This window comes from Drosophila gunungcola, assembly GCF_025200985.1.
Source record: "Drosophila gunungcola strain Sukarami chromosome 2R unlocalized genomic scaffold, Dgunungcola_SK_2 000030F, whole genome shotgun sequence".
In the NCBI taxonomy this organism is placed as follows: Eukaryota; Metazoa; Arthropoda; class Insecta; order Diptera; family Drosophilidae; genus Drosophila; species Drosophila gunungcola.
In genome coordinates, this window is record NW_026453176.1 from 1,003,554 (window position 1) to 1,129,983 (window position 126,430).

Sequence of the window (126,430 nt, forward strand, 5' to 3'; positions counted from 1 at the left end):
TATATGCAGAAGCTGGCTGTATCTTTATCTATCCGGGTGCCATTCGAGTGTCGCTGCCGCACATAAACAGTTTTCATTTGCCACTCGTCGCAGCTCAGCGAGCGTGACATGCCAATCCTGGCCTGCCTTGCCATTAGCTATTCCTTTTCCAGTTCAAGACCAGAAGAATCCCGGAATCCCAAGGACCACTCAACCCATCTCATCTCTGCTCCTCCTCTAGCTCAGCCAGCACATACCCATACTCCCAATATCCGTATCTTTGACTTTGTAGCCAAGTTCTTGGGATCCTCGAGCGTCGTGCATAATTGCCAGCAGCATTGTGTGGATTTTAATATTCATTTGGCTGTAATTGCTGGATCCGGGTCTGGATCGGGGGAGTGCACTAGTGCAGCTAGTGCTAGTCCTTAGTGGATTATCGCAAATGAATAAATGCCCTGATTTCGGGCATAGATGGCGCCGGATTTGCGGAGGTGGGGCTGCACAAACACCGAGTGTGTAATTAAAAGTGAAATTATCTTTGAAATTAACGTACGCGTAGACACAGACACAGAGAAAGAGAAAAGATGGCGGGGAAAATGAAGAAAAATGCGCGGAAAACTGAGAAGGATATTAAGAACGAAGATGAAGCAACAGCAACAGCAACTTTGTGTGTCGGCACACATATGGGTGTACTTTTGCGCTGTGGGAATTTCGCTATTGAATAATGGCTATGGCAGATGACCAGATAAAAGTTAAATGAGCGGGAAAATAAGGAGCGCTGTGATTGGACACCAGTCGAAACCTGTTGGGTTTGTGGGGGAATAGTGGCCAAAGGACACGGGACGGCAGGGACCCACTCTATACCAGATATGTGAATGTATAGCTTGTACTTAACTCGACTCGACGAGTAGTGCTGCCAAATTGCATTAATAATTAGCATTTAACTGGATCCGTAGCCCTAAGTAGCTAAGCCAAAACAATTTCGAACCACTACTCAATCAGCAAGCCAAAATCTTTCAAATTGTACAATACCACTGGGCAGAAGGCGAAACGCAAGGATACCGATTAGCGATAAATAATTAACGATTAAAAGGACAAATGCAGGTATATCGATACACACGGAGAGTCATTGCAATTCATAGATGTAAAACGTAGCATACAATTTCGCATCTCGTAACTCTTAGGTCCTGTCCCCACATACCCTCTAAAAGTTTGGAGCTTGGCAGGGAATTCCCGACATATTCATAGAAATAACCGAACTCGCTGTTTTCTTAAGGATAACTATTTGATTGCACTCGAACTTATTACTCCACGAAGCGTATTGAAACGTGTCCTTTACTGCATCTGCATCTGCATCTGCATATTCACAAATCTTGTATGTCTTCCCCAGCTTGTCCTGACGATTTTTGATTGTCTTTAGTTTTATCCAGAATACGTATTTATACTTACACATACGAATTAGTTTAAACCTTACACACTTGTCGGGGGAAATAAATAAGACTTATTGTAGATAATTATGTTTAAAACAATTAACAAACACGAAATCAAGTTGTTCAATTTGTATTTTTGCCAAAGAGATATTTGTTAAACAAAGAAACGATAACTTGCAGCTAGACTATGTGTGTGCTTATTTCACTATCGCTGTATTTGCTGTATTTGTTTGTTGTATACGGTTGAATTAGAGCCTCTATATATGTATATGATTTTGGAAATCTTCTAGTTCGACGTTAACGTAGCATAATTGAAGCAGCAGCTGAAGGCGATGACACACAAGACTTGAATACCGAACCTAGGTTAATGTTAAATGTTAATGGAAATCGAAATCGAAATCGAAACTTAATGCAACTAAGTGTGCGTGTGTATAAAGCAGATTATTTACCAGTGGATGTGAATGTTTTTATGACACTAATTGAGTTATGTATTTTATGTAGTCTGTATGCGTATATCTCTAACTATAATTAATTGAAAGCATTGTACAGTAGTCGAGAGGAAAAACAATAATTAACATGGCGTAAGTTTATTCGAAGAAAAAACGAAAATAAATTAAACGCATAGTTCATAAACTCAAAGCATAAGCCGCCACTCAGAAAACTGTATAAAACAAAAAAAGATAAGAACGAATTCTTACAAAAAAAAAACCTTATTGAAAAACTATGAAAATTAATGCATATGAAACCTACTGCATTTTTAAAAAAAAGATCTGTTAACAAATGAATAATAAAAACCATAAAAAGGATGAATACCAAAGCCGAAGTGCATTTCCATTGCCGAACAAAGGGCCAACCGATTACGGCACAAAGGACAATTAAATGGCAAAACTTTCGAATCAATTTTCAGCGGCAGGATTCAAACAAAGGGCGATGGCTTTCCAGCCCCAGAGATGAGACACTTTTCCCGGCGAGCCAAAGTTTTCCGAGGGCAGGACGGCTATCCGTCTTGCCGGGTGTGGTGCAAAAAATTGAATTCCTTGTAAAACTTACGAGCTGGCATTAATTTTAACAGCATCTCGGTGGGCGGTGGGCGGTGGGCGATGGGTTGGCGTGTTTGGATGCCTCAAATTACGTATACGGCCCATTGAACGCTCTGCCGGGCACGGACATGTGAATGTAAGTGTGTGTACACTCCGGGTCGGGCCATTATTCTCCCCTGACTGACTTTATGACGCTCATTCGATGGGCACAAATCGCAGCTCGTTTTTCATTTAAATGGAAGTTAATTAGTTCCGCCAAAAAACAAAGGCGAAAGAATATATATATAGTATGTACGTACAGCGAGGAACAACAATGAGAGAACGACGCAAATAAAGGGCAAATAAAATTTCGCCCAGAACTGGGCGTGGCCGAAAGCATTCCCTGCTGCAATTGATTGATTTATTCCCGTTCCCATTGCCATTCCCATTCCCATTTCCATTCCACCACCCACTCCAACAACCTACCCCAATCTACTTCTTGCTTTGGCTTCGACAACCACTTCGGCTTCGTCAGTTGTTGCCGCAAATTGATTCAACAAACGGCAAACAAGTGAAGCCTGGCCATGATGGGCCTTCAATTAATAGCCGGATGGGGCAAGTAAGTACGGGCGGAGCTGCCAGGGCACGAAACTTTCTCGCACCGTAACTCGGCAACTGTCAGCCGGCCGAACACTCGATTTTCCCTAACGAGCTACAGGTGAAAAATGGATCTAAAATAATAAAAGAGTTCTCCGAACAAAGGCTAGAAATATTCCAGCAGAGGAGAACTGAAGGTTGAAGTCTAGTTTTATTTTAGATTGAAAACTGACTCACAGCATGAAGAAAATTCATTGTGGCCCCATAAGAGATCATAAGGGAAAATATTTATATTTCTTTTAATTGAGACAGTTTTGTATTGCAGCTTTTCAAAAGCAGTCATTTACAAAGCTGAGTTTTTATAAATGCGAATAAAATCATCTCTTTTTTATGTTAAATGTATACAAAAAAATCTTTTTAATTAATTTTTAATAAAGTTTTTAAAACATTTTAATGTGCATTTAAAGCAGTATCTCTTAAACAAAGTTTTGTTAAGGTTTTATTTAGTTTTTAGCAAAATCAAATGTTATTAATGCCAAAAGGTTGGTTTACATAAAAATAAATTTAATTAAAATTTATTAGTTATTATTAGAGAAAATTACTCGTTTTTTAAAAGTACTAATAGATTTTTTGGGGAGAACATACATTTCATTTGTTTCTAATTTCATTATTATGGGTAAATTTGGGGAAAACACGTTTTATAATTAAAAATAATTATATTAGATTGATAGGGAAATAAATTTAACACGCCACTGTTTTGAGGTTATAAAGATCTAAAAACTACGGTTAATAATTAATTAATTAATATGTGATCCATTAGTTTGAGAAATATTCCCTTTAACACTTATTAAACGATTTTCACTGAGAAAAATCTTCCAAAAAAAACAAAATTCAACATAAATTGAGGATTAAGCTTTTAAATAAGAAAGTTAATCTGAGAAATAAAGATACCTGGGAGAAGGGTATTCCAGTTTCAGTCCAGCAATCGAAAAAATTTTCCGCCGGCTGTTTTCTTTGTAATGCAGGTGACATGCCGCTCCGCATCCCAGCCCCGCATCCGTGCCTTTTTTGTCTACGGACTTTTGGCCGGCGACCGGAGCCGTCAAAAAGAACAAACCTCAGTGGCGACAGCGTGGAAATGCACGTCACAAGTACTCGCACAGTTCATCTGGCCGAGTAAATGGAAAAGTTTTGTTTGGTAAACTTTTTGGGCTGAAAAGAAAGCGCTAAGGCGGGCTGAGTGCTGCAAGTGCGGAGTTGGGTCCGAGGTACACAAAGTCACTAAGGAAACAATGACGACCGAAAAGTTTCTCGTTGGCATAATCATTGTCATGGCCATTGACGCAGGGATTTGCAAATTATCAGGGACGAAACTTGACCGGGCCCGTGTGCAACATGAGCCTCTCGAGCGAGGACTGTGAAATTCCATCATTAAATTTAGCAGTTTCCAGGAGGCGAGATGGGAGCGGACGGGACACAGCTGTCGGGACCGCAATAAAGGGCATAGATAGCAATTATGCCTTTGGCAAAATGGCCGGCTAACAATCAAAGGGGCCGCACGCATAAACAAACCGGGAACCGCCACCCCCCAATCCTCTGTCAGTAATGAATTGTGGCCAACCGACCCACAACACAAACAGATAGAGAACGGAGCCGATTATAAGTTTGGGTACTGGCTGTTCTTCTTTTCCGCCTGCCTGCACAACGCTCTGGATCTTGCCGACATTAGCTTTCGGCCAGGAGGTCCTGGCACGCATATGCAGCCCGGAATCAACAACATCCACATCCACATCCACATCCAGATCCCATCCGCTGCAGCCGCAGTGAGTTCAGGGGACCAGAAAGACCCGATTTCTTGGTCGGGACTCATTGTTTTGCGCAAAATTCATTTCGAAGCAATGAAGTTTATCGCTACCCTGCAGCCCCACAATGCAGCATCTCGCACTCGGCTAATTTGTGTGGGAAAATAATACCCATATAAAGAGCCAGTCGCATACACAGAAAAATATAATTAAAATTTATTACCTTTGGATCCATATAAATTGACTTAAACTCTTTCAGTTAATATATTTCAGAGGAATATGATTTACTGTTTAAGAAAGTATGCAAGCAAAAATGTTTGATGAAAAACATTCTTTTGAAAAAATACATAAGCACTTTAGAAGACATAAAAATTATGTGGTTTAAAAAAAAGGCGTTAGGCTACAGTTTTAGACTCTTCGGTATAGGGGATATATTATTTAGTATTTTTATTACATTTTATTCTCTGTTATAAAAGGAGATGGTTTATTAATCAAATCTCTTAATGAATGCTTTGAGCTCTAAAGACTCAATTTGATGAGACAAATAAAGTTATGCTGAGTTGAATTAAAATTTAATCAGCTTCCTTTAATGTCAAAAATAAATGAACCAATTTAGTTTTAATTAAAATTGAAGATAATTCTCTGAAAGGTCTCATTTACTGATTAATTCTGAAAAATTTACATTCTGATTTAAATGCCCGATTGTCAATCTGTCACAGACTATTAAAAACTTTTGATTTTATGTTGCTGTGTACTGCATGTTTATTTTGCAGGCAGGCCGCTCGTAAGGAATCGCACTGAAATGCGCAATAATTCAAATTACGCATACGCCGCATGGTACGAATTTATTACCTCAACATCCCATCCTCCCGCCGCCGTTCATCCTTCGACCCATTCACAGCCCGTCTAAATAGAAAATATCTCAAGTTGTTCCGCCTGAACGCATCGCATCCAAGCCAATGCCGCTGAGTCAGTTAGCAAGAAGAAAGCCAATGAAAAGCGCAAATGAAAAGCGCCAACGGATGCGACTGCAAAATATGATTTCATTCATTAAAAACCTGACAAGTTCAAGTTGAATGAATAGATATATTTGGCCGACTGTCGGTGGCCACATATGATTTATTTTTACCACGTCTATTACAGCATCATAAAGAGGAAAAGTCGCGGCGTCTTGGCAGGCACTCAAAAAATCAACCAACAAACAAAATGCCCGCCGACACACAAGCGTTGGCAATTATACAAGAAATATCGAAAGCCTTTTAAGATTCGCGCACGAAATGTTTTATTTGTTTTCCCCGTGTGCCCCAGACTCATGTTCTCTGCATTTCCCGAACCGCATTGCCAAACAGCTGATTTAAATAGCCAGGCCCAAAGTGAAGCAATCAGAGCGAGAAGGCAAAGGAAGTCGGCCAAACAAGCAACAAGCGGCGAGGCGAAAAATGTAGGCGAACACGGCAAGCCGGCGAGAAATCGCCTCGGGCAAGAGTCGCCGCACAGTGTCCTCCAAATGTTGAACACTCCAATAAATTTATAAAAAAAATATAGCAGACCTATATTTTAGGGGTCTTGTTTTACTGCCACTTTGAATAATTTTGTTCAAGCAAAAATGTATGTACAAACTTATTTAATTAATTCATTGCACCATTCAAAATGCACCATATCTCCATCCCCAAAAAGTAAAAACCATTTTTCCCATTTTCCGACCCACTATGCCGGGTGCTGCGTATTGCGTGCCGCAGTGCTTGTGCTCGCTCAGCACAGCGATTCTCGCTGCTCGCCGCCCATCGCCCATCGCACATCGCTCATCATTCTGCACTCGTAGTCGCCGCCGACGGGCTCGTCGTCAGTCTAGAGAGTAATATCGACACGAAAAGTAAGTTCGCCGTGCTTCTGCTGGCCCACCAGCATCGAGTATAGAATCTATATGTGCGGCGGAGCTGTTAAACGGGTGGAAAACGTGGAAAATCCATGGCAGACCTAGCCATTTCCACGCGCCCTCGTCGAGCACGTGGCGGAGCTGGGCTCCAGGGCGAAAATCGCTGTGGTGTGCGCGTTGCATAAGATTTGCAATTATAATTCAGACGATTCGAATAAGTAAAATATGAAAATTTGATGAAAAATTCGGAAAGTGCTCTAGTTTTGTGCGCTGCCCAGGCCTTTGCGTGTGATATTTTTGGACATGTGTGCGCCTTCGGTAACGGCTCCGCATCTTCGGGTCTTCTTCGGGCTGCGGCGGAGACCAAAAATAAACACACGACACCGCTGAAAGCCAACGAATTGTTCAAATTGTGTTCAAAAACTAAGATCATCCGTTCGGTTCGACAAAAAACTAAAAACGAAAAACAAAAATACAAAAAAAACAACGAAAAAACACCTCTCTAATGAACAATCCCCTGTGGTACGCCGGGTGTACTACATATATGTACCATAAGTTCGGGGATTTATGCCTTTTTGTGCGGGTGCTGCCGGTCCAACGAACAAAATGGTGGAGATGGGCTGACGACAGTGCGTGCCATCGGACCCTTGGATTACCGATGGCCGTCTTATCCCCAAATCTCTTGCCAGGCAGACAAATGGCCGCCAGTGAAATCAGTGACAAATGGGAAATGGGAAAAGTCCTTGCCCAAGGAGAAACGCATCCCACGCACCGTCGGGCAATTAATTAGAACTCGTCGTCGTCGGGACTCTCGGGAAATCGCTAAATACGAATGGCAACATGTTGCATAGAAATCCACAAATATACGGACTAAATATAAGTGCGACCACTAAATATATAGCTTGTGTTTGCAAAGTGTTTGTCGAGCACGCCATGTCGAAAAAGTAACATTGGCACTTGCCCAGAAACATACTAGACACCCAAAGACAACACCACGCTAGAAAGCGGAAATTAGAGATACATTTGATTAGCCGAATCCAAAGCACTTTATTAACTTGATTGCCCGTGGAAATGAAGAATATATATTTCCCACGATTCCGTTATTGTTTTACATTTTTGGCGATTTTTTTTTTTTGTACTTTAGTATAGCCATTGAGCATTTCTCGCTTTAACATAAGTGTTGATAAATTTGTACTCTCCTGAGATAGGACCAAGATAGAGTAATGTATACTTTGAATACAAATACCCCGTACTCAAGAAGACAAAGAGCGTATTCTTTTCGTTGAAAAGTATATAACAGGTGGAAGGAAGCGTTACCCACGCAATAAAGTATACGTATTCTTGATCAGGATCAAGAGGCGAGTGGATCCAGCCATGGCTGTCTGTCTACGTCGAGATCTCAGAAACTATATAAGGTAGAGATTTGGGATTTGTCATGCCCACTGTAACGCAGACAAATAGCGAATAACTATCGATGCATAAAAAATCTTCCAAGTCAAACAATTTTTTATCGTAGATGGCACCAATTAAGACTCGATTATTCTCAGCGGCTTATTTATTTTGAAATTGGTTGGCTGAGTAACGGGTGTCTAATAATCGGGCACTTAACTATATCGTGCCTTTTTCTTTTGTTTTCTGTAAGAATTAATATTCTAAAGCAACAGGGTTCTTCCTTAGGTTAGAAAAAGTTATTTCGAAGTTTCCGGTAGAGATTTCAGTACATTTAAGGTATAGATAAAAAGATAGATATCCTTAAATATGAAGAATATTTAACAGTCATAATCGAAATGTGTTTTTTTTAATGATAATGAATTTCGAAAGCATATGTACATACATATTGTAAAATAAATTAAATGCCTTAAAGTTAGGGTATGCCTTTGAATGTTCAAATAATATTTCATTGAAGCCCTTAATTCGTATTCGTATTCATTTTACGAACTAGATTTATTTATTTGGCCATTTGCCTGGTAGTAACATATGTACATTTATACACGCCACATGTCTACATAAATTCCTGAATAATTACAAGTGTAAAAAAGCAAGAGAAAAACCGCGGCGAAATTGGCAAGTGTAACAAAAAATGCGGCGAGTAGAGCAAAAGCGAAAATAACCGCAGAACCGAGTGAATCAGCTGTTCGCACAGCGAAAGCAAAACAAAAAGCCGAACGAGAGAAAAAGAGAGAGAGGAGAGAGGAGATAGTTCTCTCTCCACTCGCCGTTGGTCCGCGTGTGCGTGTGTGAGTGTCTGTGTTTATGTTGGCTGAGAGAAGCGGAAGGGGGGCTCCCAAAATATAAACAAAAGTTTGTGCCACTCGAATTCTGTCCGCCCATTAAGAAACCCTCGCAAAAGAATCATTCCCACCCGTGACGAGTGTTAACAACCGAGTTCTAACCGTAAACATATTCCCAATCTTTCGAAGGAAAACAAACCGATTCGGGTGACCGAGGGAAATCCCAGAACAATTGAAATCCAAACGCTGCTGCGATATAAATTCCGATTTGGAGGCGCTGCGGTCGTTGCGTTAACCAAACGAAATGGCTGAGGCGGAGGGAGGCTCCGAGCAGGATGATGTTTCATTCCTGAGAACGGTAAGTCATAAGACCCAACACGTGGAATAAAAAGCTAGTTATTTCTATAAACAAAAAAAAAAACAAAATCAACTTTAAAAAAATTTGAAATTGCCATTTCCTTTTTTTTTTTCCTTAAGACTTAAAACATATGCTCAACATTTTATAAATTCGTTTTAAACCGTTTGTTTAATTTTGTAAATAATTGAAATTGAAAACAAAAATTAAAATTAAAAAAGTATTTTTTTAAAGTGACTTAACGATGTCGCCTAGAAAGCCAATTTTAGTACATACATATGTTTATTTAAAGACAACAATAAAGGACAATTAAATTAAAAACAGACCTTTGAATTGTCTGAATTTGAGCAAAGCCATATACTATTTTATATAAAATAAGTAATTTAGCTTGTTCTGAGTACAGAACTGCTGCCGAAATTAAATATATTTTCCATTGAATCAATTTAATGGGAATTCACTCTCAAAAAAACATGCAAGTGTTTTCCATAGAAATTAAGATTAAGGCCATTTTCAAGTTGAAAGGAAAATTTTTTATTATGAGTGTACCTTGCAGCCAGTGACAACGCCAGATCATCTAAAATCAATTACGTCCACTCAATAAAATCCATGGGGGACTTTTCACAATTGGTGTCATAAAATATCCGGCAATCCATAAGAGATGTCCTGCCCCGTTTCCCGCTGTATATGTAATGCATATTTATAGGCGTCCCTAACTTTTGTTTATGGCACACAATAAATACAAAGCTCGAGTCACAAATTCAATCACGGCCACCAGGGGCTTTAGCTTTTCGTCTGATTCCACTTTACATAGCCAGTTGTTGGGGAGGGAAGATAAAGGAAAGGGAGGCATTCCTCGATGAACACATCGTCAGCTGACAAATGCCGCCATATATCAATGCCCACAGCTGGTGCGCCAAATGACAGCCATTATGGGATATAAGTAAATAGTGTTGCTTCCTTTTGCTCACGCCCACGTGCCACACCTCCCCACCCAAAAGGGCCCACCCTCTCTGGGGGTCAGCGAGGTCAGTGGCAACGACACCTTGCCGCAATAAATAAATACGTTTAAGGGCAAAAGCTGAGTTTACCCATCGAACCCACACGGGCACGGGTACGGCCATCCTGTATCACTTTTAGAGCCCGCAGGCCCTTTTCCCACTCACCGCAACAGAAATTCAATAAATACAGAAGACCCAGCAGAGACATTGGGATCCAGGTCCCCGGGGAAGTCCCTTTGCCGCCCTTCAAGTGATGTCAAATTAAGCTTATTTGCTCGCATTTCTCCATTCTCTCACTGAGAACTTTTGCAGTTCACAGGCGAGCGACCCGAAAAGTGCAAGTTTGCAAAAACATTTATCGAAATGAAGTCAAATGCAAATTGAGTCATTGAACAGTGCAGTTTTTGGACACCAAAAACCGGTATGTGGTCGGGCTTAAATTTTAATAGAGGGCTCCAGACCAGAGACAATGATGCTGCTGTGTCAGGATTCGGCACTTCATTCGCATTTAAATTATGCAAATTGCTCGATTCGAAATCCATTACCGTTCATTTAACTTTGACTACACACAACATCACCGGCCGAAAATCACATTTCTCTGCCCAGTAAAAAGGGGTGTGATGGGGGCGAGTGACTGTGGACAACCAAACTCCAGCACCCACCACACACCACCCACCACCATCCGCCCACCGGCCATTCATTTGCACATTTAGTACCTTGTAACAATTCCCTCAATTTGCGTGTGCATCGCCCTGCTTGATGCTCTAGGCCCGAAAGGATGCCGATGGGTCTGGGGAGTCGAATGTGTCGGCAAATGCCAATTGGTATTGCGGTGGCTTGCCGGTCGGAATTGTTGCCAAAGTCTCATTAAAATTGCAGCACAACTTTGGGCCTCTTAACGGCTTAATTGTTGCTAAATTCTTCTCTCGTTCCTTAACCCACTGCTTACACTCAACGCACAGTAAGAAATAAGATCAACGATCAATCGCCAAGGGCTTGGAACAATGTTGAGACTATTTCAGGATCAATTAAAATTATGAGGCTTTCATAATTTTGAGAAACTACTTGTCTTATCCTCAAAATAAAGGGTACCTAAAAATAAAGTTTCCTTAGCTCAATTAGTTTTTGCTAAAGTTCAAGAAAGTTCGTTGAAAACACGTGTTCAACAAAGTTGAATGCAATCCAAACAGCAAAGGTATACTCTTATAAGTCCTGAGAATTTTCTGGTTGTATATTGTAATAGCTACCAAAGATCCTACTAACAAGATCATCAAAGTCAGGAGAAGTGTTAACCAGATGTGTACCATCCTAGTCAGTATACAAACCAAATGGAGAATACATAATAGGGTATGATTTTTCTTCATCAATAGGTAGCAATAGCCCATGTGTGTATTAACCCACGTATTAGATATGCCAATGTCAATAAATTAAACGAAATAAACTTTATCTTATATAAACTTTGCATTTATATGTATTATTTAAAAGTACCTTTTTATTATAACTAAATATATATTGTACTGTATCTAACATCTTACTCCTCCGTGTCCCATTGTAGGAGGACATGGTCACGCTCTCCTGCACGGCGACGGGGGAGCGTGTGTGCTTGGCCGCCGAGGGATTTGGCAACCGGCACTGCTTCCTCGAGAACATTGCCGACAAGAACGTACCGCCGGATTTGTCGCAGTGTGTCTTCGTCATCGAGCAGGCGCTGTCCGTGCGAGCTCTGCAGGAACTGGTGACAGCGGCAGGATCCGAGACTGTAAGTATAGCAACACGGAGTCGAGTCCGGACACCACGGATATACGTCTGTTTCATTTCGAACCAAGGGAATCCCGAGCATTCATACCGTTTCGTAATCTGTCCCGCCCCTTTTATGTTGTGATTGTGATCCATGTCGCTTCGATGTCCCAAGAACATTGCGATTCTACAGTTTCCCAGTTACTTAGGTCTCTGCATGCCATCTACTCTGCTCTTCCCGTTTCCCTTCTCTTCTACACATTTGTAACCAATAAATTTTTCGTTATTTTTCAAAATTTTTCTAAATACCCACAAAACAGGATAGTCGACTTGTAAGTATAAAGTTCAAATCTTCTTCTTTTCTCGTATCGCGCTTCTCTATTTTCTCTCTCTTACTTTCTGTCTGTCTCACTCTATCTGTGTAAAGTAGCGCTCGTTCGTTCTCGCTCTGCTATTGCTTTCTTTATCTCTGTGGGGAGTAATCCCAAAAAAAAAGAGATTTCAGCTCAGTAACCTTTTCCAACAGAGATTCGAATCTTTGAAGCTCTTAACTCAGCTGTGATTAAAATTGAGTACACTTGGTCTATGGACTAAAGGGCTTCCTTTCTATTCAGAGAAGAAATCAAAGCCGTATTAAATTTTAAGTTAAAAAATTAATTTAATTAATTAATTAAACAGTATGTACAAATATACAAATAGATTTAACCTTTTAATTTTTTACTTGCTTATGGTACTTGCTAAGTAATGGAAAACTTAAGAATGACTGATTATTTACTGGCTTAGATTTCTTCTTCGTTTAGATGTACTCTATAGATCTAACCATAAGCAACCTCAAACATTATGCATCCTAACTCCGTAAATACGTAACTTTTTCCACTGTTATGCAATAGTTAGTAGATTGTAGTCTTTCCAAATCCTAGAGCATTAGCTTCCTGCAGATAGGGCTAGCAATTTTTAATGGCTTACCGACAATTCCTAGGGCAAAGGCACTGGATCGGGACATAGGACATTGCTGTACGGCAATGCCATTTTGCTCCGACATCACAACAGTGATATGGTGAGTGTTGGATCGCTTCGATTTGCTTAGCTCCGACCAATCTAATAAGCCTGATCTCTTCCAGTACTTGGCCTGCTTGTCCACCTCATCGTCGAACGACAAGCTGTCCTTCGATGTGGGTCTGCAGGAGCACAGCCAGGGAGAGGCCTGTTGGTGGACGGTCCACCCGGCCAGCAAACAGCGTTCCGAGGGCGAGAAGGTGCGAGTCGGAGACGACCTCATCCTGGTGTCGGTGGCCACCGAACGGTATTTGCATACCACCAAGGAGAACGAGCAGTCGATTGTGAACGCCAGCTTCCATGTGACCCACTGGTCCGTGCAGCCCTACGGCACGGGAATCTCGAGGATGAAGTACGTGGGCTACGTCTTTGGCGGCGATGTCCTGCGCTTCTTCCACGGCGGCGACGAGTGCCTGACCATACCCAGCACCTGGGGTCGTGAGGCGGGACAAAAGTGAGTGAATCATTGGCGAAACCTTATTGCTGTCAATCTACATACTATTGCGATCCCCCTGCAGCATTGTTATTTACGAGGGCGGGGTGGTCATGGCCCAGGCGCGATCCCTGTGGCGCCTGGAACTCGCTCGCACCAAGTGGACGGGTGGCTTCATCAACTGGTACCATCCGATGCGCATCCGCCACATAACCACCGGACGCTACTTGGGCGTCAACGACAGCAACGAGCTGATTCTGGTGAAGAAGGAGGAGGCCTCGATTGCCACGACGACTTTCTGCCTGCGGCAGGAAAAGGACGACGAGAAGAAGGTGCTGGAGGACAAGGATCTGGAAGTGATCGGCTCGCCGATCATCAAGTACGGCGACACCACCGTCATCGTGCAGCACTGCGAGACGAGCTTGTGGCTCAGTTACAAGAGCTACGAGACGAAGAAGAAGGGCGTGGGCAAGGTGGAGGAGAAGCAGGCCATCCTGCACGAGGAGGGCAAGATGGACGATTGCCTCGACTTCTCGCGCTCCCAGGAGGAGGAGTCCAAGACGGCGCGTGTGATCCGCAAGTGCAGCAGCCTCTTCACCCAGTTTATCACGTATGTATCCTCTAACTCACTTTGGAGAACCCCTTCTCATCCCAAACTGCTTTCAGGGCCTTGGAAACTCTGCAATCCAATCGCCGACACTCCATTTTCTTCCAGAAGGTCAACCTCAACGAGATGGTCATGTGCCTGGAGGACTTGATCAACTACTTCTCGCAACCCGAAGACGATATGGGTAGGGCAAATACCATGCAGATCTTGCTTAGATGTTAGCAAAGATATATTTTTAATTTCCAGAACACGAGGAGAAACAGAACCGCTTCCGGGCGCTGCGCAACCGACAGGATCTGTTCCAGGAGGAGGGCGTGCTCAACCTGATCCTGGAGGCCATCGACAAGATCAACATAATCACCTCGCAGGGCTTCCTGGCCAGCTTCCTGGCCGGCGACGAGACCGGTCAGAGCTGGGACCTCATCTCGACCTACCTGTACCAACTGCTGGCCGCCATCATCAAGGGCAACCACACGAACTGCGCCCAGTTCGCCAACAGCAACCGCCTCAACTGGCTGTTCTCGCGTCTGGGATCGCAGGCCTCCAGCGAGGGCTCCGGCATGCTGGACGTGCTCCACTGCGTGCTGATCGATTCGCCCGAGGCGCTGAACATGATGCGGGATGAGCACATCAAGGTGATCATCTCGCTGCTGGAGAAGCACGGCCGCGACCCGAAAGTCCTCGACGTTCTCTGCTCCCTGTGCGTGGGTAACGGCGTGGCGGTGCGCTCCTCGCAGAACAACATTTGCGACTTCCTGCTGCCCGGCAAGAATCTGCTGCTGCAGACTTTACTGGTCGACCATGTGGCCAGCATCCGACCGAACATCTTCGTGGGCCGCGTGGACGGCTCGTCCATGTACCAGAAGTGGTACTTCGAGGTGACTATGGACCACATCGAGCAGACGACGCACATGATGCCCCATCTGCGCATCGGCTGGGCCAACACCTCCGGCTATGTCCCGTATCCGGGTGGCGGAAAGAAGTGGGGTGGCAACGGCGTGGGCGACGACCTATATTCCTTTGGCTTCGATGGAGCCTACTTTTGGACCGGAGGGCGCAAGACCCCAGTGGTGGATGCGCTGCCCGAGGAGCCCTTCATCCGCAAGGGTGACGTCATTGGCGTGGCCATCGATCTTTCGGTGCCCATCATTACGTTTAGCTTCAACGGGGTAAAGGTGCGGGGCAGCTTCCGGGACTTTAACCTGGATGGAATGTTCTTCCCCGTGATGAGTTGCTCCTCGAAGCTGAGCTGCCGCTTCCTCTTCGGCGGAGATCACGGTCGCCTGAAGTTCGCCCCGCCCATGGGCTTCTCGGCCCTGGTGCAGTGCCTCATGCCGCAGCAGATCCTCAGCCTGGATCCCTGCTTCTACTTCGGCAATCTCAGCAAGAACGTTCTGGCCGGACCGTGGCTCATCGAGGACGACAATGCCTTTGTGCCAAAGCCCGTGGACACGACGGGTGTATCACTGCCGAGTTCGGTGGACCAAATCAAGGAGAAGCTGGCGGAGAATATCCACGAGATGTGGGCTCTCAACAAGATCGAGGCGGGCTGGTCGTGGGGCGAGCACCGCGACGACTACCATCGCATCCATCCCTGCCTCACCCATTTCGAGAAGCTGCCGGCGGCGGAGAAGCGATACGACAATCAATTGGCTGTGCAAACGCTTAAGTAAGTTTAAAACGTTGCAAAATTTCCAAAAATTTTAAACTACAATATACATAACTATATTTATCTTATAACAATAATATATTGACAAAAATAGATTTTTCTGGTGCTCTAACTTAAAACTTTAAACGCTGTTATCTCGAAATGACTATTTTAAATCGATGACCAAATAACTTTAAAACTACTGATCCGATCTATCTGAATTTTGGCATGCTATTCAAAACTACAAAATTAAGTCTTCGATCGCTAATTTTTTTTATACAAAAATTTTTTTTACCATCGAAAACAATTTTTGTTTTAGTGAAAATCGACCCAAAAATGGTTATGTTATTTTATTTTGTAAAAAATGCCTATTTTTAACAATTCTTTGATTCAAGACAAGCTTATGGTGTTATTTAAATTAATCTGTTTACATTTTTTGTTAAATTATCAAGATTACTAGAACGTTGGTCACGGCAAAAAAATTTCAGAAAAAATACATTTACTTAAGTGATTTATTCCATATTTTGTAATTTAAAAAATACTAAAATATTTTAAGTATACAGAACATGTTATTATTTATTAATATGTTAATCGTATGAAGAATTTAGTATTTTTTCATGAAAAAATGCTTTAAAATTGCCTATTTTCATGCTGCAACTGGAATCATTACAAATCCCCTTTATTCCGCAGGACAATCATTTCGCTTGGCTACTACATAACTATGGACAAACCACCAGCACGCATACGCCCCGTGCGCCTGCCTAACGAGATCTTCATGCAGGGCAATGGCTACAAGCCGGCTCCTCTTGACCTCAGTGCAGTGACACTCTCTCCGAAACTGGAGGAGCTGGTGGACCAGCTGGCCGAGAATACGCACAATCTGTGGGCACGGGAGCGCATCCAGCAGGGTTGGACATACGGCCTGAATGAGGACAGCGAGAATCACCGGAGCCCGCACTTGGTGCCCTATGCCAAGGTGGACGAGGCCATCAAGAAGGCGAACAGGGACACGGCCTCGGAGACGGTGCGAACCCTGCTGGTCTACGGCTACGTGCTGGATCCGCCAACGGGCGAGGGAACGGAGGCACTCCTGGCCGAGGCACAACGGCTCAAGTTCGCCGGATTCCGGACGTACAGGGTGGAGCGCAACTACGCCGTGACTTCGGGCAAGTGGTACTTCGAGTTCGAGGTGCTCACGTCCGGACCCATGCGAGTGGGCTGGGCCCGGGCCGATTGCTATCCGGGAGCCATGCTGGGAAGCGAGGACACCAGCTGGGCCTTCGATGGCCACAATGTGAGTATATGGTGGGGAGGGGTCCGAGCCCAGGGGTCGTCTATTCGATGTAGGCTAGGGAGGGTCAACAGAAAGAGACTGTGTGCGAGATCCATTCAAACCATACCCACAACCCCGTGATTATAGGTGACCAAAATGCACGCCGGATCCATCGAGCACTTCGGAGTGCGGTATGAGGCTGGCGATGTCATTGGTTGTTTCATCGATGTCAAGGAGCTAACGATCAGTAAGGACCTAGACGCTTTAGCAGCGTGCATCAACGTTGATTTTATTTATTTTGATCGAACGCATTTTGTTTAACTCAACTTTTCAACTTAATCGAAGATTTCGTTATCTTTTAATTTGTTAATTTAGCGACAATCTCTCATATCCGATCATTAACAAGCAACCAAAACCGTGTAAAGAGTCACATAACATTCGAGTAGGGCGGTACTACGGTACGATACGATCGATCGAACACGACTAAATCTTGTCCACTTGCAATTCAACTTTTTAGGAAGAGAAAGTCTATGGTGGCGTCAGTGAATCCTTCGGTAAACAGTGCGGACCCGGGGACATAGTCGGCGTCTTTCTAGACCTGGCCGACCACACAATTAGTAAGAACTGCTCGTCTCCTTGTTGTATTGTAAAATCCTCCAAGCATCCCCTCAAGGAATGTCAACCTCCGTGCTTTTGATATCTACTAAATGTGAACCAGAGCCACCGGAGAACCGAATGCCGCAGGTCCAGCGATGCGAAGGACAATCGGTACCCACGCATTCACCTATCAATAGATACCCTGCAAAAGTCAGCCCCCAAATTCAGTTTGGTTCATAGTTCACTTTGGATTGAATTTAGCGATTGAAATTGATAAAACATAACTTGTTGGAGAAGCAAGCTAATATTATAATATAGTATCTAATATTCGCCAAGTGGATAACGCATTTATAATGGCCAAAATTTAAAATCGAAAATATATATTCATTTTATTCTTCTTTCAAAAAGTCTGATTAAACTCACCTTTTTAAATGGAACTACCAAATATATCAATTTTGAGATTCGGAAAGTCGATACAAAATAATTAGTATTAAAAATTGTTAAAATGATTTAGTTTCGAGAAAAAATTCTTTATTTTAATTAAGGAAATCTCGTTTTGTCCTTCTTTCAAAAAGCCAGATACCTTGATGGGAAAGTTACTAAATATTTCAACTTTAATATTTAGAAGGCTTTTTCAGAAATTGTCTTTATTATAAAAGTAGTAATAACTTGAACGTTCCTAAAATATACGAATACTTTTTAGTTACAGATTTATTTTTAATATGTATATCCGCTTTTATTCTTATTGTAGAAAAGTCATTTTTATCAGTTTCATTTTGAACAAACTTTATCTGATTTGAACTATGCAACCCGGCCAGATAATCCAGCAATCGAAACAAGTAGATCAGCCATTTTCGACCCGACGGACATCAAACTGAGCCCACTCATAGAATCGTCCGACCAACGCATAAGTCCATCAATGCCAGCTTCTGTAGACTCTCACTTTCGATCCACTTTATCCAATTCCCATGCTCTAATGTCCAACTATTGTTACTTTGAACACCCTGAACGCCTAACAAGGAGCGTGACGCCTGATTAGCAAGCAACATGGGTGCCTGAGGAGCAGGTGACACATCAGCTCATCCCCAAGCTTTTTACTCTCTCGTAACTGCCTGTAATTACTAACGACACGTACTTATCCAATATCAATTCAATTCAATTGTACAATATTTAGCATGAGAGCTAACACAAAGTACTTAATAGCTTGCTTGACTTTATAATCCTAGCTTTGCCAACTAAATCGAAACCCAACCAGTTAAACACTACTCTAGTCCAGACATAACCATAATAACAATATAATGCAAGTATGCTGCAAGGCGAACTCAACAGCCAATTAATACGCACGCATTTCTTAGAGGAATTTAAATTGCTTAATGGATTCCGGACGAACGAAACAAATCGGATACGGATACGGCTCTGAGGGCCAGGCCCGTTCGGAATTCATTGAGAAGCTGCTTGGTTCTTGGTTTCAATATACTCATCATTAGCAAACGCCCAGTCACCCCCCTGCCCCGACCCCATTAACCGTAATCAATCGTTGTGCAGGCTTCTCGCTGAACGGAGAACTCCTGATGGACGCCCTGGGCGGCGAGACGACCTTTGCCGACGTAACCGCCGAGGGGGTGGGCTTTGTGCCCGCCTGCACCCTGGGAGTGGGCCAGAAGGCGCGCCTCATCTACGGCCAGGACGTGGACTCCCTCAAGTTCTTCACTACCTGCGGCCTACAAGAGGGATACGAGCCCTTCTGCGTGTGAGTTTAATATTTATATATTCATCTGCATTGGGAACTTTGAAAAAGATCCGAACAAAAAAGTCTAACAACAATACAGAAAAGGCTGTCTCAGCATTTCGAAATTTACCGTCAGTGCGGCGCTATAATTCCCAACAGGTTCTAGCTCCGTATTGGAAACAAACTTTCCGAGGATTTAGATTGGCTATTTGGAATAGATTTTCTTAACTTCCCTTTACCAATTAAAATAGTGGCAAATAAAAAATTTTTTTTATACTCTTTAGGAACATGCGTCGACCAGTGACCCACTGGTACACCAAGGATCAGCCAATTTTCGAGAACACCGAGGAGATGCCCGACTGTCGCATTGATGTGACGAGGATTCCCGGAGGTGCCGACACCCCGCCGCACCTGAAGATCTCGCATAACACCTTCGAGACCATGGAGAAGGCCAATTGGGAGTTCCTGCGGCTCTCTCTGCCCGTCACCTGCATGGGTGAGTTTATCAGCGAACAGGAAAAGGCTCGGCGCTGGGACGAGATCAAGAACCGGCAGTATCGGCTGATGCGCGAGGCGGAGGCCGCCGCTCAGATGCAGGTGCAGACCCAAGCCGCCCACATGGACCACATGCTCAAGGGCGGCTTCAACATGAACGACATCAAGGGTCTGACCCGGAACTTCGACGAGCACGCGGATGCCGAGGCGGATCACATGATGCGGGGACCACATCGCCCGCCGCGCAAGGGATCCCTCACCCGTAACATCACCTTCGAGACGGACATGTCCGCCGCCCTGGACGAGATGCAGCGATCCTCGTCCGTACTGGACATGAACGGACTGGGCGAGGAGCTGGACGACAAGAAGAAGCGTGGCCGCAGTCCCTTCAAGTTCTTCTCGAAGAAGTCGCGCGACCAGAGCCGCGAGAAGATGGGAGCCCGCACGGCGGACACTTCGCTGGAGCGCCGTAATACGGTGGCCCATGGCCGGAACGTGGTTAACCAGCAGATGACCACGCGAGCTCCCACGTTGCGGCTGAACAATGTAGGTTCTTGGTTTCTTTTATAGAAAATAAGAATGGAAACTTACTTCAGTAGTCCGGAGTTTATATACCCATTTAGTTGAAGGATGCATGCTTTCAACTACAACTGTTTACAAGACACTTAATCAACTAGGGCATGTTTATAAATTTGTTAAATACTCTTTTCGGTTTCCTTACTTAGGGGCATTATACAAGCTAAATTTGGTCCCACAACAAATGTATTTTATATAAAAAGATTTTTACTAGCCAAAAATGCTCGTATGTCTTTTCTAATCACTTTTCGATCGTTTCTATGCCGAATTCTTAAGAAAAAAGTCTTTTGGTAACGTTTTATTAAACAAGCTTACAAACTGAGATTTTAAAAAGTAAAAAGGAAATGTCTTAGCGTCTAAGCGAGTAAAATTATTAATAATAAAAACATACAACAATAATGATAATTGGTTCCTAAACCCTTCCCCAGGCCGAAATCCCGCCGAGCCCCGTGGCCCAGGGTCCCAAGCAGTTGAGTTCCTCGAATCTGGGCCAACAGCCGGTAGAAACTTCCGGCGATGAGATGTTCGACGCCGAGTGCCTTAAGCTGATCAACGAATACTTCTACGGAGTGAGAATCTTTCCCGGCCAGGATCCCACGCATGTGTACGTCGGTTGGGTGACCACCCAGTACCATCTGCACAGTCGCGAGTTCAACAAGAACAAGGTGCGCCGTGGGTCAGTGTACATCGAGGACGACTACGAGATGGCCATCGAGCGGATCGACCGCCAGAGCTGTTACGTGGTGCGGGCGGACGAACTGTTCAACGAGGTGACCCAGGATGCCTCCGGCAAGGGAGCCTCGCAGGGCATGTTCGTCGGCTGCTTCGTGGACACGGCCACCGGCATCATTAGATTCACATGCGAGGGCAAGGACACCTCGCATCGCTGGATGATGGAGCCGGACACCAAGCTCTTCCCGGCCATTTTCGTGGAGGCCACCAGCAAGGAGATCCTGCAGATCGAGCTGGGCCGCACACCCACCACCTTGCCCCTTTCGGCGGCTGTCCTGCCCACCAGTGACAAGCACATCAACCCGCAGTCGCCACCGCGCCTGAAGGTCCAGTGCCTGCGTCCGCATCAGTGGGCCCGAGTTCCGAACACCTCGCTCCAGGTGCACGCCCTCAAACTGTCCGATGTGCGGGGCTGGTCCATGCTGTGCGAGGATCCGGTGTCCATGCTGGCCCTGCACATCCCCGAGGAGGATCGCTGCATAGACATCTTGGAGCTGATCGAGATGGAGAAGCTGCTGTCCTTCCACGCGCACAGTTTGACGCTCTATGCGGCCCTTTGCTACCAGTCCAACTACAGAGCGGCCCACGCCCTATGCCAGCATGTGGACCAGAAGCAGCTGCTCTACGCCATCCGGTCGGAGTACATGAGCGGACCCCTGCGGCAGGGCTTCTACGACTTGCTGATCGCCCTGCATCTGGAGTCGCATGCCACCACGATGGAGGTGTGCAAGAATGAGTACATCACTCCGTTGGGTGCCGAACTAAAAGAGCTCTACGCCGAGGAGGAGATGCAGCACTCGCTGAGGTCCCTGGTCACGGAGTCAGTGCGTCCGCAGCTGCGCATGACGGAGATCACGTGAGTTGTCGCTTTTCGCTCTACCCCTCAAGTGCACAGATTACCCGAAGGCATTGCATTGCATTGCGCATTCCGCGACTATCCGTTCGGTTTTGTTCACTCACCCCATTCTGTTTCGAATCTCCCGGTCCTGCATCTCTGATCCTGAACACAACACCTGTTCCATCGAACCTCCTGCCACCATCGACACAACAACTACAACTACACCCGTCCAGACCCCCTGTGATTGCAACATCTAGTATGCCAAGTGTTTCCAGCGAACCGATCCCCGACATCGACCAATTGTACTCCCCGAAGTTCCCCCTAGAGGTAGTCAGGCAGTTCGTAATGGAGGCGCTGAAGGATGCCGTCGAGATCAACCAGGTGCACAACCGCGATCCCATCGGCTGGACCAACGAGAACCTCTTCCTGTGAGTAGCCGCTGTCCCCCGTAAGCTCCATAGCCATAGATCCATAGTGATAGCCCCATCCCCACGTTCTGCCACTTGTAGCCCTCTAATCAAGCTGACAGACCGCCTGCTCTTGGTCGGCGTCCTGACCGACGAAGATGTGCAGCGGCTGTTGGTCATGATCGACCCGGAGACCTGGGATGCAGCCTTCGAGAGGGGTGAGTAAAAAGAACGGGTTAAAGCATCAGTCGGTTGGTTAAATATTGTCATTTTGGATAGCCCATAAACAAATAACTTTTGTAAGGTGGAAGCAATTTATGATAACGAAACAAGGTTCAATACTTATTACTATTTTAAAATCAAATATTTTTATAGAAATAATTATAATAGGTCCATGTTATTTTCGCATATCAACAATATAAAAATGTATTTTAGTAAAATGTTTTTACATTAAGACATTTTAACTAAACTCTATGATACATTTGCTCCTTAAGAATTCGGTTCCTAGTCATCATTTGATTCTCAAAAGTGTGTTTGAATTCTAAACCAATTTTTAAAATAAAAGCATCGAGTTATTAATATCAAAAGGATTTATGTTAAGTATCTTTGGTACCTTGAATAACTAAGCTGTTGCTTTTCCATATGATACACGACTAAAGTCTCTATAGAGATATCTTATAGGTAGACATGTTTAAAATTTGAAACGTGTTGCTTAAACCCTTAGTGCCTATTTAACAAAGGAATAGACTCGACATATATTTAACACTGTTCTTTCATAAAAATCAAATTTTTTGGCTATGTTGAGGTGAGAGGCAAATACAACAATAATAATAGTATCTTGTTTTAAAAGATTTTAATCAGATGATGAAATGTGAAATTCGGTTGGTAATGTTTGATGATAATAAAAAAAGCGAGCATTGTACAAGAGTTTGACAATATTTTTCTGTCTGAACTTTACCGCTTAGCCCTTAGGGCCGAACCCCACGTCTAATCCATCAACGTTCGCTTTCAGAGGGCAAGGATGAGCACCGCAAGGGTTTGCTGACCATGAAGATGGCCGAGGGCGCCAAGCTGCAGATGTGCTACCTGCTGCACCACCTGTACGACACCCAGCTGCGTCATCGCGTGGAGAGCATCATCGCCTTCTCGCACGACTTCGTGGGCGATCTGCAGACCGATCAGTTGCGACGTTATATCGAGATCAAGCAATCCGATCTGCCCAGTGCTGTGGCGGCCAAAAAGACTAAAGAGTTCCGCTGTCCGCCGCGGGAGCAGATGAACCAGATTCTCTGCTTCAAGAACCTCGAGGCCGATGACCAGGACAACTGCACCTGTGGCCTTGAGTTGCGCAGTCGCCTGGGCGACTTCCACGACAGCCTCATGCAGAAGGTGTCGCTGAACGCTTTAATGGAGCCCGACGGCGTCGAGGGCGCAGCGATCGAGGAGGTCAAAACGGGACCCATCACCAAGATCTACAACTTCATCAACACCGTCAAGGAGCTGGAGGAGGGGCCCAAGGAGGTGGAGGAGCCGGAGAAGAAGACGCCCGAGGAGGTGTTCCGCAAGGTGCTCATCAAGCAGATCGTCAGCTGGGCCGAGGAGTCGCAGATCGAGAATCCCAAGCTGGTGCGCGAGATGTTCAGCCTGCTCCTCCGCCAATACGACACGGTGGGCGAACTGGTCCGGGCCCTGGAGAAGACGTACGTGATCAATACGCGGGCCCGCGACGACGTGGCCGAGATGTGGGTGGGCCTCAGCCAGATACGCGCCCTGCTGCCCGTCCAGATGAGCCAGGAGGAGGAGGAGCTGATGCGCAAGCGCCTGTGGAAGCTGGTTAACAACGCCACCTTCTTCCAGCACCCGGACCTCATACGCATTCTGCGCGTCCACGAGAACGTGATGGCCGTCATGATGAACACACTGGGACGGCGGGCGCAGGCGCAGAGCGATGCGCCCACCCAGACGGATGTGGCCGAGGGGGCTCCCTCCAAGGAGAAGGACACCTCGCACGAGATGGTGGTGGCCTGCTGCCGGTTCCTCTGCTACTTCTGCCGCACCGGCCGCCAGAATCAAAAGGCCATGTTCGACCACTTCGACTTCCTGCTGGACAACGCCAACATCCTGCTGGCACGGCCCAGCCTGCGCGGATCCACGCCGTTGGACGTGGCATACTCGAGTCTGATGGAGAACACAGAATTGGCTCTGGCCCTGAGGGAACACTATCTGGAGAAGATCGCCGTCTACCTGTCCAGGTGCGGCCTGCAGAGCAACTCGGAGCTCGTGGAGAAGGGCTATCCGGATCTGGGCTGGGATCCGGTCGAGGGGGAGCGGTACCTGGACTTCCTGCGCTACTGCGTTTGGGTCAACGGCGAGAGCGTGGAGGAGAACGCGAACCTTGTCATTCGACTTCTTATCCGTCGTCCGGAATGCTTGGGACCGGCTCTAAGAGGCGAGGGAGAAGGTCTGTTCCGCGCCATTGTCGAGGCCAATCGCATGTCGGAGCGCATCTCGGACCGCTGCAAGATGCAGGACGAGGCCGAGGGCACCATTGCCGGCCTGAACTTCACCCATCCGCTGCCGGAGGGCGAGGAGGACGAGGACTACATCGACACCGGCGCCGCCATCCTGAACTTCTACTGCACCCTGGTCGATCTGCTGGGCCGCTGTGCCCCGGACGCCTCGGTCATCGAGCAGGGCAAGAACGAGTCCCTGAGGGCTAGAGCTATTCTGAGATCTCTGGTGCCACTGGAGGACCTGCAGGGGGTGCTCAGCCTCAAGTTCACCCTCTCGCAGACGGCGCCCGGCGAGGAGAAGCCCAAGTCGGACATGCCGTCCGGCCTGCTGCCCAACAACAAGCAGAGCATCGTGCTCTTCCTGGAGCGCGTGTACGGCATCGAGGCGCAGGACCTCTTCTATCGCCTGCTGGAGGACGCCTTCCTGCCCGACCTGCGCACCGCCACCATTCTGGACAAGAGCGACGGGTCGGAGAGCGACATGGCCCTGGCCATGAACCGCTACATCGGCAACTCCATCCTGCCGCTGCTCATCAAGCACTCCAAGTTCTACAACGAGGCCGAGAACTACGCGAGCCTCTTGGATGCCACCCTGCACACGGTCTACCGGCTGTCCAAGAACCGTATGCTCACCAAGGGGCAGCGCGAGGCCGTCTCCGACTTCCTGGTGGCCCTCACATCCCAAATGCAACCTGCCATGCTGCTCAAGCTGCTGCGCAAGTTGACTGTCGATGTGTCAAAGCTGTCTGAATACACCACCGTGGCCCTTCGGGTGAGCACTCAATTTGGTTTTTCTTCTTTCTAAAAGATCTTTAAGATGGTAGTTTCTATCTTAATTTCACATTCTTTTATATTGATCAAATATTTTATTAAAAACCTATATAAAATGAAATTTTATTCCAAGCTATAATTAAGTTAAGCCATTTACTTTACGAAATTTAAATTGTCCTCATTTAATTTGTTCAATGCAAGTTCTTAACATATTTAATTTGAATTGTGACAATGAGACAAATTTTAGTACTCATTAATTTTATTTTGCATACACTTCAGAAGTCATTTTTTGCCTCTTACTTATTAATTCGAACTATTTGTTATTGAAATTAGGCTAACTCTTATTACATGGTTTCAATTTTTATTTTTTTAAGCAAACCAATTTCCTTTATTTATCTTGCCTTTGTGTTTTTAAATATAAAACTAAATATCTAGCCAAATTTTGCTATCCTTAGTTAATTTATAAAATTTTAATCGTCTTTAATTAATTGGTGCCATGCCAGTTTTTATCAAATCATTTAAATTGTGACAATGAGACAGAAGGCAATTTCCAATATTTTTTATTTGCCATTTCGTCGCTCTTAAAAATGTAACATTTTTGCTGCTTACAAGCATACTCTAAAACCAAAATGATAATATTATGATATGCGCACGTGTACTTTATAAATAATTATTGTACTTTGTTTTTTTTAACCAGTACTCCTTTGTTACTCACAAAATTAAATAATTTTAACTGATTAGCTAATTTAATGTATACGAATTTTTACCAAAGTTTCTGTAACTGGTCACCTAATTTAAAATGTATAGACAAATTTTGTGCATACATTACTAAGAATTTAATATTGATAACATTCGAATAACAGCAAGCTTTTTTAATATCATAACCCTACGACCAATAAATGTATTCCCCACTTCTAAACCCATTTCTCTTCACCTCCGACAGCTTCTCACCCTGCACTTCGATCGCTGCGCCAAGTATTACGGCTCAACTCAAGGCCAGGGCTCCTACGGAGCCTCATCGGACGAGGAGAAGCGCCTGACGATGCTGCTGTTCTCGAACATTTTTGACTCGCTCAGCAATATGGACTATGACCCGGAACTGTTCGGTAAAGCATTGCCCTGCCTGATCGCCATCGGCTGCGCCCTGCCCCCGGACTACAGTCTGTCCAAGAACACGGACGAGGACTACTATGGGCGCCAGATGGGCGCCCCGGATCAGCCGCAGTACATGCCCAATCCCATCGACACCAACAACGTGCATCTGGACAATGACCTCAACTCGCTGGTCCAGAAGTTCAGTGAGCACTACCACGATGCCTGGGCCAGTCGTCGTTTGGAAGGCAGCTGGACCTACGGCGAGATCCGCTCCGACAATGATCGCAAGCATCCCCGGTTGAAGCCTTACAATATGCTCAGTGAATACGTACGTAGACCACTCAGCTGGTCACCTGTTTCAAATCCATTCATCATTAACCATTTGTTCTGTTTTGATTTTCTAGTATTCACTAAACCACATAATTGTTTAACTACAATTTCTAATTAATGATTTTTTTATTCCATTCCATTCCTAACAGTGATTTTTTAATAACATATCTTTTAGGTCAATTTGGTGTCACAGAATAGGTTTTTAGATTTGTTCTAATAGTTTTAGCAAATTATCTTAAAACAAATATATTAGTGAAACCTTTAATATTTAAACCCTTGTTGGTTTGTATAAGCATTTAGAATGCTTATATTTTATTAAAGGACTTAAACCCGATTTCCGTTGCACGACAATTAAATAACATTTAATTAATTTTACCTAATTTTATTAATTATTCTTACGGTTATTTTCTTTTTCAGTTTTTATTGATTTCAAGTCCATTTACAAAGGTTTTATTTTATTAAAAGACTTAAAACCAATTTCCGTGGCACCAAACTTTTAATGTATTTCATTAATTTTATTTCATTTATAACAAATATTATTTCTCTAATAAATATTTATTAATTAACTCACCAGCTAACACGAAATCGTTTGATCGACATCAAAAGTAATACTGGACCAATTAAACTTTCTGTTAGTAAAATAGCTCATATAGTATCCTATATTTAATTGACAGGAACGCGAGCGATATAGGGATCCGGTGAGGGAGTGCCTAAAGGGTCTCCTGGCCATCGGCTGGACCGTGGAACACTCCGAGGTGGAGGTGCCGCTCAACCATCGCGGATCGACGCGTCGCCAGTCCAAGCCCCAGATTGTATGTAGCACTCAAAAGACGTTAGCTAACCTTTTTCCACACGCCCTCTAACCAACATTCCAAATTGTATATCTATTTTCGAATTGGCTTTTGTGTCTTTTTGCCCACGCCCACGCCCACTCCACTCTGCCGCCCCCTAACACCATAGCACGAATTCCAGAACGAGGGCAGCCCGTTCAACTACAATCCGCACCCAGTGGACATGAGCAACCTGACCCTGAGCAGGGAGATGCAGAACATGGCCGAACGTCTGGCGGAGAACTCCCACGACATCTGGGCCAAGAAGAAGAACGAGGAGCTGAACGGATGCGGGGGCGTTATCCACCCACAACTGGTGCCGTACGATCTCCTGACCGACAAGGAGAAGAAAAAGGATCGCGAGCGATCGCAGGAGTTCCTCAAGTACATGCAGTATCAGGGATACAAGCTGCACAAGTAAGTAATAAATGTACACAAAAAAAAAGCTGTTACGAAAATAGAAGGTGTTGCCATAAAATGTTTAGGTAAACAGAAAAAAATTAATTGTCATATAAGAGCGTACTTAAATAGTGCATTTTTTTGCACAATTTTGTTTTGTTTATTTTATTTATCTATTTATTATTTGTTTTTTATTAAGTTCTATGGAAGTTTTATTTAGGCACGTTCTTTTCCTAATTAAACTTTTCTCCTAAATTCGACTTTCTTCTACTTAAATAGGTAATTTACAATAAGGAATATTACTTAAAAAAAAAATAAAGAAAAGAAAAAAATAGAAAAATTGGAATATTACGATGTTAATTGTGGTTAACTTCCCCTAGAAATAATTTAAAAAATGCATGAAAAAATATAAAAACATGTGTCTCTTTGAATTGTGATGTTTCTATTAACTTGCGCAAGAAATAGAGCAACAAAGTACATGATAACAGAAAAAAATAGGAAGGTGGCAGTTTTAATTGTATCATATTATTCAATGACCAAAAAAAGAATATCATAAAAATATATACAAATTATGTGAGATGTAAAATTGATGTTATCCCTTTTTCAGGCCATCAAAGGGAGGAGCCGTGGAGGAAGGTGGTGCCACCCAGGCTGCCGTTGAGCTGCGTTTCTCCTATTCGCTGCTGGAGAAGCTCATCCAGTATCTGGACCGAGCCACCATCAACATGAAGCTGCTGAAGCCATCGACCACGTTCAGTCGCCGCTCGTCCTTCAAGACGGCCACCCGGGACATTAAGTTCTTCTCGAAGGTGGTGCTACCGCTGATGGAGAAGTACTTCTCCACGCACAGGAACTACTTCATTGCCATTGCCACGGCAACGAACAATATTGGAGCGGCCTCGCTGAAGGAGAAGGAAATGGTGGCCTCGATCTTCTGCAAGCTGGCCGCCTTGCTGCGCAACCGACTGAGTGCCTTCGGACCGGATGTCCGCATCACTGTGCGGTGCCTCCAGGTCCTGGTCAAGGGCATCGATGCCCGCACCCTGACCAAGAACTGTCCCGAGTTCATTCGCACCTCCATGCTGACCTTCTTCAACCAGACATCCGATGACCTGGGCAACACGATCCTTAACTTGCAGGACGGCAAGTATAGTCACCTGAGGGGAACCCACCTGAAGACCTCCACATCGTTGGGCTATGTCAACCAGGTGGTGTTGCCCGTCCTAACGGCCATGTTTGATCACCTGGCAGCCTGCGACTACGGCAGCGATTTGCTGCTCGACGAGATTCAAGTGGCCTCTTACAAGATCCTGGCTGCCCTGTATCACCTGGGCACAGATGGCACACTGACGCACGATAGGAAGTACCTGAAGACGGAGATTGAGCGGCATAGACCAGCTCTGGGATCGTGTCTGGGCGCATACAGCTCCTGCTTCCCGGTGGCCTATTTGGAGCCACATCTCAATAAGCACAACCAGTACTCGCTGCTCAACCGCATTGCGGATCACTCGCTGGAGGCGCAGGACATCATGGTCAAGATGGAGAGCTGTATGCCAAATCTGGAGACCATTCTGGCCGAGGTGGACCAGTTCGTGGAGTCGGACAAGACGTACAACGATGCGCCGCACATCATCGACGTGATCCTGCCGCTGCTATGCTCCTATCTGCCATTCTGGTGGTCCCAGGGTCCGGACAATGTGAGTCCCACCAGTGGCAACCACGTGACCATGGTGACCGCCGACCACATGAATCCGCTGCTGCGCAACGTGCTCAAGATGATCAAGAAGAACATTGGCAACGATAACGCGCCCTGGATGACCCGGATTGCCGCCTACACGCAGCAGATCATCATCAATACGTCGGAGGAGCTGCTCAAGGATCCGTTCCTGCCGCTGGCAGAGCGGGTGAAGAAGCGCACGGAGAACATGCTGCACAAGGAGGACAGCATGCGGGGATTCATCAAGTCGGCCACGGACGACACCTCGCAGGTGGAGACGCAGCTGCAGGAGGACTGGAATCTCCTGGTGCGCGACATTTACTCGTTCTATCCGCTGCTCATCAAGTATGTGGATCTGCAGCGCAACCACTGGCTAAAGGATAACATCCCCGAAGCGGAGGAGCTGTACAACCATGTGGCGGAGATCTTTAACATTTGGTCCAAGAGCCAGTACTTCCTCAAGGAGGAGCAGAACTTCATCTCGGCGAACGAGATCGACAACATGGCGCTGATCATGCCAACGGCCACGAGGAGGTCGGCCATCTCGGAAGGTGCTCCTGCCGTGGGTGGCAAGGTCAAGAAGAAGAAGAAGAACCGGGACAAGAAGCGCGACAAGGACAAGGAGGTGCAGGCCAGTCTGATGGTGGCCTGTCTGAAGCGTCTCCTGCCCGTGGGATTGAATCTGTTTGCGGGCCGGGAGCAGGAGCTGGTGCAGCACTGCAAGGATCGGTATCTGAAGAAGATGACCGAGTACGATGTGATCGAGTTCGCACGCAACCAGTTGACCCTGCCCGACAAGCTGGACCCCTCCGACGAGATGTCCTGGCAGCACTACCTCTACTCAAAGCTGGGCAAGACGGAGGAGCCGGTGGACGAGCAGGCGCTGGAGAAGGCCAACGTGAATTCCAATGAGAAGGGCAAGGACAAGACCACCGAGACGGTGGATCGCATCGTGGCCATGGCCAAGGTTCTGTTTGGCCTGCACATGGTAAGTGCCGGTTCAACTCAGTCTAGCCGGATATATTCCAATCTCTGTCCAGCTCTGTCACACAACTCTGATGCCATCAGTTCGAGTAACTCATCTCTATTGAAATCTTGTATCCAAGAGAACTCTAATCTTTCAACTTTAATCTGTTAATCACTCGATCTTTCTTTTCCTCTCAAAACATCATGATCAACACCAAAACACCAAAACACCAACATCAACATGCACCCACTCTCCATCCAACCCGACCATTGTTGACTGAAATGCTGACCGTCCCGTGAACGAAACATTTACAGATCGACCATCCACAACAGCAGAGCAAGAATGTCTACCGGAGCGTTGTGTCGATCCAAAGGAAGCGTGCCGTAATCGCATGCTTCCGTCAGACATCGCTACATTCTCTACCCAGGTTATTACCGTTTGTCGATTCTAGCTAACGATTGAGGAATCTAACTAACCGTACTTGCGAGCTATGAGTTTGTCTGTCCTAATACCCATCTTCTTCTCATCTCCAATGGCATCAAACTAATCTCTACTTTTTGATACTGAATCCCCACTAATAGCTAATGCTAATGTTCTAAACGCCATTTGTATTATTGTATATTTTTATGGACTTGCCGCACGCTTGCTTGACACTTGCAAATCCGAATTCGAATCCGAATTCGAATCCGATTCCGTATCCGAATCCTTTAGGCAGCCAGCTCCAAGAACAGAACCAAACGCTGGAGTTCAAAGATATCCGTGGCGCGTCGCCAGGCAGTCATTTCAAGCTTACGCGCCAAGCATCTTTATCGCATGAGCAGGTGGTACTCGTACTCGTTGTCGCATCGATTGGTTCATCGACTCCTAAGTTTCCTTAATTTCCCGCCCGAGGATCAGCATCAGTTCTTATTTCTCTCTTTTGTGTTGCTAATCTAATTTGATTAACCAAAGGCATGCCAATCTGTTTGACTTAACTGTATTAACTGTATGTACCATATACATATGTAACTAATTGATATACACAATCCTATGCAGACATCGGGCCTGCAATATATTTGCCCGTTCCTATTATGAGCAATGGCTCCAGGAGGAGAACGTGGGCCAGGAGGTGATGGTCGAGGATCTGACGCAGACGTTCGAGGACTCGGAGAAGTCCAAGAAGGAGGGTGAGGAGACGGACAGCAAGCCGGATCCGCTCACCCAGCTGGTCACCACCTTCTGTCGCGGCGCCATGACGGAGCGCAGCGGAGCCCTCCAGGAGGATCTGCTCTACATGTCCTATGCCCAGATCGCGGCCAAGTCCACGGGCAAGGAGGAGGAGGAGGGCGGCGACGAGGAGGGCGGTGAGGGAGGCGAGGAGGGCGAAGGCACCAGCATCCATGTAAGTCGATCCCAACTAACTCAGGCCCACTAACAACAGCAAAAATATCCCTAAACCCGACATGTCTGACTCAGTGTCGGATGAGGCAACTAATGGTAACTATTCATTCAGCTGAGATTACTAATATACCGCTTTATTTTTGCACCCTTGCAGGGATTACTCTAATTTTGCATCCCCAAACACAGCTTTAAAAACTGTTGATCTTGCTAGTATAAGCCCAGTTCTAACCATTTGCTTATGCCTTCACAGGAACAAGAGATGGAAAAGCAGAAACTGCTCTTCCATCAGGCACGTCTCTCCAATCGTGGCGTTGCCGAAATGGTGCTGTTGCACATTTCCGCCTCCAAAGGTATACCTTCGGAGATGGTAATGACGACACTCAATCTCGGCATCGCCATCCTCCGCGGAGGCAACATCGACATCCAAATGGGCATGCTCAATCATCTGAAGGAGAAGAAGGACGTCGGCTTCTTCACCTCGATCGCCGGACTGATGAACTCCTGCAGTGTACTGGACCTGGACGCCTTCGAGCGCAACACCAAAGCAGAGGGTAAGTTCATTCGCCCCGTGATCCCAATCAACCAAACACCCGCTCGCCCGCCGATCTCCTCCAGCTTTCAGTTGCCGTGCCCGTTAACTTTGGTTCGCACTCTTCTAAGTTCGATTACATTATTGATTTGTGTCTACTTCCTTCCAAACTGATTTCCCATGCCTCGCATGCCATTACCACCAACCAACCACCAACCAACCACCAACCAACCCACAAATCCCGTGTACGTGATTCCCGCTATCGTTGTACCAATACCAATCCACCCAAAATTGCCACACGAACAAAGAGTATATTCCGAGTGCGGGTGCAGGTCTTGGTGTAGGTTCCGAGGGCGCCGCTGGCGAGAAGAACATGCACGATGCGGAGTTCACCTGTGCTCTGTTCCGGTTCATCCAGCTGACCTGTGAGGGCCACAATTTGGGTGAGTTCAATGATGGGTGTAGAGAAACGTAATCCCCAATTATGTACCTTCAGAATGGCAAAACTATTTGAGGACCCAGGCCGGAAACACCACCACCGTAAATGTGGTCATCTGCACTGTGGATTACCTGCTCCGTCTGCAGGAGTCCATCATGGACTTTTACTGGCACTATTCGAGCAAGGAGATCATCGATCCCGCCGGCAAGGCCAACTTCTTCAAGGCCATCGAAGTGGCTAGCCAAGTGTTCAACACCCTAACTGAGGTCATCCAGGGTCCGTGTACCCTCAATCAGCAGGCCTTGGCCCACTCGAGGTTGTGGGATGCGGTTGGCGGCTTCCTCTTCCTGTTCTCCCACATGCAGGACAAGCTGTCCAAGCACTCCAGTCAGGTGGATCTGCTCAAGGAGCTGCTCAATCTGCAAAAGGACATGATCACCATGATGCTGTCTATGCTGGAAGGAAACGTTGTTAATGGTAAGAGGATTTGATTGACAACCTTGGATAACCACTAACGATGCTCGTCACCTCCATGTTCACCAGGCACCATTGGCAAACAGATGGTGGACACGCTGGTGGAATCCGCCAGCAATGTGGAACTGATTCTCAAGTACTTCGACATGTTCCTAAAACTGGCCGACCTCATCGAGTCGCCCAGCTTCCACGAGGTGGACATGAAGAACGAGGGCTGGGTGACACCCAAAGACTTTAGGGAAAAGATGGAGCAGTCCAAGAACTACACACTGTAAGTATACCAAAGACGAGATCAATCTTAGGAAGACTTTAAGGCAGACTGTTACAGGGAAGAAATGGATTTCCTTTTGGCCTGTTGCGAGCGCAACCACGAGGGCAAGATCGACTACCGGGCCTTCGTGGAGCACTTCCACGAACCATCAAAGGAGATCGGTTTCAACCTGGCCGTGCTGCTGACCAACCTCAGCGAGCACATGCCAAACGAACCACGCCTGGCGCGCTTCCTGGAGACCGCCGGCTCGGTGCTGAACTACTTCGAGCCCTTCCTGGGCCGCATCGAGATTCTGGGCAGCTCCAAGCGCATCGAGCGCGTGTACTTCGAGATCAAGGACTCCAACATCGAGCAGTGGGAAAAGCCACAGATCCGCGAGTCCAAGCGTGCCTTCTTCTACTCCATCGTCACCGAGGGTGGTGACAAGGAGAAACTGGAGGCCTTTGTCAACTTCTGCGAGGATGCCATCTTTGAGATGACCCATGCCTCCGGACTAATGGCCACCGATGACGGTGGCGGCAACGTGAAGCGGGACACTGCCTACAGTTCCTACATGAGCGAGGAGGAGGAGGAGCGGGCAGCTAGGGATCCCATCCGGCGCACCATCACCGCCGTCAAAGAGGGACTCAAGTTCGGAGTGCATATGCTCAGTCCGGCGAACATCAAGCACCAGATCGGCGTGATGCAGACCAAATCCATTCCCGAACTCATCGTGGGCTTCTTCAAGATCATCTTCTACATCTTCTACTACACCGGCTATGCGCACTTCTGTGTGGTGCGCTACATATTCGGCATCCTGCTGAACCTGATGCGAGGACCAGCCCCAGAGCAGGAGGAGGAGCCGGTGGTGGAGGAGGAGACGTTCGGCAGAGCACTGCCGCCGCTGCCGCTGGAGGAACCGCCCGGAACGGTACAAGCCTTTGGACTGGACATCAACAAGGAGGACAACGGCATGTACAAGGTGGTGGTGCACGAGTCGCCGGCCAATTCCTCGATGGAGGAGGGCGGAGAGTCCAGCCCGGAGGATGGCGCAGCCGCCAGCGGCGAAATGCTTGAGGGTGGTGAACCGCACCAGGAACCCATCTCCATTGTGGATCTGCTCGGAGGCGAGGCCGCCAAGAAGGCGGCTCAGGAGCGCCAGGAGGCGCAGAAGGCCCAGGAGGCGGCCATGGCCTCCATCGAGGCGGAGGCCAAGAAGTCATCGTCGGCGCCGCAGGAGACGCCCGCCGTTCACCAAATCGACTTCTCGCAGTACACCCATCGGGCCGTCAGCTTCCTGGCCAGGAACTTCTACAACCTCAAGTACGTGGCCCTGGTGCTGGCCTTCAGCATTAACTTTATGCTGCTCTTCTACAAGGTCACCTCGTTCACCGAGGAATCGGACAGCTCGGGCGAGGAGGAGCTCATCCTGGGCTCCGGCTCGGGAGCAGGTGCGGACATCACGGGCTCTGGATTTGGCGGATCGGGCGATGGGGGATCGGGCGACGGCGAGATGGAGGACGAAATACCGGAACTGGTGCACGTGGACGAGGACTTCTTCTACATGGAGCACGTCCTCCGCATTGCGGCTTGTCTGCACTCCCTGGTCTCGCTGGCCATGCTGATAGCCTACTACCATCTGAAGGTGCCGCTGGCCATCTTCAAGCGCGAAAAGGAGATTGCCCGCCGGCTGGAGTTCGAGGGATTGTTTATTGCGGAGCAGCCGGAGGATGATGACTTCAAGTCGCACTGGGACAAGCTGGTGATCTCGGCGAAGAGCTTCCCGGTGAACTACTGGGACAAGTTTGTCAAGAAGAAGGTGCGCCAGAAGTACAGCGAGACATACGACTTCGACTCCATCTCCAATCTGTTGGGCATGGAGAAGAGCACCTTTGCGGCGCAGGAGAGCGAGGAGACGGGCATCTTTAAGTACATCATGAACATCGACTGGCGCTACCAGGTGTGGAAGGCGGGCGTGACCTTCACGGACAACGCCTTCCTCTACTCCCTGTGGTATTTCAGCTTCTCGGTGATGGGTAACTTCAACAACTTCTTCTTTGCCGCCCATCTGCTGGACGTGGCCGTGGGATTCAAGACGCTGCGCACCATCCTGCAGTCCGTAACCCACAATGGCAAGCAGCTGGTCCTCACCGTAATGCTCCTGACCATCATCGTGTACATCTACACGGTGATTGCGTTCAACTTCTTCCGCAAGTTCTACATCCAGGAGGAGGACGAGGAGGTGGACAAGAAGTGCCACGACATGCTCACCTGCTTCGTGTTCCACCTGTACAAGGGCGTGAGGGCGGGCGGCGGCATTGGCGACGAGATCGGCGATCCGGACGGAGACGACTACGAGGTCTACCGCATCATCTTCGACATCACGTTCTTCTTCTTTGTCATCATTATCCTGCTGGCCATCATCCAGGGTCTGATCATCGACGCCTTCGGCGAGCTGCGTGACCAGCTGGAGTCGGTGAAGGACAACATGGAGTCCAACTGCTTCATCTGCGGAATGGGCAAGGACTTCTTCGACATAGTGCCGCACGGCTTCGACACGCACGTCCAGAAGGAGCACAATTTAGCCAATTACATGTTCTTCCTGATGCATTTGATTAACAAGCCGGACACGGAGTACACCGGCCAGGAGACGTACGTGTGGAACATGTACCAGCAGCGCAGCTGGGACTTCTTCCCGGTGGGTGACTGCTTCCGCAAACAGTACGAGGATGAGCTATCCGGCGGAGGTGGAGGCGGTTAATCGGTAAATCCGCTGACGTCTGCTTTTTGGGCACAATCACACTGACACTGGACGGTCCAAGGACTCCAAGAGATCCACTTTTGTATCGGTACTTTGACAACATCTGGAATTTTTGCCTAGTCAACTTTAGCAATGTATTTTAAGCAATATCCTACACAATTGTTTTTATGTATGTAGGAGAACGACCTGTTTCCAAAATGATATATATATTGATGACGATTCTAGCACGTATAACAACAAATGTTCTTAACTCATTTTAAAATAAATCTATTCATTTTGAACGAACATTGTATGTGGCATCGACCTTTTATTTATTCCCGTTTGTATGGACAATTAGAAGAAAATCCTATCGATTTAACATCAATTTGTATTTAGTAAACATTAAGCCTCAAAATCAATTCCGGTTAGTATAATTATTTACAAAAAGAGAGCCAAAGGTGTAAAAACAGTCAATTGCTTATATAATAATTCATTTTTAGACCATATGCCATGACACGGCATGAGTCACATATAAATTTTACTAATTTCCCAATTTACTAGACACTTATTAAATTTGTTTAGTTATTTTCAACTTACTTTTTTAAACACTATTACGCATTTGTGTTCTTAATTAGATTTATAAAATTATATATTGAAATTGTGTTGTTTTTAACGATTTAATCGATTAAAGCTTATACAGAGTGTCAGTATTTGTAAAGTAGTTAATTACATCAACAATAATTGATTTATTTCTTAAAACACTTATATTTCTGGGCTTTTTACTTAAACCGAATTAACTTATTTTCAACTTTAAACGAATCAACTCAATTCCAACGCTCAACAATAACAAAAACAATTCAATTTAGCCAACTGATCACTTAATTTACAATCATGTACAATTAACATACGAGCCGTGAGCCGTACCTTACAAAAAATCACAGTTGAATGAGGACAAACATTACGTATGAATTTATAATTGAATTACAATCAACACTTGTAATTTTCCTAATCTAAATGTGTGCGGTTAGTCCAAATTTGAGTGTATATTCAAATACATCTATATCTGCTGTATACATATGTATATTTTTCTAAAGCTTTCACAAATATAGCCCAGCTGCTGTGGGCCGTCTGATAAAAATAAATACATGTGCACTGCTTCGGCGACTGGGGCGATTGACTAGCGGAAGTTATACAGCTGAAAGTAGTACAATATCAAGACAATGAAGATGGCGGCGAAATATCAGTAATCGAGTCGCTTCTTCAGGCGGAAAAACTCGGCGTTGTCGATGCTCGTCAGATTGTCCATGTTGAGGTTACGCAACGTCTTTACGCCGGACAGCCGCTCCTCCAGGTCCGTGTACATGCTGCGGCAGCGGTAGATGGACAGCGTTTGCAGACAATTGCAGTTGTTGATGATGGCGTCCAGCGTGTGCTCCGTCAGCTGGCTGCAGCCGCTGATGTGCAAGGCGCGCAGGCGTTGCAACTTTGCTGTGACAACCTGGATGGTCTTGTCCGTAATGTTGTAGCAATCGGAGAGGTCGAGCTCCTCAATTGAGGGACAACTGCTGGCCATTGCCTCCATGCCCAACAGCGAAATCTGCTGGCAATTGGATAGCAAGAGCCGCCGTAACTCAATGTGCTTCAGGCCGTATTTCAAGGATACATCGCTGATCTTGTTGCAGCCGCGCAGGTTCAACGAGCGCAACCCCCGCAACTGCTGGATGTTGTGGCCCTCGAAGTCATCCTCGCGTATCAGGTTCATCTCGTAGGCAGCCAGCATGGCCTGCTTCCGCCTGGCATCCCGCACAATCTCGTCCTCGGCCTTGCTTCTCAGCGAAATCTTAATGGACTGCAGCGATCCTGCCAGACTGTCGCGTTCCGCCAGCGTGGTGCAATACGTTGGGTAGAAATTGTCCATCGAGGAGACCTGCGAGCCTGACTGCTTCCGACTCAGCTCCAGCTTAGATATGTTGATGCCCGTGAGAGCTGCATCTGTTAGCTAAATGGAAATTATAAGGAATTACTACAGGCGGCTTTTACCAATTGCATTTTTCGGCTTACCGCACTGCAGTGCTCCAAAGAGAGCTCGCGCAGCCAACGGAGCTGGCCGATGACCGACTGGATAGCCTCGTCGGTGGCCCCATTGACGCAGTGATTCAGGTGCAGCGATCGCAGGCAGCGCAGATTACTGGCAATGGCCTTGATGCACTCCTCGCAGATCTGCAGATATGACACGTTCAGCTCCTCCATCACGTGGTTCTCCTCGCTGGCCACGCCCTCGATGATGCCATTGCTGGTCAAGCTGTCGCAGTTGGAGATGTCCAGGCTTTTGAGACGCTTCAACTTGGCCAGGTGGATGGCGCCAGCGCTTGTGATGCTCAGGCAGCCGCTGACTTTCAAGTGCTCCAGTTGCGGATTAGTTTGCACCAGGGCGGCCAGGTTCTCATCATTCACACACATCGTGGCCGACAAATCCAGCGCACTTAACTGCGGCTGAGTGGCCAAAAAAGTGCGGATTGTGGCGCAGTTGAGCTGCCTGCATCCGGCCAAATAGAGGCGCTGCAGCTGGAGATTAAGGTCGCAGAGGGCCAGCAAGGCCTGGCCAATCAGTGTGTGGCTAAAGTTCAGAACCCGCAGAGTGCGCTTCTGCAGGTTCAGAATGGTCAGGATGAACTTGAAGGTCAGCACAGATTCGCTGGGCAGGACGTGATCTGAGGAGCTGGTGGCTGGGTAAAATCTCCGATGGATGGCGTTGTGAAAGGCTATATGGCAGCCGGACATGTTGATCGCCTCCAGGCTGGGCATGAACGAGGTGAGCCGCATCAGAATGGCGTCGGTGAGGTACTGATTCTCGCACAACGTCAACTCCCTGATCCCGGCCAGGTTGCTGGCCAGGTCGTTCAGGTCGGGACAGGAGTTGTTGTAGGAGTCGAGGAAGGAGCCGGACATGAACAGCGGCAGGCAGCGCTTTAGCGACAGCGAGTGCAAGTGGGGCAGCACGCCCAGCATCCCGTAGAACTGCTTGTCGTTCAGGTCCACATTGTCCAGGGCCAGGGAGTGGGCAGTTCTGCCCATGAACCGCATCAGCTCTTTCACCTGGCCCAGCGTCACGTCCTCGAACGTGAAGTGCCTGAAGCGGCGCTCGCAGCGCATAAGGTCCACCACAGGGCTCAGTTGATCCGACAGCACAACCTTGGAGAAACAGACGCGCGTGCGCATGTTGAACTCCGTCTGGTCCAGTGCAGCATGCCATCTCTGGCAGGTGGATCCGGCCGCCTGCAGATCCGAGTAACCCAGGTAGCTGAAAATCTTCAAAACAATCTGGGGGCGGAACAGGAAAAAACACAATCAGCTGACTGCCTAACAGGTATACGATAAATATATAGATACGCATAAAATGATGGATTGGTCACGGGACTGCTCGCTACCATTTACTCACCTCCAGCGGCAGGTCGTCGTACCTGTGCGATCCGTACTCCAAACCAGACATTATTATTTTGCTCTGTGATGCGAAATTTGCAATTTTAGTCCAACCAACTAGCAGCTCCCACCGCCCACACACTGCGCCCACAAACTACCCCGAAACTACAGTGTTGGATAGCCTAGTACGTGCGCTAGGTACAGTATGACCGTGTGTCGTAGCTATGCAAACTGTCCTATTAATTGGCAGTTCAAAATGTACCTTTACCGGGAATACCCAACTATCATTATTTTACTCACTAATTGATAAACATGTTAAATTTGGCATATCAAAATAAAATAACCTTTTTACTTATGACTTTTTTCTTCTTCAACTAACTTTAGACTTTTAACTAACTATTTAAGTACGTTACAATCGCAGTATTTAAAAACAGTAAAGCAAATTTAATGGATAACCATACAACTGATATAAAAAATATTTTTTTCCAATTGTTAGATGCATTTTTTTTATAATATAACCATACATAAAACCTATTAACATTATAGTTTCTATGCCCAGCTTAGCCCTTACAAATTATAACGGTTTTTGAACTGTTTTGTTCCCTCTCAAAAAATACCAACTCCGTTTAAAGACCAGCAAGGGTATTTGTCTTTCGACTGCATACGGTCACATTTTATATGACATCAGTTTGCTTATTGCAAAAAGAAAACGATTTTGGCAAGGCTAAAAACAATAACTATTTCGTCGCTCAAGGATCCCGGACAACGCCGTCGACGTGCCCACAGTAATGGCCGATCCCAAGTTCCAGAACCTGCCGGGAATAGTAAGTGGGAACTCCTCGACATGACAGTGACGTGCGAGCTTTCGTTTTTGGGTTTCGTTTGGCTTATTGTGTGCGTTTTAGGCTTATGACCAGCCGGACGTGTTCGAGACTCCCGATGACCCGGAACCGGACACATCCGACTACTACGAGGAGGAGCCAGAGAATGAGGCAATTGAGCGACTGCACATTTCGCCCAGCGTCGCCCACAAGCGATTCAGCGGCGCAACTCTCGAGGGGAGTGTGGACTTCACCGATCGCATTGGGCGCCGGGTGTGCCGTGGGTATGATGCCCGGGGATCCGAGGACTATGAGCTGGTTGGCCAGGGCGAGAAGGAGACACCCGTGCAGAAGTGCCAGCGCCTGCAGATCGAGATGAATGAACTGCTGAACGAGGTGGCTGCGCTGCAAGTGGACCGCAAGATTGCCGACGAGGAGAAGCAGTCGTACGACGCGGTGGCCACGGTCATCAGCACGGCCCGGAAGGTACTGGAGTCGCTGAAGCTGGAACAGGTGCTGGGCAAGGAGCAGGCGCCCGGCAGCAAGCAGGTGAAGGCGCTCATCAGCCAGGTCGAGGAGTTCAAGCAGTCGGGCGTTCTTACGGCCATACCCACGCCCGGCACCGATCTGGCGGCCACCGCACGAGTGGCCAGCCTGGAGCAGCGCCTCTCGCAGCTGGAGAAGGTGGTGGGCGCCCAGCCGGACAAGCTGAGTCGCCTGACCGCCGCCACCAACACCACCAATGTGCTGGAGGCCGTGCGCCATCTCAGCACCAAGGCGGCCCTGCTGCAGCCGGACAAACTGGACACCATCGAGCAGCGCCTTACCTCGCTGGCCGGCAAGATGGACGCCATCGCCGAAAAGTCCAGTGGCAGTGCTCAGGACGCAAAGCGGGACCAGAAGATCACGGAACTTTACGACATTGCTAAACGCACGGAGCCCGTTGTGGAAATACTGCCGCACGTAATCGAACGTATGCAAGCCCTCGAGTCGCTCCATAAATATGGTAAGCCTTGTTATCTGCCGTTATTTTCGTTAAATTGACCTATTGGTACACCTTTCAGCAAACAATTTCGCCAAGATCATCGCTGAGATTGAACAGAAGCAGGGCACCATTACCACCAGCCTGGTGAACAACAAGGAACTGCTGCACTCGGTACAGGAGACTTTTGCCCAGAATCTGGAGACCATCAACACAAAGGTGGCCAAAGTAGAGCAGCGCGTCACGGCCATATCCTCGGCTAAATGAGTGAATGCACAACATGCGTATTATATATAGCTAATATTTATGAAAGATATAATAAAGCGATCTACATTCGAGTCTTTTTTAAAAAGTAAATAGTGGTTGTACCGAAAATCTTGCGTAAGGTCGAACTAAAGTTTAGTTTTTGAAGGTAGTTGGGATGCAGAGCAGCGTAGGGAATTTAAGAAATATCTACATTTTTATAACTGCATTTTAATTTTTTAAGTCCAGTAACAATTTGTACCGTTAAATTGACAGTATTTTTTGAGCAAAGATTTTTTTAGTATATTTATCCGAGGCTCGTGGTATATTGCGTGGATAAAACTGCGGTCACTCTGACCGTTCCTACGGTTCTTAAAAATATTAATATTTCCAGTTAAGCTTAAGCACAAAAATTCTCGTTGCAGCGCAAGCGAGTGTAAATTCCGTTCACAATTAAGTGTAAGTGGCGCAATTAGCATAATTGAGTGTAAATACAGCAAAAGAGACTAAGCGGGGACACATATGCAGTGGGGAAGCCAATGGGGAAAAGTGATGACGGGGCTTACTCCAATTGGACGTGACACAATTTCGTTCTTATGTTGCAACACCAATAATATTTACATTTAATAGCTTTAATCAACCTTACAGCACCGAAACCGTTTGCAAGATGAAGATCAAGGAACTGCAAAAGACGGTGAACATCGCCTGGTCGCCGGCGCAGCAGCAGCAGATTCTCCTGGCCGCCGGCACCGCCGCCCAGCAATTCGACTCGAATGCGAATTCCACTCTGGAGTTGTACTCGCCGAATTTCAGCGATGCTACCTACGATCTGGAGCTGAGGGCCAGCGTGGCTAGCCAGTACAAGTGCGTTTTAAAACTTCCATAAGACCTCATGAGGTACTCACTAAACTGGCTTCTTATCCGGCAGGTTCCAAAAACTTATCTGGAGCCCCGTGGGCCCACATCCCAGTGGCCTGATTGTGGGCGGCTGCGAGGCGGGGCAGATCAACATATACTCAGCCGACAAGCTGCTCGCCGGCCAGGAGGAGCCGCTCCTGAAGCGGCAGGACAAGCACACGGGTGCCGTCAGTGGGCTGGACTTCAATCCCTTCCAGAACAACCTGCTTGCCTCGTGCGCGTCCGAGTCGGAAATCTTGATATGGGACCTCAACAACCCGGAAACCAGCATGAGTCCCGGCGCCAAGACCCAGCCGCTAGAGGACGTGAAGAACGTGGCCTGGAACCGGCAGGTCCAGCACATCCTGGCCTCCGTGTTCAGCACACGCTGCGTGATCTGGGATCTGCGCAAAAGCCAGCAGATCATCAAGCTCTCGGACTCGCAGTCGCGTGTGCGGTGGCACGCCATCGAGTGGCATCCGGAGGCGGCGACGCAGGTCTGGCTTGCCTCCGAGGACGACCAGGCTCCGGTAGTGCAGCTTTGGGATCTACGATATGCCACGGCTCCAGCGAAAACATACCAGATTCACGAGCGCGGAGTGCTGGGAATGTCGTGGTGCCTTCAGGACAACGACCTGATGGTTTCGTGTGGCAAGGACAACCGAATTTATTGCTGGAACCCCAATACCAAGATTCCCGAGGGAGAAATCCTATCTGAAGTGGCAACCACGGCCTCGTGGTACTCCGATGTTCAGTTCTGCCCGCGGAATCCGGCTCTGATTGCCAGCGCCAGCTTGGAGGGCGCGGTTTCCATCTACTCACTGCATGGAGGCACCCATCACCTGGTGCAGACCGCCAACAAGATTGCAGATTCGTTTCCGGGCATGGATCAGTTCGCCCAAGAGCCGATTCCCCAGCAGGCTACGCAAGTAGTCTACCATGACCTGGCACACGCTCCCAAGTGGATGAAGCGACCCTGTGGCGTTGCCTTTGGTGTGAGTTGGCCTTTAACTATTCCCTAAACGCTTTTGTAACCCCTTTTTCTTGGTTTAGTTTGGAGGCAAGCTGGTTAGCTTCGATGGAACCTCCAAAACGGTAAAAGTCCAGCAGCTAACCACCGAAACTGCTTTGGTCGAGCGGGCCAATGCTTTGGAACGTTCTCTGGTCGATGCCAACTACTCGGAATACTGCCGTCAGCGGGCTGACGACACACTGGATCAGCATGGACGCTACATCTGGTACTTTATCAAGGCAAATTTTGAGCTCAATCCCAAGGAGGAAATGCTCAATCTCTTGGGTAAATAGGATCTAAGCGCAATCAGAGGTCATAAACTAAGATTTCTTATTTTGAATAGGCTACAACAAAGACGACACCGATAGCAAGTTCAACAAGTTTATCAAGGAAACCGAGGGAAACTCGCAATCGGATGTGGATACGCTTACAACCCGCATCTCGACACTGACCCATGTAAGTACTCGCGCGAGCGCTCTTATCAGTTCCCAAAAAGGCAGCATTCCGAGCACTATCAACCACGTATGCTCATCTTGCTCTGTATATTTCTATCCGATAACTTACTCCATGCCATGCCATTACCGTAGAGCGACTCTTCGGAGGTTGAGTGCGATCAGAGTACAAATTATAGCACCGATAATTCGGTAAGAGCTAAGATTCAAGACTCGAAATCGAAAAATAACACTTTACAGAAGTTTTTGGAAACTATTTAAACCGTAAACACATAATCTAGCTAAATTTTGTATTTTCCATAAACAGCAGACGCAAGATAACAAGTTTGATGGAAATGCAATCGACTCCCAAAATCAAAACGACTTTGCCGCTCCTCCGAGGCCGCAATTCAAGGTTCCCAGTGGAGATCGTAAGTTAAACTAGTTGTATCTATAGCAGAAAACATATACTTAGTACAAAGGCACTTATTTTAATTACTTTTACTCTCCAAAGATAAAATTGCCTATCTGCATCAATTTAATCATAATATTATTCTTATCACAATAAAACACAATTCAAATGATCGAATTTTTTTTTTTTTTGCAGACTGTGATAGCTTGATTGCCGAGGCCATACTCACGGGCAATGTGGAGGCTGCCGTGGAGCTGTGCCTGGAGGCCCAGCGCATTCCGGAGGCCCTGATTATTGCCTCCACGGCCGGAATTGAGACCTTGACCCGCACCCAAACCCGCTACCTGCTGCAGCAGAAGAGTGAGCTGTCGCACGTGATTTCCGCCTTGGTATCCCGTGACTGGCTGGACTTTGTCAACCGCTGCACCGTGGACTCGTGGAAGGAGGCCCTGGTGGCCGCCCTGAAACACAGCGAGCGCAAGGTGGTCGACATCTGTGAGCGTTTGGGCGATCGTTTGTTGAGCGAGTGCGCCTCTAGCGCCGAGTTCACGCGAAATGCCATGCTCTGCTACATTTGCGCCGGCAGTATCGACAAGTTGGTGACCGCATGGTACCAACTAAAGAGGCTGGAGCAGCAGAATCCCGGTTACAAGCCGAACACCACCGAGCTGCAGGACTTGGCCGAGGTGGTGATGCTTATGTGCAAGTCCCTGGAACAGCAGGGCATATCCGTGGACCTAGCGGGACGATTTGCTGGCTTTTTGACTGAGTACGGAGGTCTTCTGGCCTCTCAGGGAGCTCTGACTGCAGCCTTGCAGTACATTACCACGCTGGGTGGCGGAGCTGCCAACGAGAACGAGGTTCTGCAGAGCCTGCGAGATCGGATCAACAACGCTGTCAGCCTGGACTACACGCAGCCACAAGCGCCGGTTGCCGCAGCTCCGATTGGCTACCAACAGCAGCGAGGTCGGGGATCTTTCTCGCAGCCACAGCCATTGGTTCCCCAGCCATACGGCCAGCCAGCAAATCAGTATGCTCAGCCCAGCTGGCCTACGCCAGTGCCTCCACTACAAACCAACTATCCAGGAGCCCAACAGCCGCAGCCGCCACCCCAGATCTTCAATCCGCAGCCCATAAAGCCAGAGCCTATGGCCCACCCACCACGACCCCTTAGCAACGCCAGTTCCTCGGGTGGTCCTCCCCCGGCAGGAGGAGCATCGGGCTCGGGCGGATCTGGACTTTCTGGGCGCTCAAAGTACGTGCTTGATCCATCTGTGGCAGCTCCAACCAGTTCCTATGGCATGCCATACAATCCCGTGCCCGCCCCCGTACCATCGGCAGTTCCCTTCAGCGGCGGAGGAGTACCTGGACCGGTACCACAACCGGCGAACGTGCCAACCTTCAATAGCAATGCATTCAACACTAACCCCATTGCGCCTGCCCAACCATACAACCCATCGCAATTCATGGGAGCTCCGCAGAATCAGTTCTTGCCCGGCGTCAATCCCATTGAGACGATGCCACCACAAGCTGTGCCACCGGTCATCCAGAATGTGCAACGCAATCCCACACCACCGCCAGGCTGGAACGATCCTCCTGCATTGAAATCATCGCGTGCAGTAAGTGTTTGTCAGGTTATATAGCCTAGAACAGTGATATTTCAAATGTGTTTGTTCTTCAGCCCAAGTCAAAGCCCGTGGTTGAACCAAGCGCTGCCATCTTCCATCCCCTGTTCCCAGTCGATCCCAATCAAAATCAAAACGGCTACGTGGACCCCGCTCAATATCAGGTAATTTATTTGACTGTTATTTCTTAAAATGTGTTTACACAGTGAGTGTTCTTTTTCTAGAATGCACCACCCCCTGGAGGAATACCGAATGCTTACTACAACCCGGCTGCCTTTAACAACAATCCCCAGCAACAGCCTCAGCAATCGTACCTCCAGCCCCAGCAGCAGTTTCAACAATCCGGGCTTCCGAATCAGGGAGGACCTCAACAGCAGAACTGGCAGGGACAGCAGCAAACCATTGGATACACAGAGCAGCCAGCTCCCATACAGCAACAGCGCCAACCGGAGCCTCCCAAGGAGAAACCCCCACTTCCCGAGGAATACATCTACTTACAGACGGTGCTGGAGGAGCTTAAGAACCGCTGCCTAAGCGCAACAAATGATCCGGTGAGCATTGGAGTCCTTCATTTCTTATTAAAATTGATAAACATTTTGAGTAAGATTAGCCTTACTTTCTGATGAGCTAAAATAATGTGCTAACCCCTAAAAATCGCAATATCAGGTCGAAGAACGGATAACAAAAACCTTATTGATATTTATAGCAAAACACTTTATAAATTTGTTAGTTTTTGTCGTCCATAGAATCTAATTTGTTTGCGATTTTAAGGGGCGATCACCGCGGCCCAAAGTATTATCCTAAAATTTGTATTGCTTTTCATTGGTAGCGCACAAAACGCAAGTTTGTTGATGTTGTTAAGAGGCTCGAAAATCTCTACGACTGCCTGAGGGAAGGCAAGGTAAGTCTGCAAAACAAATTAAGATTCGAGTCCAAATATTTTTGCTAATACTTAATTGTTATCTTCCAGCTTACTCCCACAACGGTGCAATATCTGAATCAAATAATACAGTACATTCAAATATCCGATTATGCCAATGCTCTGGAAATCCACACGCGCATCGCCTTCGGCACGGACTTTGCGCAGTGTGCGGGCTTTATGCAGGGATTGAAGGTGCTCCTACAATCTGCATCAGAGCTGCACTTGGTCCTTCGCTAGAGCCTTGATTTCGAACGCTCCAAGCCAAGCTCACTAAACGTATATACTTATTGTGTCTTCAAATATGAATGTCTATTGTGTTTTGTAAACAAAGTGTGGTCCTTTGTTAGTTTAGGCTGCCAGATGAGTGTCAACGTTATTCCGTGTATTGAAATATATTTCCACTTAAATCGCAAATAGACATATGCATAAATAACAAAACAAAAATGATCTTTGCTTTCACAACAGCTTGGGCTGGTTCCGGATGTTCTCCAAGTCGAGTTGCATTCGCGGTGAGGAGGCAGCCCCCGCGGTTGGAGATTGAGGGCACACCTGCTCCAGTTGCTCCTCGGGCAGCAGGCGGTATTTCTTGAGATACTTGTACGAAGCATTTGAAATGTCGTTGGGACTCTGAGAGTGGGCGAGATTGTCAATCTGACGCAGGGGTTCAGGATTAGGGGACTTTGGCGACGCGCCCAGGTGCATCTCCTTCATGAGCTCGTCGACGGGCTGGCGCAAGTACTTTAGGGCCAGTTCGTTCATCACCATGCTCTTCTCGGTGTTTGCCTTGGCCAACTGGGGAATTCGTTTGCCCTGCGGCGTATTGGCCCGATAGCCCGTAGATTGAGCCATGGGCGCAGTGGGTCGTGGAGATTGAAACTGGGGAATCACTCGAGCTTGCGGCGAAGGCACTGTCTCCTCCTCCTCTGCTATGTAATCCTGTATAATCGGAGATATTCGCCTGCCTGCAAAACAAACAGATTAAAAGAGTCTTGCACACTTTATTGATTTACTCACCATTACTGGTAGTCAAAATATCACACTGGCTGGCAGTTGTCCTACAGGGTTTCGAGTTGGCTTCGGGTTTCGCCCGCTGGTGTTGCTCCAACAGCATCATGCACAGATTCTTAAGCTGCTGCTGCTCCTGGCGCATGGACTCCATAAGGGAAACCAGTTCCGCCAGGTCACTCTTATTGGCCAGGCTGCTGACGTCGATGTCGGAGTAAACCACCGAGGGCAGTGAATTTCGTGGGGGCGTTGGGTTGAAGGAATCGGTTTGTGTGCCAGCACAAATCGTTAGGACATCAGCGTTGGATGAACTGGACAAGCGCCGCGATTGATATATCTGCTGCTTGGGCTCGGCATTATACCCTCCGCAATTGCTGCTGCCCAGATGATTGCCACTCGGTGACGCATCTTTTGTGTAGTTGCGATCTCTTGGCGTCATTATGTACTCCTTGGGGGAGCAGGGATTACTGTTGCTTGGAGTACTTCGTGGCCCCAGTTCCGTGGCCAGGATGGGCGAGAAGTTGACCCGGGGCAGCATCTGCTTCTTCCAGGAGGCAAAAGTGGGTGGAGCCCGAGGAGAAGGCTCCTGTAGTGGAGGCTGCTGCTGCTGCATCTGCATCTGCTGATCCTGCGGCGCCTGACCAAACAAAATTGACACCTCCGGCACAGTGGGCCGTATGATTTCGTTGGTGTGGCCCATAGGCACTGCTGCACTTGGTCTGGGCGCCATTCTGGGCAGCATATCCTCCGTTTCGGGCACGAACATTTGAAATATATTTACTAATTTTCTGATTAAATTAAATTTGAGCGGGAGAATCAGTCTGATTGGAGCTGGGTCGACTTAGGGGCGGCACTAGGGCTGACGTAAAATGCGAATTCATCGATAACAGTTGAAGAAAAAATGGTTTTAAATCAAAACGTAAAAAAAAAGAATTGTGATGAGTTTTATATAATTTTAAATACCCTTCATCAAAAACAAATATAAGTAGCTTTGGTTAAATTAGATAAATAAGTTAGTAAAGTAATACATAAGTTTTATAAAATCACTTCCAAATAAAATGACAACTCTGTTTTTAGTGAGCGCAATATAACATCTCAAACCATCCGATAGTTGCTTTTAAGTAGTGTGTCATAGAGAAAACTGAAACCTTCGGTTAGCCGGAAGATCAATGCAAAATATGCCTGTTTTGGAGAACGTTAATGCTATGGCTGAAACACCTAATCCAGCTGGAAATATCACGGCTCCGGCGGACGCAGATGTTCCGCCCCAGCCTGCCCGGGAACTGACGCAGACGGATCACCTGAACAGACGCCTCCTCAAATCGCTCCTGGACAATATGCAGGCCGCCGAAGGAGTGGCGCCGGGCCAGAACGAGAACGGCTCTAACGAGGAGTCGGGCAACGAATTCGAAGAATAAATCCTTTTATTAATGTACAGTAAAGCTAGTGAACTAAAACGTGTCATAACAATCGTCCATTCGAGTGGTTTGCACCTAGATGCGTCGGCGCTTGTTGCTCTGCACCGGCGGCGGAGTTGTAGAGGGACTAATGGATTCATTGGACATGGATCCGCGGGTGCGCTTGGCCGGACGTTTGGGCAGTTCCTGGGGCTTGGATACGGCCTTCTTGTCGGAATCTTTAGCAGAATTGGCCGGAAGTGTGGCTTTTGCAGCAGGTGGCGCTGAAAAAAAGACACTGAAGGAGGCATTCTAATAATAATCCTGTGACTCACCTTTGCCATTGCTGTCAGGGGCTGGAGCACTATTTCCCGCTGGCTGTGCTTCTCCAGCCTCTTCGCTGGCGTTCACCTCCACCGTCTTTTTGGTTTGCAGCGTTCCGTAATCCTGCTCCGGGAGGCTGAACTCGCGCTCCTCGTTGGGGAAGGGCAGGGACTCGAGATCGTCCAGTTCTTTTAGCTTGTACATGGTGCCCAGGTGGCGCCAGATCAGCTCGCTGGGCATCTCGCGGTTCAGGGACTTGGACAAACGCTGGGCGATGCAGGACATATAGAAGTGCTTGTTGATTCCGACCGGGCGCAGGCCCTCCATGGCGTGAAACAGTTGCAGCTCCTCCTCGGCGGACCACTCGTGGTCGACGGTGGCCGGCAACAGAGCCGCCGCTCCGGCTACAACCGGGCCCTTGTCCTTGGCCATCATTTTGCAGAACGCATGGAATTAAAAGTGAACTGAATGTTTTTTTGCAGCAGATATTAGAGATGACAGCCGGCGGCTCTCACGCGTCTGAACTATCGCAGAAAGGCACATCCCTAGTTTGGGTGTGTATCCACTTTTTATTCGTCAACTTTTGCTCGATTTTGGCCTGTAGCGTTTGAGAACAAAAATATTCATAAATCGGAGCTGGTAATTAATAAATAGTGTGCAAATATAGTTTTGTGTTGTGTGTGCATCCGTCGAAATCTTCACCTTCCCAATTTAATTATTTTGTTAAGCATACGGCGCATATGTTCCCGTATGTTTGTGTGTGTGCTCCTCTGTTCATAAAAAAATATAATTTTGGGTGTTTCCAAACAGTGGAAAAGTGTTCCCCGTACATAACATGACTTTTCCCTGTGCACTGACAAGTGCGACCACCGCCCACATCCTCTTTTCCGCAATTAATAACCTTGCACTTGTTCTGTGTCAAGGTTTCCAGTTAGCCTGGAAAGTTAATCAGCAATGCGATCGATTAAGCTAATGCCTGCGCTCACATGTGCCACTGTTTAAGTCCAAAAATGTGTGTAATAGTGACTCACCAGCTATCCTAACTTTCCGACTAATACTTAACACTAAACTAAACCTTTCTACCAACTTTCTCTATCCTAGAATCGGTCATATATAAATAATATACATATGTATATAGATATTAGCCTTGTGTCACTGTCGCCTGTTCAATGTTGTACCCGTGTGGGAAATAGTGTTTTAAAAGAAACAGATTTCTAAACTATAACCAAACTTGTTATTTCCAGCCAGCCATTAAGATCCATCCAAACCATCCAGTATACCCAGAAACATACGATAAGATAAGCCCAAGAACAAGACCAAGCCATAAGGCGAAGCCACACAAGCACAAGCACACACCCACCATCCTGTAATTGCATTTCCCAGTATCCGTATCACTGAGAACCTTTTCAACCATAGGCCTATCCGAGACAGCCATCATGGACGTAATGTCATCATCCCTGCAGCAGCAGCGCGTCGTGGTGGAGCAACTGCGTCGCGAGGCGGCCATCGACCGCCAGACCATCTCGGAGTCGTGTGCCAAGATGATGAAGTACATCACGGAGCACGAGCAGGAGGACTACCTGCTGACCGGGTTCACCAGCCAGAAGGTGAATCCGTTCCGCGAGAAGTCGTCGTGCACCGTCCTTTAAAGAGGCGGTTGTCCCCAGGATAGTAGGAGGTCCGCTGGTGCGTTGGTAGAGTCGAGGATCGAGAATCACCGGCGGACGTTTAGTTTATTTTTAGTTTAGCAAGATGGATTAAGAGGCGAATGTGTGTGAAGTACGACGTTACCAGTACCAGTCAACGCCACCTGGATCAATATATCTTTGTGTAAAAGCCACAATAACTACGATTGTCATAAGCAATATAGTTACAAGAAGTTTGAATTCCAATTACAAGGAATATATATAATATGTAAACGATATATCAATGTGTACCATTCACGTTAACAAGTAATTTCCGAAAACTAAAAACCCAAATTCGAATCCAAATCTAAATCCAAACGAAGCATTTGTTCCAAAGATATCAAAGTTGTTTCCTTCCCAATTAGTAACGCTGTAAATGTACACGAATATCCCAACTATAACGACAATTAAAGCGCTGACTATAGCCTCTACAACTACTACCTAAACCGAAACACATAAATATACAAAGCTATCAACGTAATCCGACATACAAATTTATCAATAAACGTAAACTCAACCGAAACAGAAATACATATATTTTGCCTTCTTATTTCAAGAAAAATCTGTTATATTTGTTAAAAATGAGATGATATCAAGATGAGATAATGAAGAATGAGAAGAAGTTGTATTGAAAATGTATGTATTTTGAAGCTTGTTAACCACCAGCGGGTGGATTGAGCCACTAACGACAAATATACGCAAATATCTTATTGAATTACTTTAAAAGCTTTAAACACGAAGCAGAAATGCTACCCACAACAACAAGCTAGTTGAACTTATCGCAATATTTAGTGCGTTTATTATCCAGTTTTTCTTAGTCAAATTATATATTGAATCGTTGCAGTAACGCAGCAAGAGCATACAATACCAAAGAAATGGAAAACTATAATCAAATATTTATCTCTTTAGCGTAGTTTTTCCCTTTTAAATCAATACGGCGCATTCAAGCCAATATCAAAGAAAACCGATAATTTATTTCAGTCCACTATTCTCGCTATGTGAACCACACCACTCAAAAATCCGACGAATCCGAAGATTGTAATTTTTTCCAATTTAGCGAAAATGTCCGAAAGAATGTGTGATTTTTCCCACTTTAAGGAAATACATCCTTCTATCCTACACTCCCAAAACACTCCACTTTCACACAAATATTCACACATATAAGTTGAGCGCAATGAATTAAATTGTTATTGGCATGAAAGAAAAGTTACAACCAAAAAGCAAGTTATTTTTGTACAAGCTAACATGGTATAGGGCATATTTGTACGGTATTGGAATGAGAAGTAATGATTATCCTGTACGGAAAGCACGATGATATCATCACACACAGTCGCACACACATGTTGCATTCAAAAATTTTGATTTTCATCGGGACAGATGTCGAATTCACACGAGAAACGAAAAATCTGTGTTGATGGAAATAGTGAACGTATAATTTAATTAATCGGTTCTTCCAATGTTGCATTTAACTAGTAAATTTAAATTGGCGGTGATTTTAGTTCATAATGTTGCAAAATTTGGACGGAGTGTATTAAGAATCACACATTTTTGCAGAAGTATATTTTCTTTTTCGAACTTGTATACAAGGTTTTGAACTACAGTTTGCTGTCGTGAGCAAACAGCAAAATGTGGCCCAAAATCGAAAATTCAAAAGGTTTTATTGGGGCACCACAAATCGAAACTGCAGTTGGTTTGGACACCCATGTTTCTGCTTAAACATTCCGTTTAGCGCAATTTTCGATTTAACGGACACATCACGTGGAGACTTTTGAGTTATCACACGGAGTTTGCCTGGGAACAGCCGGGCCATCCATAGAGCACGGATGTCTCGATCCTGTCCCCAGATGAGAAATTGTTTTAACTATATCTAGAGGGTAGATCATATTAGAAATGAAGAACATCAGCAGCACACGTACTCAAAATCATGGTCATCGAACACACTTTAACACGTTTTATTCACTTCAAATGAAAAGCGACAACGAGATCGTATTTTTTTCGAAAATTAATACAAATCTTTTGCGACGCATACGGGGACGAGTCCTCACAAATATTATTGAAATGTATCTGCGAATAAGCATTTGAAATATGTATTGTACTCAACAAAATGAATAATCGTTTGCTTAAATTTCAAAAATAAAAGGCGATAACTAACTTAGATTTGTTATCTAGCGGTGGCACCGGGTTCGGTGCGAAAAAAATCGTTGTTTTATTTAAAAAAAAAAAAACCCTAGAGTAATAAGCGTTTGTTCAGTTTTCGTAAGTTAAGTTTATTAATACAAGAAACTGTGTGCATGGCTGCGTATGTGGGGTGAGTGTGAGAGTGGTTAATGAAATTTATAATTTCCATGGGAGTAGTTTATGAAAATACAATGCACTCTTCGTGGGAGCAGGAGAAACTAGTTATAGTAGGGCGTACGAATCACATAGGAACCGCTTAACTCTCGTCATCGCTGCCGGCAGCCTGTCGCGGCTTGGGGCCTCCGGCGCGCTTGGCCATGATGATCTGGTCCACCTTCAAAATGGTTGTGGCCGCGCCCACGGCGTACTTCAGGCCCCAGAACTTGGCCTGGTACAGATCGAAGAGCTTCGCCTTCGAAGTGTCGATGGTGCTGGCCTTCTCGGCCTCAATATCGAAGCCAATTGTCTTGCCGGCCTCGGAGTTGTGGGCCAGGTACAGCTGGTTCACGATGTCCGTGCCATTGATGCCGGAGTTCTCGGCCAGAGCCTTAGGGAATACTTCCAGAGCGTTGGCGAACTTGCGCACGGCGTACTGGTCCAGTCCCGGCAGTGTATCAGCATAGGCGGACAGCTGAGTGGCTAGTTCGATCTCGGTGGCCCCAGCTCCAGGCAGATAGCGGCCATCCCGGGTCAGGCACTTGAAGTTGTTAACAGCGTCGTCCAGGGCGCGCTCAATATCATCCATGAAGTTATCGGTTGCGCCACGGATAACCACGGTGGCAATACGCGAGTCCTTACCCTCATTTCTGGAAGCGATTTAGGATCAACTTTAACTGAGTTTTGCCTTTCTGAATATTTAAATAAACCCACCTGAAGGCCACAATTGTGGTGTCGCCCAGTTCCTCGATGCAGACCTTGTCGCAGTAGCCCAACTCCTCCTGGCTGGGCGTGGTGATGCGCGGCAGGACGGTGGCGTTCACGGAGCGGCTCAAACGACGCAGGTCGAACTTGGAGTTCAGACGCACGGCCATCAGACCGTATTTGTTGAGGAAGTGCAGGGCCATGTCCCCGACCTTTCCGCCGGACACAACCACCTTGACACCGGCGTCAGCAATTGCCTTGATCTGGCTCTCCAGCAGACTCTCTTCGCCGGAGGAGAAGCTCATCAGCTCATCGGCCGACTTGATCAGCACCGTGCCCTTGGTCTCCGTCTGGATGATGTCGACGGGGCAGGAGAAGATCACGATTTTGGCCTTCTCAGCGAAGGTAATATCGCCCTCCACGAAGCGCTTGAACACCATGCCGCGAACCACTTCCGACTTGGTCAGTCCGCTGCCCAAGATCTTGCAGATGCGAATGTTGTCCACATTGAAGGTGCCCTCGTCCGGCAGGATGGAGACGCAGGCCTTGCTGACCAGGTCGTTGAGGAAGTCCTCCTGGCCGTACTGCTTCGACATGATTGAGGTGCGCAGCACCTCCTTGACCTTCTCCACATTGCGGAAGTCCTCGACCTTGTGGCTCACCAGGGTGGGCAGGATCTCGAGGGCCTTCTCCAAGGCCTTCTCATAGCCGTCGGAGATCTCGGCGGTGGTGATGCCCAGACGCAGCAGCTCCTCCGCGGACTCGAGCAGAGCGCCGGCCAGCACCACCACGAAGTTGGTGCCATCGCCCACCTCGGCGTCCTGCATCTGGCTGGCCATGACGATCAGCTTGGCGGCCGGGTGCTCCACATCCAGCTCCCGCATGATTGTGCCGGCGTCGCTGGTCACGAACTGCTTCTCGATGTGGTTGATGATCATCTTGTTCATGCCATTTGGCCCGTAGGCGGAACGCATGGTCTGTGCGAACTCCTTGCAGGCGCTGATGTTGCGGTACACCGCCTCCTCCAGCCCACTGTACATCTAAGGACACAGAGAAATCCATCAGATTAGTCATTTTTCAAACATTTAAGGGGCTCTTTTCCATGAGGATGACTAATCACGCGCCTCTGCGAGACGGCATGTTTTTATTTTCAGCCAAAACTCAATGAAACCTATGCCCGGCAGGCTTTTCGCATTGTTTTTCCTCCCTGTTGCACTCACCCGGGCGCCATCCTTGAGCATCTGCGACACTCCGGGAGCTTTGGGAACGGATAAAGCCATTTTTGTACACAGATTTCAATTTCACACGGAGTCAGTCGGTAAATTCCAGCTAGAGTTATAACCTCAAAGTGGCCGCGAACATTCTGGATGGGATAGAGATGGGAGTGGCTTATCGATTAATTCAAACTGTGACTGATACTTTTTTCATAAATATATATTTTTTAAGGCTGTCAATATTAATTTTATTGTTATGCTTTTTAAAGAGATAACAACAATTACAAAGATTTAAATATTTATATTATGGGACGTTAAAAAAAATGTTTAAATAAATTATAATACTTACATACCAATTTTATTTATAATTTGGTCAGTCAGGTAAAAAAGTGAAACTGTAAAACGTATTAATGTAACTAATGGTAACTTACAAGGTCAAGTTAGGATCTGCTGAAAAAAAGTTTTTTATCTTGCCTATCTCGATTTCAAACTTTGCATTCACTTGTGAATTGTTCTCTATTAAAATGTTTTTTCAATTTGCATTAATCTTTATGGTTATAATTTTTTTTTGCAATGTTCTTTAATGTTTTCTTTTTGAACAGATCTGGAAAAAATTTAACAGTTTCGCTAGCCAAGTATATTAGGCCAAGTAATTATAATATAAAAACTTTAAAGTTTCCTAAGCTAATTAAAATACCCACATTTAAATATAAATGGTTTTTTTTTTTGGATGCAGAGGACAATGGAAATTTTATTTAAATTAACGTTTTTTAGTCTTTTCCAAGACTAAATATTTTATAACTCCTGAATTGTACCCTAAAAAATATACGCTCTGCAAGATGGAACAATAACCAGTAAAGCAGTTAATAGCTTTCAATGATAATTTTTTAATTATTGGTATTTATACGATTAAAGCTTTCAGTTCCAGCTGGGACGGCAAGTGAACCGGTTAAGCTTTCCCGATCCAATCCGGCCACACTGTGTGGGTGCAGTAGCCATTGTCGGTCATTAAGTTTTCAACCCTAGAACCAAAAGGTCCATCCGGTTAAGTATCTCAACTATAAAAACAAAAGGTAGAACGGTAAAAATTTTGTAAGTCAACTAAGATGAATCATCAGGACAACTTAAGCAAAACCATAGATATATGTAAAAGTAAGTATATAGCCATCCCGGAGTGGGAGAAAGAGAGGTATGGTAAGCATTTCGAGGCATTACATTCCACAATTTTTGGAATACTGAGATCAGAGAATGCCCAGCTGGACAACCTCATCGTGGAGTATAGTTTGGAAGGTATGTTCTGGTACAGTGGATCCTGCTTCTGATTGATAATGAAATGGTTGTTCCTCAGCCGTAAATCCCATTCCAATTTCCTCCGTGAGTCAGAGTACTTGTAACCGCGATAACAAGTGCATTTCGGTCGTAAAGATAAATCTATATTCGCACTATCAGTATTCGGTCGTATTCTTGTACCCCCGGTTCCTCGTATCCTTGCCCCTCCCGTTCCGTCTTTATCGTTCCGCGGCGTCGTGTTTTTCGATCGTTACTTAAAGCGTAGTTTCCGATTAAATTTCACAGGGAGCACGGGAGATATGTTAAAAGTCGCGAAACCGAACGAATTCGATTTGGTTTTTAAGTTACAAATTCCGTATTACGAGAGCATCGTGGTGTCGCGAGATTCGAATGTTCCGGGCAACGTATTACTCGATATGACGCGTGTATTAGAATTCCTTAGAGACGATCCCCGCGAGGATTGCCAGAGCATCCGGAAACTGCTTCAAAATCAACTCGTCGACGCGCAGAACTTCCTCGTCGTGGACAAGCTGCGCTCCTGGCTCCAGAGTCTCTTCAGCCAAGCGCTTAATCGGATCGCGGATCGCGTGGAGGTGGATGGCATCGTGTCCCAGCTGAAATATAGGACCTGTGGGCCGGCCCACACCATCGTCGTGGATGGAGAGCTGGAGTATTCGGTCGACTTCGTACCCGCCATCCGCCTGGGGGCCGAACAGAACGTATTGGGCGAGGATCAGTTGACGTATTTCCGAGCGCGCGAACCTATCTTACTGGGAGGCAATCCCAAAGCCCCTAAAAATCCAAACTAAGACCAGCAGTATCTCGTTTAGATCCTCTTTTTATGCGGCCGAAAAGGCGATGCTTCCGGAGAACTGCCGGGATGCAATTAAGCTTATGAAGAAATTTCGCGATGTCAAGACCAACTTAAGTAACCTTAAGAGCTACTACATTAAAACTTTGTTTCTTTGGAAGATTAGGAAAGAACCGGAGTCCTACTGGCAGAAGCCGCTCACAGTCATTTTGCCTGATGTAAGCAATAAGGCCTTAAAGAGGGGCAAGGGTTTTAAATCTCCTTTATTCGTCAATGTAATTGGTCCTAAATTAAGATACAACATCTCAAGAGTCTTGAGTCTGAATTTCAAGTAGATCGGAGCAAAATAAATGTCAACTGTATGGCTAATTTTACAATAACAAAAGCACCGATTTTAATTATTATTAAAATTTTTATTTTCATAAAAGGTTCCCAAAAATTTAATAACGTTCATTTTGACAACGGCGTTAGCTGGGCAAAGCCATTATTTAATGATACAATTTTTTTTAACGTCGGATGATCCATCACCGACTTATGGACGACTCCGCAACTTAAACTTTTTCAGAGACCATTAACAATTAAAAAAGTGGCCTTTTTTAACATATATGAACCCTACTCCCTCTTAAGTTAATTGAGCTAGAGTCGTAATTAACTCAACCCTAAAATCCTAATAGATGTTTGAAGAGCTGACGAAGTGCTTAGGGCAGGGAAAACTTCCCTTCTTCTGGGACCCTGAACTGAACATGATCGATGTTTTGACGCCAGAACAAGTGATGGATATGTACCTATGCGTTCGAAGAATTCCAGGCGCGCTGAGGAGGGCCGCCCGACAAAGGTGTTTCTCTCGGTTGTTTGTTCTTCGGACTTTTAGTAAGTAATTATGTCATAAGTTTGAGCCAAATGCCTCAAATTCTTGTTGTTTTCTTAGGCAGCAAGGAGGAAAGAGATCTGCATCTGGGATGCAGTTTAAAGCGAAGTCGCCAACCAAATCACTTTGTAATTAAGAGGATGAAATAGAAAAACTACCTTAATGAGGTGCAGTGGATGCCTTAAGAAAAGGATCCCGGAAAGGAGCTACCGCAAGCTTAACTCAAGTTTGGCCAAAATCGTCGATGCCCCTTAAAAGACCGGAGTCATGAATGTCTAAGGGGTCGTCCGTATATTACTATATCAATAAATTGGTAATTTTGTGGGACAAATTATTTTTGTTTGCCCAAAACATTTTTAAAATGTTTTAATATATGGACAGCCCCTATGAAACTAAATTTGCAAAATGCAATGCACTCATTTAACAAAGCATATAAAATTGCCAAGTCATTATTTCATTGTGAAATTGTTAATAATTTGTGAGAGCTTTATTGGAAATATCCGATTGGGTCAAATATGGCACATTGACATCGTAAAATTGTTTGTTATTATTGACGAATGACTGGAGAAGTACACCTAAAGAAAATTGTCATAGAAACTAAATTATTGTTAAATGAATTTTAAACTTTTGGGAACGAAATATTTTTCAATTAGTTGAGTATTAAATTAAAAGCACGAAAGTATCAATATAAAACTTATGTGGTTTAAAAATAAGGCCTTAAACTACAGTTTTAGACTCTTCGGCTTAGAAATAAAATAAAAAGGGGTTATATTATTATTATTATAGCTACACCCAAAAGAAAACGAAAATTTAGTTTTAATAAGTGTGTTTTAAATATCATATGTATATGTTTTTGTGTACGAAAGTGGGAACAATATTTAAAACTGTTTATTTATTCAATATTTAATAAAATACAAAAATCCTCATGTGTGTACTTTAAATTTTAAAAATGATTGTTATCTAATGAAGTAGAAAAACAATGTCGAAACTTATGTTTGTGTCATTATTGAAAAAAAAAATAAATTTTTATCAACACAATATTACAGAAAATAAAATAAGTTAGTCACTGATAAACATAATATGTTTTCTTGTAAGCTTAAAAAGCTTAATAAAGAAATGGAACCATACAAAAATGTTGAGTGTCATTTTCTGAATCCTGTAATTCATCTGCACAGGAAAGTCAAGGTTTGTTCTCTGGAAAATTTTGTCAATTTAAATTTGTAAATCAGTGGGTACAAACATATGGAATCTTCTTAAAGTCGTTGGCCCTTTTGTGATAAACATTGGGTGACCCTAATGTGAGCTCTTAGCAACGACCATTTCCTAAACAATATCCTGTGACCCGACAGGAATCTTCGGCCACTTATGGATTAACCATTTTGTGTACGAGTTGCTTACGTTATTGGTCTTTCCTAAAAATGTAAAGATCAATTTACTATATCTATAAAGTAGTTTGATAAGAATTGTGTGTCATTACTTCCTGGCCAAACCAGAACTTAGATAATGACAGTATTGTCGTTTTTAGCTGACTAATCTGTACCCAAATTACCTGCACCATATAACCATACAAATAAATCCTATCTGAAAAACAACGAGAAAGACAAAAAAACTTCGGCAAGCTTAAGTTTCTATACCCTTGCAGTATGTTTGTTTATGATGAAGTAACGAAACCGTCAATAAAATAAATCGTAAATGTAGTGAAGTCAGATTGTCTCAAATGGGACGCCGATATCGTCAATTGGCCATTGTAATGACCAATTTAAATAAATCTAATACAATGCCTGCAATACATTTTTGAAAATAAAATTACAAAAAACGTTGTTAATATTACTAATTTTGTATTTTCCAAATATTGTTAAAGAACATTTTTTAAATAGAAAATACCTCACAAAAAAGTAGTTTTGAACCGAAAATAAATGTAGAATAATTTAGGGTGGCCCGTTTGAATATTTCTGATTCAGTGTCGCAAGCCTTTAAGAGAATACCCTTATGTATTCATCGTGAGTCGTGCGTGACACACAGTCACTCGTGAGAAGGGAAGCGTGCGTGTGCGATGGAAAAGACTCTGTCACGCGCGCATCTCCAATACAAAACAAAAGACCATGTCGCTGGGCAAGAAGCACGTGTTGGGGTTTTCGCCCAATGGTGGCCATCTATTTGCCTCGGTTGACGAGCAGGGCATCCTGCGGATATGGGACACGGAGACGAACACGCTGAAACAGGAGTTTACGCCCAATCTCCAAGTATCCGGGCCGTGCACAGCGCTCACGTGGATTTCGGTGGCCAGTCCACGGCCCAAGAAGTCGCGAAAGAGCCTGCCGACGCAGGATGCTGCCGGCGAACAACTTCAAATTGCTCTGGGCACACTGAAGGGGTCAGTGGTCATATACTCTCTGTCCGAGGGAAAGGTGAGTTCGAACTATGGCCTCGAAAACGAAGGCAGCCCAATAAATCGTTTTCAATCCTTGCAGATTGCTCGGACGCTCAGTGGGGACAGCCATGATGGAGCAATCACCTCGATTGCCTACGACAACGCTGGCCACCTCTACACCGTGGGCGTCGATTGCCGGGCGGTGGTTTGGTCCTTGTCGGAGGAGCGCTCCGTCGCCGAATGGCAGGTGGGGCCGGAAAAGCCCCAGAACATAGCCTACCTGCAGAAGAGCCGCACCCTGGCCGTGGGTTCCCGCCAGCTGAAGGTGTACGACGTCAAGACCAAGGATCTGGTGGAAACCTTCACCGGCCACTCGGGCGAAATAAACGCCATCAGCAGCGTGAGCGGCCCAGATGGCACCGAATTCGTGCTGACCACCGCCAAGATGGAGCGCGTTATCTGCTTCTGGAAGGTCGACAAGAAGGGCAAAAACAAGCCATCCGCCTGCACGCTGCTCATGGAGGATTTGGCCTACTGTCTGACCAGCGAAGTGCGCGACGACGGCCAGCTGCGAGTGGCCAGTGTTACCCGCAATGGCAATATACACATTTACCTGCTGAACGTAAACAGGTAAGGGTAGTATTTATAAAGCGTTATTAGTTTAACAAGCAATATCTTTGACAGTTTATCCGCCGAGAAGTTCGTAAAGCCCAAGGTGTCGCTGCAAATTGTGTCCGATGGCGCTGAGACCGTGGAACCCATATTCGCTGTGGCAGCTCATTTTGTGACAGACTCAACTCGTTCGCACGAAATCCTCTTTGGCTATGGCAATCGCCAGCAGCTGCAGTTTGAACGTTTTACCCCCAACTATGGCGAGAAACTGAACGTAATTGTCCGCGCCGATCCAAAGAAGCTGTACGCAAAAAAGAAGGGCAAGGAGCAGCTGGGTTTTCAGGCCGCGACCAAAGTTCAGAAGCCCATAGTGAACCAAAAGTCCGTGGAGTACAACAGCGCCCTGCCCATCTTCCAGAAGAAGGTGCAGAACGATGTGCCCATGGAGGCTCGCCTGCAGCACCTAAAGATCCATGGTACCAAACTGAGTGGCGGCAAGTTGCTGACCCAGAGCAAAACTCAACTGCTTATGCAGGCACTACACAGCAAGGATCAGACGTAAGGGTTCTGCCAACAACGGCCAAAGATGGTTAACAAAACATTTATGTTTATAGGATGATTCAAGCGGTGCTAGGCACACAGGATACAGAGACGATACAGCTGACATTGGATCGACTGCCGCTCGAATACGTCAGTCCTCTGGTTAACGAACTGTCCATCCTGCTGCAAGGAAAGCACGCCAAGTGAGTGTTTTTTAAAAAAGCTAAAAAGTAACACTTGTATTTACTTGTTTCCCTTTTATTTTTCAGTGTCAGTTCAGCCCTGCGCTGGCTGCGCGTGCTGGCCTCCACCCACACGAGTGTCATGATGTCCGAGGACAAGGAAGCGTTGCGCGAGAAACTGGGCGTTTGTCTGGGCGTGGCGGAGCAACGCATGCACTGCCTGTCGGAAGCATTACAGTGAGTACACTTTGGGGGGACATCGAAAGACGAAAGACGAAAGAGGGTTTTAATGGTGAATGCTTAATCAATTACTGGGCTTCTTGGCATTTTTCGACTTGACATTGTGCTTCGGCTTGTCGACGGTGCCGTGACGGCTCTCAGAGATTGCTGCGAAGAAGGTCAGCTTGGTGTGCAGGATGGTGTCGATGTAGAAGCGTTGGAAGACAAACGAGTTGAGGCAGCGTTCGCCCAAGCCGTAGTAGAGTGTGTTGTAGCCCTCAAAGCGGTAGGTGACCATCACCGGATAGTGTGCCAGCAGCAGCTTGGACACAGTGATGATGAATCGCACCTTGGCAACGGCTAGCGGATTGGGACACCGGGCCGTCGGCCGGGAGAAGTGGGCATCCACAAAGAGAATGGTTCCCTTGATGGGCACCTCATGGCGAATCGGATTGCTGATCACTACACACTTGGTGTCAGGCGACAGCTCCCACCGGCTGATGAAATCCCTTATGTCGGCAATGGCATTTGAGTACTCGAAGTCCCCGATGGTCAGCGTTTTGCGCGCCAGGCCACTGGACGCCGAGTCCGCCGAAGCGCCGAGGATACCCGTGTAATTCGTTGGGTTTTTAATCGAGTCGTCCTCCTCTCCGTTGGCCACCACAATGTCGGTCAAGGCTGAGGACACCAAGCTGACGGATGACATTTTCTGTCGTTTCGGGAATTTGTAGACGAAAAGACCGCGCGGATCAGACTTGATTATGGTCAGCGCTTCGCAGATTGTGGCATTGACCAGATCAACGATGCACTGTAAGTCCGCATCATCGCAGATCGGCTTGTTGCACTCGTTGATAAAACTGGAAATGCTGGGTACATTGGCTATGGGCAGGGCGCTGCCGGCTCCGATTCCCGGAACGCCTATTTTTTGACTTGACGTTTTGTTTAAATGCGAGCTATTGGAGGGATCGTCGGCGCACAAAAGGTCCATTCTATAACAACGAATTTCAGCAGGGCTTTTTCTTAGTCTCTGTTATATGTTTGTGTTTTGAGATATGTTTAGGTTTATTTATGAAGTCAACTTTTCAATGCCTTCTTTTTAGAATTACGGGGCGAGTGAACCTGATAATCAGCCAGATGAAGCGCAATGCGGACAACCACCTAAACGATAGCAACGCCTTGATTCTGGACGAGGACCCAGGTGAGATTCCAATACGAAACGGTGCAAGATCCATAGAATCAATCCATTTGCATGCAGATGAGCCAACCGAAGCTCTCGAAGACAGCCTGTTGGCTGAAAATAACTGGAGCGACCTGGAGGATCAGCAGGGCAGCGAAAAAGGTATTTCGGACGATGATGAACTGGTGGCAGACGACGACCTGGCGACCGACGATGTTAACGCAGACACAGACTCTGATGAATCCATGGATTAGCCTGCCCCTCCGTACATTAAGTTAATATGCAATTCCTTGGTTGTCGTGCCGCAAGAAATTAAACAACAATTGTTTTCCAAACACAGTTTTCTACACCGATTTCATCAATTTTTATTTGTGGTTTTGAACTACGTGCAACAACGAATAGGGTGAGCCAATTATTGTTGGTCTAATTCCGACATGAGATTTTATCATCGATACGCAAGCAAACAAACATTTCCAATTCATAAATACAGTTGAATAATGTGCCAATAACAGAGGTTTGTAGCTCGAGTAATACATAAGCAGCGGCTACTCAATAACGGCTCAGAAACTACTAACAATTAGAGCGTTTGTGTGAACATTTTAATTTGCAACAACAAACAGCCGGTCACGATTACTTCCAATTGGCTTTGATGAAGTTAATTAAACCGTTCGTAGAACTGTCGTGCGTGGAGACCTCGTTGCAGTGGTCCAGCTCCGGCTCAATGGCCTTGGCCAGCTGCTTGCCCAGCTCAACGCCCCACTGGTCGAACGAGTTGATGTCCCAAATGATGCCCTGTACGAAGATCTTGTGCTCGTAGAGCGCTGAAAAATCAATTGAAATTAATATGTGCTTGTGGAACTGATCAATAAGACGTACCAATCAACGCGCCCAGGGTGAAAGGTGAGACCTTCTTCACCACAATCGAGTTTGTGGGCCGGTTGCCAACGAACACCTTGTGGGGCAGCAAGTTATCCAGCTCGTTGCCGCACAGTCCAGCTTTGGTGAGCTCGGCCCGAGCCTCGTCAACCGTCTTACCGGCCATTAGTGCCTCCGTTTGGGCGAGGAAGTTCGACAGAAGGATCTTGTGATGCTTGCCGCCGGCAATGGGATTGTGGGTCTGGGCGGGGGCGATAAAATCGCAAGGGATTAGGCGGGTGCCCTGGTGGATGAGCTGGTAGAAGGCATGCTGGCCATTGGTGCCCGGCTCGCCCCACACAATCGGACCGGTGCTGTACTGGACCGCCTTGCCCGCTTTGCTCACAAACTTGCCGTTGCTCTCCATGTCGCCCTGCTGGAAATAGGCAGCGAACCGGTGCAGGTACTGATCGTAGGGCAGAAGGGCGTGCGTTTCCGCCTTGAAGAAGTTGGAGTACCAAACGCCGAGCAAGGCCAGGACAACGGGAGCCTAACAAACGATTGGAATGATTAACTTTGAGCTTTCAACTTTAAGCTTGTCACTTAATCCTGAAATCTTACATTTTTCTCGAATGGCGTCGATCTGAAATGATTATCCATGTAGTGGGCGCCATCCAGAAGCTGCTCAAAGTTCTCGAATCCAATGGACAGGCAAATGGACAGTCCAATTGCCGACCACAGGGAGTAACGTCCACCAACCCAGTCCCAAAAGCCAAACATGTTGGCGCTGTCAATGCCGAACTCGGTAACCTTTTCCTTGTTGGTCGAAAGGGCAACAAAATGCTTGGCCACAGACTCAGGCTGAAAAGATAAGTCCGGATTTAAGTATAGATTTTATGTTACACAACTTTGTTGTGTTAGCCATTAACAGATTTGTAGGCGAAAATGCTATCATTGAAATAAGGTTTAAAGAATAATAAATTATAAATATTTTGTTAACAAATTTCAACTAAAAAAAAAATTTTCAATTTGTAACCTATGAAATTGAAATGGAATATTTGTGTGATTTATTGATTAAGTGCCTGCCCCTTACCTCCTTGGAATGCTCCAGAAGCCATGTCTTGGCGGAGGTGGCGTTCGTGATGGTCTCCTGGGTGGTGAAGGTCTTCGAAGCGACAATGAAGAGGGTCGTCTCGTAGTTGACCTTCTTGAGCACCTCAGCCAGGTGGGTGCCGTCGATGTTGGATACAAAGTGCGAGTGCAGCCCCTTGCCATACGGCTTCAGTGCCTCGGTGACCATCAGTGGGCCCAGGTCGGAGCCACCAATGCCGATGTTGACCACGTCGGTGATCTGTTTGCCGGTGCTGCCGCGCCAAACACCCGAGATGACCTTGTTGGTGAACTCCTTCATGTGAGTCAATTCCGCCCGGACATCGGGCATTACATCCTTGTCGTCCACCAGGACTGGATCCGTGCCGCGGTTGCGCAGTGCCGTGTGCAGGACGGCGCGGTTCTCCGTGATGTTAATGTGCTGGCCGGAGAACATGGCGTCCCGGGCGGCGTCCACGCGGCGCACCTTGGCGAGGGCGAGGAGCAGGTCCCACACCTCGTCGTTGATGCGATTCTTCGAGTAGTCCAGCAGTATCTCCCCATCGTTCTGGGTGTGCAGGCGAAGGCTGATAAACAAACGAAAATCATTTGACCTCAGAACAAGTACGAGACGGAGGTCGTTGCTGTGACCTTACGCAAGGACAAATCAAGCGGCGACGACGACGTCGACACTCGAGAGCCGATGCCGATGGTGAAAGTGAGAGTGGGCGAAAAACCCAATGAATAAACGATGAAGCGATGGGAGATACACAAACGACTGCATGTATGTGGGTGCTACATACGTAACTTTAACCCTCGAGGACGAAATTCTGTTGGTTTGTAAACCCACCTGTATTTGGAGAACCTCTTGGGGTCCTTCACGAACAGGTCCTTGATGTTCAGGTCCTTGCCTTGGGTATCGTAGTATGCCTGCAGCTTCTGGAAGGCTTCCTCCTGGTTGAGTGGAGGTAGTGCACCGGCCATTTTACTTTAGTTTTCCAGAGGAGAAAGAAGGGGCGAAGTAGATGCGGAGTAGAAGGTGGCGGGGAAGGACTCGTTAGAAACTCGAGGAGAAGCGTAAAGCGAACGGAAAAGAGAGCACAGGTGAACTGCTTCAGACACTCGCGACACTTTACTTATAACCGCAAGCCCGGCTGATAATTCTTCGGTTCGTTTGGTTTATCTGGCTCCGACAAATCTCCAGAGCACCGCGCCACAACTTCGCCGTGTTTGCTATTGATAAGTACTGAGCGGACCCTCCGATTTTCCAACGTCCTTTCTGGAATTCGATTCGCGAGTGCCTCAATGTCAAATGAAAAACAAGCGAGTGTTGCCACGTCGGCCGCGCTCTTGTTTTGCCGCGCCGGTCGACTCGGAGGGCCTGAAAATTTACTGTGTGAACTGGGTTGGTTTGAATTAAGGGCTAGCTGCTCCTAGATGATATCTACAGATCGACAAAAGGACTTAAATTGGAAATTTGGACCAAAAATAACTGCCGCTATGTGCCACATTTTTCCACCGATGTGGCAAGGCTGTGCAAATAGGGCTGTCAGCTGTCAACAACTATCGTACATTTTTTATTGAAATAAAAGTTTTTTTAAAATCTATTGTTATATACTTTTTTTCAGATATGAATACAATTCAATAATATGTCTTTATCTATTTATTCCTTTTTTATATGGGTACATGGACAATAGAAGCAACGTTTTGCACATTTGTGGGTCTAAGAGGTGCCAGAAATTTAGTCAAATAATGGTTTCCATACCGCTAAGAACAGTTTTCCTCACCGTCATAGTTAAGTTAAAGTTTGTTTTAAGCTGGAAAGACGTATAGAAAAAGGATTTTAATTTTTTGATAAGTACAAAAAAGACAATAGCAGGGACTCAACCCTGGTAAGTAGCTTGGATACACGTTAAGGGCGATAGCACCAAAGCGATCAACTGTTTGGCAACGCTGCGCGAGTAAGGTTACCAGGTCGCTGAAATTCGCTAAAAGATGGCGACGCGCACTTAATTTTTTGTTTTTTCCAACATAATAAAGTACAAAAAAAGCAAAATAAAAGCATCGCCTATGCACAAATCAGAGACTGTTAAATCGCCAAAATAATAGTCCAAAACAAAAAGCATCGCGGGGCTCCAAAACGAAGCGCGAGTGGAGTGAAACTAATACAAACATTGACATGTCGCTGGCCAGAAGAGAGCAACAAGTGTGTGAAAATCGTATTGTGGTCGTTTAAAATGTTTGGAGGAGCAGTCAGTGCTCCTGGCGGCAGGTAGAGCGCCATTATCCGCTCCAGAGTATCGCATTTTATCATAGGAACCACAGAATATCGCACCAAGAAGCCAGGCAGAAGCGTCTGCACACGTAACCTTGTGTGCGCGTAGCACGGAAGCTGCTTGTCCGAATCGGGTTTGTAGGTATGTGGCTGCGAGCCGCCGCTTAGATTCGCTGCTCACTCGGATATTTCGCTTGGATTTCAGTTGGTCCTGGCCACGGGCCATTCCCAGATTCCCAGGACGTCGGGTACGTCACCGAGGAGGATGGACACCACATCCGCAGCTGGATCTGGAGCCGGAACGGGCGACGTCTGTCCCTGCTCCACGGTTGCCGCCTCCACCGCCTCCAATGAGCAGCCGCAGACCAAGCGCCAGAAGATCGATCAGCAAATCAAGGTGGGCTCCAAGACCCTGCCGCCTCCGCCGCCGGACATACTGGACCTGGACGCCAACAGCAACAGCCACCTGTGCTCCTCCCTCTCCTCGTCCTCCTCGCGCTCGCTGTCCACGCCCAGCAGTGCCAACAACTCGCCCACCACCACGCCCTGTAGCTCGCGGGCGGCGTCCTACGCCCAATTGCTGCACAACATCTTGCCACAAAATGGGGACACGGAGACACACAGCCAATCGGAGTCCGCCCAGGACGAGGTGGATCGGGTGGCAAAACTGCCCGACCTTCTCACCCTCAGCACGGCCAATAGCAGTAGCAGCCACCTGAGCAGCAGAAACAACTGCATCCCCACGACGGCGGCAACAACCATCGACGATATGCTGGAGTTCGAGCAGTCGTTGACCCGCCAGTGCCTTTGCGGGGTCTCAGAGAGAACGCTACGCAAACCCTTTCAGTCCCATTACTCACAGGACACCAACGGCCAGAAGCGGATAGCCTATCTGCGCGAGTGGCCCACCAACAAGCTGCTACAGTTCCTGTCCAACCTGCAGCTGCTGTTCGACATCTACCTGAAGCAGAACGCCAAAGGCTTTATATGCACGCGGATAATGGACGTCTGCGACGCACTGATCCGCAACGACCACAAGCTCATCGACGAGATCATCGTTCTGGCCGGCTACGACAACTCGTACGTACAATTCCTGGCGGGTCGTGTGCTCGCCGCATTCCTGGTGATTGCCAAACAGGAGCTGAACGACGAGTGGCTGCAGAAAATCGTCGATCAGCTGTTTAACTTTGAGCAACTCGACCAGGCGGCTGTACAGAAGATCCACTTCAGCCTGGACATCATTAAGCGCATTGTCGAATGGAAGGACATGGAGATCCATCCGCTGGACGACGACTGGATGGGAGCGGCGAATAGCGCAAGCGCTGCCTCAGCGGTTGTCCCTCTGCCGACGGAGGCGTCCGTGAGCTACATGCACTTTCCTGTGCAGGAGCAGCCGCTGGCCACCAACTACTTTGCGTTGCAGTTTCGCGAAGATACGGAGGGTGAGCGGGAGACGGATCGGGAATCACCCGAAAACCGCGACCGGCACCGGCGGCACTTTGGCGAGGAGATGAACGTCGCCTACGAACCGCATCCTGCTCCCCAGTCCACGACAATGCCCAGCGGATGCCATGTGGTCACGCTCACAGATTCGGAAAGCTTCGACACGACTCACCTGAAGTGCATAACCATTCAAAAGCTGGAGCACAAGTGGCCGACGCTAGTGAAGAACATGTCGGAGCTGATGGCGCCGACGCACCAAGATGCGGCTGAGCACTGCGTGCTAAACTTTCTCCAACTGTGGGAGAACATCATCTCGGTGAAGGCCAATCTGTCGATCGACGAGACGCGGCCCTACTACGCCCAACTGGACAAGTTTGAGCTGCTGCTTAGCCACAGCCTCTCCTGCACCGTGTACAAGCAGATGCTGTGCCTCTTCAACGAGGCATTGTGCTATGGCTCCACGCTGGCGCTGCAGGACATGCTGCCCGAGGAGACGTGCAAGCTGGCGCATCAAATTGTCTGTCACGTAAGGGGCTTCCGCATCCTGGAGTCATTGCCGCGTCGCCAGCCGGACAACATGGTCAGCCTGATCGGCTACAATGGCAGGCCGCTGGTGTACGGCAATGGCACTATTACCCTGGCACATGGGGCGCAATCGGTGGATGGCGGGCAGGATGGCGACAGGGAGAGTGGAGTGGCGCCACTGGACCTCATCGAAATGGACAAGACACTGCTGCAGAAGATGGTCCTCCTGGTACTCAAGTCGATCGCGGTGACGGTGAAAGAGATTCGCAGCGATTCCTCCGACTCCTCCATCGATTCCAGCGACTATGATGCCTTCCAGGACATGATGCTCATTGAGCGCTCGATCCGCGATGTTCTGAGCAAGCTGGAGACGTTCATCAAGCAGACGCTCGAATTCCATCCGGAGTGCCACTTCAGCAAGATCTTGATCCACCTGTTCGACGATCAGGACGACCATCTGATCGAGGCCATGGTCTGCACGCTGGACGTCACTTCGGGCATCTCGTTCCGCAACAACGCCTTTCCGGAGCTGGTGGCCATGCTGAATCCGGTATACACATTCCTGGAGTTCCTCAAGATGACGTCGAACAGCTCGGACCTGCTGCTGGACCTGCTGGTGAGCAACGAGACCTGTTTCCTGCTCTACCTGCTGCGCCTGCTCAAGTACATCCGCATGAACTGGACGATGTTTGTGCACAGCTGTCACACTTTCGGCATGGGCAGCGCCATGCTGGACGAGGCGATGGGCGTCCTAATCCGACTGCGCCTGCAGATATCCCGCCTGGTGTCGCGCCAGCTCTATCCGTACGACATTTCGCCGGTGCTGCGCCTGCTGGAGAGCTGCGAAAGTCTCTATGAGGGCAACGAACTGAGCTGAATGCGGCGCAGGCCTTAACTTCCAACCACATGCAATTAAAATACGTAATTTATTTTAAAGTTTAATGGAATAGGAGAAACTAGCGCAAAATTCGATGAAGACGGGAGCCTTGTAGAGTACGTGTATTAGCCGTAGTTACCGCTACGACCATATCTCCGCACCCCGATCCAATAACGGGCTAACCGTAGTTAAGTTCTTGCACCTTTTCATCATCCGCTTCGCAGGCCCTTCAACATAGATACATAACTGTATGTAATTGTCATTGTAATGAGCATCACAAGTTCGTAGTTAGTTCGTAGTTAATGGTAATATCATAGGTACTGAATTCCAAACTAAAAACTACGCTAGCCTAAGATTTTTTTAATCTTGCCTTAAGTAGAATAATGTACAATAGAATGGTAAAATGGCAAACGTTGGCCCGCTGCCCGCGGAAAGTGGGCGTGAATTCGGAGTCTTCGAAGAGAATATTCTTTGTACGTTTTTAAAAACACTTGAATAATATAACTTAATTAACTGATTAAAAGAAACGCATTAAGAACTACAAAGTGTGATATTTAAAATTATTGTGTTCAAATACTGTAGTCTCTGCAGTTTCAAAGGGGTTGGCCTGGTTAATTGTCCTAACTTTAATGGCGATTGATCATGCGGACGCGACGTTTTGGATCGACAGTTCCACTTGGCATGGCACTGACATCCGGAGTCTGACCAGTAAGGCTTATCACCGAGCCGCGTCTTGCCAATTCGGGTGGATATGGACTTGATACATGAACCGTTTGATAGTTAATGCTGATCGGAACTGAAGAGCGTCGATTTAGGCGGGGCTCTAAAGGAGAAATTAGTGTTTCTTATGGGACGTGACACAATTAGGTGGACTTTACCCAAACGCATGTCTCCTGAAACTGGTCTAAATGGATGCTGTTGACTTGGCCGGCTGACCAACGGAGATATGACCCTGTGATGGTATTCCTGAACCTTCGGAGCAGACTTTGTAAAGCCTCCTTCCTCGTTCTGCATGTACTTGTATCGATCCACCGACACAGAGCGTTCGTCGCCGAGAATATGCCGCCGCCGGAAGATCGGGGACTCCTCAACTTTGACATGCATATGGGGAAATGGAGACGGGTCAGTTTCAGGTGAGAGATCGCAGAGATTTGCAGGAAAGCCCATTCAAACAGAAGAAATGAAACGCAAGCTAACATGGCTACGTAAATTGATCACAGGAAAGCACATAGTAATTGATTTTATTTACGCTTGCACACATATGTATATAGGACAGTAATATTTATATTTGAGTATGTACAACCTTACATTCAGTACAGTTTCACAAAGACGTGAAGGGGAGGTAAACAGTGGAGGTCGTTCAAAAACATAGATAGTAAACATTATAGCATTATCGAACCCGAAAAAGTGCGGTAGTAGAATAGATGTATAGGGAGATTAAAAGGACACACTATAGATACATAATATACAGTACATTTTCCGAAAAAGTCAGAGTATTGGCTCCCATTAAAGAGTGGACAGTGCTTTACGATACAGAAAATTGGCTATAACTAAGTACACAGTAGTAGATACATTTAGATTTATACGATAACAATTCACTTGATCCCTCGTTAACATGGTGTATAACACCCTGGCCCAGCGAGTTAAAATTTTGGCAAAGATTTGGGTGAAATACCTTTTGATGACCGCCGATCTTGCTTGTGGATTTGGGCATAGGATTGCAGGGAGCAGCGGCGCAGTCGTTTGTCCCCTTTGTTCTGCTGTCGAATAATGATATTTACTGGCTTATATACATAAAATAATATGTTGGTGGTCTTACCGATTTGTAATGCTGGTTAATGTCGGAGGCGGCCTTCAGCAGCAGATAGATGAATACAAGGGCGAATAGGTAGATTATAGGCTCAGCCGTATTGCTCTTCTTGGTCGCATCCTTTTTCTTGTTGACATTCAGGGATTTGCCCAATCGGGGTTGCTTGCTGACCCCATTTCCCGTGCCAATTTTGGCACGCTTTCTAGGTTTGCCTTGGGGCCTCCTGGAAACTTGGTTTTGCGATGTATTTTGATCAGAATCCTTGCCAAATACATCAATCTTCTGACAGGATGTGTTGGGAGTCTCAGTTTCCGACTCCTCGGCCATGCCTTCTGGCTGGGAGTCAACCGCTTCGATATTGTTCAGGTCATTTGCAGCCACACCCGGCTTGAAATAGTACCTGTAATTACGCTGCACACCGGCCACCATGAGGTACACAGTGCAGAGCACCACGAGGATGCCTAGCGGCACCACATGGTGGTTGTTTGTGTCCTTGTCCCTGCTCACGACACTCGATTTTTTGTTTCTGGGAGTTGGAGGCGCCTTGGATTCATCAGACATAGCAATCTTATCACCAGTGGCCGAATTCATTACCCAGTGTTCACTATTGCCAAGCAATGACTGTGTGTATCTGTTGACTGCGAGTCCTGGTTTGTGTTTGCGACGAAAAATCGATACGGATTACCTTTACAGCCTCACATTTTGGGTATGCATGAAGTGTCCGCGAATCCTTTAAAGGTCAAACGACCACCGTGGATGCGCCGACAACTGTGCTTGATTTTGTATATTTTATTGAACTTAATGGTCTACTTTTGCAACAGTCTGAACTGTTTCGGATACAACACTCTGCGCCACCAGAAAACCACACACGTTTGTGTGTATGTCTAACCTGACCTATGACAATTCTAGTGGCGAGAAACGTTAAGTTTGAATTCTTGAATCACGAGACTTAAATTATATCAATATATAAAATTATGTACAAATAGTTAAAACGCTTCAGCATTCAAAGTATCCATTGGACATTCCTGTGAGTTGGACGAGTATATCTGAAACAAATACAAATTTTTTTTGTAAATCTCTTTAATTACAGAACGTAATCTACAACAATTTACCTGTAATTTGCAGATCTGCAGACTGATTGCTGATCGTGTTGTAAAGTTTTCTGCTTTCAGCTATATTTTGGCGCTTGAACATGACAGTGCGTAAACTTTCTCCTAAAATGACATGAAACATGTAAAAAATAGTATATAGTATCCAAGTTTAAATTATTTTTATAAAAAAAAGGTCAATATTTTAATACTTATCCACATACTTCTCAGCACATTTCCATTCGGTTTTGTTTTAAAGATTTAATGTCCAAGGCATTTGTGGTTATTTTATTGTCCTTTGCTCTATTTACTCTGCTCCTACGCTCTGTGTCGTAGAGAATACTGCCGCCGAGTCCAGTTGTAAAGCCCGAGAACTGGGTAAGATCTTCATCAACCCCTTTTGTAGCGTGCGTGTCATCCAATAAAAGGGGTCCCAAGGGATTGGGAAGTCCATCTTCGTGTTTCCCTGCACCCAGGCAACCGTGCAGCTTGCGCAAGATCGTACGCAGTATCTTGAATCGCTTGAGAATTCGCTGCGGCTCCACCTGGGATGCGCACATCAGAATGGCCTTGCACTCGCGCAAAATCCTGACGAATTGATGATAGTACTCTTCTCCCACCTGGTTCTTCGTTTCGGTCAGTACCTTTCGGTTGACCTCCAGCTGAAAGTGCTCTATTAACAGCAAGGCCATTTGAGCCAAGTCCTCCAATCGCTGCTTGTCATAGAGCTTTTCGGCAGCACTAATGCCTGAGCTCAGAATCTCCAAGCCGCAACCTAATAGGGCGCGACTGTCGATGATCTCCTGAAGAGCCGCCTTAAACTTGGACGCTTCCTCGTTGAAGTGCTGCTCTAGGATGGCCGAGTGCAAGTCGGAACCATGGGCCTGTAGAGAAGGTATCAGAGTGGTATCCAGCGACTCAAAGGAAGCCAGACAGCTGCGCATCATTGTTTTCACTGATGGAGGAATAGAACTTGAGTTAAAGGTTATCGTATGCGCTATTAAGCTAGTCATTACTTTTTAAGTTCGGAGCAAAGGAAATGGCAAATATACCGATCTGAGTGGCTCGATCGATGTTCACATCAAAGTCGGCTATGAATTCATCAGCCAATGCATCATCATCGGAACTGTTCCTCAGCAGAGTTCTTATTTTGTCCACCGAAAACCTCTCAAAGTCCAGAAAGCAGGTGAATACGAGACGCAGCAGGGCATCGTTAATGAAGTCCTCCAATTGAAAGAGCGCCTGCTCAATGGTCATGGCCCTCAGCTTGAGATTGGCTTGGTAGGAGACACTGGGCACCTGACACTCATTTTGAAAGGCATTGCACTCGCGGATTACCTGGAGGAAAAGCTGGGTATTAAAGGGTCTCGTAATGGTTTGGCATAACCACCTTCTGGCACAAGGCACTGAGAGCTGTTTTATCCTGTGACAAGGCCACATTGGCGAATCCCAGGGATTGTCCCAGGATCAAGTCTATATTGGCACGAATATTTTGGCTGAGCGTGAGGACTTCCTGGGGTGATTTGGGAGAGTTCGAGGGGTCAGTGTTTTCCTCATTGTGGGATGTGAACAGAGCCAAAGTGTCCAGTGTGGCATCCACCAGTTTTAGGAAGGAGCACTCCGGACCAACTTTATCTGCTCTCGAGCCTTCGCTGTACAGATGTAAAAGGCGCTTAAGGCACCATTGAATACGGTCTAGGAAGTACTGATGACTGACCTGGTTTAAATAAACTATATTATAACATTATGCCATATTGATTATAGGTAATTAACTCACCGAAACTGAAGTGCCGCATGCCAGTTTCATAGCGTTTTCCACCTGGCGAATGCAGATCATTATCTGGCTCAGGCAAAGGCAAACCAATTCCGAGGCTTCGCTCTGCTTCTGGGTGCACAAGGAGCTGTGGACCAGGGTGGAAAATTCCAATAGCGCGGCACACAAGTCCTGCAAAACAAAGCAACAAGTGAGTAACTTTTCCTACAGATAAAAATGCCTTTTCGGCGCACATTTAACCAGTTTACATCCCCTCTGTTACTCCTGTTTAATATCAACAGACAGAGCTCCAGTTTTTTTTTTAGAACTTCCATAGCAAGTGGTTAATTGGAGTTTAACTGATTTAGCAAAAAAGTAAACAACTTTTTTGAAAAGATGGCTTGTGTTTTGTGTGAATGGCAAACAGATATTTTTGGTTATATTTCTACGCATTAGTGCGTTTTACTTGCCCGGTATTTTTACCTTTTGGTCATTTCGGCCCAACGTTGCTTAAAAACAACAGGGGAATTTTATGCTAATGCTGAAAAATATCAGTAAGTTGCAGTCTTGGGAAAGGTACTGTTTTTTTTGGATCTAGGTAAAAGATACACAATTTTGAGAAGTATCTAGGCAAGATAGAAGGTACAAAATAAGGTTAAAAATCACATAGTCTGTATGATCTTTCTTTTTTTTTTTTAATTTTTTAATAATGAGGACAATATTTTCTTTTTGAAGTTGCAATATAAGTTGCATATTTTATTTGAGACAATTCAAAAGTAAACAGTCAGCAGATCAGCTGTTTGTGCCATTCACAGTATTATTGAGCTGGGAAAACATCGATGTCCATTAAAAGCAATACTTGATGGACTTCAAGAAAATATTCGATATATCGATATCTTCTTTTTTAAGAAAATACTCGATAAGTCGATACCGTCGTGAGTGGTTAGCCCAGCTCTATTACTTTTTCGGTAGCAAAAACTTGTAGAAAATTGTCAATTCGCTGGTAGTTGTATATCCATGTGAAGCATAGATAAGCTCAAAACTCTTCCCGTCGCCCACGCCACGTCGCACAGTCGCGCACCGCCAGAAATATCAAAAGCAGGCCAAAGAGACCGAGAGAAATACGGAAAATGAGCTCCTCAAACGCGGGACAGCGCACCAAGCTGATTCAGGAGAAATGCCAAACCCTTTTGACGCAGATGCTCCGCGACGAGGATAACAAATACTGCGTGGACTGCGATGCTAAGGGTATGTAGATAAGCCAATCTTCATCTGCGGACGAAAGATACGCCTCTTGGTGACGCACGAATGTGCATATACACACCACACATGCAGCTGCACTGCGAGAAAAGTACTTGTCTCGGGATTACCCATTAAATTACCCCCCTTGTCGTCCACAGGTCCCCGCTGGGCCTCCTGGAACCTAGGCATGTTCCTCTGCATCCGCTGCGCCGGCATCCATCGAAACTTGGGCGTGCACATATCGCGCGTCAAGTCTGTCAACCTGGACACCTGGACTCCGGAACAGGTCATCTCGCTACAGCAGATGGGAAACTCTCGGGCACGCGCCGTCTACGAGGCGCAGCTACCGGACGGATTCCGCCGTCCACAGACGGACACGGCGCTGGAGAACTTCATCCGGGCCAAGTACGAGCACAAGAAGTACCTGGCCCGTGAGTGGGTGCCGCCCTCGCCGCCACAAGTGGACTGGGCCAAGGAGATCGACGAGGAGCTTGAGCGGCAGAAGCGCAAGAAGAAGTCGAGCCAGGCTCAGGCCAGCTTGGGCCTCGGCGTAGTGTCCAGTGGCAGCGGGGACAAACGTCTAGCCGGCGCTTTAAAGAACGCCCCACTGCCTGCACCGCTGCCCAAGCCAAAGCCGAACCAGGTGGGTGGCTGCAGCCCCAAGACGACGCAGCGCGTCCAATTGAACAGCAGCGGCGCCAGCAGTGCCGGCGAAAGCGACCTTTTGGGCCTGTCCTCGCCCACCAAACCCATTGCCGCGACCAGTGCCAGTCAAGACCTGCAAAACGAAAGTTTCACCAGCTTTCTCAGCGCCGAATCGATTGCCGGACAGTCGGATAAGCCGAACGGCAGCAACGGTGAGGCCACCAATTTAATGGGCTCCAAGCCCAACTCGCTGGCCCAGGAGGAGCAGGACTTCTTTAACCAGGGCTCACTGGGCGCCTCGGGCAGCGAGAAGGACCAGTCCGGCAAGATGTCCAAGGACAGCATCTTGGCGTTGTACGGCAATGCGCCGGCCGCCCACAACCCACAGATCAACTTTGGCGGCTTCACGGGCATGGCCCCAGGCGGATACATGCATCAGCAGCAGCAACAGCAGATCCCCCATCAGTTCATGACGCCACCGAATTCGGTCAGCATGTACAATTCGCCAGTGATGGCTGCGCCCAATGCGTTCAGCAACGCCCCCATCAGCAGTGCCACTGCAATGAGCATGGGTGGCAGCCACGGCTTTGCCGGTGCCCAGTTCCCCAGCACCGGCGGCAGTCCTTATGCTGCTGGCGGACAGGGAGCTGCGACGAATCTTATGCAAACGAACCAGAGCATTCTCAGTGGGATGCCGCTGTTTGGAGCGGTCCCTCAGCAGCAGCAACAGCATCACCAGCAGCTGGGCGGACTCTCCATTAACTTGATGCAGCCCCTGCCCAGTGGACTTAACATGGCCCAGCAACAGGGATCGGGCGGATTTGCCGCCACCGGGCCCACCACCTCCTCAGTACCATCAAATCTGAACCAACAATTTGGCAACCTTAATATCGGTAATGTCTGGCAATAAATACGATGTGTATTTATGTAGTTGTATTCCTTTAATTAATTTTAAGACACGAGTGCTTGTCTCAGTGTTGCAACATGTGTGCGAGACGATGATGCTTGTTTATATGCATTCGATTTATACAACAACTTGCCAATTTAGTTAGTTGTCCTGAGAGGATTCGGAGCGAAACAATACGTATTTATAGAAGAATTCACTGTCAAGCAAGCCACTGTATTAAACGATGTTCATGTCCACCAACGATCACGTCTGCTCGTTCTAATCTATTCCAATTATTCCATAATACATACATACACGTGTAAAACCCAACTAATTAAAATTCAACTTTGAAACTTAATGCACTTTCCAATCAAATGTACATGTTTTTTGGAACATTAGCTAGGTATTTGATACACACGCATAAACCAATCGTCCACGCCAGGGTGTGAATGTAAAGTATAGAGATTTGGCAATGTACTTTTTAAATGCCTGATATCCCTAAGAACACATTCACGCATGTTTGTCAATGTGAGTCTTAAATATCATGGCTGGGGAGTCGACGGATTTATTGTATTCGATTTTTAAGTTGCTATGTCTAAGGAACAAATCAAACCACTTCGAACTGTGTAATAATAAAATAATCAGACCATTGTAAGTGTTTTGTTTCATGCACTTATAGGTTCCACATGTCAAAAATGACATTAGTTAAGATGCTTTGGAGAAACTAACTTTTCGAGTTCATATTTACTTTAAAGGATTGGAATATATATAAAATTGTCTACCTTCTAAGAATTCCAGCGGAAATGAATTGCCATAACTTGTCGAGTTCATTGAATTAATTTATATTTTGCTTGGGGTAAAAATTAATAAGGTCTGCCGAAAAATATGGCATTTCGTTGACTTATCAAAAACTGAGATGATTTTATCAGTTTGAATTTTTGCAATCCTTCCCGCCGATTTGCCATTCGGTGGAAATCGAAAACATTCGGTCATTCACCCCGAAACGCCGGCACAACCCGCCTCCTACAATACACGTCAACTTGGAAAATAAATAAAGCAAAGAAAAATATAAATATTTAGCCTATCGAGAGTTGGAAAAATGAGTGACAAAGTCGAAGAGGCGGGGCTGAAGGCCCAGGAGAAGTCCACAAAGGAGGCATACTTCATCAGCCTAGCGGAGTGGACAAAACAGGCTACGATTGCACATAATGCGATGCTTATGTTTCCGTACTATTTGATGACCAACTATCCGCAGTTGTTTCAGGGACAGGTGCCTCCTGTTCGTGGCCTCCAATCAGCTACCTTGGGTCAGCCTCATCCGGCGGCTGTTCCCTCTCTCCCGGCCCAGGTTGCAGGAGTTGCTGCTTCGCCGGGTGCACCAGTTGCAGTTGCTGCTCCGCCACCGCAAAACTTCAGTCGCCTGCGAGTCCTGGACGAGGCACAGCAACTGGAGACCATTCAGCGTCTGGGCGGTTACGAGTACGTCGTAGCGCCCTTCTGGAAACGCGCCGTGGCCGAGACCATCGATGTTTTGATCCTGTTCGTCCTGAAAATTATAATCACATTCGGGGTGGTGAACCTGTTCGACATAGAATTCGATAAGGACGTCATGCGTCGCACGTTGGACGAGGAAGACCTGTTCGTAAACTTCTTCGACATCTCGCTAGACTTTATAACTATGTCCACAGACCTTCTGCTAATCGAGCTGCTCACAAAGCTGACAGTCTGCTGTTACGAAGCGCTTTGGACATACTTCTACAATGGGGCCACGCCTGGCAAATCACTGATGAAGATCCGCATCCACTACGTGGAGGCTGTGATGCCGCTGCAGGCGCCCGCCCTGCCGCAATTCGTGCTCCAGCCGCAGCGGGAGCCAATGAGGGCCCTGCTCTACCCGGCTCAGACGCCCACACTGATGCGCTCCTTCGCACGCTCCCTGGCCAAGAACCTGGTAATGACCCTGCTCCTCCCAATCTGCGTGGTGATGATCTTTTTCAAGAACAACCGCACCGCTTACGACATCATGACGAAGACGATAGTGGTAGAGACTAATTCCAACGCTGTGTTCCGCACCCAAGTGCCACCCCAGCGCAACCGCTGAGAACGGGAGCTGATCCAGTCAAAGTGTATAGGAATTGTGCTCTCATTCCTATGCATATTTAATTAGACTTTATTGTTAAAGCTAAATTTAATGTCGTTACGTACTGCTGTCCTGTGAAATATAACATTAAATCTCAAACACATTGCATTATCCTCCTTGAAACAGTGCATGAAAACGTATCCTAAATGGTTTCCTTATCCATTAAACCAGGAACCGTTAGTCCTGTGAAAGATTATTAGGAGAATACTCTGACTAAATCCTTCTGTTAATTCATGCAGGACCCTAGTTTTTAGAAAGCTTTTGCAGGCGGTGATGTTTATTTTATTTGGCTCACTTCACATTGACGTTCTTGAGGGTTTGGGCCACAACGTTGCCCTTGCCGGGAACATGAAGAGCGGCGCCCTTGTAGCAGGCCACCAGATCGCCGTTGGTCATCAGGTCCGGGGCACACGCCTCGAAGATCTTCTTCTTGGGGTTAAGCTGGGCGTCCGGCTGGCGGGGATAGCCCTCGCAGTGCACCAGATCGCCGGGCACGGCTCCGGCGGGCGGACTAAGCACCTCCACCTTGTCGGGCGTAGAGGCGCACATGACCATCGCCTCCGAAGTGACGCCGCGCATCTTGGCTGGCTTCAGATTGCACATTACCACCACCAGGCGGTTCTGCATCTCCTCTAGGGGCACAAACTTCACCAGGCCGGACACCACGGTGCGTGGAGCCACCTCGCCGCAGTCGATCTTCTCCAGATACAAGCTGTCGGCGTCGGGGTGACGACCCACCTCCACTATCTTTCCCACGCGCAAGTCCAGGCGGCCCACGTCCACGGGAGCCTCTGGAGCTGCGGCTGGCTTCTCGGCGGCCGGTTTCTTTTCCTTGACCTTCTTCTCCTTGGGCTCTTTGGCTACCTTGACGGTCTCAGCAGCGGGAGCAGGTGGAGCGCCGGCCGACGGAGCTTCTGGTGCCGCACTGGTGCAGAATCCCCGGGATCCTGGCACCGGAATCTGTTTCTTGCCATTCCTCAGCTCCAGCTGCACCAGTTGGGCCAGAGCGGCCTCCACCTCCTTGGCCAGTTTTGCGTTCTCCCTGATCAGCTCCTGCTTCTGACGCTCCACAAGTTGTTGCTGGATGCCGGAAATCTGGTGGGCAGGAGGTTATCAAAGGTGTGGCGGAGGAAAGCCAGCGGAATTACTTGCCTCGGCTTCGATGGAGTTGATTAGCGCTTCGGCGCGCTCGTTGTTGCTGGCAATTAGCTGCAGGTCAGCCATGGTTCTCCGGTTTTTCTCGAATTTAGTGAAATACTTTTTACATGCGGATCCCACAGTCGTGGCAGTTTTACGCAGCATTGCATTGCTTCTTCTTACAGCTTACAGTCGCGTCGACGCACATCGGACAGGTTGCCTTTTTGATATGGTATTATATCCGCAGCCCAGACAGGGTCACACTGATCAGTGCAAACGCAAAAACGGCTGGCAGTTTTGAGCATATTTAAAAATAAACAATAAAAACAAGGAGGCCATCACCGTGCCGCCGATGGATTACGTTTATTGTGGCACCGACCCGATCGGCGCCTCCGAGGACATATTAAGTGGGTCAGGGGGTCACTTTTCGGCCCAACGCTCACCACACACCTCGCACGCACACATATGCAAACCAGCTAAGCTTTCTCCTTTGTTTTCTTTTTCTGTTTACTTTTTGCAAAAGGTGTTTATGATGCGGGATCTGCGCGCGGAACCGGTCACTTCTCGCCCAGCTTCAATGGCTTCAACATCGGCACCACCGACCCCGACTACGTGGAGCTGGTACCCGTGCTCGCCGACGGCGGGGAGCACTTTGGGGTCTCCAGCGTGGCGTTTGACGACTACGAGGAGCTTCTCTGGATGGGCAACCAGGGGGTGAGTATCATTTGCGCCCCCTAGACTTCCGCTGCTAATCAGCAAACTTCTCCTCCCGCAGGGTCATGTAACCTCTTACTACACCAGCTCCATGCAGAAGTACACCTCCTTCCAGGTTCATGACAGCGACATTGTGCGCCAGATCACCACCCTGGACTCCGGAGTGCTGGTGCTCACGCAGACCTCGCTGCGCCACCAGATCCGTCGGGGTCTGCCCAAGTTCACCCATAAGTATGCCACCTACTGACCCAAAGCTGCCTCCAAATCACAGCTAATCCGTCTTGCAGGTCCAACAACATGACCGAAATGGTGAGCATGCTGCAGCTGTCGCCACACCGCCTGGTCATGGCTGGGCTGCAGGAGGAGCTCATCGACTTTGATATGCGCACGCTCAAGGAAACCCGGCTGGAGCATGTGGGCGCCGCCGGCTGCACAGTGCTGCGCAAGAACTCTCGCTTTCTGTTCGCCGGCGACCAGCTGGGCACGGTCACGTTGCGCGACCTGAACAGCCTGAGTGTCCAGCATACAATCAAGACGCACACCAACGTACTCTCGGACTTCAGTGTCCAGGGCAATCTGCTCATTTCCTGCGGATACAGCGGACGGCAGAATAACCTAGCCATCGACCGCTTCCTCATGGTCTACGATCTGCGTATGCTGCGCCTGATCTCGCCGATTCAAGTGATGATTGACCCGCAAATGTTGAAGTTCCTGCCGTCACTTACATCCCGCTTGGCCGTCGTGTCCAGCTACGGCCAGGTTCAACTGGTTGACACCGTGGAGCTGAGCGAGCCGCGTGTCTCCATGTATCAGATCAACACCAACGGCAGCCAGTGCCTTAGCTTCGACATAAGCTCCTCCTCTCAGGCCATGGCATTTGGCGACCAGTCGGGCCACATCAACATGATTGCCGCGGTGCAAACGCCCCAGCCGCAGTTCAATCCCTTCTCGCGAAACACAGAGTTCGCGGACGTGGTGCCACAGCTGCCGATGGTCTCTATCACGGACACCAACTTCCCACTGTCGTCGGTTATGCTGCCCCACTTGACGACGGGCACGCAATGGTTCTCTGACTGGCCCGAGGAGCTGCTGCGCTATCGCTATCACAGACCCAAGACCATCGATCCCGATGTGCTGAACAACATGAAGATGCAGGGACCCATTGGGTACTCGCCAAACCCGCGCACCGCTCGCCGGAATCAAATTCCGTATGTGATTGAACAGGGAGGCATATGCAGCACAAATGGGAACGGAACTGCAGCGGTAACCAAGGCCGAAAACGGCGTCAAAATCATTCCAAGACGGTATCGAAAAGTGGAGCTGAAGTACACAAAGCTGGGCACCCAGGACTTTGACTTTGAGCAACATAATCAGACATGTTTCGCTGGACTGGAGGCAACTCTGCCCAATTCCTACTGCAATGCCATGCTGCAGGTTCGAATTTCTTGATAGTGGGTGTCACACAGACTAATCAACTGGTCAACTTTCGTCTAGATATTGTATTTCACAGAACCTCTGCGTGTGAAGTTGATTGAGCATTCCTGCACCAAGGAGTTTTGTCTATCCTGCGAACTGGGTTTTCTTTTCAACATGCTGGATAAAAGTACTGGTTAGTTAGTTGACCCTTAAAATTTTGCTGCTGCTCAGAAAAGAAAGTTTTCTTTGCGTTTTTTTTTAAGCTTCCTCACCATGCCAAGCTAGCAATTTCCTGCGCTCTTTTCGCACTGTACCGGAGGCCTCGGCATTGGGCTTGATTCTCACGGATCGCTCTTCTAATGTTAACCTTATCACTCTCATACAGGCAAGTAAAACCAATGATTTTTAACCAAATATTTAATATATGCACGCCCTTAGAACTGGAACCGATTCATTCTGCATCAAATGCATTACGAAATCTTCGATTCCAGCAAGAACGCCTCTGCCTCGAGCGGATCTGTGCACATATCTACAAACGGTAATGAAAACTAATATCTTTGATAAAAATTGTACATGCATTAAATACGTGTTTTGATTTAGCTGAGAACACGAGTCCGTCTGAAACGAGTGGCTCTTCGGACTTGTATGATTCCATATGTGGTGAGTCGCTAATATCATTTTCAATTCAAACTTGTCTTATTTTCCACTTTTACCCACATTTTAGCAGATGAGAATTCAAAAGAGGAAGACCGGGAACGCAGTAAGATTAACGCAGAAACGGAAATCAGTAAAATCTTTGGGACCAAGCAAATTTGTATAAACCGCTGCATAAAATGCCAAGTGGAGAAGTCGAAGGAGAACATTTTACTTGCCTGCAACATGTCGTACCCTACCCACATCAAAGATAGTGAACAGTATTTCAGCTTTGGCACCATTTTAAAGCGTTCTCTCAGCTCCGAAAAGAGCATTCAGGCCTTCTGCGAGAACTTGTAAAAAGTTCTCTCCAACTAATCAGAGCGTGAAGGTCAGAATCCATGTTTTTAAAACCAATCCTGCAAAAGGAAATTTAAATACTTCAGTAGAATAGATTTTAAATCTGTAAAGTTTTAGCCGTCCCTATTCACCAATCCAAATCGACGTTAATTATACTCTTAACGAACCTTAGCCATTGGAAACCTGATTGCTAACCAACTAATTTAACAATTATAAACATCCCAGTTAACTCATTATTCATTTACATTTTGAACAGGTCAATTCCCTTCCGCAAATGCTGGCCATTAACTGCGGTCTCAACAACGATAAAGACATAAGCTTTTTAAAGCGGCAACTGAATCGCTGCAACGATAAACCATCTGCCGATGCAACCGCTTCTTTAAGCACTAGTAAACCTTGCCGCTATGGAGCCAACTGTTCGCGGAGCGACTGCCATTTCATGCATCCGGATCGGTAGGTTATCCTATGTCGGATCTGAATTCTCTCCTCATTTCATATTCTTTCTTAAATTGCAGGAAGTCGCCATCGCACACAAATCAAGCTAATAATGCCAGTAGTTCTCCAAATGGTCGACAAAAATCATGGTTTCCACTCACTTTCATTATGGGCATTAACGATCAAAATGAGCTACAGGTGCAAACTCAATTGGATGCAGGCGCTGGAAAATCTGAGCAGGAGGAGGAGGGTGAGAAGCCACCAACAAAGATTGGGGACAACAACCGGACGTACGCCCTACATGCTGTGGTCTGCCAAGTCGATGATGGCACCCAGAAGAACTTGGTGTCCCTGATAAATGTGCAGCGGCAATATCACACCATGAAACTGGCGGAATCCCCGGAGGACCCTCAAAATCAATGGTATATTTTTAATGACTTCAGGTAAGTTCAGTCCTTAATACAATTGATATTTGCCAAATAACATTGCTACTTTTATTGCTAGCATTTCTCCCGTATCGCCACAAGAATCGGTATGGTTTACTTTGGATTGGAAAGTGCCCTGTGTACTGTTTTACAGGAGCGTGGACGATGATTCCGAATCTGCCAGTACTACGAGCTCCACCGTCACAGAAAGCGATGAAACTGTTCCGTCTGAGAGCAGCAGCGATTCACCCTCAAACTTATCCAACCCCTTTTTAGAGGTGCAAACCCAAAAGCATTCGTTTCCTTGCATAGAGTACTAATCTTTTTTACAACCAGGACATGGTTAATCCTATACCAGGCAACCTAAGCACGGACGCCACGCTGAAGCCGTTGCAATCGGACGAGATGCCGCAGTCTGGTGACCTGGTCGCAATGGATGCCGAGTTCGTCACCCTAAATCCGGAGGAAAATGAGATTCGCCCAGATGGAAAGACGGCGACCATCAAGCCATGCCACATGAGCGTGGCCCGCATTTCCTGTATTCGGGGGTAATTTTATGGTCCACCCTAATGGCTTCTCCAGTTAAACATGGATTTAATAACCTTTTTAGACAAGGATCAAATGAAGGAGTTCCATTCATGGATGATTATATCTCCACTCAGGAGAAGGTAGTGGATTACCTAACACAATTCTCGGGCATCAAGCCAGGTGACTTGGACGCCAACTTCAGCAAAAAGCGACTCACTGCCCTCAAGTACTCATATCAGAAACTAAAATATTTGGTCGATGTCGGCGTAATATTTGTTGGACATGGTCTGAAAAATGATTTCAGGTGCGAACAACATTTACAACAGCTTGCTAAGGTATTTATAATCATTCTTGATGTTTAGGGTCATCAACATTTACGTGCCGTCCGAGCAAATAATTGACACGGTACACTTATTCCATCTTCCTCATCATCGAATGGTGTCTTTGAGGTTTCTGGCCTGGCATTTCTTGGGTATGTTCATTCTACATTTCAGCATCGTTCTGTTTTTGAATCGAATCTTGAACTACACAGGTACAAAGATACAATCCGAGACGCACGACTCCATCGAGGATGCGCGGACCACTCTAGAGCTTTACAAACACTATTTGAAACTGCAGGCTGACAAGAAGTTCGCCAACGCCCTCAAAAACCTCTACGATCGCGGAAAGCTGCTTCAATGGAAGGTGCCGGAGGACTGAATCGTTTCCCAACCCGTTGCCAACCCGACGAAATGCATAATCAAAGTAATCGTCAGTACAAACGCTTCTCCGATCTGAAAACCCCGGCTTATCTTTATATTATTATGTTAGTCTTCGTTTATTTTTGCTAATGAGCTTTTGGTATTTAATTTTGTATTTGTCTATCTTTATAACAAAATCAAAGAAAAACATAAAAATTGTATGTCTTATCAGTAATCAATTGTTTGTTGTTATTGTGCGCTATCCCTCTTATTCAAAAGATCATCAATTTTTTTTACAAAATGTACAATCAGGTTGTGGTAGACAAAGTGTTAATGCCTTCACTGATTGACAATTCGTGTAGGTCAATTCGCTGAATGCGTTCTGAAATTCCCACTCGGGCTCCCTTATCATCATCGACATTCGGGAATTTTTCAGAGGCTGTCGCTAATTCGATGAGTACCTGATCTTGGTCTACTGCGCAGCTACTTATAAATACGACGAGCAAGTCAAGCCAGTTAGTTAAATCTCAGCAGTCCGCCACAGAACACAGATCGAAATGCGCTTTTTTGGACTACTCGTGCCGATCGTTTGCGGTCTTTTGTGCGTCGGTAAGCAACCTCATCTCCATGGCCGCACCCAACTGCGATTAATGGGCATTTAATTACTCCCGTAGCTGCCGATCCACAACAAATAAACGACGGACGCAATGGGCCGCACGTTCACGGAACTCCCGGCCATCAAGTCTACATTCGGGGGCAAAACGATGGAGTCTACAAGGTGCCAGGAGTAGGTGGCCAGTTCCAGCACTCATCATCGCCGGCTGAACACGTCTACACGGACGAACAGGGAAACACTTATGTGCACCGAAAGAAGGCTGGCAGACCAGGTAGACAAGGATCTTGCTTAAAGGCTTTCTTGAAATCCAATCAAATATTTTAATTCAAAGGTACTCATACTATTAGAGGACCTGGTCCAGTCGCCGCTCAGCCCATATATCCCGCAGCCCAGGACTCACCTTATGGACCTGCGGTTTCAGGCCATCGCATTTCTCGTAGCCCTCAGTTCCATGTGGAGCGTCCTGGACGCACTGTAGATGTGGGCCAAGGAGGATTTGACATTCAAAGGAGCCGCCGCAGTCCCCAGTTCCAAGGGGAGCGTCCTGGACGCACTGTGGATGTGGGTAACGGAGGATTTGTAATTCAGAGGAGCAGCCGCAGTGTCAATGATGGGCGCGTCCAGGGCGAAAATTTTGTGGCTCGTGACGATCAGGCTGGCGTGTGGGACGAAAATGTTTCGGTGTGGAGGCGTCCAGATGGACGGACTGTTACCGTGGGCGCCGATGGAAGCACCATTATTTCTGGTCATGGAAAAACACTGTACGTGAGTAGGACAAATTCACAATCTTATTTCAGCCTAAAATATTATTTTTTGCAGTACTGAAATGTAATGACTTAATACCTCTAGAAAAACAGGAAGGTTTTAAAAGCTTATAACGATTTTAAAGTTTATTTTAATGATTTACTAATAAGGAGAATGTTTTTTAATTGAAATTAAAAACAATAAACTATGGATGAATAGATATAAATAAATAAATAACTGGTTTGCATAGTTAGCAATCCTATAAAGTAAGTAAAAATAACTGAAAAAAGCATTTCGGTTTCTTGGCACTAGCATTGATATGGGTGGAACAAAAAGGTTGTAATTGTAGGAAGACAGGTAGTCAAGGATTGTAATGTTACTTAAAATCTTATTAAATACTTATAATCCAGGCTTAATACGTGGGCCACATATCTAAAAGAGATATTACTACAATGCGAGCTTAAAACATCCAAGTGGAAAAGCTGTCAGGGATATTTGCTTACAATGAAAAGACAAAAAAAAGTGAATTTTTTAAATTGCTGCCATTAACGTCGAAATTGGAAAAGTCGTCTTAATTCACAATTTCGAACTGTTTGAAGATTGCGACCGAACAATTAAATTTGTTAAATATACTGATGGTATATCTGCTCACCAGAAAGACTTTTTTTAAATTTATTTAATTTATTGATTTCTCTGAGGCCAAAAGTATGTTACGTTTTTTTTTTTTTGCTAGGAATTGTGTCTTGGTATATGATATGGAAGAATAATATTCATACAAAATATTATTTTCAACGTTATTTAACCTTTGATCGGCTTAAAAGGTATAACTTCTTTCTCTTGTTCTTTTACAACAGAATGTCCTTACCCAACACTTTACTTAATTTATAATAAACATCAAACTCATTTCTTTGAAGCACGTTGAAGACCCACTCTACGACTGGGTTGAGTTTTTTCCTTCGCAACGGGCTCCTCAGGCTTGCAAACCTCTTTTGTTGGTTTCTTCGTTTGCTTATCCACTTCCACATCTGGTTTTTTAGCGGTTTTACTTTCATCTGATGCTCGAGCCCGCTTCTTGGGCTGCGCTTTCGAATCTTTTTTAGTTCGCAGCGGTTTTGAAGTGGCTTCTGGTTGCTCTTCAGTGGATTCCTCTGTATCATTACACTGGGGATCGACTGGCGGCTTCACCACAGCCTTGCGGCCTCTTTTTCGCTTCGGTTGAGAGTCCTCCGCTTCACTGCTAGTAGCACGTTTCCGCCGTTGTTCCTTCTTCTCTACAACTACGGGTACAGCTTCCTCCTCCTCGATTTCCTCAGGATATGTTGTGGATTGAGCGTCTTCCTCTTCATCTTCATCTTGATCTGGATCTGGATCCCCAACAGTGCTGTCCTCTGTGGATATATTGCGACCATCCGATATACTGCGCTCTATAGCCGCTCTAAGATCTGTCGACTTGATGTCAAAGTCACGCATGGTTCCCAGGTGTAGGTAATCCGTAAGCCTATTCTGGCATTTGGTCTTTTTCGACAGCAGGATAATGTGCTTGTTGAAGTCCTCGATTACCATTATCACCTTGGGAATTAGACGGGTCTCTCTCAGAACTTTGGCACGCTCTGCCTCAACCTTTCGCTTTTTCAAATGCTGCTGCGCTTCCTCATCGAGGGTATTTGCTTCTATGTACGTAATAAGTTCGTAGATATTAGCCGGAAGCTGTTTTCCCACATCACGTAGTAGTAGCTCAAATCTGGTGTGAATTGAAATGAAGTTGTGGTTTAATAACATTGAAAAATTCGATTAGATGGACATACTTAGTGCTTCGAATGTTTTCAATGCTCGCATCAGATGAGTAGCTCGCTATATAGTGTTTGGTCAGGTTCTTCATACAAGTGAAGTGCTGGATAAGCAATTTCATAAGTCCATCCATAGATGAGCCCAGAGGAATGCAAACGTTGGTGAGAACCAGCAAAGTGCGAGATATGTGGATTATTTGTGTGCAAATAGAACGATCCATGGCATCCAAGTTACCCCGCCAATATATTTGATCGATTTCGGGAACTACTTGGCATTTGTAGTTCAGATTATTGGCCTTGGTCACAAAATAGTCCACATCGGTCAGTTGCTTCTGGACAGCTGTATAGAGATGCTGCAAACAACTCTCGGCGGTCACTGTACTTATCGACTTTAGATTCAGCTCCACGGAATCCGATGGGGTGTCTTCATTTTGGACTCCGAGGACGAGACCCAATTGCCTGGCCACGCCGTCAAAAAAGGGACCCAAATGGGTCTTCTGCCGCTGAACAAACAGCATTCTGTGCACCATACCCATTTCGCTGTTGAGAATTTCGTTCTTGCAGCAAAAGTTAAGGAGCCAAGTGAACGATTCCGTGGCTGCACGTTCTCCGTAGTCAATGTGATCTAACAGAATCTCCAGAGATTCCAAAAGGCAAATGGGCACTTTGGCAATAAATTCATCTTTGTGAATTGATTCGTCACTGCTATACTCCGTCATAAACTCGTCCAAAACATCCTGTACAATATAAATGGCTTCCTTGTTCCTGCTTCCCTTTATAGATGCCATATCTGAAATAAAAACGTTATTTGGTTTGATTTTGATTTAATTGTTAGCTTTTCTTACCAAATGTCTTGACAAAATCTTGGAACTTCTTGGGATAGGTTTCATGGGCTGTTCGTAGGCACTCAGCAAAACACTGAGCAGCTAGGGCGGAGCTCTGCATATCGAAGTTTTTCCAAAACTCGGGCAGACGTTGAATACAGCGCTCATATATGATCTTGGTAATGTCCGTCAACTGCTTAAAAGTGCGCTTGCTGTAAGCCAATTGCTTATAATCGGGCTCTTGGCGTATAGTTTCCACCCTTTTGGCTGTTACCGATAAGACATAACGAACAAGAGGCTCGTTGGACCGCAATAGACCTGTCTTTTGAGAAGCAGCAAATGCAACAACGTCACTATAAAATATTAAAATAAGATTATAAATGAAGCAACGATAAAAATCAAAGATAACCCACTCGAGCAGCAGATGCAGCAGCTTGTCCAGAATGGCCAGATCCCAAATGTTCTCTGGTTGGGTACACATACTTTTTACAGGAACACCATTCAATGTCAGATTGACCGCTGAAGTGCTGTTATTCTTGGCCGTTTGTTTCAATTGTTTGTGGGCCTTCTTAGATGAGTCAGCCAATGTCTTGAGAGTCTCCAAAAGCTTGCAATGCTGGTTGAATAGCGGCAATATTTGAGAAACGGCATCGTTTTGTGGCTTCGAGCTAAGCAGTAAGTGACTTATTATCCCCTCAATAATGTTAAGTTGTTGCAATACGAGGGCGCATTTAAGATGTGTGGCTGGTGGTGACTAAAATCGAATTGAATTAGTTTTTTTTTTAAGATTTTAACTTTACTTACAATGTCTTCTAATGGCAATCTGTTGGCCACCAAGCGATCCACACAAAAAAGCAATAAGCCGGTTCATCTCCCTAGTGTCGTAGCCCGATGGAGCTCGTTCGAAGATTACCAAACAGTTGGCTACGAACTGAATCAATCGACCCAGGTTGTCCTTAAGCTGAAGCACCATATGTTGGTCATCGCTGGAGCTAACCAACTGATCGTAGCGAATGCGAAAAACTGTGTCCAGATCGTCACCAGCATCTTCAGCAGAGGGAGTTTCAAAAAAGCTGCGAAAATGCCAATCTATTACTTGCAGCACATGGGGCACTAGTTTAGCATTAAGCTCTACGGCCCTCTGAAGATCTGTATAAAATAGATTTTAAATGTATTTAGCCTAAATATCGAGAGGAATTAATTTTGGTTTAATTTACTCTCGTAGAGTGTGCAACGTATCTCAAATTGCTGCTGCAAGCAATTTCGTAGCATGCCAATAATTTCCAGTGTAAGCATGTCGAAGTTTCGCTGAGGATTGCTGCGACTTCCTAGTGTATTCTGCGTCATTATGGAGTATCCAGAGATGCTGTGCTGTGTGCAGAAACTAGTGGCACTTGAGGACTGGCGCACCGCATTACTGTTGTTAAGCTGTTTGAGGATCATACAGAACCCATAAATGGCCATACGCCGTTTTTGGATTCCACTAAAAGAATTGTAAATAAGTCTAATACTGATAAATAAATAGTGAGACTCACCTGGAGCTCATTGCCTTGCAAAGCACATCGATCAACGCATCTCGAACGCGATTGGAAATCTTCAATAGGGGTAGAATAAAGTTCATCATGCGCATGGATTGCTCGCCAGACAGCTAAATTTCATATAAAATGTATAAATTATTGTTGCAGTATTCAAAAAAACTTACCCACTGCATGTGCTCCATAACAGATTGAATGGTCTTTATACATTCGGAGACGGTGTACGTATCAGCAACACTTAAAAGCGTAAGGCATTCTAGAAAGAATAATCCTTATTGATAATTCTTTATAACCAAATGTTTTTCCTACCCGAGAACTGATTCTGATCCTGATACACGATCATCCACTCTGAAATTAGTTTTACAATGCCCTGGCCGAAAATGAAACGTTTTCGTATAAACTTGGTTAGGAACGTTATGGCCAATGCATGCATCTTAGGAGTGTGGGATTTTAGCAGGTAAAATACAAGCTGAACAAGCCCTGGAGTTATCACATCCTTGCCCTCTTTGTTCTGATCTATAAGCACAGCGAACACCTGCTGCAAATCAACTTGTTTGCGCTGCAAAGTGTCGCGGTACCATACGGAGTACTCCGCCAACGTTCGCTCCTCTTCATTGTTTTTGATCACATTACGCAGGAAGGGTAGCAAAATGGAATGGGAGATCCTTGCAGACTCTGGGTCACGGTTAATGCTGGTCATGGAAATAATGGCGCTGAGCATAAACGGCGTTAGGATCACATCGGGCATGTGCAAGAAATTCTGAAAAGCGTGATAGTTAATAAATCTTCTTAATTTTCAAATATAGATTACCCTTAGCATTATGGCCAAATGTTTTTCAGTTAGCTTGTACATGGTACAGTAGTTTAAATGATGCAGGATGGTCTCCTCCGCCTCCCTTAGCTCCTTGTCCGAATATGAGTCTAAAGAGCGACAGATACAGATTTCAGGCTATAATTCAGGCGTAATTCAAGCTAACCAATGCTATCCAAGTTTGTGGAGTTGCTAGCACATGTCTGAGAAGAGTCGTTTGTAGAAATTGCGATGAAAATACTTCTCCAGGGCCAGCAAAGGAATAATTAACTGTGAGGCAGTGCTGCACATCGAAAAGAGCTGGAAGCACAGGGCGGGCAGTTCCATGGGCGACAGCTCCTGCAGGGCGCCAGAGAACTTGTTGAGCACCGTCAATATCTCTGCACTGCTGAGATTCATGGACCTAAACAAAAACCAATGGTTAGGTAAACAAAACAGGGGAAGCAACTCAAAGTTTGTCACCCACTTGAACATGTCTGCAATCGGAGTGAGAATGGTGGCAGGCCACTGCATGGTGACCATACTTCTCACAGTGCTATCCCTGAACTCAGTTCCTTCCATGAAGATGCCGTGCAGAAGAAACCGCGGCCTGGCCAAAAGTAGCGATAGTGCACTTGGCAGCAGATCCTTCCAGCCCACGCACTTGGCGTCCCCCTGGCGCATCCCGTCCATGCAGTGCTCCACGATCCAGGCCAGCTGGTCGGAGGGGAAGGTGACCAGATCCTGAGAGAGGCGCGTGATCAGATCGAAGGTCTGCTTGAAGCTGAGTTCCATGCTGCTTAGTCCGTCCATGAAGCTACGCACGCACTCGAATCGCTTCGCCACAGCATCCTCGTTGTCCGGATTGAAGCCCAGGAGCAGGTAGTTCCAAAAGGTAATCCCTTCGCTGCGCGACATCGTGACCTTCAGCGTGTTCTTCAGCTGGTAAACAATAAACATTGATCAACGTAATTGGGATGCCTTGTACTGCAGGAAGTACTACCTCTTCAATTGGCGTGTTTTGAATTAACAATTCTAGTTCATTTTGGCGGCCCTTCTCGCCCAGGTTTCGCATCCATGTCAAAATTGAATCTCGGGCCATTTCGAAGCTCTTTTAGCGAAGTAAATTACAATTTAAACAAAATCGCGCCAGATGTAGCCAAGTACCCAAATTAGAGATGGCAAACTTACGATAAGACTTTCCATGGCACAATGGTCTGAAATCGATAACATGACGATTGGCGGAACTTTTAAAGTAATAACAACCACCGAAATCTTAAATATTACTAAAAGCAATGGTTCCCCCTAAAAATTGTCCACAATTGACAGTTTTTTTCCAATTAAAGACGATTTGTTTGACAACTTGAAACAAAACTAAAGAATATAGTAATATATAACAATTCTTGTAAGTTGAACAATTTAAATATTAATTTCAAATCTAATTTAAACTATTGGTATCATAAATCAATCTCAATTATTTTGAAAATCTTTTAAATCAAGTGACTTTGTCAAGTTACAAACTGTTCCAACTCTTTTGAAGAGAAACTTAAGAGCGTTGAAGTCGGTCTGAAAGCTCTACTTGATTACTTTTTGTGGCTCTTAAATGGAAGTATGCATATCCAACTGTTTCCCATTCCTTTGCCCCCTCTGGACTACGATTTGCCATATAAAACCAAAAGCTAGTCTGCAGCGCCAACAGTTGCGTGAAGCCCATCGCCAGTTGAACAAGTGAAAAAATTAAGCAGAGGAACATAAATTAAACTCACAAAATGCGCGGACAATTGAAAGCTCTGGGAGTGGGAAGTGTGGTACTGGCAGTGGTGCTCCTGTTTCTGGCGCGGAGTGGCGAGGCGAAGCCCATGGACCTGTACGACGACGTGAGCGACTTCTTCGACGCCATCTCGCTGGACGATGTGGCCAATACCGGGCGCAACACCCATCCGGAGCAGTTCTGCCTGATGCCGGCGCGCAAGGGAGTCTGCCGAGCTCTAATCCCCCGCTGGCGCTACGACCCGGAGCAGAAGAAGTGCGTCGAGTTCAAGTTCGGCGGCTGCGACGGCAACGAGAACAATTTCTCCAGCTACAAGGACTGCATGTCCACCTGTGAGGGCATGTAGGGTCCTCCGGATCGGGATCAGGATCGGCCTTCCACGGCCGAGGTGTTGCCAAAGGCAGCGAACCAAAGGCAGCATAAGCATACTATACTCTAACACTCACGCACATCACAATCCATGCGATTAACCGTCTCTTCTACCTAATATTTATGTAGTTTCTGTCATTGATCCATTTATTTTGTACTTTTTTTTGGGTGTCCGACACCCGCCACCCAAATAGAGCTTAAGTTATTGTGATAAAATATTTTTATGGAATAAAGAATTTTATAAAACACCAAGTTTGCAATGGTTTTTTCTAAAACGTAGAGGTGTAAAGTAGATCTAAACGGAAAAAAATCTATAATAGTTGGAGGTGCTTTTCTAAAATGTGAAACAACATATAAGAGTAGTGAGTTTTTCAAAAACAACTAAATAAGGTAATCTCCGGTAAAATGTCAACCGAGCCGAAATACATTTGGTTTATGAATTAACGTTTTAAGAATTTAGTCATTCGAGATAGCTTTCGTGTTTTTTAATAAGAACAATTTCAAATAGGGATAATTTTCAATTAATTTCAGAATAATAGCTCAGAATGCTCACCAATGTCGAAAAAGTAATTTCTAGATTTTTCTATCATTTATAAAGATTTCATTTGTTTCCTTTTGAATTACAGAATAGTACAATACTTTACTCCCAAAGTATTAAAAGTTAATTCATTAACAACACTAAGAATCAATATTTAATGTACGGTAATTTTGTTAAATGTATTTTTAAGAAACAAAATTTCGAAAAGCAGAAATCAAAATCATGTCCAATACCAAAAAATATGTAGTTTCTAGATTATTCTCGCAGCTTCAAATGTTTGTTGATAACCAAACTAAATCAAAATATGCTAAAGATAGACAACTGGTATTGTGAATATTTATAAACATAGTTTTGAGCTACCGATTGCGTTGCCCAAGCTAAACAATCGCGAAAACAATATACAACGGCCTCAAATAGTATGAGAGATCGCTTGGCGCAATTTGCCAGAGGCAAATATCAGCCGAGGCAGCTTAACTTTCATAGATTTCACTTGGAAATGGTCCAAACCGAGCTCAAAGCTCTCAATGCAAAACTGGCCCATTCATGCGATCGGTGATGAATCGATCGATCACCACAGACTTGGCAATAGCAAACAAGATCACGCAAAGGTCAAATACGGACTGATGACTGGACCACAACCACATCAATGGGTGCTAGTTGGGTCTAGGCAAACCACTACGTCAGCGGTAAAAATACGCACGGATACGGTACGGACTTGGACAGATCGACAAACAAACCGGTGAGAAACCGATACCGAATCCGAATCCGAATCCAAAGCCAAATGCGAATCCGAGCCAAAGTCACAGCAAGTAAACATAAACAATTAAAAGGTGCGAATTTATGCTAAGCCGATTGGCAATAGGCCAGACGAAATATAGAAATAGACAAAATGGGATCGAATTCAGTCAATATGCATAATTGGAATTCGAAGACAGAGTCGCCGGAGCGAAACGTCGTCGAGGGCAAATGACCGATTTGGGTTCGGACTACGATCTCGAACCAGATCGAATGGGAGTGGGCCTGGGCCTGGGCATGGGCTTGGGCAAATTTCCAAGATTATTCTGCGGGCCTGCACTCGTTCGTATAAATAGTAAATGGGTTCGCTGGCAGACAACAAAATCAGTTGGATCAATGACCTGAAGCCGCTGGCCAAAACAAAATGCGAAAATGCGGGCCCAGACGTGGAGTTGCAACATCCCTAGCGGTGAAGCCACTACGACCACAAAGACCGGCTGCTGCTCCAGCTCCATCAATGTCTTCGACACCCTTTTGCAGAGAGAGTCTGGACAGTGGTCAATTCAAATCCAAGCCATTGGAGTTATATCATTCCACCTAATAACGCTCCAAGCTAAAAAATCACATTTTATTTTAATAACTTCAAGGAAATTGACTAAGTGGACAACTTCATGAAACTTGTCTTAGGGGGAATATAAATTTCCTCTAATTGGAACCAGTTGCTTTAGTGCTTTATTTTAATATTTTCAGAAAAGTTAATAATGTTAATGTTAATAAAGTTATTTAAGGACAATTTAACACAAGATGACAACAATTTTCATTTCTTCGTCTGCCACAGCAGATACAAGAGCACAATTAGGGATAATTCATAAAAAACAATCAAGAAATGTATGTATCTTATTAGATTGTTACTGTATGAAATATTATCGAAGTTAAAAAGTCAGCCTTTTAAATAAAACTGCAGATAAGCTGAATAAGTTTCTCATTGAAGAGAATCACACCGCGTTTTTTTTTAACTCTTTCCCACCCAATCTCAACCGATGTCATAATTAACAAAGTTAGCTTTACTAATTTACAATGAAATTTGCACAACAATTCACAATTGCAGAGGGGAGTGATATATAGCAAGTGGAGCGGCGGTCGAGCTTCAATCAAGTTTGCGCATGCGCAACGCTTTTCGAGTTTTCTTTGCCGCTTATTGATGATTTTCGCAATGGCAACAGGCTGGTTGCAAACTTTGCTAAGCTTCTGGCAAATTCTCGCCTATTTTGCAATAAAGCCAATACAAATGGCTAACAAAATGCAGTTGGAGAAGTCAATAAACCTTTTTAACCTGCATATCCACGGTAGCAGCTGCAGCAACAGCAACCACAACAATTACAACAAAGGCAGCCATGGAAAAAACAATAGCAAAATGCTGGGCAAAGAAATTTGAAAAATTTTCGCCGTTTGTTGTGGGCTAAAAATAATTAAAATGCAGCACGCCATGAAAAACTCACAATAACAAATTTTCCGCCTTTCAGTGGCAACAAAACAAATGCAATTTTTATCGCAATTGTTAACTGTGCGTATTTTCCTGTCACTCTGTCACCCGAACTTATTTATTTAAGACACGTACGCATAGTGACAAAAGTGCAGCAGCAACACGAGTCGGCCGACCACAGGTCCCAACAACAAACCTTCAGCGGACTGAACTCCCAACCCTCCAAATCCCGCCCCTTTGCCACCCAACTGGCCAAGTCGATGAACCTAAGTACGAGTAGCCAGTAAAAGTCGATTCTTCGTTTTTCCCGCTGTTTTTTGTTTTGCCGGTGAAGCTGGTGGTGGGAAATATACGTAGTAATAGTAATAAACAAGACAAGCCCATTGTTGTTGCAGCCGCTGATAGTGCAAATATGCATAATGAAGCGCAAACAGCAAAGCCCCCATGCGAAATGGAAGTGATAAACTGAAAACAGGGAGCACAAGTTTTAGGTTGTTTGCGGGGCGTATACGTAATATTGGTTTTTCCTAAGAGGAAATCATTTGGTGTCAGCTTACGTTTTTACGACACAAAGGATTTTACGAGATAAAATTCAATTCAATACAAATCAAGATCAAAATTGTAACACTTTTAATAATATTTTAAAAACCTTAAAAAAATTCAAAATTTTTTAAATTCCACAAACTTAACTTGTCATTCATAAAACTTTTTCTTATCTTTTCTAATAAAGAAAATTAATGGTTGCTTCCGTTTTGTGAAGTAAATTCAGGTCAAGCTAGAGATATAAAAGCTTAAGCTACATTCCTCTGACGAATCCCAAACAAACCTTTATCACTTATTTGTTTTGATAAGACCAAAAAGCCATAATAAAAAATGGTGCTTTCTAAAGATAAGACCAAATAGTGTCACAAATAAAATGTCTAAAACTTATCTTATCCAAGGAAGAGCCAATAAGACAGGCTAGAAGAAACCACGAAATGATGAACTTGAGTTAATATATAATTTATCGACTTTTTCAATTGCTAAATACAATAATATATAATTATCATAGACTAAAGTACACAATGTAAATATATTTTTGCATATATATTCTGATTCTTTAATATGTATATATACTTTTTATTGGATTTGCTTCTTCCCGTTGATAAGAACTATCGGTCGATAGGAGCTTAACTTTCCTTTATATATGCTCTCTGTTGTTAGCGTAGCAAAATAAGATCATGTTTCAAGGATTATGCTATGTTTTAACTTGAACAATTACAAACTGAATCGCGTGTAAACATTCACAATAACTAGATCTAAGTATTATAGTTAGTTCTCTCGTTTTGCTTTGTTTCAATTTATCGTCAACGTTCGAGATGCGTATGCCTCTTATTTAGCGCAACATTTCGCTTGCTTTGCTTTCGTTATCGATCTAACATTCGACATTTTGGCTTGGCTCAGACAGATGGGGCGTGGTAAGTGGCTTAAACGGTAGCATAAAGATCGGATAACCCGGCACAGAACACAAACGGAGAAGCATCGAAAGGTGGGGGAAACAAAAGCGGAGCCGAGTGTGTGCGCGTGTGAGGAAGGGAGCGAGTAGTAAATATTAGCAGGCTATGTCCGTGGTAACGCTCTTGATGCTTTCGGAGCTGAAGTGCACGCAACCGTACTTGCAGACAAGCGTCCACACATATGGAATGAAGAACTCCTCGGGAGCGTCCTCCTCGACGTACTTAAACTTAAGATCCGGGAACTTCTGCAGGGGAGATAAGTGGTAAGTAAGCAATTTGTTAAATTTTAATAAAAAAATTGGAGTATGACTTACTCTTAGCCGATCGCTGGACCACTGACTAGCGCCCTTCGATATAACCTCAAGCACCTCGTTGACGCCCAGCTCACCTCGCTGCTCCTGCACGCGCTGCAGACGCGAGGAAAAGAAACCAACAACCTGGCAAAGAAAATAGTGTAAGTCATTCGAAACAACATCGAATCCCCAAAACTCACCATGTCAATGTTCTGGATGACATCCTGGAAGGCGTGATGACTGCGGAAGCCCTCGAAGACGCTGCGCTTGTACAGAAGCGTATAAACCAAGTTGGGACAGTAAACCAGCTGGTTTGTGAGGCAGGAGTTAAGGATTTCCAGTACCATGCGCAGCACCTCCTCCAGAACGCTCAAGTCCTGCAGCATGTCCTCCGGCGTTGTCGACACGTTGACAAACACCGCGCTGTCGGCCGGCTCCTTGAGTTGCGCATCCAGGCGCGTGTGCTTCCGGGCCAGCGTTTCGAACAGCGAGACCAGTCGCTGTGCCACGTACGGATGCAGGGCGCGGAAGTGGCCGGACATGTTGGCCAGTGCCGCCAGGCAATTGGTGTGCAAGTACTTGTCGCGCATCTTCAGCATGTTGTACTGTATAGTGCGGATGACGATCAGGATGAGGATGCCGCCGAGCGATATCTCCGATATGGTGCGCTCCGTATACCAGGTGATGTTCTTCAGCACCTGTGTGAATCGGTAAGTGTTAATGTTGGGTACACATTAAGTGGGCACAATTGACTCACTATGGTGTGCACGTTCTTGTTGAAGCCCTCGTCTTCACTCAGGATCAGCAGGACGATCAGCGACATGTAGATGTGGTGTGAGTTGCTATCAGGGGCATTGTACAGTGTCTGGAGGATGGGTATCACCAGCTGCTCCAGGTCCTGTTGCTGCATTACGAACCGGTAGAAGCGCTCGTTGCGATGGAGCAGCAGGTAGAGCAGCAGCGTAGCCTGGTCGATGGTGACGATGAGGCACAAGGTCTCGTACACCGCCGAAAAGTCGATCTGGAAGGAGACAGCACCCTGTTTCGGCGAGTCCTTGGAATCGGCGCAGCCAAACAGGCTGGCCCGGTAAGCGTTCTCCTGCGCCGTGCAGTGGTTCGTAAGGATCAGTATGAGCAGCAGGCTCTGGTTGGCCAGTGGGTAGTGCGTGCGGAATCGCTGCGAGAGCTCACCGCCGCCAGCGCCTTGACCCGACTTGAGCACGTCCGGCTGCTTGCGGAACGTGAAGATGGAGAGCAGGGACTCTGCGATGCCAAACACGAACGATCCGGCCGAGCTGGAGCCGAACATAGTGTGCGGCACCTCCACCATCCGCGCCACAAAGTGCAGCAGCGCCGACATCAGCACATTGGCGTGCTGGCACTTGAATACCGTGCGAAACACGATCGACTTGTCCGTGGGCTGCTGGGCGAATAGGTGCACCGACAGCAGGGTAATCAGCATGTTCACCGCCTCCAGGTGCAGGTGGTAGGTGAACTCCTTGACGGGGATCACCACAATCAGGTTGACCAGCGCGTCAATGAAGGTCTCGAACTTGGATCCGTCCACAATCACCGGCAACGCCGCCGCTGTCGAATGCTCGGTGGCCTCCATGGCAATGGTGGCGCTTTCGGCCGGCGTCTCCAGCTGCTGGTCCACGGCCGCCTGAAGCAGCTCGGCACTGGGCATTGCCTCGAAGTGCTGCAGCAGCTGAAACTCGGAGCCCGTTTCGTTGATGTACTTGACCAGGCTGCGGATGATGAAGAGCGCGTTGAAGGTCTGCCAGACGTGCATGTTGCTCTCCTGGTCGGACAGCGATAGCAGTTCGCTGGTCTTCTCCAGGAACACCGTCACCAGGGAGCCAAAGTTGCCCGTCTTCAAGTTGTTGCCGATGAAGGACTGGCACAGCGCCTCCAGGCGGCTGTCCAGGTTCAGCTGGTCCTGGCTGAAAGACGGAAATCCCAATCCCGGATTAGCTCTGCTGCTGACGTTGCCGCACCACTCCTCCACTCACCTGTTTTCCGGTAGCACAATGTTGTAGTTGAGCAGACCGCTCCAGAAGGCCTCGTCATCGTGGGCGATGTGCTGGCGGCCCACGAAGCGCTGGAGCCACTGGTTGGACCCCAGGTCGGCCGTCCTGCTGACGTTGATGCCCATTCCGCAGTCCAAAAGAGTGCTGTTGGCCGGCCAATGGTTATATTGGTGGCACGTCACTTGATCATTGGGCGGGGGGGGGGTGATGAATTTCCAGGGGCCGGTGTGACCCTCTTGCGGCGCTGCAGAAATCCACATGCCTAGTGTGACCGTGCTGCCACACTGACTTGTCGACTATCGGCGCAAAATTTAAATTTACTTTGGAAAACAAATATTGCAAACAAGAAAAGCTGAGAACAAAACAGTTGATCACGTTTATAGCTCACATTTTGAGCAAGCCCAAAAATTAATAAATATAAATTGCTGAAAGTATTCACAGAAAACTTTCCAAAAAATTAGTCAGGTGCATAAATAAATTATTCATTAACATAAACCAACAACCAAAACAATTTTGAGATCGTTTTAGCCCATTTAACTTAAAACATAATGAATTAAAATTTTCAATCCAAATAATTTCGACAAGTTTTTATAGGTAATATATTTATTTTGTCCCTTAATTTGACTCTGACGAGCAGATTATAGGAAAATAGCATAGACTGGTTATTTTATAATTCCAAGTGAAGGCTTGCTTTTAGGTTTTTGCGTATTTAAAATGGCAAACAGAAATAAGAAATCATACGTTTCCAATTGAATGTAATGCATTTATTTGAATACGAAACTAAAACTAGTTTGTTTCTTGGATACTGATGCAACCTGCTCGGCGATCTGTTATCCAACGATGTCATTATGGTTTCTATCCCTTCTTATTTAGTCGTTTCTCTGGGTTTTAACTTGTAAATAAATATACGTATATGATAGACTTGTTTACACATAAAATATATAAAACTTTAAGGACCAACAAAAAGGTCTAGGATAATTTTGGGATTTCCATAAATTTAGCAAATCTCTCTCTCCATCGTTCAGTTTGTTTGCTGATTGGCTACACTCGTACACGATTTATCACAAATTTATTCCTTTTAGTTGGCGCTGCATGGTGTGCATGTGTAAACAAGAAAATATATCTATGTATATATGCGCATAGAACTGTATCGTCCATGGTTTCATTTAACGAGAATATGACAAAACAAGCCTCCATGTCCGAGTTCCGGTTGTGTCTGTGGTGAGTGGATGACTTAACTTAGGCAAATATACACGATGATGGCGGTTGATGAACTAATCAAATGTGTGACCTCAGGACATGGCGCTTTCGCTCCTCATTGCTCCTCCTGCCGCTGGTGTTTTGGCATCGCTTCAATCTTCGTTCTACTCCTTGGCTGGATCCCCTTCCTAGAGCTTGCGCAGGCCCTGGTGCTTCTGCTTCTTGGCCAGCAGCTGCTTCAGGCTGAACGAGGAGAGGGCGATCCCAAACAGCGCCAGCATGGTGGCCGAGCGGGTCACCACACGGTTGGGCGACGACGAGCTGGTGGTATAGCCATGGCTGCAGTGCGTCGTAGCCTGTGCAGACAACGGCGGCGCCTGCGGGAGATAAGATAGGAGAACCGATTTAGGTTTCTGGTATTTATAGCCAGCCAAACAAACAATAAACTTGGCCCAGTGCCCGACGGCCCCCGCCCACTAAGGCATACTGCGCAGCAGAAACATTTTGCGCTGGCCGTTGGCAACCAGGTTCAAGAGCTTCGGCCACACGAAAGCGATTACCCCACACGTTCCCACGTTCATTGAACTGGTTATAAAGGATGTAATGCCTGATTAGTTAGTCCGCCTCCTGCTGTCAGTTTTCTTGCGATAGGGCCCTGATGACGACTATCTACCTTATCGGTTGCATTTAGCTTTTGAAATCCCAGCTTCAAACAGCTCTCCGCATGACGCACTTCCCGCGACCTCCATTCCAAAGTTCACCACTACTGATAGGCTTTCTTCTCTTCGACAGCGCTATCTTTCTATCAGGCCACTTGAACATGCTCTAGACGCGTGCCGGTTATTAATAATCCGCAATTTGCGTTGCCAAAAAAAAAAACAAAGCGGAATTGTTTATAAATAAACGAACTTGAATTCTCGTCCGGTGAATGCGTGCATAATTTCATATGCAAATTTATTTCAAATACTTGAATAAGGTAAAATGCCATCTTATTATGGAGGAGGTGCCAAGCGCTTTGCATCGGCAGTGGTTTCCAACCGTTCTATCAAATGCATCACCGCCTGGGTCCGAATGCCTCTGCCGGTGGTTTCTCTGGCCAGGCGCTTAGGACGTCTTCCTCCTCCACGCAACGAAGGTTTTGAGCCTGTGGAATGGCGTTTGATGGCGTCCAGGAAGGGCACGGCGGGATTAAGCTCGGGAATACTGATAATGATGTTTACAGCCGGCGGTGTTTCCAGATGAATGGGAGGCTGCGTTTGCGGCTGAGTTGATGCTTTTTTCAGCGGAGTGCTGAAGGGGTCTCCCTTGGGTTTAATCCTGGGTAGAGTCTTCAGACTTGCGGGCAGCAATGGTATTTCCAGTTTGCTCTGGAAATTGGGCACCGCGGAAATATTGAGGGAAGTCACTTCTTGCTTAACTTGGGAGCTGGGAATCTTGAGAGGAGGCCCTTCTTCCTTTATTTTTATGCTTTTTGGAGTTTTAAACCTTGGCGGAGACTTTAATTTTGCAGGCAGGAGAGGTATTTCCTGTTTGGTTATCACAGCTTTTAGTGGTTCCTTATGTTCGGGTATGTTTTCCTCTAAGAAACTCAAGTCTGGTAGCTCCAGTTGTGGACAAGACGTTACTTCTGTAGGGTCTAGAGAGAGAAGATCTACCACTGAGCAGAGATTTATATTCGATTCAGGAGGAGATTCAACTGAGTCCGTTTCTGTGCCAGGAGTCAGTTGCTGAAGCAATTGTAGTATAAATTCGTCGTCATCATCTGGAGGAGGATCGGCCAAGGCAACAGCGCAGGGTGGAGGAGGATCGGCCAATAAAACAGCGCAGGGTGGATGACGATCGGCCAACGGAGCAGCACCAGAAAAGGGAGGATTTTCTGCAACATCAATAGCTGGCAGTGGATCTCCAGCATTCAAGTCCAGCTCCTCATCCGAGGAGACCTCGTCGTTATGTGGCCAAAGACAACTTCGCGACTCGCACTTAAGCAGCTGCTCCTCAAGATTTATGTAGAAGAAGCGCAGCTTGTGATTCCTGCCCAAGCCCAGGCACTCCAGGCATGCGTCTCCCGGCTGCAGTTGCTCCATTTTGTGCGGCGATTGTGGGTGCGTGTTGGTGCTCGCCAGGCCGGAGAACTCAGTGGTTGCCCCCGAAATGCGCATGCTGCTTCCTGCTTTTGTGTTTTAATGTTCGAGAGCTCACCTGACCGAAGGTTAAACGGAAAGCGTACAGGCCGAGATTGGTTGTTTTCATGGTCCGTTCCAAATCCAGCAATTCGGGACCTGAAATCAACAACACGGTATCCGGTTATTCGAGCTTACATAACCCGAATTGATTTTTCAACCGAGTTTCTGTTTCTTTGCTCGTTGTTTGCGAGCGACAGCAAAAAAAAAGGCGTTTCTTATCACTTACGTATCGGGTAGCAAGTGAAAACTGATCGGCGCTCTCTAAATATCCGGGCGGTGCAGCCGATTAAACCAGCAACGTTTCTACAATTTGGCGAGCAAATGAAAATCAAGAAAATAAAACGATCTAGAACGCATGTGAGCAGCAGAGCGAGAGCGAAAGGGATAGGAGACTAGAGCTGGGATTGTGAGTGGTAACAAAGCTATCGAATAGAGGAACATTAATGTAATCGATTGTAATCGAATATATTTGGTTCTCGCTCAGCTGTTTTGTTATAAATAAAATTTAAAATTAGTCGAATATATTAGATTTAAGTGATATATTAAATTTATTCAAAAACTCTTAATTTTGAAATATTATATTAAATCGAAATCGACTAAAATTTAACCATATTGTGATAGAACCGCTCCAAATTAAATTTATTCTCATAAGAACCTTTTAATGATTTTTGTTTTGCACTTCCAATAAATCTTTCATAAAAATAAAGTATCGAAAACTGTAACAGTTCTAGTGAAAGACTGAAAGGGACAAGAGACATGCTGCAGTGCGACCACCTCAAAAAACATATGAAATTCTTTTGCTTATCCGCCAGCGCTACCACACCAATTATAAACTGTCAGTCTTCAGTACTCTAATTTTTTAAATTTTCCCATTAGTTAAGGTCTAGCAAGCTGCGACAGAGCTATCCTGAACTTAATAAAGAAAAGGCAAACATTTTATTTTAAATAATTTCAGTCAGCTGTTTCCCTCTTAAAAAAGCCGGTTTCCAACACTAGCTTTTCAGTCGGTGCATTGGTTTTCATTTCATAATTCGCGAAGCGGACTAAATTAAATATATACACGAAATGGAGCTATCCGAGGGTGTCAAGGAGCGTCTGGGTGTTGTTGTGGATGCCGTGCAGACTGGATTTCATTGGGGTTTCGTTCCTCTTGTCCTGTATTTGGGTGAGTTTGTGTCATGTTTTTTACCCTTCCACACGCGGCTGGGAAGAAGAAGCAGTTAGGGAATTCTACTAGCAAACATTGATTTAATCCAAATTTTACTTTCGCAGGCTTCATGAAGGGAGCCGAGCCCGGAATGCCGCCACTAAACGTTTTCAGCTTGTTGTGGCAATAAAAATTACCAACCGACGAAGACATGGCCTGCATTTTGGTTCTGATTGGATTTCTGGGCACATGTGCAGTACCTGCAGTTATTGGAAATAAATTTCTGTTATTAAAAATCCAAGTCGTGCCATGTATTTAAAGAAAAAAAAACTATCCATATAAAACCATAAGTAAAAGTTTATTTTGAGAATAGCTCACAAAATAGCGCAACAGTTTTTTCTAACGGCTTCAAAAGTTAATTTTTTACATAGTGTGTCTTTGCATCGTAATTTTCGGAAGATAACAGTAATCCTTTTAAGGTTCAATCCAAATTCAATATTGTCGTCGGAAAAGCTTTAAGTCTTTATCGTTAGTACTTAATTTTTGGTTAAATTTAGTGGCATGCAAGACAAAAATTTTTTAAATAAAAATAATCGATATCGAAACTTCGATAGTAAACATATTCTGGCAGTATCGATAGTATCGAGTAAACACCAATTAAAGTTCCAGCTCTAATTCACACACACAGCACCGCGGTTTTTTCGCTGCACAAAATTGTATTTTTAACGCAAAATAGCAGCAATTAATAATATCAAACCGTTGGACTACCCAGCTAAAAGTGCCTACTATCTGGCGGAATAGGAAGTTTCTCAATTTCCAAGCGACGCTGCCCCAAATCACGTGATGAAAATCCGCCTGAAAAGTCGCCTTTCGTGAAATGTGAAGCAGTTTTATCAACCAAATTGGGCGGAGTGTGGAGTTCGAGTGTGTAGTGCGAGTTTCGTTGCTCGTTGCTCGTTAAGCAAAACTATATATATTTCTTAATCCCTGACAATGCCCCCGCAAAATGTGAACCTCCGCGGGTGCGGGTCCTACGCGATAAATGCGCAATTCGGGGCCAATTAGTGGCTGTCTGCGGTGTCCTTTGGCCGCGCCTCCCGCTCCTGCGACTCCTTCCACAAAAACAAAAACAACCTCATTTGCAGGCCACAGACTTTGAACTTGCTACGCGCGTGTGCGTGTGCGTGCGATCGTGGAAAACAAAAGAAAAGCCCCCAGGCAGCAAACAATAACAATAGCTCCCAGTCGCACACTATCGATGCGAATACAAAACATGTTATCTGCGCCCCAGCTAATCTTCCTGGGCGCTCTGCTCGGCGCCTCCGTTTGCGGTGAGTTCTCCCAGGGGCTCGGCTGACTCTGATCAGGTGCGAAACTAACCTAAAATCTCCCCTCCCCGTGCAGCCTCACCCATTGAGTTCGTGATGGACACCAGTCCGAATGGCTCCCGATCTGATCCTGCCGTCCGCTCTGGTAAATGGCCGACGACGACCAGGGCGCCGCCGAATGGAACAGCTGGCGAAGCTTATCAATTGCAATCGCCGTCACTGGCCGCTGATAAGGGGAGCAGCGACAACAACAGCAACAACAACAACGGCAGCGCCGTGGCCATGCTTCTGCCGCAAGACGGCGACGGATCCCGAGCAGTTGCCCCGGCCGCATCCCCTCAGCTGCCCACCTTCGTTGCTGCAATGCCCAGCACCAAGAAGCCAGAAAGTAAGTCCCGGAACGCTTCATAAATGAAGAGCACACTGAGAGAATTGATTAGAGTAACAAAAAGTTGAAGTTATTTGTTCAAAATTTGTAGGAAATTCAATCGCTTATTGCTGTCACAGTTCTGTTTAAGCTATAGAATTTATGAAAGTTTATTATCTAATAAACAAACAACTTAATAGACATAAACACTGTTCCGGTTTTCACTTTCTAATACATAACTCGAATTCTCTTGTCACTAAATAGGTATAACTTTTTTTTTATTAATTTTCTTAAATGCGAATTGTTAACTTAATAAAGAATTTATGAAAACTTTCAAATAATTTTATAACACTGTTCAAATGTTATTAAATTCTAACAAATTTTCCGAAAGTGAAAAGCGAAACAGTATGTTTGGCATCTTTAATTTGGTGTGCTTGTATTTTTTAGAAACAGGAGACTCAGTTTGTTTGATAATACCTTAAATGAAGTTAGTGCTCTTGATAATGTACATTTATTAAGTCTTAAATTTCAAATTATGCGTATTACTATAAGTTATTAATTAGGCATATGATGTTACTACACAATTTGGTAATATTTTAGTCATTAACTAAAACTATATGAAACGGAAGAGAGAACAGTTGGTAAATTCTTAACTACAGTATACTTATTTTTTACTTAAAAATGTGTATAAATTTTGTGGCCTTAATTTTTAAGTTTATATATAAAATTTTAAAATCATAACTTTAGATTAGATTCAAATGATGAGATACAATGTCACAGATAAATTTAGAATCGGTCTATGGATAGCTTTGTGGTATATTTTTCGAGTGTATATCGCGTGTCTGTAACAGCTCAAAGACTCTGAATGTATTCCTAAAAGGCCTCTTCTTCGACTAGCTTCTTCGCCTGTGACGTCAGCACGGGTTGGTGTCAATGAGCTGAGCCAGACAGCTCTCATGGCTCACTCCAACGCTGCCTGGCAGCAGACACCCCCACGTCTGGATGCATTTGCTCGTTGCACTCGGGCACTTGCAACTGCAGTCGGCACAAAAAAAAAAAAAAGACTCAGGCCTAAACACTGGATTCTCGCAGTCGGGGGAAGGAAAACTGGTCGCATTGTCTGGCCCTCCACTTTGCACTTGTCTTCTCCGCGTCTGCTTTGTTAATGCTAAATGGGTTTGTTTTTGTTTCAACACGCTCTCGGCGGAGTCGGTGAACGTGGATGTCTGTCTGGGTGAACGTGTGCCCGAACAGGTGCCCCGGGGGTATGGTTATGGCAAATCCCAACTTGTGGCCAGCGCCGAAGGAGATGCCAAACAGCGATCCGTTTATTTATGGATCACTTCGTTCTCTAATTAGTTAATTTCAGTCAGCACCTTTAATTGATTGATTTTATTCAATCGGAGTCTGTGCGTTTTCTCAATCCAGGGAGTTGGGAATTGGAAAATAGAGCTTGAATAAGAATAGTTCAAATAATAAACCTTATTAATAGCCTATCAAAAGTACTTGCTATTTATAAAGCTACCAGGGGAGAAGCTGTGCTGCATTTTTTCAAGAAACATTGTTTAGCGAAGCCATTGATTCCATAATATTTTTGGACTCTCTTTTATATGTAGTATACACTTTTTTGTTATTTGTTCTTAGCATTTCATTTTTCAGGAATGACTTATGTTTTTAAAATTTGATTATGAACAGCTCGGTTTACGTGCATAAAAAATAATTTAATTTAATTTTTATTTATTTATTCGTCAAAACACTTTTTACTGGCTATATCTATATATATCTTAAAACTAAACAAAACAAGTTAAAAATATTTATCTAAAGAATAAGGCACTAATTGCTTGTTGGAACTGAAGTCGAACCGCATGCTAGGTGGTAAAGCAATAAACGTCAGGTATTAACCTGCTACTTTCTGCTTTGTTGGCTTAATTTTTTAATTAAGATATGCTGATTCGCCAAAAATCAGCATATAACAATTTGTGTGTATTCGTTATTTTGAATGTCTCCAAGAATTGTACCTACAAGTTTATTTAATCAAGGCATCTGCAATTAAGACTTCTTTCAATTTAAAGATCGCTTACAATGATCTAACTGTCCCTAATTATCTTTTTACTTGTAGAAAAGATCAAGTGCCATTGCGACACCTGCAAGGATGCAAACCACATTTGCGAGACGGATGGCTTTTGCTTTACTTCCGTGGAGAAGAATTCCGATGACACCATCACCTTCAGCTACAGGTGAGTCCCGTGGGCCGAGAGACAGGCCGTGGAGTAGGTTAGCACTTGCCTCTCAGAGCACAGCCAGAGAATATACATATGTATTTGATCTGTGTGATCTGCGGTGCAGATGCCTGAACATGTCGCAGAGTTTTCCGCCAGGCCGTTTTATCTGGTGCAACGATGGATTGCACGGCGGACCCACGGCCCGTCCGGTTGGCCGAAGAGGAGCCCACGCCTGCTGCGACGACGGCGACTTCTGCAATCTGTTTCTGAAGCCCAAGGCGAGGGATCAGCCGTCTAATCCTTTGGAGGGTCAGCGGGGGTCGTCGGTCGCCGTCGAAGGTGCGTGCGATCTGCACGTGCTTAGCTCCTAACCCTTTTCTTTCTGACTGCTCCCCCTTTTCCTGTTTTCTCGCACGCCGTTCAACAACAAGTTGCCCCGTTTTGATCGTTCTTTGGACTGTTTTCCCACACTTATGCTCGTTAAGTTGCAGTTTTTTGAATTACCCATAACCCAAATTGCTGAGCACTACTAATGATGACCTTCTGAAAGACCAGTGCGGCATTTTATACATTGTTTTAAATATAGTTATAATACTTTTACTGATACTAACCAGACTGAAATTTCAATTAGCAACAAGCCGAAGGCAGCAACGACTACAGCAGAAGCAGCCGCAAGCCAGCAACCAATGCCAAGCAATACTAATTTCGTTTAAATGTTATATTTTCTCTATCTCCCTTAATTCCGATCTCCGCTCCCTTCGGCCTCCACTCGAATATATCGAATAAATCCCCGCTCGTTTACATAATTGTGAACCGTGCTGTACGGTGACGTAGGTGCTTGCCTGTGAAATACAATATGCAGCGGAATAAGCCCCTCGAATGCCTCACTAGTAACGAAAAGTATAATACGTTTAGGATTGAGTGCTGTGACACTGATTTCTGCAATAAGAATGAGATTATGAACAGGATATTTGAAACAGGTACAGCCACATTCAAGTAACAACAACCACACAACCAACAACAATACAATTTCTCTCTTTATTTTGCACTTTTTCTCTAATTCACTCTGCCTAATTAAGCACTGCATTATAATAATTAAAGTAATAACAATATAATTATCTGTAATAACAATTTTAGTTTAGTTTAGTTTGACTCCTTAAGGTGTGCACAACGCCAAAGTTTTTGCTCCTATATTTATTATTTACCTTAACTATTTTCACTGTTTTTTTTTTCGCTTTTCGGGCTCCCCTTCTATTTTTCCTTTTCTATTGACTGTTTTTTGTCTATTTGCTTTCCTCTGTGGCACAAACACACACTATAAATCTTACACGGAATCCAGCTTACACCTTATCCTAATGAATTACACGTAATTTTATGCATGCCATAGTATCTTTTCAAATTCGAATCGTGTTTGTAGTTTGTAGATATCTGACTTTTTACTTAGTAGGCGAATATGTTTTGTCCTAAGGTCGTTGCCTATTCGCTTTTAGCGGTGAATCTTCGGTATTTAAGCATTTTTTGTACTTTTTGTCTCGACTATCGATGTTTTTTTTTGTGATGGATCCAGATGGATCTGATTTTGAAACAAACCTGAATGCTTTTTCTACACTGTTCCGTGGTCTTTTGGTTTGGAATATACATACAAATAAAGGACCAATAAACGCCTTCCAAATTTTGAAACAAAATGGTTCAAAATTCAGTTCTAATTCCTCGAAAATGAAACACGGAACTGATTTGACAACCTGGTATAAGAGTTAACCCCTCCCCACATTTGACAAACGTTTCCCCCCATTTCCCCGGTATTTGATGGCCGACAGACTCAGCTTATTGCCTTTGCACCCAAAAACACAGTTGAACCCACCTGCTGCAGCTGAAAAAAATCCACCCCAAACCCCTTCCAAAAAATAAATAAACAACAAAAGCTGCTTCGCAACTGCACACCGCAACAACTACAACAAGAACAACTACAAGTGCTAATCTCTTACTACCCAAAAACCTAGAAAGTAATTTAGTTGTAGTACTAAAATACACCAGCTTAAGCTACATAGTAAAAACAAGCAAAACCAATCTAAATATTATGTATGTAGATGCATAACAGACCAGTTGCCCCCCGAAGATCCGACCTCGTGCAAATTAAATTCGGAGGCAGGCTCCTCACAGTGCTGTGCCGAAGATTATTGCAATACACGTCAGAATTACAGTGGTGTCCTACCAGGTGAGATCAGCAATGCACTGCCAACATCCGCACCTCCACAACCGCCACAACCCAGCAATCCAACCACCATCGAAGCAGCCACGCCCATGCCATTTTACCACCTCATTTGCGTAGTTTTTTTTGGTATACTCAAATTTGTAACACATCGAATTCAAACAAGAAAAACTCACACGCATCAGCATACCTGGCTAACACACACACACACGGGTTCGCACACCCACGCAGTCAGCGACCACCCACAACCCACCCCAGTCTACGTCCTTGTTCGTCCTCCGAGGGGAGAATAGGTATAGTAAGCACCGAACATGTTCCCAATTTCATTCTCTTTAAACATACAATTTTTAAAGTTTTTACAAGTTTATAAAAAACGTCTTTGATATGCAAAAAAAAAATTATTACTAATTTTAAAGTTAGTTTCAAAATGAATAAATCTAAGTTTAATCACTAATAGAAATAAATTCATTTGACTTGGTTGTTTACTTTACAAACATAGCTTATATAAAAAGTGTAATGTGTAAGCTTAAAATTATTTTAAATGCAATTGGAAACATGAAATCATTTGTTTCGCTCGTTTCAATCCGTTATGTCGTTAGTTTGTTATTGTTTATTCGTTGACTTTCGTTGTCACATCTTCTTATGTGAATTATACGCACCACATTGTTACCTTGTCTATGGCCTCGTCTGCTAGCCCACCACCCCACTACCCCACCCTACATTACTTGGGCCGCAACCTTTCAAATGAGTTTCTGCCGCACCGTTTGGCGGGTTTTGTCTGCCAACCTGACCTTTTGCGTCATCATCGTATTGACTTATTAAAAACGCATTTAAGAAGGAAGTAAGCGAGGCAATGCATTCAGGGACAACAACAACCCCGTCTCAAGGGCCGACCAGCCTGCCACACAACCACCCAAGAGAAGGCGGAGGAGGAGGAGGAGGTGTTTCAAGAAGCCCTTGCAGACGGTGGCCTTGTTTGCCCCCTCTCGAACTCCCTCCCCTTGCCGCTCACTCCCCCGAAATGTCTGCGGCGGTGTGTATCTGTGTGTCTGCCCTCTTTTCTGTTTGTGCAGTTCGCCCATTCATTCATGTGCAATGCCGCTTTCAGAGCTGCAGTTGCAACTGCAAGTCGCAGTCAACGTTCTCTCATTTCATTCATTAATGGCCGCATTTTTGCCCAGCAGTCTGCCGCTTTTTCATACTTATACCCTATCAGAAGTTAGTTCCATTAGCCCACTTAAAACCTTTAAAATCGTTTAAATAATATATTTGTAATTGAGGGGTGCCGATATAATCCCCACGTTTAACTTAATCTCTACTAAAATCTCCTTATCAGGCTTTAAAATATCTAAAGATTTGGATAAGTTACTTTAACATAAATGTTTCTGTCTTTGTTTTTAAAGATAAACCATTAAATAAATGTTTTTGTTGGTTTAAATTCAATAAAGTTAGTGATCCAAGTGAGACTCCAAAAATATAGCCCAGCTGACTTTGTTGTATAATAATTTGTAATTTTTTGATTAACTCAAGGTTTAACTTCTGGTAGGACATTTAAGCATCGGTGCTGTAAAGTAATTCATATTGTTTTTAGTAGTTGTTCGCTCATTTCCATTGCACTTTTGTGTTTATTCAGTGGGAGGTTGGTATGTGTGTATGAGTAAGTTCGTCTGAGGAATATCTTGGTTGGGATTTGGGCTTGGGTTTGGATTTGGATCGTTTTCTTTTCTTGTGAACAGCCAAAAAATATGTATTTTTTTGTTTTATACGTTTTCTTCATCATGTAGTAATTTTGGAGTAGTTTTTAAGCTCGTTGCTTTTTTGCATACCAAAAAGGTTTGTAAATAACTCGAATTATTCATGTGCAGGTCAGTGATATTTCGTGTAAATAAATTACTACATTTAAGAGCTACTAATCGCTAACAGTGTTTGGAATGAGCTTTTTGGGTTTGGATTTGTTTCGTTTCGTATTGCACCCTGTTTTGTTTCTGTTACCACGCACATTTGCCTGTTAACGGCTTCCTGCATGCCACTTTCAATTGATTGAATAACATTCTGCATTCTCTTTGTATTTATTTTCCATTAATTCAATCACACTCACATGGAGTACATTTTGCCTGCCCTTAATAATAAAAGTCTCCTTGAATTGTGTCCAGACAATGTGCCCCATCGATTGACCAGCTGGGAGTTTGTGGCCATCATCCTGGGCGCCACCCTCTTGATTTGCCTCACGGGCACCACTACATGGTACTACTGCCAACGCCGAAAGCGCTTGGCCAGCGGCAGGCCGTTTGCCAAGGAGGATTCTGTGTACGATCCCATACTGAATGGTAATACTACCATACACGACATCATTGAAATGACCACCTCCGGTTCGGGTTCGGGTGAGTTCCATGGGGGGGAGGATGGATTCACCTGCATATTTGACTAGCTCTGTACTCTTCCCTTTAGCTGGTCTGCCCCTGCTGGTGCAGCGTTCCATTGCCCGCCAAGTGCAATTGTGCCAGGTCATCGGAAAGGGACGTTTCGGGGAGGTCTGGCGTGGACGCTGGCGCGGCGAGAACGTGGCGGTCAAGATCTTCTCCAGTCGCGAGGAGTGCTCCTGGTTCCGTGAGGCGGAAATCTATCAGACGGTAATGCTTCGGCACGAGAACATTCTTGGCTTTATAGCTGCGGACAACAAGGGTGAGCTTATCAGCCCAGCTCTCAAGACATTCTCAGGTGGCTAAACGTTTTGGAACACTTTTTCTCACAGACAACGGAACTTGGACACAGTTGTGGCTGGTTACCGACTACCATGAGAATGGATCGCTGTTTGACTATCTAACCACGCACACCGTCGACACCAACACCATGCTGAACATGTCGCTGAGTATTGCCACTGGGTTGGCCCATCTGCACATGGACATTGTGGGCACTCGCGGCAAGCCCGCCATCGCTCACCGCGATCTCAAGTCCAAGAACATACTGGTCAAGTCAAACCTGAGTTGTGCCATTGGGGACTTGGGTTTGGCCGTGCGTCACGTAGAGAAAAATGACTCGGTGGACATACCCTCGACGCACCGCGTCGGCACCAAGCGCTACATGGCGCCCGAGGTGCTGGACGAGAGCATGAACGACCAGCACTTCGACTCCTACAAGCGAGCAGATGTGTACGCCTTTGGCCTGATTCTCTGGGAGATTGCACGCCGCTGCAACATGGGCATGATCTACGATGAGTACCAGTTGCCCTACTACGACGCCGTGCAGCCAGATCCCAGCATTGAGGAGATGAAAAAGGCGAGTCTTTGACCGTATAAACTGTATGCAAAGGAACGAGTAGTCTAAAGTTTATTATCTCCTTTCAGGTGGTTTGCATTGAGAAGAGCCGACCAAACATTCCAAACCGCTGGCACGCCTCCGATGTGCTCCACAACATGGCCAAAGTAATGAAGGAGTGCTGGTATCCCAATCCGGTGGCTCGTTTGACAGCGCTGCGCATCAAAAAGACACTTGCCAGCATCAGTGTGGAGGACAAGGTCAAGAACTGATTGTGGCTCTAGTTCGACGAGACGCCCCCGTGACCCATGGATCGGGATCGGGGGGAGACATACATTAGTAACCTGTAACCTGGCCCCGTGTTACCTTAAATGTCCTGGCAGCGCCTGCGAAGCAGTTCCAGAAACCCGTTAAGAAATGAATTACAAAGAAAATTGTAAATATTAAGTGCTAACTCATCCTTAACGTTTTCAATGCTTTGCTTTGTTTCTATACAGATCGAGCTCGTTATTAGTTTTGTGTTAACACCATCCTGAACTATTGTACATAAACTTTGTTGACATTTACGCTGAGATTTGCTTGTTTCCGGGCAGCGTGAGCAAAGCGGCGCCCCAAACGAATCTGCCGCACTGCCATTAGAGCTACCAGATGGGGCCTAGTTATATATACCAACAAACAAACACCTTTATATACACAATATATATTTTTTATAAATCCTGTTTGCAAGCGAGAGAATCCAGCTAACAAAACGATAAATACAAAACGAAAAATACAGTAAGACTTTGTCAAGACTGAGCAGCAGTAGAAAGCAGTGAGAAAACCGATTCAAATCACTGACAATTTTTTGCCTGCAAAATAGAAAATATACAAAAACAGATACAGATCATCAGCAGAGAAGATAACTTTAGGCATAATCCAACAGATATAAAGTTGACAAACTCAGGAAATCGTAACGTAAAAATAAAAATTAAAAGAATTAAACAATTTGGTGCGCCGCCTGCTCACGTACAGCTTGCCATGCCCACGTCGCTATTGCTGCTGCTGTGCCTCCTAAGCTTAATCTAAGCCAAGCCCTTCTCCCATAAGTGTATTTCCATATCGATTAAAGAACTTATATTTGTTATCCTAAGTTTAAACTATTTTAAAATGTCTATATCAAAACTCTCGACTCTGGCAACCGACCAAAAGTGGTTGCAGGTTCATCCTCACGCATACTTATTGTTTTTGTTATCTTATCTATTCATTTGTCGCATGTCCATTTTTCCTTTTATTATTTCTGTTTCTTGTCCTCTTATAACCAAAGCTTGTTCTTCCTATTATACTGTAGCCATACAAAATACATTAAAGTAAAAAAAACTATAAAATATTAAAAAGTTTTATGGTACATTTATATATGAATTGTATACCATATTTGCTTCTATTGTAAATTCAAAGGAACTAAATGTTTCGTGAACAAAGCTAAACCACTAGTTTAAGTATGTGAACACACAGTTTGGTGTAGTAATTTTGGGTCATACAATAAGTTTAACATCTTAAAATAATTAATTTTTCACATCAAATGCCATAAAGCTAAATGAGTCCGTTATCAACATATACCTGTACACACAAACCATTATCGAAATGCAATAGTAGTTTCAACGCAAACCATGTTCCCTCAACCCATAAACACACGCCAGCTGAGAGATTAAAGTAAACATTAATTAACTTTTTAATCATTTGGATGTAAGCTACAAGTAAGCAGTGCATGCAAAATTGTAATTAGGGTTATGATTATATAATGCATATTGTTATTTTTCGGCCTGCGAAATTTAATTTCCTATTTTATTTTAAGCCTTCCGAAGTTAATCATTTCCTGTACGAACACAATCGATTTCTTTGGGAAAACAAATCTAAGCAAAATATTTTAAGCTGTATTAGCAAACATATATTTAGTTTCTGAAACTATTCCTGTAATTGTAAAATCTGTAAATAGTCTGTGCAAGTCGAACACAGAAAAAAAACAAATTTCAATGAAGCGCTTTTATTGATAATTGTTTGCCAGTGTTTCAAAATTAAGTTTAAGCAGAAAGTTGTTTCTACGACAAACCCCAAAACAACCTCCAATGTGGCGCGTTTCCTATAACCCACGACCTTAGTCCCTGATCCAAACCAAAAACAACTTACATTGAACTGAGTTTAAGATTCAATTTAAACCGAAGAACACAAAATCAACAAAAGACTTTAACAATGCGCAAAAACATATAAAAATTAATTAAAAAAAAATATCCTATTTTGCTGCAAAATATAATTTTGGTTCAACATTTCAAAGATTTAAAGAAGTAACACGAAATACTGTGCGAATTATGTTAGGCTCAAGTAAGCAAAATGGGTCTCAGCCATAAAGGTAATAAGCGAAAGATTTGAAATGTGTATTAATCGTAAATGGATTGGATCATGAGAGATATATAGAAAGGCAAAGAGAGATAGAGAAACGAGGAATGATTGACTTGGGTGTAATGTTCAAAACAAAAGCGTTGAAAGTGTAAACAGAGTCTAACTTTTAGCTTTAAGCTGCGTTTTTACTGGCACTTTAAATAAAAATACATACATAAAAGCAACCGAAAATATTTGTAAAAGAACTGACTTCGTTTATTGTTTATTTTCCCTATTCCAGGCGTAAACCTAATTAATTAGTTATGATGTGGGCTATGTGAAGTATATTAAGTTTAATTTATGTGTTTTGTTTTGCCCACTCATTCTCATACAAATTTCTGTGCCTTAAGCTTTTGGGTTTGAAGTGTTTTGCAAAACAAAAAAGCTTATACCCCAAGAAAATGAATATGCTTGTTTAACGAGCGTGGGTGGTTGCATGCATATTTTCTTCTGTGTCAAGCGTGTGGAAAGCTTTTATTAAAAATCCGACTTGGCAAAGGGAAATGATATGCTCATTTTAACTCATTTTATGCAAAGAGAGGCATGTGCTTTGTTTAATGAAAACCAAGACGAAGTCTGGAGATAATGTTATATATATACATATGTATTTGTATGTAAATGTATATTTTTTGCAGTTTCCGTGAAAGAAAAGGCCCTTGTAAAAATAAGACAATCAACAAACATTACGTTGATCATTGCTGCAAGTAAGTTTACCTTACCTGTTAAATTCCTAGAATCTCACTTTTAAAAAAACTTTTTTGATAAAATTAAGTGCATACATATGACAATCTTTGCTAGTTAATTTATTGTTGTCGATTAACATTTAGACGTGAAACGATTTAATTGCATTGGAATACTCTTGCTGTTATAAACATTGAATGCCTCAGTCAGTATTTTTGAAGTTTCTACTAAAAACACATTTAGATATCTAAGATCGTTTGAGTTGTAGTAAATATTCATATGCAGATTATAAATTTAAATGCTCTAAGCTACAGCAATTTCAATTTGATATGAATTTGTTTAACAATTTGATATGTTGCAATATTGAAAAAATTCGGTTCATGTTTTTTTTTTGGTATTTCATTTAGTTGGATCAATTTCAGCTTGGCTTCACTTTTTTCCCTCGTCCGTTTCGCTGAGCAAGAACTTAGATTTTCAATTGCGGTGGTTCTGCGAAATGAAATTATAAATTATTTTTGGTGCTAATAAGCTTTGGCTTGACCACTCACTTCCGATCCGACCATGTCCACGCAGTCAAAGGCATCACGGAAGTAGCCACAGCTCAGCTTAATGGCTGCACGGTGGTGCAACCGCTGGTGCTGGCAGCACATGCCACTGAAAAATGTAGTATTTATACCTTTTTTCAAGAAATCGACTTCTCATACCATACATACTTGATCACCTGGCAGTCGCTGCTGCTGCTGCACTCGCTGCCCAGTGGCTGCCTCTGCCTCAGTCCGAATATATCCCTCAGGAGCGATGTGGAACCTCCCGACTCCGGATCAGACTCGCACCGCCAGACGCCCTCCTGGGCGACCAGCATGCAGGCGCTGCCCGGTGGGCAGTCCGCGTGCCGCTGGCACACGTCCCGCTGTCCGAACATATAAACGCATTTGCCTTCTGTAAAACATATTTTACACTCAACGAAATAAATAATTGTTCTTTGCTTCTTATTTTATAAGAACATCACAATATAAAATTTTCAATTGCAATAAATACGCTGCATTTTGATGTAGAAAACTATCAAGTCACTAAACATTTTTAGCCTTTTCTTGCTTTAATAAAATGTTAAATAGAAATAAAAGGAGACATTTTCGACCCTATAAAGTATATATATTCTTGATCAGTATCATTAGGCGAGTCGATCTAGCCATGTCCGTCTGTCCGTCTGTCTACATAATTCGGAACGAGCCAGATCGGACGACTATAGCATATAGCTCCCATAGGAGCAATCGAAAAAATAAATAAAAAAAATTATAACTTTGCTGTTTTTTAATTTTTTTTAGTTCTTCGACATATAGTAATGGTTAAATAATTAAGAATTACGGTTTAAATTTCATCAAAATCGGACGACTATATCATATAGCTCCCATAGGAACAATCGAAAAAAATTAAAAAAAAATTATAACTTTGCTGTTTTTTATTTTTTTTTAGTTCTTCGACATATAGAAATGGTTAAATAATTCAGAATTACGGTTTAAATTTCATAAAAATGGGACGACTGTATCATCTAGCTCCCATAGGAACAATCGGTACAAAAATACAAAAAAAATTATAGCTTTGCTGTTTTTTAATTTTTTTTTTTAGTTCTTCGACATATAGTAATGGTTAAATATTTTAGAATTACGGTTTAAATTACAACAAAATCGGACGACTATATCATACAGCTCCCATAGAAATAATAAAAATATATAAAATAACTATCTAATAATTGAGCTGCAAATCATCATAGCTTCAATGTTTTTAAACATATACGCAAGTAAATCATATTTTTAATGTTTTCAAAAATATTTAATTCTTGCAATAGCTGCAAGGGTATATAAACTTCGGCCTGCCGAAGTTTGCTTCCTTTCTTGTTAAAAATCTGTTTTTGCACCAAAACAAAATTTTTTTTCTCTAAATCGGTTGTGGATAGATAGTGTAGGTCGCAAACTATACGAAACAATCTAGTCTAATTTGGTTCAAGTTACAACAAAAGGACTCTTTCGTGTTTTTTTTTTACAAGTCTCCAAAAACCTAAAAAATTCACCTAAAAATCAGTTTTTATATCAAAACGCTGAGAAGTAATAGTCATACATCGCTGAATTCGTCATTAAATTGCCTATCAAATGGCATTCGTAGTAAAAATTTTTTTAGATTTTCAAATTTTTGAGAAAAATGATGACCCCTACCCTTATCAAAAATGCAAAAATTGGTAAAAAAATTAATTTCTTCAAAAAATCGATTTTTAAAAATCTGTTTTTGCACCAAAAAAAAATTAATTTTTCTAAACCGATTGTGGATGATAGTGTAGGTTGCAAACTATACGAAACAGTCACTCTTATGGCTATACGTCTAGTTTTGTCCAAGTTACAACGAAATTAGTCTTTCGGATTTTATCTCTTTACAAGTCTCCAAAAACCTAAAAAAAATCACATAAAAAATCAGTTTTTCTTTCAAAACGCTGAGAAGTAATAGTCAAATGATGGAATTATCAAAAATGCAATAATTGGTCAGAAAATTAATTTCTTCAAAAAATCGATTTTAAAAAATCTGTTTTTGCACCAAAACAAAATTCATTTTTCTAATCCAATTGTGGATGGATAGTGTAGGTCGCAAACTACACAAAACAGTCACTCTTATGGCTATACGTCTAATTTTGTCCAAGTTACAACGAAATTAGTCTTTCGGATTTTATCTTTTTACAAGTCTCCAAAAACCTAAAAAAAATCACATAAAAATCAGTTTTTCTATCAAAACGCTGAGAATTAATAGTCAAATGATGGAATGTCATACAGCGCTGAATTCGTCATTAAATTGCCTATAAAATGGCATTCGCAGTAAATATTTGTTCAGATTTTCAAATTTTTGAAAAAAATGATGACCCCCACCCTTATCAAAAATGCAAAAATTGGTCCAAAAATTAATTTCTTCAAAAAATCGATTTTTAAAAATCTGTTTTTGCACCAAAACAAAATTCATTTTTCTAAACCAATTGTGGATGGATAGTGTAGGTCGCAAACTACACAAAACAGTCACTCTTATGGCTATACGTTTAATTTTGTCCAAGTTACAACGAAATTAGTCTTTCGGATTTTATCTTTTTACAAGTCTCCAAAAACCTAAAAAAAATCACATAAAAAATCAGTTTTTCTATCAAAACGCTGAGAATTAATAGTCAAATGATGGAATGTCATACAGCGCTGAATTCGTCATTAAATTGCCTATCAAATGGCGTTGGCAGTAAATATTTTTTTAGATTTTCAAATTTTTGAAAAATATGATGACCCCCACCCTTATCAAAAATGCAAAAATTGGTCGTAAAATAAATTTCTTCAAAAATCGATTTTTTAAAAATCTGTTTTTCTATCAAAACGGTGAGAAGTAATAGTCAAATGATGGAATGTCATACATCGCTGAATTCGTCATTAAATTGCCTTTTAAATGGCATTCGCAGTAAATATTTTTTCAGATTTTCAAATTTTTGAAAAAAATGATGACCCCACCCTTATTAAAAATGAAAAACTTGGTCAGAAAATTAATTTCTTCAAAAAATCAATTTTTTAAAATCTGTTTTTGCACCAAAACAAAATTAATTTTTTTAAACCGATTGTGGATGCATAGTGTAGGTCGCAAACTATACAAAACAGTCACTCTTATGGCTATACGTCTAATTTTGTCCAATTTACAACGAAGTTAGTCTTTCGGATTTTATCTTTTTACAAGTCTCCAAAAACCTAAAAAAAAACACCTATAAATCAGTTTTTCTATCAAAACGCTGAGAATTAATAGTCAAATGATGGAATGTCATACAGCGCTGAATTCGTCATTAAATTGCCTATCAAATGGCGTTGGCAGTAAATATTTTTTTAGATTTTCAAATTTTTGAAAAATATGATGACCCCCACCCTTATCAAAAATGCAAAAATTGGTCGTAAAATAAATTTCTTCAAAAATCGATTTTTTAAAAATCTGTTTTTCTATCAAAACGGTGAGAAGTAATAGTCAAATGATGGAATGTCATACATCGCTGAATTCGTCATTAAATTGCCTTTAAATGGCATTCGCAGTAAATATTTTTTCAGATTTTCAAATTTTTGAAAAAAATGATGACCCCACCCTTATTAAAAATGAAAAAATTGGTCAGAAAATTAATTTCTTCAAAAAATCAATTTTTTAAAATCTGTTTTTGCACCAAAACAAAATTAATTTTTTTAAACCGATTGTGGATGCATAGTGTAGGTCGCAAACTATACAAAACAGTCACTCTTATGGCTATACGTCTAATTTTGTCCAATTTACAACGAAGTTAGTCTTTCGGATTTTATCTTTTTACAAGTCTCCAAAAACCTAAAAAAAAACACCTATAAATCAGTTTTTCTATCAAAACGCTGAGAAGTAATAGTCAAATGATGAAATGTCATACAGCGCTGAATTCGTCATTAAATTGCCTATTAAATGGCATTCGCAGTAAATATTTTTTCAGATTTTCAAATTTTTGAAAAAAATGATGACCCCCACCCTTATCAAAAATGCAAAAAATTGGTCGTAAAATAAATTTCTTCAAAAATCGATTTTTTAAAAATCTGTTTTTCTACGAAAACGGTGAGAAGTAATAGTCAAATGATGGAATGTCATACATCGCTGAATTCGTCATTAAATTGCCTTTTAAATGGCATTCGCAGTAAATATTTTTTCAGATTTTCAAATTTTTGAAAAAAATGATGACCCCACCCTTATTAAAAATGAAAAAATTGGTCAGAAAATTAATTTCTTCAAAAAATCAATTTTTTAAAATCTGTTTTTGCACCAAAACAAAATAATTTTTTTAAACCGATTGTGGATGCATAGTGTAGGTCGCAAACTATACAAAACAGTCACTCTTATGGCTATACGTCTAATTTTGTCCAATTTACAACGAAGTTAGTCTTTCGGATTTTATCTTTTTACAAGTCTCCAAAAACCTAAAAAAAAACACCTATAAATCAGTTTTTCTATCAAAACGCTGAGAAGTAATAGTCAAATGATGAAATGTCATACAGCGCTGAATTCGTCATTAAATTGCCTATTAAATGGCATTCGCAGTAAATATTTTTTCAGATTTTCAAATTTTTGAAAAAAATGATGACCCCCACCCTTATCAAAAATGCAAAATTTGGTCCGAAAATTAATTTCTTCAAAAAATCGATTTTTAAAAATCTGTTTTTGCACCAAAACAAAATTGATGGAATGTCATACATCGCTGAATTCGTCATTTAAATTGCCTATCAAATGGCGTTGGCAGTAAATATTTTTTTAGATTTTCAAATTTTTGAAAAATATGATGACCCCCACCCTTATCAAAAATGCAAAAATTGGTCGTAAAATAAATTTCTTCAAAACATCGATTTTTTAAAAATCTGTTTTTCTATCAAAACGCTGAGAAGTAATAGTCAAATGATGGAATGTCATACATCGCTGAATTCTTTATTAAATTGCCTATCAAATGGCATTCGCAGTAAATATTTTTTCAGATTTTCAAATTTTTGAAAAAAATGATGACCCCCACCCTTATCAAAAATGCAAAATTTGGTCCGAAAATTAATTTCTTCAAAAAATCGATTTTTAAAAATCTGTTTTTGCACCAAAACAAAATTCATTTTTCTAAACCGATTGTGGATGGATAGTGTAGATCGCAAACTATACAAAACAGTCACTCTTATGGCTATACGTCTAATTTTGTCCAAGTTACAACGAAATTAGTCTTTCGGATTTTATCTTTTTACAAGTCTCCAAAAACCTAAAAAAAAACACCTAAAAAATCAGTTTTTCTTTCAAAACGCTGAGAAGTAATAGTCAAATGATGGAATGTCATACATCGCTGAATTCGTCAGTAAATTGCCTATTAAATGGCATTCGCAGTAAATATTTTTTCAGATTTTCAAATTTTTGAAAAAAATGATGACCCCCACCCTTATCAAAAATGCAAAAATTGGTCAGAAAATTAATTTCTTCAAAAAATCGATTTTTAAAAATCTGTTTTTTCACCAAAACAAAATTGATGGAATGTCATTCATCGCTGAATTCGTCATTAAATTGCCTATCAAATGGCGTTGGCAGTAAATATTTTTTTAGATTTTCAAATTTTTGAAAAATATGATGACCCCCACCCTTATTAAAAATGCAAAAATTGGTCGAAAAATAAATTTCTTCAAAAAATCGATTTTTTAAAAATCTGTTTTTCTATCAAAACGCTGAGAAGTAATAGTCAAATGATGGAATGTCATACATCGCTGAATTCTTTATTAAATTGCCTATCAAATGGCATTCGCAGTAAATATTTTTTCAGATTTTCAAATTTTTGAAAAAAATGATGACCCCCACCCTTATCAAAAATGCAAAATTTGGTCCGAAAATTAATTTCTTCAAAAAATTGATTTTTAAAAATCTGTTTTTGCACCAAAACAAAATTAATTTTTTTAAACCGATTGTGGATGCATAGTGTAGGTCGCAAACTATACAAAACAGTCACTCTTATGGCTATACGTCTAATTTTGTCCAAGTTACAACGAAATTAGTCTTTCGGATTTTATCTTTTTACAAGTCTCCAAAAACCTAAAAAAAAACACCTAAAAAATCAGTTTTTCTTTCAAAACGGTGAGAAGTAATAGTCAAATGATGGAATGTCATACATCGCTGAATTCGTCATTTAATTGCCTATTAAATGGCATTCGCAGTAAATATTTTTTCAGATTTTCAAATTTTTGAAAAAAATGATGACCCCCACCCTTATCAAAAATGCAAAAATTGGTCAGAAAATTAATTTCTTCAAAAAATCGATTTTTAAAAATCTGTTTTTGCACCAAAACAAAATTCATTATTCTAAACCGTTTGTGGATGGATAGTGTAGGTCGCAAACTATACAAAACAGTCACTCTTATGGCTATACGTCTAATTTTGTCCAATTTACAACGAAGTTAGTCTTTCGGATTTTATCTCTTTACAAGTCTCCAAAAACCTAAAAAAAAACACCTAAAAATCAGTTTTCCTATCAAAACGCTGAGAAGTAATAGTCAAATGATGGAATGTCATACAGCGCTGAATTCGTCATTAA

At 44.8% G+C, this 126,430-nt stretch overlaps 29 protein-coding genes across 55 annotated transcripts; 15 read left to right on the top strand and 14 right to left on the bottom strand.

Annotated features, from left to right (window-relative positions):
* The first annotated feature begins 6,777 nt into the window (after positions 1–6,777).
* LOC128256915 (ryanodine receptor) lies at positions 6,778–37,155 on the top strand. Of its 17 annotated transcripts, none has more exons than XM_052987626.1 (27): positions 6,778–6,921; positions 9,124–9,292; positions 11,843–12,065; positions 13,011–13,081; positions 13,146–13,534; positions 13,599–14,123; positions 14,180–14,304; positions 14,367–15,789; positions 16,459–17,062; positions 17,189–17,288; positions 19,184–19,388; positions 19,652–20,408; positions 20,867–22,026; positions 22,242–22,436; positions 22,518–22,633; positions 23,428–25,700; positions 26,643–27,122; positions 27,799–27,936; positions 28,085–28,371; positions 28,961–31,058; positions 31,749–31,858; positions 32,073–32,418; positions 32,668–32,968; positions 33,279–33,389; positions 33,443–33,862; positions 33,929–34,130; positions 34,188–37,155. In XM_052987626.1, the coding sequence occupies exons 2-27, from the start codon at positions 9,239–9,241 to the stop codon at positions 36,868–36,870; spliced, it is 15,396 nt and encodes a 5,131-aa protein (XP_052843586.1). In that variant the 5' UTR covers positions 6,778–6,921; positions 9,124–9,238; the 3' UTR covers positions 36,871–37,155. The 17 variants fall into 17 exon arrangements, with proteins under 17 accessions (XP_052843586.1, XP_052843599.1, XP_052843597.1 ...); XM_052987639.1 differs by lacking the exon at positions 17,189–17,288 and adding an exon at positions 17,559–17,658 and having other exon boundaries at positions 28,097–28,371; XM_052987637.1 differs by having other exon boundaries at positions 11,843–12,046; positions 13,004–13,081; positions 22,284–22,436; positions 28,097–28,371.
* A 64-nt stretch (positions 37,156–37,219) lies between these two features.
* Positions 37,220–40,527, bottom strand: LOC128256917 (dynein regulatory complex subunit 6). Its single transcript, XM_052987640.1, has 3 exons — positions 40,289–40,527; positions 38,911–40,170; positions 37,220–38,848 (listed from the first exon to the last, which is right to left on the bottom strand). The coding sequence occupies exons 1-3, from the start codon at positions 40,337–40,339 to the stop codon at positions 38,090–38,092; spliced, it is 2,070 nt and encodes a 689-aa protein (XP_052843600.1). The 5' UTR covers positions 40,340–40,527; the 3' UTR covers positions 37,220–38,089.
* Positions 40,528–40,915: 388 nt separating this feature from the next.
* Positions 40,916–42,429, top strand: LOC128256862 (dynactin subunit 2). The gene is made up of 3 exons (XM_052987553.1): positions 40,916–41,093; positions 41,175–42,096; positions 42,155–42,429. The coding sequence occupies exons 1-3, from the start codon at positions 41,058–41,060 to the stop codon at positions 42,337–42,339; spliced, it is 1,143 nt and encodes a 380-aa protein (XP_052843513.1). The 5' UTR covers positions 40,916–41,057; the 3' UTR covers positions 42,340–42,429.
* A 208-nt stretch (positions 42,430–42,637) lies between these two features.
* On the top strand, positions 42,638–48,058 carry LOC128256796 (protein transport protein Sec31A). Of its 2 annotated transcripts, XM_052987420.1 has the most exons (12): positions 42,638–42,774; positions 42,964–43,179; positions 43,244–44,207; positions 44,266–44,509; positions 44,568–44,680; positions 44,812–44,868; positions 44,984–45,086; positions 45,263–46,686; positions 46,749–46,856; positions 46,917–47,243; positions 47,522–47,593; positions 47,663–48,058. In XM_052987420.1, exons 2-12 carry the CDS (start codon positions 42,983–42,985, stop codon positions 47,849–47,851), a joined length of 3,798 nt encoding a protein of 1,265 aa, XP_052843380.1. In that variant the 5' UTR covers positions 42,638–42,774; positions 42,964–42,982; the 3' UTR covers positions 47,852–48,058. The 2 variants fall into 2 exon arrangements, with proteins under 2 accessions (XP_052843380.1, XP_052843381.1); XM_052987421.1 differs by lacking the exon at positions 44,812–44,868.
* LOC128256798 (uncharacterized) lies at positions 47,991–49,486 on the bottom strand. Of its 2 annotated transcripts, none has more exons than XM_052987423.1 (2): positions 48,635–49,486; positions 47,991–48,576 (listed from the first exon to the last, which is right to left on the bottom strand). In XM_052987423.1, the coding sequence occupies exons 1-2, from the start codon at positions 49,383–49,385 to the stop codon at positions 48,071–48,073; spliced, it is 1,257 nt and encodes a 418-aa protein (XP_052843383.1). In that variant the 5' UTR covers positions 49,386–49,486; the 3' UTR covers positions 47,991–48,070. The 2 variants fall into 2 exon arrangements, with proteins under 2 accessions (XP_052843383.1, XP_052843382.1); XM_052987422.1 differs by having other exon boundaries at positions 47,994–48,576; positions 48,629–49,485.
* Positions 49,487–49,696: 210 nt separating this feature from the next.
* LOC128256781 (uncharacterized) lies at positions 49,697–50,061 on the top strand. Its single transcript, XM_052987399.1, has one exon. The coding sequence runs from the start codon at positions 49,789–49,791 to the stop codon at positions 50,035–50,037; it is 249 nt and encodes an 82-aa protein (XP_052843359.1). The 5' UTR covers positions 49,697–49,788; the 3' UTR covers positions 50,038–50,061.
* LOC128256780 (MRG/MORF4L-binding protein) lies at positions 50,026–50,915 on the bottom strand. The gene is made up of 2 exons (XM_052987398.1): positions 50,352–50,915; positions 50,026–50,300 (listed from the first exon to the last, which is right to left on the bottom strand). The coding sequence occupies exons 1-2, from the start codon at positions 50,773–50,775 to the stop codon at positions 50,113–50,115; spliced, it is 612 nt and encodes a 203-aa protein (XP_052843358.1). The 5' UTR covers positions 50,776–50,915; the 3' UTR covers positions 50,026–50,112.
* Positions 50,851–52,558, top strand: LOC128256782 (guanine nucleotide-binding protein subunit gamma-1). 3 transcript variants are annotated; one of them, XM_052987400.1, is made up of 2 exons: positions 50,851–50,979; positions 51,757–52,558. In XM_052987400.1, the coding sequence occupies exon 2, from the start codon at positions 51,777–51,779 to the stop codon at positions 51,987–51,989; it is 213 nt and encodes a 70-aa protein (XP_052843360.1). In that variant the 5' UTR covers positions 50,851–50,979; positions 51,757–51,776; the 3' UTR covers positions 51,990–52,558. The 3 variants fall into 3 exon arrangements, with proteins under 3 accessions (XP_052843360.1, XP_052843361.1, XP_052843362.1); XM_052987401.1 differs by having other exon boundaries at positions 50,867–50,979; positions 51,585–52,558; XM_052987402.1 differs by lacking the exon at positions 50,851–50,979 and adding an exon at positions 51,157–51,352 and having other exon boundaries at positions 51,585–52,558.
* A 1,709-nt stretch (positions 52,559–54,267) lies between these two features.
* LOC128256779 (T-complex protein 1 subunit theta) lies at positions 54,268–56,445 on the bottom strand. The gene is made up of 3 exons (XM_052987397.1): positions 56,285–56,445; positions 55,074–56,104; positions 54,268–55,009 (listed from the first exon to the last, which is right to left on the bottom strand). The coding sequence occupies exons 1-3, from the start codon at positions 56,342–56,344 to the stop codon at positions 54,460–54,462; spliced, it is 1,641 nt and encodes a 546-aa protein (XP_052843357.1). The 5' UTR covers positions 56,345–56,445; the 3' UTR covers positions 54,268–54,459.
* Positions 56,446–57,271: 826 nt separating this feature from the next.
* Positions 57,272–59,974, top strand: LOC128256840 (cyclic GMP-AMP synthase-like receptor 2). Its single transcript, XM_052987507.1, is given in 4 exon segments — positions 57,272–58,320; positions 58,322–58,597; positions 59,054–59,249; positions 59,308–59,974. Coding segments are annotated over 4 exon segments (1,014 nt in total). The 5' UTR covers positions 57,272–57,867; the 3' UTR covers positions 59,397–59,974.
* Positions 59,975–61,309: 1,335 nt separating this feature from the next.
* LOC128256931 (WD repeat-containing protein 43) lies at positions 61,310–64,701 on the top strand. The gene is made up of 7 exons (XM_052987656.1): positions 61,310–61,655; positions 61,719–62,248; positions 62,303–62,788; positions 62,845–62,973; positions 63,040–63,189; positions 64,272–64,369; positions 64,427–64,701. The coding sequence occupies exons 1-7, from the start codon at positions 61,350–61,352 to the stop codon at positions 64,600–64,602; spliced, it is 1,875 nt and encodes a 624-aa protein (XP_052843616.1). The 5' UTR covers positions 61,310–61,349; the 3' UTR covers positions 64,603–64,701.
* Positions 63,206–64,265, bottom strand: LOC128256933 (uncharacterized). The gene has a single exon (XM_052987658.1). The coding sequence runs from the start codon at positions 64,157–64,159 to the stop codon at positions 63,257–63,259; it is 903 nt and encodes a 300-aa protein (XP_052843618.1). The 5' UTR covers positions 64,160–64,265; the 3' UTR covers positions 63,206–63,256.
* On the bottom strand, positions 64,672–67,842 carry LOC128256932 (glucose-6-phosphate isomerase). The gene is made up of 5 exons (XM_052987657.1): positions 67,143–67,842; positions 66,297–66,879; positions 65,825–66,064; positions 65,225–65,753; positions 64,672–65,169 (listed from the first exon to the last, which is right to left on the bottom strand). The coding sequence occupies exons 1-5, from the start codon at positions 67,274–67,276 to the stop codon at positions 64,979–64,981; spliced, it is 1,677 nt and encodes a 558-aa protein (XP_052843617.1). The 5' UTR covers positions 67,277–67,842; the 3' UTR covers positions 64,672–64,978.
* Positions 67,843–68,247: 405 nt separating this feature from the next.
* LOC128256790 (protein lines) lies at positions 68,248–71,957 on the top strand. The gene is made up of 2 exons (XM_052987413.1): positions 68,248–68,709; positions 68,773–71,957. The coding sequence occupies exon 2, from the start codon at positions 68,833–68,835 to the stop codon at positions 71,410–71,412; it is 2,580 nt and encodes an 859-aa protein (XP_052843373.1). The 5' UTR covers positions 68,248–68,709; positions 68,773–68,832; the 3' UTR covers positions 71,413–71,957.
* Positions 71,958–72,038: 81 nt separating this feature from the next.
* LOC128256793 (uncharacterized) lies at positions 72,039–73,861 on the bottom strand. 2 transcript variants are annotated; one of them, XM_052987416.1, is made up of 4 exons: positions 73,232–73,861; positions 73,088–73,169; positions 72,291–72,503; positions 72,039–72,235 (listed from the first exon to the last, which is right to left on the bottom strand). In XM_052987416.1, the coding sequence occupies exons 1-4, from the start codon at positions 73,811–73,813 to the stop codon at positions 72,039–72,041; spliced, it is 1,074 nt and encodes a 357-aa protein (XP_052843376.1). In that variant the 5' UTR covers positions 73,814–73,861. The 2 variants fall into 2 exon arrangements, with proteins under 2 accessions (XP_052843376.1, XP_052843375.1); XM_052987415.1 differs by having other exon boundaries at positions 73,088–73,172.
* Positions 73,862–73,993: 132 nt separating this feature from the next.
* LOC128256792 (serendipity locus protein alpha) lies at positions 73,994–76,546 on the bottom strand. Its single transcript, XM_052987414.1, is given in 8 exon segments — positions 73,994–74,268; positions 74,335–74,436; positions 74,535–74,567; positions 74,570–75,265; positions 75,327–75,648; positions 75,701–76,027; positions 76,088–76,255; positions 76,318–76,546. Coding segments are annotated over 8 exon segments (1,779 nt in total). The 5' UTR covers positions 76,399–76,546; the 3' UTR covers positions 73,994–74,218.
* A 446-nt stretch (positions 76,547–76,992) lies between these two features.
* On the top strand, positions 76,993–79,491 carry LOC128256838 (stromal membrane-associated protein 2). The gene is made up of 2 exons (XM_052987505.1): positions 76,993–77,311; positions 77,464–79,491. Exons 1-2 carry the CDS (start codon positions 77,194–77,196, stop codon positions 78,858–78,860), a joined length of 1,515 nt encoding a protein of 504 aa, XP_052843465.1. The 5' UTR covers positions 76,993–77,193; the 3' UTR covers positions 78,861–79,491.
* Positions 79,492–79,823: 332 nt separating this feature from the next.
* LOC128256927 (protein FAM8A1) lies at positions 79,824–81,084 on the top strand. Its single transcript, XM_052987650.1, has one exon. It carries the CDS (start codon positions 79,936–79,938, stop codon positions 80,935–80,937), a length of 1,002 nt encoding a protein of 333 aa, XP_052843610.1. The 5' UTR covers positions 79,824–79,935; the 3' UTR covers positions 80,938–81,084.
* Positions 81,085–81,235: 151 nt separating this feature from the next.
* On the bottom strand, positions 81,236–82,342 carry LOC128256928 (aminoacyl tRNA synthase complex-interacting multifunctional protein 1). Its single transcript, XM_052987652.1, has 2 exons — positions 82,129–82,342; positions 81,236–82,071 (listed from the first exon to the last, which is right to left on the bottom strand). The coding sequence occupies exons 1-2, from the start codon at positions 82,276–82,278 to the stop codon at positions 81,268–81,270; spliced, it is 954 nt and encodes a 317-aa protein (XP_052843612.1). The 5' UTR covers positions 82,279–82,342; the 3' UTR covers positions 81,236–81,267.
* LOC128256926 (PAN2-PAN3 deadenylation complex catalytic subunit PAN2) lies at positions 82,336–87,541 on the top strand. The gene is given in 17 exon segments (XM_052987649.1): positions 82,336–82,520; positions 82,637–82,827; positions 82,889–83,058; positions 83,115–84,261; positions 84,322–84,436; positions 84,507–84,628; positions 84,682–84,781; positions 84,844–84,903; positions 84,968–85,230; positions 85,232–85,267; positions 85,493–85,689; positions 85,752–86,114; positions 86,176–86,374; positions 86,433–86,644; positions 86,707–86,928; positions 86,987–87,096; positions 87,157–87,541. Coding segments are annotated over 17 exon segments (3,729 nt in total). The 5' UTR covers positions 82,336–82,465; the 3' UTR covers positions 87,324–87,541.
* Positions 87,542–87,752: 211 nt separating this feature from the next.
* Positions 87,753–88,869, top strand: LOC128256929 (baramicin A1). 2 transcript variants are annotated; one of them, XM_052987654.1, is made up of 4 exons: positions 87,753–87,913; positions 87,979–88,191; positions 88,252–88,685; positions 88,740–88,869. In XM_052987654.1, exons 1-4 carry the CDS (start codon positions 87,862–87,864, stop codon positions 88,743–88,745), a joined length of 705 nt encoding a protein of 234 aa, XP_052843614.1. In that variant the 5' UTR covers positions 87,753–87,861; the 3' UTR covers positions 88,746–88,869. The 2 variants fall into 2 exon arrangements, with proteins under 2 accessions (XP_052843614.1, XP_052843613.1); XM_052987653.1 differs by having other exon boundaries at positions 88,252–88,681.
* A 154-nt stretch (positions 88,870–89,023) lies between these two features.
* Positions 89,024–94,897, bottom strand: LOC128256925 (Fanconi anemia group I protein). Its single transcript, XM_052987648.1, is given in 16 exon segments — positions 89,024–90,405; positions 90,470–91,241; positions 91,297–91,628; positions 91,689–92,029; positions 92,080–92,127; positions 92,129–92,424; positions 92,493–92,758; positions 92,811–92,923; positions 92,978–93,066; positions 93,120–93,570; positions 93,622–93,731; positions 93,788–93,815; positions 93,817–94,024; positions 94,088–94,542; positions 94,604–94,711; positions 94,792–94,897. Coding segments are annotated over 16 exon segments (4,500 nt in total). The 5' UTR covers positions 94,834–94,897; the 3' UTR covers positions 89,024–89,564.
* A 378-nt stretch (positions 94,898–95,275) lies between these two features.
* On the top strand, positions 95,276–95,992 carry LOC128256930 (kunitz-type serine protease inhibitor nigrescinin-2). The gene has a single exon (XM_052987655.1). The coding sequence runs from the start codon at positions 95,370–95,372 to the stop codon at positions 95,715–95,717; it is 348 nt and encodes a 115-aa protein (XP_052843615.1). The 5' UTR covers positions 95,276–95,369; the 3' UTR covers positions 95,718–95,992.
* A 3,490-nt stretch (positions 95,993–99,482) lies between these two features.
* On the bottom strand, positions 99,483–102,551 carry LOC128256836 (dymeclin). Its single transcript, XM_052987501.1, has 5 exons — positions 102,298–102,551; positions 101,043–102,228; positions 100,486–100,983; positions 100,307–100,429; positions 99,483–100,237 (listed from the first exon to the last, which is right to left on the bottom strand). The coding sequence occupies exons 1-5, from the start codon at positions 102,438–102,440 to the stop codon at positions 100,088–100,090; spliced, it is 2,100 nt and encodes a 699-aa protein (XP_052843461.1). The 5' UTR covers positions 102,441–102,551; the 3' UTR covers positions 99,483–100,087.
* A 506-nt stretch (positions 102,552–103,057) lies between these two features.
* Positions 103,058–106,083, bottom strand: LOC128256834 (uncharacterized). Its single transcript, XM_052987498.1, has 3 exons — positions 105,925–106,083; positions 105,715–105,794; positions 103,058–103,892 (listed from the first exon to the last, which is right to left on the bottom strand). The coding sequence occupies exons 2-3, from the start codon at positions 105,763–105,765 to the stop codon at positions 103,704–103,706; spliced, it is 240 nt and encodes a 79-aa protein (XP_052843458.1). The 5' UTR covers positions 105,766–105,794; positions 105,925–106,083; the 3' UTR covers positions 103,058–103,703.
* On the bottom strand, positions 104,405–105,708 carry LOC128256833 (uncharacterized). Its single transcript, XM_052987497.1, has one exon. The coding sequence runs from the start codon at positions 105,672–105,674 to the stop codon at positions 104,508–104,510; it is 1,167 nt and encodes a 388-aa protein (XP_052843457.1). The 5' UTR covers positions 105,675–105,708; the 3' UTR covers positions 104,405–104,507.
* Positions 106,084–106,588: 505 nt separating the features above from the next.
* Positions 106,589–107,146, top strand: LOC128256786 (mitochondrial import receptor subunit TOM7 homolog). Its single transcript, XM_052987409.1, has 2 exons — positions 106,589–106,863; positions 106,971–107,146. Exons 1-2 carry the CDS (start codon positions 106,764–106,766, stop codon positions 107,033–107,035), a joined length of 165 nt encoding a protein of 54 aa, XP_052843369.1. The 5' UTR covers positions 106,589–106,763; the 3' UTR covers positions 107,036–107,146.
* Positions 107,147–107,486: 340 nt separating this feature from the next.
* On the top strand, positions 107,487–118,830 carry LOC128256784 (TGF-beta receptor type-1). 5 transcript variants are annotated; one of them, XR_008267815.1, is made up of 9 exons: positions 107,487–108,176; positions 108,250–108,561; positions 110,660–110,777; positions 110,887–111,101; positions 115,125–115,352; positions 115,420–115,653; positions 115,724–116,247; positions 116,316–116,662; positions 116,724–118,830. XR_008267815.1 is itself a non-coding variant. In XM_052987403.1 (8 exons), the coding sequence occupies exons 1-8, from the start codon at positions 108,104–108,106 to the stop codon at positions 116,496–116,498; spliced, it is 1,887 nt and encodes a 628-aa protein (XP_052843363.1). In that variant the 5' UTR covers positions 107,487–108,103; the 3' UTR covers positions 116,499–118,830. The 5 variants fall into 5 exon arrangements, 4 of the variants coding, with proteins under 4 accessions (XP_052843363.1, XP_052843364.1, XP_052843365.1 ...); XM_052987403.1 differs by having other exon boundaries at positions 116,316–118,830; XM_052987404.1 differs by lacking the exon at positions 110,887–111,101 and adding an exon at positions 111,597–111,742 and having other exon boundaries at positions 107,488–108,176; positions 116,316–118,830.
* A 595-nt stretch (positions 118,831–119,425) lies between these two features.
* LOC128256785 (ITG-like peptide) lies at positions 119,426–120,270 on the bottom strand. The gene is made up of 3 exons (XM_052987408.1): positions 120,033–120,270; positions 119,868–119,973; positions 119,426–119,808 (listed from the first exon to the last, which is right to left on the bottom strand). Exons 1-3 carry the CDS (start codon positions 120,239–120,241, stop codon positions 119,794–119,796), a joined length of 330 nt encoding a protein of 109 aa, XP_052843368.1. The 5' UTR covers positions 120,242–120,270; the 3' UTR covers positions 119,426–119,793.
* Between the last annotated feature and the right edge of the window lie 6,160 nt (positions 120,271–126,430).

Coding starts and splice junctions, on each gene's coding strand:
- LOC128256781 (XM_052987399.1), top strand. CDS start 49,789: ATGCAAAATATGCCTGTTTTGGAGAACGTTAATGCTATGGCTGAAACA.
- LOC128256927 (XM_052987650.1), top strand. CDS start 79,936: ATGAGTGACAAAGTCGAAGAGGCGGGGCTGAAGGCCCAGGAGAAGTCC.
- LOC128256929 (XM_052987653.1), top strand. CDS start 87,862: ATGCGCTTTTTTGGACTACTCGTGCCGATCGTTTGCGGTCTTTTGTGC. Junction 87,914..87,978: donor TTGCGGTCTTTTGTGCGTCG/GTAAGCAACCTC, acceptor TTACTCCCGTAG/CTGCCGATCCACAACAAATA. Junction 88,192..88,251: donor AAAGAAGGCTGGCAGACCAG/GTAGACAAGGAT, acceptor TTTAATTCAAAG/GTACTCATACTATTAGAGGA.
- LOC128256784 (XM_052987403.1), top strand. CDS start 108,104: ATGCGAATACAAAACATGTTATCTGCGCCCCAGCTAATCTTCCTGGGC. Junction 108,177..108,249: donor GCTCGGCGCCTCCGTTTGCG/GTGAGTTCTCCC, acceptor CTCCCCGTGCAG/CCTCACCCATTGAGTTCGTG. Junction 108,562..110,659: donor CAGCACCAAGAAGCCAGAAA/GTAAGTCCCGGA, acceptor TTTTACTTGTAG/AAAAGATCAAGTGCCATTGC.
- LOC128256790 (XM_052987413.1), top strand. CDS start 68,833: ATGGACACCACATCCGCAGCTGGATCTGGAGCCGGAACGGGCGACGTC.
- LOC128256931 (XM_052987656.1), top strand. CDS start 61,350: ATGTCGCTGGGCAAGAAGCACGTGTTGGGGTTTTCGCCCAATGGTGGC. Junction 61,656..61,718: donor ACTCTCTGTCCGAGGGAAAG/GTGAGTTCGAAC, acceptor CAATCCTTGCAG/ATTGCTCGGACGCTCAGTGG. Junction 62,974..63,039: donor CTGCAAGGAAAGCACGCCAA/GTGAGTGTTTTT, acceptor TTTATTTTTCAG/TGTCAGTTCAGCCCTGCGCT.
- LOC128256917 (XM_052987640.1), bottom strand. CDS start 40,339: ATGTCTGGTTTGGAGTACGGATCGCACAGGTACGACGACCTGCCGCTG. Junction 40,171..40,288: donor ACGACGACCTGCCGCTGGAG/GTGAGTAAATGG, acceptor TTCCGCCCCCAG/ATTGTTTTGAAGATTTTCAG. Junction 38,849..38,910: donor CTTTGGAGCACTGCAGTGCG/GTAAGCCGAAAA, acceptor ATTTCCATTTAG/CTAACAGATGCAGCTCTCAC.
- LOC128256782 (XM_052987400.1), top strand. CDS start 51,777: ATGGACGTAATGTCATCATCCCTGCAGCAGCAGCGCGTCGTGGTGGAG.
- LOC128256779 (XM_052987397.1), bottom strand. CDS start 56,344: ATGGCTTTATCCGTTCCCAAAGCTCCCGGAGTGTCGCAGATGCTCAAG. Junction 56,105..56,284: donor TGCTCAAGGATGGCGCCCGG/GTGAGTGCAACA, acceptor CTGTGTCCTTAG/ATGTACAGTGGGCTGGAGGA. Junction 55,010..55,073: donor ACCACAATTGTGGCCTTCAG/GTGGGTTTATTT, acceptor AATCGCTTCCAG/AAATGAGGGTAAGGACTCGC.
- LOC128256933 (XM_052987658.1), bottom strand. CDS start 64,159: ATGGACCTTTTGTGCGCCGACGATCCCTCCAATAGCTCGCATTTAAAC.
- LOC128256930 (XM_052987655.1), top strand. CDS start 95,370: ATGCGCGGACAATTGAAAGCTCTGGGAGTGGGAAGTGTGGTACTGGCA.
- LOC128256915 (XM_052987621.1), top strand. CDS start 9,239: ATGGCTGAGGCGGAGGGAGGCTCCGAGCAGGATGATGTTTCATTCCTG. Junction 13,535..13,598: donor GGTCGTGAGGCGGGACAAAA/GTGAGTGAATCA, acceptor ATCCCCCTGCAG/CATTGTTATTTACGAGGGCG. Junction 19,389..19,651: donor GGATACGAGCCCTTCTGCGT/GTGAGTTTAATA, acceptor TATACTCTTTAG/GAACATGCGTCGACCAGTGA.
- LOC128256786 (XM_052987409.1), top strand. CDS start 106,764: ATGGAGCTATCCGAGGGTGTCAAGGAGCGTCTGGGTGTTGTTGTGGAT. Junction 106,864..106,970: donor TCCTCTTGTCCTGTATTTGG/GTGAGTTTGTGT, acceptor TTACTTTCGCAG/GCTTCATGAAGGGAGCCGAG.
- LOC128256834 (XM_052987498.1), bottom strand. CDS start 105,765: ATGAAAACAACCAATCTCGGCCTGTACGCTTTCCGTTTAACCTTCGGT. Junction 103,893..105,714: donor TCCGTTTAACCTTCGGTCAG/GTGAGCTCTCGA, acceptor TATCTCCCGCAG/GCGCCGCCGTTGTCTGCACA.
- LOC128256793 (XM_052987415.1), bottom strand. CDS start 73,813: ATGAATTCGGCCACTGGTGATAAGATTGCTATGTCTGATGAATCCAAG. Junction 73,173..73,231: donor TTAACCAGCATTACAAATCG/GTAAGACCACCA, acceptor ATTATTCGACAG/CAGAACAAAGGGGACAAACG. Junction 72,236..72,290: donor TTCAGGAGACATGCGTTTGG/GTAAAGTCCACC, acceptor TTTCTCCTTTAG/AGCCCCGCCTAAATCGACGC.
- LOC128256833 (XM_052987497.1), bottom strand. CDS start 105,674: ATGCGCATTTCGGGGGCAACCACTGAGTTCTCCGGCCTGGCGAGCACC.
- LOC128256838 (XM_052987505.1), top strand. CDS start 77,194: ATGAGCTCCTCAAACGCGGGACAGCGCACCAAGCTGATTCAGGAGAAA. Junction 77,312..77,463: donor CGTGGACTGCGATGCTAAGG/GTATGTAGATAA, acceptor TGTCGTCCACAG/GTCCCCGCTGGGCCTCCTGG.
- LOC128256780 (XM_052987398.1), bottom strand. CDS start 50,775: ATGATGGCCAAGGACAAGGGCCCGGTTGTAGCCGGAGCGGCGGCTCTG. Junction 50,301..50,351: donor CCCTGACAGCAATGGCAAAG/GTGAGTCACAGG, acceptor TCTTTTTTTCAG/CGCCACCTGCTGCAAAAGCC.
- LOC128256928 (XM_052987652.1), bottom strand. CDS start 82,278: ATGCTGCGTAAAACTGCCACGACTGTGGGATCCGCATGTAAAAAGTAT. Junction 82,072..82,128: donor TCAACTCCATCGAAGCCGAG/GCAAGTAATTCC, acceptor CCTGCCCACCAG/ATTTCCGGCATCCAGCAACA.
- LOC128256932 (XM_052987657.1), bottom strand. CDS start 67,276: ATGGCCGGTGCACTACCTCCACTCAACCAGGAGGAAGCCTTCCAGAAG. Junction 66,880..67,142: donor AAGAGGTTCTCCAAATACAG/GTGGGTTTACAA, acceptor TTTGTTTATCAG/CCTTCGCCTGCACACCCAGA. Junction 66,065..66,296: donor TTCTGGAGCATTCCAAGGAG/GTAAGGGGCAGG, acceptor TTATCTTTTCAG/CCTGAGTCTGTGGCCAAGCA.
- LOC128256785 (XM_052987408.1), bottom strand. CDS start 120,241: ATGTTCGGACAGCGGGACGTGTGCCAGCGGCACGCGGACTGCCCACCG. Junction 119,974..120,032: donor AGCGACTGCCAGGTGATCAA/GTATGTATGGTA, acceptor TACATTTTTCAG/TGGCATGTGCTGCCAGCACC.
- LOC128256796 (XM_052987420.1), top strand. CDS start 42,983: ATGAAGATCAAGGAACTGCAAAAGACGGTGAACATCGCCTGGTCGCCG. Junction 46,857..46,916: donor TGGACCCCGCTCAATATCAG/GTAATTTATTTG, acceptor TTCTTTTTCTAG/AATGCACCACCCCCTGGAGG. Junction 47,594..47,662: donor ACTGCCTGAGGGAAGGCAAG/GTAAGTCTGCAA, acceptor GTTATCTTCCAG/CTTACTCCCACAACGGTGCA.
- LOC128256836 (XM_052987501.1), bottom strand. CDS start 102,440: ATGGGCATCAACGTCAGCAGGACGGCCGACCTGGGGTCCAACCAGTGG. Junction 102,229..102,297: donor ATTGTGCTACCGGAAAACAG/GTGAGTGGAGGA, acceptor TCCGTCTTTCAG/CCAGGACCAGCTGAACCTGG. Junction 100,238..100,306: donor GGTCCAGCGATCGGCTAAGA/GTAAGTCATACT, acceptor TCTCCCCTGCAG/AAGTTCCCGGATCTTAAGTT.
- LOC128256798 (XM_052987422.1), bottom strand. CDS start 49,385: ATGTTCGTGCCCGAAACGGAGGATATGCTGCCCAGAATGGCGCCCAGA. Junction 48,577..48,628: donor TATTTTGACTACCAGTAATG/GTGAGTAAATCA, acceptor TTTGTTTTGCAG/GCAGGCGAATATCTCCGATT.
- LOC128256862 (XM_052987553.1), top strand. CDS start 41,058: ATGGCCGATCCCAAGTTCCAGAACCTGCCGGGAATA. Junction 41,094..41,174: donor TCCAGAACCTGCCGGGAATA/GTAAGTGGGAAC, acceptor TGTGCGTTTTAG/GCTTATGACCAGCCGGACGT. Junction 42,097..42,154: donor CGAGTCGCTCCATAAATATG/GTAAGCCTTGTT, acceptor TACACCTTTCAG/CAAACAATTTCGCCAAGATC.